General features: G+C 46.7%; 2 protein-coding genes across 3 annotated transcripts; both read left to right on the forward strand.

Moving 5' to 3' along the window:
• Positions 1-61,330: 61,330 nt before the first annotated feature.
• UNC93A (unc-93 homolog A) lies at positions 61,331-101,015 on the forward strand. Its single transcript, XM_074988676.1, has 8 exons — positions 61,331-61,420; positions 66,060-66,241; positions 68,157-68,386; positions 79,655-79,786; positions 84,066-84,283; positions 87,503-87,638; positions 94,484-94,615; positions 100,477-101,015. The coding sequence occupies exons 1-8, from the start codon at positions 61,334-61,336 to the stop codon at positions 100,740-100,742; spliced, it is 1,383 nt and encodes a 460-aa protein (XP_074844777.1). The 5' UTR covers positions 61,331-61,333; the 3' UTR covers positions 100,743-101,015.
• Positions 101,016-106,250: 5,235 nt separating this feature from the next.
• Positions 106,251-121,520, forward strand: TTLL2 (tubulin tyrosine ligase like 2). 2 transcript variants are annotated; one of them, XM_074988677.1, is made up of 2 exons: positions 106,251-106,354; positions 112,251-113,960. In XM_074988677.1, exon 2 carries the CDS (start codon positions 112,268-112,270, stop codon positions 113,873-113,875), a length of 1,608 nt encoding a protein of 535 aa, XP_074844778.1. In that variant the 5' UTR covers positions 106,251-106,354; positions 112,251-112,267; the 3' UTR covers positions 113,876-113,960. The 2 variants fall into 2 exon arrangements, 1 of the variants encoding a protein (XP_074844778.1); XR_012644777.1 differs by lacking the exon at positions 112,251-113,960 and adding an exon at positions 121,161-121,520 and having other exon boundaries at positions 106,305-106,354.
• Positions 121,521-128,644: the final 7,124 nt, after the last annotated feature.

Consider the following 128,644-nt stretch of genomic DNA (forward strand, 5'->3'; position numbering starts at 1 on the left):
CCAACCCCCTGCCCCTCTGCTCTCTTATTTGCTCACCTTGATCATTTTTTTCTGATTCGTCAACTTTGATTACTGTTTTTGGTTCTCTGTGCCTTAAATATTGAATCTGTTCTGATATGACTACGGTCTGAAGAAGTGGGACTGTCCCACAAAAGCTCACCTAATAAAATATTTTGTTAGTCTTCAAAGTGCTACTTGACTGCTTTTATATTTTGATAGTATATAGACTAGCATGGCTCCCTCTCTGTTACTAATGCTCAACAATGGGTAAGATTCACTGTGAGAAAGCTATATGAATAGACATGTTTTGGATTAGATCCCGGTCTCTCTTCTGGAAGTGCAAAGGAACTGCAAAGTTGTCTGTCTGGTCAGTTATGGATCTCCCCGGTGTGGGGGCAACTCTCAGGTGGCAATAATGAGGAGAAGGTGCACAGGGTAAATGCCAAGGCGCCATGGGGCATGGCCCACATCTTGCAACACCACAGCAATCCCAGAACAGCGAATGGCCCTTCGGACACTGATCCAAGCCAGCAGGAGGTGGGGCTACACAGCGTTATTACAGGAACCAAACAGACCACCTTTACCCACCCTGACCTCAGTATTGCTGAGCAGAAGTTTGGGATAGCTGAGAATCTGGCTACTGTACCTTATTCTGTGCTGCCTAACAAAGACAAGACAATAATAGATAAGCTTCTAACATTAGAGTTCTCTGCTACAATGTAAAACCAGCTGAGCTAAAAGAAACTTGTTCCAGAGCAATGTAATTCTTTTATTTCAGAGATTACTGCACTATGACTCATATGCCACTGCACATATGACAGATCCAGCGAACAGCCACTTGTATAGCCCAGTAATTGTTTTGTACACTCATGCTAGTGCAATCAAAGAATATTACATTGTCTCTTTAAATACAACTACCACAAGTTAGTTCTGTGTGTGTGTGCGCATGAGCATGTGTGGAACCCAAGGGATTATGTGCCAGCTGTTTGGGCAGAACCTCTGATCAGGAGCTATCTCATGGGATGGGAGAACCCAATTCCAGGGTTTTCAAAAAGCACTTTGAACTTTCAGAGCTCTGTAAACAAGACTTTGGCTTGGAAAAGTCACTCCCTTTGTCGGCATAAAATTAGTGCAATGTTGATGGAAGGTGTGTGAAGGACAGGCTTGGGGACCAAAAGAGAAGTTACTCACCTGTGTAGTAATGATGGTTCTTCGAGATGTGTCCCCGTGGGTGCTCCACAGTAGTTGTCAGGCTCGCCCCGGTGCCGCAGCTTGGAAATTCTTCAGCAGTCTCCTTCAGGTCGCGCATGCGCCGATGCGTGTCGGCTCTTCGCGCACTTACGGTCACGTGCGTGATCCGGTCCCCGCCAGTTCCTGATCAACTGCTCCGGACGTCTCTGAAAAACACAAACAGAGCTCCAAAGTGGGGAGGAATGGGTGGGTAGTGGAGCACCCACGGGGACACATCTCGAAGAACCATCGTTACTACACAGGTGAGTAACTTCTCTTTCTTCTTCGAGTGGTCCCTCTGGGTGCTCCACAGTAGGTGACTACCCAGCAGTAACCCCCCACAAAAAAGGAGGTGGGTATCCGATTTATCCGCAGCTTGCCCTTGAAAGGACTGCTGTCAACAGGCGTGTATCCTCATTAAACATCCTGTGCATGGCGTAGTGCTTGGCGAAGGTGTCACAGGAAGACCACGTCGCCGCTCTGCAGATGTCTCTCAGCGCGATTCCCTTGAAGAAGGCCTTCGATGCTGCCATTGCCCTAGTGGAGTGGGCCCTGGGCGGAACTGGCAGAGGAGTCTTGCGAAGCTCCTAACACAGTCTTATGCATGACACAATGTGATTTGAAATCCTCTGCGAAGATAGTGCTTCCCCTTTTGACCTGGATGCAATGGACACCAGGAGTTTGTCAGTTTTCCGGAAAGGCTTAGTTCTATTGATGTAGAAGGCCAGTGCCCTTCTTACGTCCAGTAAGTGCAACCATGCCTCTTTGCTCGAGTTGTGAGGCTTAGGATAGAACGAGGGCAATACTATTGGTTCGTTGATATGAAAATCTGAAGAGACCTTTGGAACGAAGGCTGGGTGCAAACATAAGATCACCGCCTCCTTTGAGAATATCGTGCAGGATGGTGTGGACATTATGGCTGTGAGCTCGCTCACTCTGTGAGCTGATGTGATTGCCAGGAGGAAGGTCGTTTTAATGGTAAGTAGTCGAAGGGGGACCGTAGCCAATGGTTCAAAGGGCGGTCCCGAGAGCGTGTGTAGAACTAAGTTTAGACTCCATGACGGCGGTATTGGTTTCTGAGGAGGGTACAGATTTACCAACCCCTTTAGGAAGCGTGAGACAACAGGAGGGGCAAATATGGTTGATCCATCCTCTTCATGACCGAAAGCTGATATAGCCGCCAGATGAACCTTTATAGAGGATAGAGAGAGTCCCTTTTGTTTGAGTGGTAGCAGGTAGTCTAGAATCATGGGTATAGTGGCGTCCCGAGGTGTCAATTGCTTGGAAGAGCACCAATCGGAAAAACGCAACCATTTGTGTTCATAAGTTTTCCTGGTGGAAGTCCTCTGACTACATTCCAGGACTTGCTGTACTCCCTCTGAGCATGTAGTCTCTAGGGCGCTGAGCCATGGATTAACCATGCTTGTAGCCGAAGTCTCTGTGGGTGCGGATGCAGTATTGACCCCCGAGCCTGTGTGAGAACGTCCGGCACTGTTGGCAGGGGAAACAGCCGATGCTGTGCCATGCGTAGAAGCAATGGGAACCATTGTTGCCGGTCCCAGGTCGGAACTATGAGTATCATGCGTGCTCTCTCCCTTTTGGCTTTCTCCAAGACCTTGTGTATGAGCGTTGTGGGAGGGAACGCATAAATTAGAGGGCCCTTCCATGGGATCATGAAGGCGTCCCCCAAAGACCCCTGTCCCATGCCCGCTCTGGAGCAGTATCGGGGACATTTCTTCTTGTCACAAGTGGCGAACAAGTCGATTTGGGGAAAACCCCATCGGCGGAACACTTGGTGAAGCAGGTCTGAACGGATCTGCCACTCGTGTGTGGGCGCAAAGTGTCTGCTGAGCTGGTCCACCTTGACGTTGTGGACACCCGGTAAGTATGAAGCTTTTCTGGTTATATTGTTGGCAATGCACCAGTTCCACAATTGGACTGCCTCTGCACAGAGTGTACAAGACCTGGCACTCCCCGCCGGTTTATATAAAACATGGTGGTGGTGTTGTCGGTATTTACGCCGACTACTTTTCCGCGCAGATAATTCCCAAAATGCCTGCATGCATTGAACACTGCTCTGAGTTCTAATATGTTTATGTGCAGTGTCTTCTCTGCGGGGGACCATAAACCTTGAGCGGTTTTGTTGTCCATGTGTGCCCCCCATCCCGTGTGGGAGGCATCTGTTGTAATGAAAACAGTGATCTGTGGTTGGCAGAAGGGCACCCCTGTTAATAGATTCTTGGGATCTGCCCACCATGCTAGGGACCTTCATGCCTCCGTTGTGAGTGACACTATCTTGTGAACAGTATGGATTGACGGTTTGTATACGGTCGCCAACCAATGCTGCAATCCTCGCATGTGCAGCCTGGCGTTTTGTACCACAAACGTAGTGGTCGCCATATACCCCAGTAGTTGTAAGCACGTTAGGACTGAGACAGTGGGGCTGTATGTTATTTGTTGTACTAGAGACTCGATGGTGCGAAAACGGGCATTGGGCAAATATACTCTTGACATGACAGAGTCTATCCGAGACCCTATAAATTCTATATTTTGCGTGGGGTCGGTCTTTGACTTTGAAAAGTTGATGATGAGGCCCAGTGAGGTAAATGTGTTTGTGGTGATGGGTATCATCCGTAATACCTCTGCCTGGGAAGCTCCCTTTAGGAGGCAATTGTCCAGGTACAGGAAGATGAAAACGCCCTGTCTGTGCAGGTATGCTGAGACGACCGCTAGGGTCTTGGTGAAGACTCTGGGCGCTGAAGAGAGGCCGAATGGAAGGACTCTGTACTGAAAATGATCTGTGCCGACAATAAACCGGAGGAAGCGCCTGTGTGCTGGATGAACTGTGATATGAAAATACGCATCCTGTAAGTCGAGGGCTGCAAACCAATCTCTGTCGTCTAGTGCCGTGATTACTGAAGCCATCATAGTCATCTTGAAGCGCTGTTTTCGTAGATATTGGCTGAGTGCCCTTAGATCCAAAATGGGCCTCCACCCTCCTGTCTTCTTGTCTGTCAGGAAGTACCTGGAGTAGAAACCTTTGCCTTGAAATTGCTCCGGTACTCTCTCCACCGCCCCTATGAATAGGAGGTGGTCCACCTCCCGCCTTAATTCCGGTAGGTGAGAGGGGTCTCTGAGAAGGGGTGCGGTGGGAGGATTTGGTGGAGGTAATGATTGGAAGGGGATCGTGTATCCTGTGTTTACGATCTCCAATACCCACTTGTCCGAAGTGATGCTTTTCCACTGTGGGTAGAACGGCTTGAGTCGGTGATGGAACATGTACTGAGATTGGCACTGAGATACGGTCTTGGTTTTGCGACCCTCGACATACCCGTCAAACCTGTTGTCTTATATTTTGCCCTGAGGAGGCGTTGCCTTGTTGAGGTCGACGTCTAGGGGTCTTGTAATGTGGTTGTTGATGACGTCCCTGATCATACCCCCATGGAAAGTGGGTACGTTGCGGTTGGTAACCATAACGGCGTTGTTGAGGATAAAACTTTTTCCTTCTGTATGGTGGGGCGTATATCCCCAAAGTCCGAAGTGTCGCTCTGGAGTGTTTGCTAGACTGTAAGACTGAGTCGGTTGATTCGGCAAATAATTTCATTTTGTCAAAGGGAAGGTCTGCTATTTTTACTTGTAGCTCCTTGGGAATGACGGAGGTGTGGAGCCATGACTCCCTGCGCGTTACAACCGCAGTGGCTACGGCACGGGCCACTGTGTCCGCTACATCTAATGCAATCTGGACGCCTGCTCGAGAAGCCACGTAACCTTCCTGTACAATTGCCTTAAGGATCACCGTCTTACCCTCCGGGAGGAAGTCCATGAGGGCGGTAAGTTTGGAGTAGTTGTCGAAATTGTGGTTCGACAAATGGGCAGCATAGTTAGCCATGCGAAGCAACAGGGTAGATGATGACTAGGCCTTTCTACCGAGGAGATCCAGTTTCTTTATATCCTTGTCCAGTCCCCCAGATTTGTACTGGGACGTTTTGGATCTATGTTGAGAGGATTTGACTACTAGCGAATTCGGCTGTGGATGACTAAACAAGAATTCCATACCTTTAGCAGGGACGAAGTACTTTTTGTCTGCCCTTTTGTTGGTAGGAGAAGCGGAGGCTGGAGTTTGCCATATGTTAGTGGCTGCCTCCATAATTGCATCGTCCAATGGTATAGCTATTTTAGAAGAGGACAGGGGCCTGAGGTTTTTAAGAAGCTTGTGGTGCTTCTCCTGCACTTCTGCCACCTGAATGTCCTGAGATCGAGCTACCCTTTTGAACAGCTCCTGGAATTGTTTTAGGTCATCTGTGGGGGAAATGTCCCCAGGAACCACCACTTCATCTGGAGAGGGTGAGGAGGCATCACTGTGGTATCTCTCCTCCAGTTCCTCGGGATCCTGGCTGTATTGATATGGTTGCCCTTTTGAAGCTTCGAGGTGAGGCTCAAAATCTTTTGATCCAGCCTCTGATTGGGACACTTGTGGTGTTCCCCCACATGGAAGCTGTGCACTGTGGCATTGAGGAGGAGTTGACGGAGATCTATGATGAGATGCAGACCTCCTATGTTGATGTCCCATATAATGGTGGCTGTCATAGCAACAGGGACAGGGGCCCGGTGATGGGGACCTGGACCACAACCCAAAGATGTAAGGGTGATGCAGAGAATTCCGTGACCGTCAAGATGACACTGACGTATGGGGAGAGCCTCTGTGAGAATACTCATAGAGGCTAGATGATGGTGAGAAGCGTGCAACTTCATGAGATGGACTTTGGAGAAAAGGAGATGGACGTCTGTGGCAGGCTGAAGGTGTTGCTGCTCGTTGAATCTCCGGTGGGGATCGCGGCGATAATGGCAGTGCAATTACCTCAGGGGAGGGACTGCTGTGCCGGGTCTTTGCTTTAGCTTTCGCTCTTTCAGGCATCACTGGTGGTCTTATTGGTGCCGGAGGGCTCGGCACCGTAGCAGGTGCCGTACTAGGTTCCGCTGCCCCCAGTGCCGTCGTTCCCGGTGCCGCTCGGGGTGTTTTGCTCGGCCCCATAGGGCTTCGTGCTGAGTGTTGCTCTGGTGCCGTCGGAGCCGACACGTTCGGTGACGCAGTAGCTGGTGCTGGTCTGTCCAGTGCCTGCACGGCCCTCAGTGCCGTCTCCTTAGGAACCGTAGGTCCCTGAGCGGGTACACACGCCATGGCTTTCTCAGCACAAGAAGCCAGCGTGCCCGGGCCCTTTGTTTCGCTCGTCCCACTCCCAGAGGTAACGGGCAGGGATCGAGCTGGAGAAGCTTTTCTCTTCTTCTGCACAGAGGAGGTCAAAGAGGCAGCCTTCCTCTTGTGCAATCCTGACAAGCCCTCCTTATGGGGCTTCTCTGATTAGGTAGGTTGAAGTGCTTTGTCAAAGAGCAGCATCTTTAACCTCATCTCTCTATCTTTCCTAGCTCTATTCGTTAATTTGGAACAATGGGAGCACTTCTGGGGAACGTGGGTCTCCCCTAGGCACCGGATACATCTGCTGTGGCCATCCGAAGCAGGCATGGCCTCCCGGCAAGATTCACACTTCTTAAAACCAGGGGACGACATTGTTAGAATGTAACTCTCTGGCTACGTCTACACGTGCACCCAACTTCGAAATAGCTTATTTCGATGTTGCGACATCGAAATAGGCTATTTCAATGAATAACGTCTACACGTCCTCCAGGGCTGGCAACGTCGATGTTCAACTTCGACGTTGCTCAGCCCAACATCGAAATAGGCACAACGAGGGAACGTCTACACGGCAAAGTAGCACACATCGAAATAAGGGAGCCAGGCACAGCTGCAGACAGGGTCACGGGGCGGACTCAACAGCAAGCCGCTCCCTTAAAGGGCCCCTCCCAGACACACTTTCATTAAACAGTGAAAGATACACAGAGCCAACAACTAGTTGCAGACCCTGTATATGAAGCACGGACCCCCAGCTGCAGCAGCAGCAGCCAGAAGCCCTGGGCTAAGGGCTGCTGCCCACGGTGACCACAGAGCCCCGCAAGGGCTGGAGAGAGAGTATCTCTCAACCCCCCAGCTGATGGCCGCCATGGAGGACCCCGCTATTTCGATGTTGCGGGACGCGGATCGTCTACACGTCCCTACTTCGATGTTGAACGTCGAAGTAGGGCGCTATTCCCATCCGCTCATGGGGTTAGCGACTTCGACGTCTCGCCGCCTAACGTCGATTTCAACTTCGAAATAGCGCCCAACACGTGTAGACGTGACGGGCGCTATTTCGAAGTTAGTGCCGCTACTTCGAAGTAGCGTGCACGTGTAGACGCAGCCTCTGAGTCCTTAAGTGTTAACAGCACACTTAACAGTCTATTTGCCAAACAATAGCAACTGTTGGCCTTTGAAGGCTTGACAAAACTAGTGGGCCCGCCCGGAGGCGGCCGCTCCGATCCTTAAAACAGTCTTGTACTTCTAAAACGAATTATAAACAGGATAAACTAATACTATAATAACTATATAACTGCTAACTATTAATATTATAACTATTAACACGAATAAAATGAATTTATCTGTCTCAGGCGTTGGAGCCGGAGAGGATTCCATCTGCAGCCGTTGGCGGTTGAGAAGGAACTGGCGGGGACCGGATCGCGCATGTGACCGTAAGCGCGTGAAGAGCCGACGCGCATTGGCGCATGCACGACCCGACGGAGACTGCTGAAGAATTTCCGAGCTGCGGCACCGGGGGGAGCCCAACACCTACTGTGGAGCACCCACGGGGACCACTCAAAGAAGCAGTCCTCTTTTTACACAACGGCACTTCAAACCTCATTACCCTCCCTTAACAAAGTGCCTGACCCTTGCCCTAAAGGAAATTACAGGTGTGAACTACAGTGCAGTCTCCAAGCCTGTTTGCTGGAGTGTGAACAAAGCAGCTTTACCAGTTGTAATGTGGATTTCTGTTAAATAAACAGGACTGTCCATTAGTCATTGGACTGAACCCTGCCCCTCCAACTCACTTCACACATGTATCTAATTGTCTTTGATTTTTCTATAGCATTTATCATACCGGCATCTGGATAAACACCATATCCTGCTATATCCTCTATCATTCTGGACCACACTTGAAGCAGTGACCAGAGCACATTTTGAACCAACAGGTGGAAGGTTCCATATCCTATTGGTATAATTTATTATTAGTGTTCCTGATGGCTATAAAAATTACTATCTCTAATCATATTTATTTACTGAGCTCATTAAACCAATTAAAACACCATGGATTAAGTGTCTTGTTTTAAGAGGTAGAATACCAGAACTGGATTGCAATGGCCTTCCACAAAATATACTCACTAAAAGCTTATAATCTGAACACACCAAATAACTCTCCTTAGCATAAACCTACATATCATTCAATAAAAGAGTGAATTCCTTTTTAAAAAGAATAGTAAAACTCATTTTCTATCATGGAGAACCCTACCCTTGACCATTTGTTCTTTAGGGGCAGATCTTCAACTGATTTAAACTGACACATCTCCTCTGAAGTCAATCCAAAGACCTACGCCAATGTACACAAGCTGGGGATACACCCCTTACTCTTATCACCTTTGGGTAGCAGTATATCAGAAGATCTGAATCCACATTCAGAAAGATATGGCTAAAATCTCTCTCCCAAAGCAACACTTAGCTGTCTATGCACGCACTTCATGAAGTTTCTTTGTCACAAGAGGTAAACTGAACTGATTTTAGTCAAATGACTATGTTGATGTGATAACCAAGAGTTCCAAACAACTAATCAAATTAAGCAGGAGTGCAATATGTCTAATTTGTGCGAAGTTGTGGCTGAACAGCTATAAATTATATCACCGTATTCAGTTACAGGAAACAATGTTTCCTGTGCCAAGCAACCTTTCATGTCTATAAGACGATCTCCCCACTTCATAGGTACGTTTTTAACCATTGCTTCAATTTTTCACTTGAAAGAAAAGAATAGAATCAACACATAATAGGAAGGTTAACAAGTTCTTACTTTCTAGATTTCTAAAGCATCTTAGGTGAGAACTTTGGGTTCATAATATCAGATGCACAGTATAAAAACCAAAAGTCTGATAGGGATTGGTGTGACACATGAGCTCCTTCACACGACATGTCACTGGTAGGAGTGGATTTTGAGAAGCCTCCAGGTTTAATATCATATTATGAGTACATCACACAAGGAAAGACTATAGCTACCATGTGGATAAAATGTTGCCATTAACACCAAAAATCTACTGGATTGCAATTAAATGCCGCAGTATCGTCAATGCTAATTTCCATACATCCATAACCACAGGCAGCCTTAGGGAAAGTTAGACTGCTGATGTCTGTAACTATGGGACCACATCTAAGAAGCCATCTTGAAAGAGGGAAACCTGGCTTCTCAACAGGTGCCTCCCAAAGTGACCTTTGGCCCAAACCCTCACGCTGGCAGCTAAGCCTCCCTCTAACAGAGCTGAAAAAATGACCCAAAGTTGCTTGTGTAAAAGTGCAGCTGGCTTGGAAGGAGAGGTTGTACTTAAGTACAAGTCCCAATGACTCCATGGAGAACTAGTTGCACGCACACACATCTTGATTGTACTCAAGTACCCAGAAGCGGAAGCAGCTGTACTTTTACTCAAGCAAGTTTTGGGGTACTTTTTCCACCTCTGCCTTCTAAGTTATATCCTTGGCAGCACAAAACATTCTGAGCTGCATCCACAGCAGAAACTAATGGTATAAGACACAAACACACCAGACGAAGCGGGCTGAAAGCAGGGATAGGGAAGAAGTATGTCAAATATTTCCTTTTTCTGGAGCATCTAAGCATGCGGCAGCTCTTCCTGATGAAAGGTATGTCTATACTTTCTGAACAATTGATCCTCCAGAGTTCAATTTTGCTGTGTCTGTGAAGACATGGCAAAATCAATCTCTCTGGGCTCAGCTGTAGACCCTGGTACTCCACGCTATTACGTGGAGTAAGGGACACTGGAGTGAGACCAAAGAGCCCCACCTACACCAGAGAACAAGTCAATCCAGTGATGTTGATTCTAGTTATGCTAATAGCATAGGTAGAATTGCACACCTGGGACTGACAATTTTCCCTGGTGTAGACCAGGCCTCAGGGTCAATATATTGCATCAGGCTATGCACTCATCAGGCACTGAGATCATACCATTTGCTGACATGAATGTCCTTATTATCAACCCAGCTTTATTACTTGGTGTGATCCTGTTTGAAATCCATGTCCCTCATCTCAAGCAAAGCTAGGGCTTCCATTTTGCGCATTTGCAGTTAATTTGCAACCAAGGTGGAAAAAGTGGGAAGAAGCTAATGGTTAAAGTGGTTAGAGCAAAGGCCTGTGACCTTGAAAGTCCAGCACCTGCTTCTCCTCTGACTTTCACTGCATTTGCAACACTGTGACCCCATTGAGTTAAATGGCATTATTTTGAAAATATGTCAACATCAGCAGAGGGGAATTGAGACCTCTGAGTTTAAATCTCAGCTGAGTCACTAAGCAATTGGCATTATCTTCACTAGACTTATTTTCCTAATATTTCCCACCACAGTAGCTCTAGCTCAGTAGCAGTTGTGTAGATTAGCCACTGACTGTGGCTGGTGGCTTAACTACTGTTCAGGTAGCCCAGATGATATAATAATTAGAAGGCTGGTGGCTGGTTTCCACTTGGGCTCTGACCACTGCTAACACTGAAGAGCCGCGTCTACACGTGCACGCTACTTCAAAGTAGCGGCACTAACTTCGAAATAGCGCCCATCGCAGCTACACGCGTCGGGCGCTATTTCGAAGTTAACTTCGACGTTAGGCGGCGAGACGTCGAAGTCGCTAACCTCATGAGGGGATCGGAATAGCGCCCTACTTCGACGTTCAACGTCGAAGTAGGGCACGTGTAGACGATCCGCGTCCCACAACGTTGAAATTGCCGGGTCCTCCATGGCGGCCATCAGCTGGGGGGTTGAGAGACGCTCTCTCCAGCCCCTCAGCTCACTGGTGGCCGCGTGGAGCGGCCCCTTAAAGGTCCCCTCCCCCTCCCTTCCTGTGCAGGAAGCTGAGGGAACGTGCAGGCTGCAGCCTGCACACGCGGCCAGCCTGCACCACCCTCAGCCCCCCACACAGCTGCGATGGCTGGCCAGCAGCCCCCCCAGCGCCCCCAGGGGACCCCCCCCAAGGGAAGCCAGGGCAGCCAGGCTGGCAAGCGGCAGCGGGGCCCCTCCTGGACGGAGGCCGAGCTGCGGGACCTGCTGGGGCTCTGGAGCGAGGAGGAGGTGCTCCAGGTAATGGGGAGCAAGAGGTGGAACGCGGATGCGTTCGCTCGGCTGGCCGACGGCCTGGCTGCCCGGGGTCACCCTGCCCGCACTCCTGACCATGTCAGGAGTAAGGTCAAGGAGCTGCGGCAGGGTTACTCCCGGGCCCGGGATGCGGCCAGCCGATCTGGGGCCGCCCCCGTCACTTGCCCCTTTTACAGGGAGCTCAGGGACATCCTGGGCTCCCGGCACACCTCCTCCCCTCCGGCCACCCTTGACACCTCGGCCGACAAGCCCCAGCAGGCCCTGCAGACAGAGTCCGCCCCGGAGGCAAGCCCCGCACCCCGGGGGCCCCCCCCCGGAGGCCACCCCTGGGACATCACGGCAGGAGGAGGAGGAGGAGGAGGAGGGGGGCTCCTCCTCTGCAGAATCCGGGCTGCAGATCCTCCTCCTGCCATCCCAGAGCAGCAGCAGGGCCTCCGCCCGCCGGGGATCTCCGGACCGTGGGAGCGGACCGACAGGTAGGTACCCCCCTCTGGTGGACACCCCTGGGCTTGAGGGGCGGGGGTAAGAGATATGTGTCCAGGGCCCACCACATGCTCACATGGCCATGGCCCCAAGGACACCAGGGCCATGGCCCTCACAGCACTGCATCCATCAGCCCCTGCCCCCCGCCACCCCGCATGACAGTGCCATGCCCCATCCCCGGGCCAGGGGGGAGCGGAACCTCGAGGGGCCCCCGGGAGGAGGGGGTGGGACACGCCGCAGCAGCAGCATGTGATGGAGTGGGGGGAGTGCCAAAGAGAGACTCAGGCTACATATGAGCAACAAGAGCCGAATACCTCCCAGGGGCAAAGGAGGATCCTGGGGCTACAGCTGGCAGGTGACACTTCTGCCCTGAACAAACAGGAGAGAGGAGCCGAGCTGGCTTGGACTTGGGGGGCGAGGGCGGGGCCCACAGGTAGAGGCTAGGGGAAGGGAGAGCTGGAAGGCAGACAGCCTGAGGAGGGGGAAAGCTGCATCCCAGAGGGGCACCCCTTGGGGTCTTCTCCCCAGGATGGGTTGGAAGGACTGTCTCTTCCGACAGCTGGTGCTGTCACTCCTGGGAGAAACTGGGCATCTGTGGCCTAAGAAACCTCTCCTGCTGTCAGACCCTGTGGGGTGAAGTGAGAGTCGCTCCCACCAGGGGATGGGGTGCAGGGCAGGGGGACCCCTGAACCCCATCCATCACAGCAGCATCTCCCGGGGACAGGGATGGGGAACCTGCAGCACAGGGCTGGGGGGACAAAGGCCACGGCTCGGGGCCCACACTAACGCCTGTCTCCATTCTTCTTCCCCCCCTCCTCTCCTGTGTCCTGCACCTGCACCATCAGAAGGACCGGAAGAGAGCGCCGGCGAGGCGTCAGTCGTCCCGGAGAGCCCTCCGGGACCATCGCTCCAGGCCAGCCCCTCGGCCGAGGACCGACTGGCCCCACGGCGGGCTAGACGGCGGACCCCGCACCACCAACCACCGACGGCGACGGACCTCCAGCTGCTGGCCATCCACCGTCGGCAGCTGGAGGTCGCGGAGCAGCACCTCCAGCTGCAGGAGCGGGCGCTGGCCTGGTGCCAGGAGGCATGGGGGGCCTACATGGAGACATTTAACCGCTTGGTGGACTAACTGGCCCCCCATGCCGCGCCGGCCACCACATCGCCCGCCCTGCCTGCTCCTGCAGCCCCATCACCAGCTGCTCCGCCCGTTGCCGTCCCGTCCTCCGTCACCCCGCCACCCACCGGCGAGGGCCGGAGCGCCGAGGGACCCCTGGAGCCACCTGACACTCGCCGGCCACCGTACCTTCTGGTCCAGCCCGCTCCCACCCAGCCACGGACCAGGCTGCGACCGCGGCGGGGCTCCCGGCCGCCAACGCCCGGTGCCGGGCTATAGGGGCGAGGGGCCCGGGACATGGCCCCCCCCCTTGTATATAGTTGGACCCTGTTCTTTTCGGCCCCCGGTTTGCCCCGTCCCCCCATGTAAATAGTTCTCCCCTTTATCCTCCCTGGTTTTCTTTTGATTATTGAGGACTGTTGTTTCTTTGTATTGTTTTATTTTTGTACATATTGCTTTTGTTCAACATGTTTGTACATAGTTTTTGGTTTTTGGTTCAAATATTTATTTACAGTTCCAAAAAAAAGGTTTGGAAAGAAAAAAAAAGTTTAAGTTCAGCCACAAGTGCGTGCTGTCATTTGTCCAGGACAAGTGGGAGGGGGGTGCGGTGGGGTGCTCCATGGTGTAGGCGTTGGGGCAGGAGTGTGGTGGAGGAAGGGGCGGGCAGTAGGGGGCCTGGGCAGAGTTCACCCCGCTGCCTGTTCATCAAAGTGGGCCCGCAGGGCCTCCCGGACCCGGGTCCCCTCGGGGTCCACCTGCCGACTGGGGGCAGCAGGTGGCTGGACGTCTGCCCTGCCGGCCTCCACAGCCCAGCCCTGGAAAAAGGTGTCCCCCTTGCTCTCTACCAAATTGTGCAGGGCGCAGCAAGCACCCACAGTCTGGGGGATGTTGTTGGGGCCTGCATCCAGGCGGGTCAGGAGACATCTCCAGCGTCCCTTCAGGCGGCCAAATGAGCGCTCCACCACCTGGCGCGCATGGTTCAGGCGCTGGTTGAAGCGCTCCTGGCTAGCGGAGAGATGGCCCGTGTAGGGGTGCATGAGCCACGGCCGGAGGGGGTAGGCCGCATCTGCGATGACGCAGAAGGGCATGGTGGTGTCCCCCAGAGGGATCTCCTGCTGGGGGATGTAGGTCCCCACCTCCAGCCGGCGGTACAGGCCCGAGTTCCGGAAAACCCGGGTGTCGTGGGTGCTGCCAGGCCAGCCCACATAAATGTCCTGGAAACGTCTCCGGCTGTCCACCAAGGCCTGGAGGACGACAGAATGGTAGCCCTTTCGATTCAGGTATCGTCCTCCACTGTGATGCGGGGCGCGGATGGGGATGTGAGTCCCATCCAGAGCCCTGAAGCAGTTGGGGAAGCCCAGGGTGGCAAAGGCGGCGATGGTGGCATCTGGGTCTCCCAACCTCACGAGCCTGTGCAGGAGCATGGCGTTGATGGCACGCACAACCTGCAGAGAAAGCACATGGGACAGCACCAATGAGGGGTGAGCAGGGTGTGCGTGGCCCTGCCCTGCCCTGCCCTCCCCTGCCCTGGCCCCCCTGCCCTGCCCTCCTCTGCCCTGCTCTGGCCTCCCCTGCCCTGCCCTGCCCTGCCCTCCCCCCGTGGGTTCGCTTACCTCCATGAAGACAGCCCCGACGGTGGCCTTGCCGACACCAAACTGCTGGCCCACGGATCGGTAGCTGTCTGGAGTGGCCAGCTTCCAGACAGCGATGCCGACCCGTTTCTGCACTGTGAGGGCACGCCGCATGGCGGTGTCCTGGTGCCTGAGTGTGGGGGTGAGCCACTGGCACAGCTCCAGAAATGTCTGCCAGGTCATCCTGAAGTTCCTGAGCCAGCGGTCGTCGTCCCACTCCCCAAGCACCAGCCGCTCCCACCAGTCGGTGCTGGTGGGGTATCTCCACAGCCGCCAGCGTGTGAGGCGGGGCGGGGGGCGGGGGGCTGCAGGGGTAGGGGTTGAGCCCTGCTGCCCTGGGGGCATCTCCTCCTCTGGGGCAAGGAGGTTCTCAGCTGCCTCCCGCATGGCACGGAGCAGGGCAAGCCCTGCTCCTGCCGGGAGGGCTGGGTGGACCTCTAGCTGCTGTTGCTGCTGCTGCTGCTGCTCCTGCTGCTGCTGCTGGGGGTCCATAACTGCGGCGCCCGGGGTCTGTGTGCCTATGGCTCCTCAGACCGCATGCTGTGCAGGCTGAGTGTGTCTGGGAGGGGCCCTTTAAGGGAGCAGCTAGCTGTTGCCCTGGAAGTGCTAGTCCACCCTGTGACCCTGTCTGCAGCTGTGCCTGGCATCCCTATTTCGATGTGTGCTACTTGGGCGTGTAGACGTTCCCTCGCTGCACCTATTTCGATGTTGGGCTGCGCAACGTCGAAGTTGAACATCGACGTTGCCGGCCCTGGAGGACGTGTAGACGCTATTCATCGAAATAGGCTATTTCAATGTCGCTACTTCGAAATTAGCTACTTTGATGTAGCGTGCACGTGTAGACGTAGCCAAGGAGTATTAAATTCACTGCTCTGGGATCACGGGGATTCCACTTCACACCTGCAAACATGGAAGAAAACTGCTGCTAATGCATCACCATGACTTAAAGCCAGTGTTGAGGGAGTGAGAGGGGCAGCAGATGTGCAAGCAAATTAGCAAGGGTCAGCTTCACCATATTTTCTTCAGCATTAAAGCTGTAATAACACACAGTCTGGAGAGACAGTGAGACCTAGCTAATCATAGATGTACATTGATAACTGGTTATTTGAAGGAATGAAGTGTTCATCTGATAGCCTGGGCCAAAGTCTCAGTTGATTTGCTAATTTAAAGATGTTCTTTACATCTGTAAAGCTTGTCCTTCACAGCAGAGTGAATTATGGGGAAAAAACCCCCACAAACAGAGCAGATTCTCTCTTGGCTGCACACAATGATCAGCACAGTGAGGAGGGAACCCCTGAATTCTGTGACTACTCTGTACCTGAAAGCTCCTCTAAATTGTACCAGCTGCCCACAGCTCAGTGGGACTGTTATACCTGTAGGAGACTCATCAGAGCAAACAATTGTTCTGCTTTTGCAAAATTGAGGTCAATTTTCCAGCTATCTGGGGAAGTTCTTTCTGCTAGTGCTTATTTGCTTTACTTCTTCCGTTTCTAGAGCCATCCGTCTGACATGTTTCACAAACACCAACCTTATATTCACATTCACAGAAATGAAAATAAAATAGTAGCAATAAACTTGAGTGCTATGTAAATAAGGCTCCAAATTTCAATTATTGTCAGTGGCAGAAGCTTAACAGCAGGGAAATTGTCACTTAGCAATTGTTACTGTGTTCCTCATGCCAGGTGTTATTGGGAGCAGCAGGGATGGAGTTCAAATAGATCCTAAAATGAACAAACACCCATGGCTCAAGCACTGGAGTACGATTTGTGGGATCACTAAATACCCTCCTGGGGCACTTTCAATAGGCAAAACTTTCTCATAAGTACTGAGCCTGAATATGAAACAAAGAAAACTTTATTTGAGAAAATATAGCAATGATACCTGTACTTGAATGATTGGCAAAATACACTCCCATGGTAACTTTTGAGGCAGGCTGCTGACCCAGTTGCCCACTGACCGAAAAGAACATCAAATGAGCAAATATCCTTCTAGCACATCATTTTTTCCCTTCCACATCAGCTAACCCCAACTCACGGTTTGGTGTCTGTCAGCAGCATAGCCCAAGAGTCTTGCAGTACATTCAGATGTGCCTCTGTGCAGTTCATTTGGAAGTATTACGGGGTCCTGTTCTCAGGCTCCAATACATAACTCAGCTATATATCTACAGAGAGAAGAACCTTACTGGAGCTTACTCAGATCTACTACTGTATCTACAGCATCACCAAACAATCTTCCCCACAACACAGAGGCATCAGTGGAGAAAAAAACAGTAGCATGAAACCTGCAGTGCAATCGCTAGCATATCACAGAAATCCTTTTCTTTGATAAAAGAGCTATTTCAATACTCAGTTCTGAGTCTGTATAGCCAGTTATGGTGACTGTGACTGTCAATGCAGGAATTCTGGGTAGAAAGTTTATGCAAATTAAGCAAGCTCTTTTAGCAATAATTCCTCCTGTTAGTTCATAGGTGAGACCAGAAAGCTTCTTACCTTATAAAGATCCAGACCCCAGAATTCACATTAGTTTAGTTGAAGGCTTTTTATTAGGGTGCAGATTCCTGTCACATATGCCCAAATCCAGAAAGCTATTTAGATGCCTAAGCCTCAGAAGTAGGTACCTAATCCCAGTTTTAGGCAGCACTGTGATCCAAGCAAGCAGTGCTTTGATGTCACTTAATCTGTTAGTGCCTCAACTCACTTGGCACTTTGTTTTCTCCTGTAAATGTTCCCCAGCTGCTTAAATTTCTGCTTCTGGGTATCCAGACATCTTTCTGACGCTTAAGCCTCAGTATGATCCAAGGGAGCTAGGCAGCCATGTGCCTAACTTTCCATTCCAAAGAGTGGGCACATCACTGCCTACCTTACAATTAGGTGTTGTTCAGTGGTCAGAACACTCACCTAGGTGAGGGTAGGCCATCTTGGCTAAGTGCTATTTCAAAATGCATTTTGTGTGTAGCAGGATTATTTTGGAAAAAGCGTCTCAAGAATAGCTTATTTCAAAATAAGGCTGCTGTGTAGACATACCCTGAGACTTCCTTCTGATGGTAGGTCTACAAGAAATTAGCCAACTAATAATGACTTGATAGAGGAATACTTTGAAATCCTACCTAAAATGTTTGTATATGTTATCTGTGTTCCCAAACCCAATCCCATTTCTCATCTTCACAGAACATAAGATTTTGGACTGTGTCTTTCCACATCTGTTTGGCATTTAACTTACTGTGGCTGTTACTGGAGTGTGATCATTAATAACAGACATAGCTTACTAGTTTGAGCACCTGGGGCAAATATGTATAAAGCAGTTGCCCTGTTTATTTTTCAGAGACGAGATGTAATGAATGAGTTTGTCAAAGCAGTAAAGCTTAGAATGGAAAGCAGTATTATGGCCAATGCACATACTTAAAGTCAGATATGAACACCCACAACTGAGTACCTAATATAAACAATTAAACTGATTTTCACAGGACTGCAGTGGACATTTGTGGCTGCTCAGCAACTGTGCAAATAAATTAGGCCACTTTTGTTTAGGCTCCTGACACCCACATTTGCAAATGACTCATGATTTAGACAGCAAGAAAGAGAAATTAAATTGTGTGTGCTAGACTTGCAGGGAGCGTTGCTTGATATAGAATGTTTCTGCACTACACACTTGAGCAGTATAGGGTTTCATCATATCACACAATTGCTTTACAGGGAGTTTCCCTGTTCAGAGCATTGGCACTGTCCTTTTCAGTCCATCTGGAGTAGGGTGGAAGGTTAATGGCAGGCTTTCATAAGGCACCCAGATGGCCGGAGCTGGGTCTGAGATACACGGAGGGTTTAAAAAAACTATAGACCAAAAATGACAAACAGAAGCTGTGGGTGGTGTCTGCTTCCAAGTTACTCATTCTTCTGTGAAATCCTTGACTGACTCTCATGGTGACTGGGGAGATGAATTTGGAACAGCCAGCTGCTCTTAGCGCTACACTGTTGCTCTAAGGGGCTACGTCTACACGTGCCCCAAACTTCGAAATGGCCACGCAAATGGCCATTTCGAAGTTTACCAAATGAAGCGCTGAAATGCATATTCAGCGCTTCATTAGCATGCGGGCGGCCGCCGCACTTTGAAATTGACGTGCCTGGCCGCCGTGCGGCTCGTCCAGACGGGGCTCCTTTTCGAAAGGACCCCGCCTACTTCGAAGTCCACTTATTCCCATCAGCTCATGGGAATAAGGAGACTTTGAAGTAGTCGGCGTCCTTTCGAAAAGGAGCCCCATCTGGATGAGACGCGCGGCGGCGAGGCGTGTCAATTTTGAAGTGCGGCGGCCGCCCGCATGCTAATGAAGCGCTGAATATGCATTTCAGTGCTTCATTAGTAAACTTCGAAATGGCCATTTGCGTGGCCATTTCGAAGTTTGGGGCACGTGTAGACATGGCCAGGCTGTGAGAAGTCAGGTGCATCAGCCATGAGCCCATAGATGTACAGTAAACTCTCGAAATGTGCAATTTTGAGTTGCACTTAACTCACACTAATGTCAGTTAAGTGCAGCTCAAAATCTCATTTCCCCCTGCCCTGGCTCAACCCCCTTTGTCCTGCACAGCCCCAGCTCAACCCCTCCCCGCCAGCCCCAGTTCAAACCCCATGGCCCCAGTACAAACCCCATACGTGCGGCTCTGGCTAACTCCCCACACAGCTCCAGCTCAACACCCCATGCCCCAGTTCAACCCCCCTACAGCCCTGGTTCAAACCCCCCATGGCCCAGCTCACCACCCTTATGTGTGGCTCTGGCTCAATCACCTCTCCCCTGACCAACTCTAGGACTTGCCTTTCAAAAGGAGCTCCAGGTGCTCTGGCTGCAGAACGTATGTTCTGTCAGGGAAAAAAGCGCCCCACAACTTATGTGAATTCGAATTATAGAAGGGTGCGTGGGAACACAACCCTCACATAACTCAAGGGACTACTGTACAGTGCAAGGTTATAGCCCATACCCTGAAAACTTGGATGGGTTTACTCTAGTGGGTGAGTTAAAGAGTTGAGCATTAACAAATCACATACCCTTGAAGGCCAGCACTTGTATTCATAGTTGGTCTTGCTTTTTTTCCCCCCAAAACTGTGTGCTAGTTTCTAACTCTTTCTCTTTCCCTTGAGCTTAGCCATTCTTTATATAAAATTTCCCACCCCTCCTGGGACTCAGTAAAGATTTTTATATCCACTAGATTATTTACAGAAGGTTTAACCCATTCTCCCAGTATGGCTTCATGCACTTGGCCCAAAGAATAAACTCTAAGGGCCAGATCCTCTGCTGGCATAAGTCAACCATAGCTCCCTAAAAACCTTTAGGGTCCATAAAAAGGCTACAACACAAGAACTCTTCTGAAGGGGACAGAAAAGCTGAGGAACTCAAATTCAATGCATCTGCAGGTTTCTTTTTCTGCTAACTCCGCCATTTATATGCTCAGAAGCAGTCCCCACAGCTTTGGCTGATGGAATCAGGTCTGAATCAAGTTGCTTACTGAACAAAGGAGGAATTGACAATAATTGATCTCTCAACCGCAGCCTGTGTTATTTGGGGCTCTCCCGCCACAGTTCTGAGACTTCAAACCATGCTCTCTCCATTTAGATTTCATTAGTCTTGACCTATAATGGCACTCTTGTTGTCAGCCCTTTGGAGGTTGCAAGCATCCTTCTAAGTATTGTTTGGTTGCCAGTGTTCAAAATGCCATCACACAATTTTAATTTCTTTGGGGCAGTCATGTTAGAATCTAACAAAGCCTTTGAGTAATGTGCTGGCTGGATAATGAGGACCTATGGAGGCCAGGAAGAACATGAATCTGAGGTTTATCTTTAAATCTTGCCCTCATGGGGATAACTTGGGTGGCAACTTCTCTTCGAACCGGGGGATCTCATGGAAGGGAGACATGGAGATTTGCAGCGCAGTATGATGTCACACCCAATGCAGCTACACCACGCCTGCACAAAAAGCCAAACAAAGCCCCAAACAGCCCTTCCCCCTCAGCATCACCCTTAAAAGTATGCTCAGTGAGGGGAATTTTTAATACTCCATAAAACAGGTGGTGATATCCATCATGGACAGTGGTTCCTTCCTTTTTTCTCACACCTTTCCTCCACTCTGGCAGGAACCCACCCCTGCAGAACTCCAAGGAGAGGGTCCCACAGTGCAGGAGGTAGAACTGTGCTCAAAGACAGGTCCAGCTTGGACAACAGGTCTCTATACTGAGCGGGTGAGGAAAGCAGCAGCCAAGAAGTATGTACAAATGTCCTAATGCTAGGAACTATAACAGGTAACTTTAGTGCAAAAGATACACCAGAAAATGAGTTGCTTCTCTCCTTCCAAATAACAGACACAGAGCCTGCTTTGTGCTGGAGGGACAAGGGGTTTGCTGGAATAAGCAGTGCAGTTTGGTGAAGTTGTAACAAGGAGCTCCTTCTGGGTCTGGATAAAGGTGGGCCCGCCAGCAGAGGGGGTTAAGAGGGCAATTGGATCAGGGCCAGGTGGCCTTAAGAGGACCTGAGGTTGCCACTGCCACCACTACTGCTGTAGCCCTGCCCAGGTCCCAGGCCCTTTTAAACAGTGCTACTGTAATGTGGAGAACCCCGAAGCTCAGATCCATGGAGCTGCAGAGTGGGAGGGAGTCCTGGAGTGACTGGTGAGTGAGTATGGAGGGGGGAGCCAGGCTGGGAACAGAGAGGGACAGGCTGGGAAGAGAAGGAGGGAGACGAGCTCTGGGGTAGAGGCTTGGGACTACGGGTAGCAAGGGCTGAGGCGGGAGGAGGAACCAGGGTGGGAAGGGAAGAGCGGAGAGGTGAGGCAGAGGTACGCCCAGATGGCTGGGAGAAAGGAGCCTAGCCTGCGGGGGAGGAGGAGGAGGGGGCACAGGACCACTGGAGGACAAATATGAGCAGGTGGGCAGAGAAGGCAAGGGGCCGAGCTGAGCAGAGGACTGATGGGGGCAGAGCTGTGCAGGGGCTGATGGGGGCGGGGAAGAGAGAGGAAGGAGCCAAGCTGGGCACAGGACCACTGAGGAACAGAGGTGTGCAGAGGTTTCTGGTGACCAAGCTGGGCACAGGAACACTGGGGTGCGGGGGAGGGCAGAGCTGGGCAAAGGCTGTCTGAGGGGCAGAGAGGAAAAAGAGCTGAGCTGGACACAGAAAAGCTGGGGGTGGAGCTGGGCTGGGGAATAGCAGTGGGGCAGGAGCTGAACTGTGCACAGGACTCTTGGGAGGCAGAGCTGTGATGGGGGTGGCAGAGAGGGGAAGGAAGGTAGGAGGGGCACCTCCAGGCAGGTGGGGGAATGGTGTTGCAATGGACCGGGGAACTGGAGGGTCCCCTGGGTGCGGGCTGGCGTGTTGTTCTGTCTGAGGGAGGGGAGGAGGGGGCCCATTGATCGTGCTGCCCTGGGGCCTGGAATTCCTGTCAGCAGGCCTGGATGAAGGTCAAAGCCAGTCTGTTGCTGGGGGTCCAGCTGGCTGTTCCAAATAATCACTGCAGAGGTGCCTTCTCTTATAAGCCTGGCATGGCCGCGGTATAAGGCTCCCAGGTATGCTCAAAGTGATAAAATCAGACTTACTCTGTCTTGTCAGTCATCCTATACACATGCCTGATTTTCAGCTGCCTGTTCACCGGATCTCACATTTCGTACCTGCAGTTACTTGCATCCACACACTTTGGACACAAAAAGAGAGATCAGGTTAGGAAAATCTGATCCTAAAACTCTAGCCCTTCAGGACTCCAGCAAAATATTTATTTTTAAACCAATCTTTGTTCAGCATTAAATTAGCACCCCGTCACTCCCACCACCACACACACGAAAAGCTTCTCATAGGCTGGATTCTGATACCTTTACTCACACTGAGCAGCACTTTACTCCTTGAGCAGTTCCATTGAAATCATAGTAACTTATATATGAGTGAACTCACATATGAACCCTATCTGTTGTCACTGCACACATAGAGGAGTTTGGGATGCATAACAAGCTTTGGGAGTAGGTTGATTTTTTTTTTTCAAGTTAACTCTGCTGTCCTTAAGGAGACACCGTAATATCGAATATCTGTTGAGTCACACTGATTTGAAAGCACACCACTACCTTGGAGTGTCCTTCCGAATCTATGATGAATTCATCTCATTAGCCTCATCACAATGTTTGACTCAAAGAACAGCCCTATATGAAGGGAGTTCTGTACCCATAAAACTAATATGACTTTCTGGACATTACCCTTCCTGGTTTGGGTATTTGTGTTTGATGCTGCTTGCAATGCACACGACTGGGTGTTGAGAGGTATGCCAGAATGTCTCAGAATACATGTACATTATCAGCTGAGACAGCACCGTTGAATGCTGCATAGTAAGTACCTGCATCTAGTTGTCCTCCTAAATCTCTGGCTGCATCTACACTAGGAAATAAAGTCAAATTTATTCAACTCAGCTTTATACCACTAGAGGTACATCTACACTAGCCAAAAACTTCGAAATGGCCATGCAAATGGCCATTTCGAAGTTTACTAATGAAGCGCTGAAATACATATTTAGCACCTCATTAGCATGCGGGCGGCCGTGGCACTTCGAAATTGACGCGGCTCGTCTCGACTGGGCTCCTTTTCAAAAGGACCCCGCCTACTTCGAAGTCCCCTTATTCCCATGAGCAGATGGGAATAAGGGGACTTCAAAGTAGGTGGGGCCCTTTCAAAAAGGAGCCCCGTCTGGACGAGCCGCGCGGCGGCGAGCTGCATCAATTTCGAAGTGCCACGGCTGCCCGCATGCTAATGAGGCTCTGAATATGTATTTCAGCGCTTCATTAGTAAACTTCGAAATGGCCATTTGCATGGCTATTTCAAAGTTTTTGGCTAGTGTAGACACAGCCTAGATTTTATAAAGTGGAAGGTGAGTGTCCACATGTTTAGAAAGTCGACAGAGTGTGTCCCCATTACCTTTGCTGTGTTAGCAGTGCATTGTGGGTACCTATCCCACAGTTCCTGCACCAACATTGCATTCTGGATTTCTGTTTCAGTGTGTTATGAGAAAAATATGAGCTGCAACTATTTGTGGGTGTCTGATGCATTGCCTTCACTCCCTGCTCCCATTGAAAACAAACTGCCAAATGCATTTTCACATCATTTTTCCAAAGCCTGCCCCAGCACATGCTGTTACAAGGCTAGTGGGCCAGTCCTGAGAAATGTAAAATGAAGAAATAGAAATCTGAATTTTTAACTTAGAGCTATTGGAAAGTTGTTTTTTGGTATTGTTGAAATGCTTCATTTTGATAATGTAATTTTGATTAGTCCCATTTTGACCTGGGAGCCGCATGGTAGTGGTGGGCAGCTGGAGAGCCTAGAAACCGCATAATGGCGGATGGGGGCAGCCACATGGTGGAGGGGGCAGCCAGAGAGTCCAGCAGATGTGTGGCACAGACAGCAGCCACAAATCCTGGGCTGATTCCTGATTCTTACTTCCTGCTCACCTGGGGTGTGTCTACACTTGTATTCCTCTTTTGAAAGAGATATGCAAATGAGGAAATAAAAAATGCAATTGAGGCACAAATTTGCATATCTGACACCTCATTTGCATATTCCTATTTTGAAATAGCTTCTTTCAAAAGAAGAAAACCAGTGTTTTTTATGGGAAGAAGGATTCTTTTGAAGATGGGGTTTACTTTTGAAAGATCAGCGTCTACACTAGTCTTCTTCTTTTGAAAGAAGCTATTTTGAAATAGGAATATGCAAATGAGGCGTCAGAAATGCAAACTTGTACCTCATGTGCATTTTCAATTTCCTCATTTGCATACCCTTTCAAAAGAGGAATGGAAGTGTAGACACACCCACGGAGAGCAATGGAGGTGAAAGTGATGATCAGAACAGGCATATTGGTGGCATTCTGGGATACTTTTAAGCTGCGTCTACACGTGCACGCTACTTCGAAGTAGCGGCACTAACTTCGAAATAGCGCCCGTCACGGCTACATGCGTCGGGCGCTATTTCGAAGTTAACTTCGACGTTAGGCGGCGAGATGTCGAAGTCGCTAACCCCATGAGGGGATAGGAATAGCGCCCTACTTTGACGTTCAACATCGAAGTAGGGACCGTGTAGTCGTTGCACGTCCCGCAAAGTCAAAATTGCGGGGTCCTCCATGGCGGCCACCAGCTGAGGGGTTGAGAGACGCTCTCTGCAGCCCCTCAGCTCAATGGTGGCCGCGTGGAGCGGCCCCTTAAAGGTCCCCTCCCCCTCCCTTCCTGTGCAGGAAGCTGAGGGAACATACAGGCAGCAGCCCAGACACGCGGCCAGCCTGCACGTCCCTCAGCAGCCACAGGACCATCAATGGCCGCCTGGCAGCCCCCCCAGTGCCCCCAGGGGACCACCCCAAGGGGAGCCAGGGCAGCCAGCCCAGCCAGAAGGGCAGCCGGGCTGGCAAGCGGCAGCGGGGCCCCTCCTGGACGGAGGCCGAGCTGCGGGACCTGCTGGGGCTCTGGAGCGAGGAGGAGGTGCTCCAGGTAATGGGAAGCAAGAGGCGGAATGCGGATGCGTTCGCTCGGCTGGCCGACGGCCTGGCTGCCCGGGGTCACCCTGCCCGCACTCCTGATCACGTCAGGAGTAAGGTGAAGGAGCTGCGGCAGGGTTACGCCCGGGCCCGGGATGCGGCCGGCCAATCTGGGGCCGCCCCCGTCACTTGCCCCTTTTACAGGGAGCTCAGGGACATCCTGGGTCCCCGGCACACCTCCTCCCCTCCGGCCACCCTTGATACTTCGGCCGACGAGCCCCAGCAGGCCCTTCAGCCGGAGTCCGCCCCGGAGGTAAGCCCCGCACCCCGGGGGCCCCCCCCGGGACATCGCAGCAGGAGGAGGAGGAGGAGGAGGAGGGGGGCTCCTCCTCTGCAGAATCCGGGCTGCAGATCCTCCTCCTGCCATCCCGGAGCAGCAGCCGGGCCTCTGCCCCCCGGGGATCTACGGACCGTGGGAGTGGACCGACAGGTATGTACCCCCCTGTGGTGTACACCCCTGGGCTTGAGGGGCGGAGGGTAATAGATATGTGTCCAGGGCCCCCCACATGCTCACATGGCCATGGCCCCAAGGACACCAGGGCCATGTCCCTCACAGCAGTGCATCAGCCCCTGCCCGCCCCCACCCCACACGACAGTGCCATGCCCCATCCCTGGGGCAGGGGGGAGCGGAACCTCGAGGGGCCCCCAGGAGGAGGGGGTGGGACACCCCGCAGCAGCAGCAGCAGCAACAGCAGCAGCAGCAGCAGCAGCATGTGATGGAGTGGGGGGAGTGCAAAAGGGAGACTCAGGCTACATATGAGCAACAAGAGCCGAATAGCTCCCAGGGGCAAAGGATGATCCTGGGGCTACAGCTGGCAGGTGACACCTCTGCCCTGAACAAAGAGGAGGGAGGAGCCGAGCTGGCTTGGAATTGGGGGGGGGAGGGTGGGGGCCACAGGCAGAGGCTAGGGGAAGGGAGAGCTGGAAGGCAGACAGCCTGAGGAGGGGGAAAGCTGCATCCCAGAGGGGCACCCCTTGGGGTCTTCTCCCCAGGACGGGTTGGAAGGACTGTCTCTTCTGACAGCTGGTGCTGTCACTCCTGGGAGAAACTGGGCATCTGTGGCCTAAGAAACCTCTCCTGTCAGACCCTGCGGAGTGGAGTGAGAGTCGCTCCCACCAGGGGACGGGTGCAGTGCAGGGGGACCCCTGAACCCTATCCATCACAGCAGCATCTCCCGGGGACGGGGATGGGGAACCTGCAGCACAGGGCTAGGGGGACAAAGGCCACGGCTCGGGGCCCACACTAACGCCTGTCTCCATTCTTCTTCCCGCCCTCCTCTCCTGTGTCCCGCACCTGCACCATTGGAAGGACCGGAAGAGAGCGCCGGCAAGGCATCAGTGGTCCCGGAGACCCCTCCGGGGCCATCGCTCCAGGCAAGCCCCTCGGCCGAGGACTGACCGGCCCCACGGCGGGCTAGACGGCAGACCCCGCACCACCACCAGCTGATGGTGACGGACCCCCAGCTGCTGGCCATCCACCGTCGGCAGCTGGAGGTTGCGGAGCAGCACCTGCGGGTGGAGCAACGCCACCTGCACCTGCAGGAGCGGGCGCTGGCCTGGCACCAAGAGGCATGGGGGGCCTACATGGAGACTTTCAACCACCTGGTGGACTACCTGGCCCCCCATGCCGTGCCGGCCACCGCAGCGCCCGCCCTGCCTGCTCCACCCGCCGCACCACCAGCTGCTCCACACGTCGCCGTCCCGTCCGCCGTTGCCCCGCCACCCACCACCGAGGGCCGGAGCACCGAGGGACCCCTGGAGCCAGCTGAGACTCGCCGTGCATATCTTCCGGTCCGCCCCGCCCCCAGCGAGCCCCAGACAGGGCTGCGGCCGTGGTGGGGCTCCCAGCCGCCCACGCCCAGTGCCGGACTTTAGGGGCGAGGGGCCCAGGATGTGGCCCCCGCCCCTTGTATATAGTTGGGACTTATTAATTTGTGCCCCCCATTTGCCCTGTCCCCCCCATGTAAATAGTTCTCCCCTTTATCATCCCTGGTTTTCTTTTTATTACTGAACAAACTTTTTTATTACTATTATTTTATTTGTACACATTACTTTTGTTCCACACATGTTGTATATAGTTTGTTCTTGTTTTATTTATAGTTAAAAAAAAAAGTTCTAAAAGAAAAAGCAGTTTAAGTTCAGCCACAAGTGTGTGCTGTCATTTGTCCAGGAAAAGTGGGAGGGGGGTGCGGTTGGGTGCTCCATGGTGTGGGCGTTGGGGCAGGGAGTGTGGTGGAGGAAGGGGTGGGCAGTGGGGGGCCTGGCAGAGTTCACCCCGCGGCCTCATCATCGAAGTGGGCCCGCAGGGCCTTCCGGACCCAGGTCCCTTCGGGGTCCACCTGCCGACTGGGGGCAGCGGGTGGCTGCACGTCAGCCCTGCCGGCCTCCACAGCCCAGCCCTGGAAAAAGGCCTCCCCCTTGCTCTCCACCAAATTGTGCAGGGTGCAGCAGGCACCCACAATCAGGGGGATGTTGTTGGGGCCCGCATCCAGGCGGGTCAGGAGACATCTCCAGCGTCCTTTCAGGCGGCCAAATGAGCGCTCCACCACCTGGCGCATGTGGTTCAGGCGCTGGTTGAAGCGCTTCTGGCTAGTGGAGAGATGGCCCGTGTACGGGTGCATGAGCCAGGGCCGGAGCGGGTATGCCGCGTCTGCAATGACGCAGAGGGGCATGGTGGTGTCCCCCAGAGGGATCTCCCGCTGGGGGATGTAGGTCCCCGCCTCCAGCCGGCGGCACAGGCCCGAGTTCCGGAAAACCCGGGTGTCGTGGGTGCTGCCAGGCCAGCCCACATAAATGTCCTGGAAACGGCCCCAGCTGTCCACCAAGGCCTGGAGGACCACAGAATGGTAGCCCTTGCGATTCATGTAGCGTCCTCCACTGTGATGCGGGGCACGGATGGGGATGTGAGTCCCATCCAGAGCCCTGAAGCAGTTGGGGAAGCCCAGGGTGGCAAAGGCGGCGATGGTGGCATCTGGGTCCCCCAGCCTCACGAGCCTGTGCAGGAGCATGGCATTGATGGCACGCACAACCTGCAGGAAAAGCACATGGGACAGCACCAATGAGGGGTGAGCAGGGTGTGCGTGGCCCTGCCCTGCCCTCCCCTCCCCTCCCCTCCCCTGCCCTCCTCTGCCCTCCTCTGCCCTGCCCTGCCCTCCTCTGCCCTCACCTCCCCTCCCCTGCCCTGCCCTCCTCTGCCCGGGCCCCCCTCCCGTGGGTTCTCTTACCTCCATGAAGACAGCCCCGACGGTGGCCTTGCCGACACCAAACTGCTGGCCCACGGATCGGTAGCTGTCTGGAGTGGCCAGCTTCCAGACAGCGATGCCAACCCGTTTCTTCACAGGGAGGGCACGCCGCATGGCGGTGTCCTGGTGCCTGAGTGTGGGGGTGAGCCACTGGCACAGCTCCATAAATGTCTGCCGGCTCATCCTGAAGTTTCTGAGCCAGCGGTCGTCGTCCCACTCCCCAAGCACCAGCCGCTCCCACCAGTCGGTGCTGGTGGGGTAGCTCCACAGCTGCCGGCGTGTGAGGCGGTGGTGGGGGCAGGGTGCTGCAGGGTTGGGGGTTGAGCCCTGCTGCCCTGGGGGCAGCTCCTCCTCCGGTGTAGCAAGGAGGTGCTCAGCTGCCTCCCGCATGGCATGGATCAGGGCACGCCCTGCTCCTGCTGGGAGGGCTGGGTGGACCTCTGGCTGCTGCTGCTGCTGCTGCTGCTGCTGGGGGTGGTCCATGCCTGCGTCGCCCGGGGTCTGTGTGCCTATGGCTCCTCAGACCGCGTGCTGTGCAGGCTGAGTGTGTCTGGGAGGGGCCCTTTAAGGGAGCAGCTAGCTGTTGCCCCCGAAGCGCTAGTCCGCCCTGTGACCCTGTCTGCAGCTGTGCCTGGCATCCCTATTTCGATGTGTGCTACTTTGGCGTGTAGACGTTCCCTCGCAGCGCCTATTTCGATGTGGTGCTGCGCAACGTCGAAGTTGAACATCGATGTTGCCAGCCCTGGAGGACGTGTAGACGTTATTCATCGAAATAGCCTATTTCGATGTTGCTACATCGAAATAAGCTATTTCAATGTAGGCTTCACGTGTAGACGTAGCCTTAGAGGCCAACAAAATCAAATTAAATATTGTTGTGTCTACACTAGCATTAAGTTGACCATGAAAATTCATATTTGGTGTTACTCCTTGTGAAAAAGCTGAAGTAGAGAAGTTAACCTTAGGACCCCTTAAAATTGACTTGTTGATATTTGTAGTGAAGACAGGTACATTATAAAATCGACCTAACTTCCTTAAAATAACTTTTTGCTCTAGTGGAGACATAGCTTCTGTCTCTCTGTCTCTTTCTCTTGCTTGCAGCCATTTACCATTCAGACCTGTTTTGCACACTTCCCTCCCTCACCCAAGGATATTTTGGAATGTATGGGTGACCACAGGCTCCTGTAACTGGTTATGAATGGCAATGTGCTCTGGAGAAGAGGAAATACATTATCTGTGATTCGTCCATATGCTAGGCAAATTCACAGCTTCAAGAGAAAAGTCCCTTTAAAAACAGGGGGGAAATCAAATTAAACAGGAAGACATTTCAAATGACATCAACAGGCTTTGGAAAACAACAAACTTCTCACCTATGAAGAGGTACCAAACAGGCAGAGAAACTAGTCATTCCTGATGGATGGCATGTGTCATGCACATATGAAATTCCACACCTCAGTCTTGCAGAAATGCCTAGTGCACATCACTTCCTAGCCAGGAGGCCCTGCTTGCATACACCTGCAATGAATAGCACCTTACTTCCCAATGACTGAGGCTACAGTTACTCTACTGCAGGGACCGACACTCTGAGATTGATCTGCCAGCAGTTGATTTAGCTAGTCTAGTAAAGACCTGCCAAATCAAACACACATAGCTCTCCAGTAGACCCTGTTACTCTACTGCAGCCGAAAGAGTAAGGGAAGTCAATGGGAGCGTTTCTCCTGTCAACCTCCTGCGGTGTAGATCCTGCAGTTCCAGCTACAATGTTCATGTAGCTGGGTTTGCGTATCTGAGCAAATTACCGACTTTCTGAGGTAGTGAAGATGTAGTCTTAGGCAATTTCCTTTTGTCTGGGACTGTGCCACTCAAAGTGAGTAAAGGGTATCAGAATCTGGGCCTCTGGGAGAATTATTTTTGCATTAGACACAAGAACTTCTCTGCACCATGTTTTCCATCTCCTCTTTTGCTGGTTTCTATCACGTTGATTTGTTTAAGTCTCACAATATTGTCTCACAGTGAGTTATGTGAACAGTCCATTGGCCAGATCGCCATTCAGCTTCTACTGTTGCTTATGATCATGGCTGTCAGTCCCCTACTTCAATGACCTGCGGTGCATATCTATCCTGTTTTGAGAGTAAGGGCACTCTGAAGTTGCACGGGTACTTTGAAGTGCCCACAGCGACATGGCTTGCTGGTGCTTCAAAGATTGCAACTTCGAAGTTCACGCTGCGAGAACTAAGCTAATGAGGTACTGCATATTCATTGCTATCCTCTGCTCCAGCTTGTTTACATGCCCCCTTCAAAGGAGGGAGATACTGTAGATGAGCCCTTATGCCTTTCATTTTTCTGTATCAGCGTTTCCCAAACTGTGTTCTGTGGAACACTGGTGTTCCACGTGATGTGAATAGGTGTTCCATGAGAAAAAATTGATGCTAGCGATATTTTTCCTTCTAAAATATTAAATATGAGACTATGCTTGTATCAAAAATACTAAGGTATTTCATCAATATTTAGATTGTAGATATATTAATATTTATGACTCATTCATAATAGTATAGTTATTATGCGACTCATGATTCGGACTGTTTTGGCACGAGTCATGTTCAGAAAAATCACATGATGCTGCACCTGATATGAGGATCCAGCTTTCAGGCATGGTCTCTACTAGTAAGCAGATTTGTGATCAAAAGATGCAAAAACACTCTTCCCATTTTAAAAAAATGTCAAATGTTACGTATTTTTATTTTCCAGTAGTTTTCTTTAAAAAGAACAGATATATAAAAACACACAATGTAAAAATATTTTCCTATACCTAATTTGTTTTGCATTTCTTTTTAATAAAAAAAGTTAAGCTTTAAGGAAGGAGAGAACATTTTTGAACAATATTGTCGTTTCTATTTTTTGTACAAAAGCATAACATTAAAGATCCTTCTTTCAGCTATTATATTGATGTTTTATTTTGGGTTTATACTTAATTTTTATACTTAATTATAGGGTTGCTAGCCATCCTCCTATCAGAAGGACATTAGTTCAATATGATTTTCTCTTGTTATTTTTCATTCTTTGTGAAAAAAAGACATCTAAAAAAACAAACTCTTTTAAATCAACTTTTGAGCATTGCATGCAGAAATTTTTCGGTATGAAACCCTTCACCTTGTCCATGTCTCTCTGCAACCATGCAGGTATGTGTTCTATCACTACATTCTAAGCCCGAAAATGTTCTGCGGCCAAATTAGTTTGGGAAATCCCATCCTGTATGATAGTTCATATGGTACACCCCCCTTGGAATATTATACGGCAGCATGTCACACTTTCGACGTGTTACTATGTTTGTTTGTGCAGCATTTAGTATTCTTATTAATAAAGGGCGTGGTTAACCATTTTATGGTTAAATGCATGACTCTTCTCCTGCACTTAGGCTAGTGTAAAAGTCAAATAAACCAAAAGAGTTAGTATAGATTATCATTAATGTAATGAAAATCAAAATCTGGCCCAGAAGCTCTCTATTAGGAACAACATTGAGTTATGCAGCAGGCCGCTTTTCTGACAATAATGTATTTTTATTCCAATCTGAATACCTTTGCAGATACCACCCAATTAAGAGAGAGCAAACTGGATTTTTCTGACTCATGCACCTTATCATGCTTGTAACAGTTATCAGCTTCTTCTGAATTAACAGAATTGATAATGATTCTGCAGCATAAACTTCAGTGCTTGTGTCAAAACAAAAAAGCAGTCATGTAGCACTTGAAAGACTAATAAAATAATTTATGGGTCTGTGGGTCTATCCCACAAAATTCTGTGGGTCTGTCCCACAAAAGCTCATCACCTAATAACTTATTTTGTTAGTCTTTAAAGTGCTACATGACTGCTTTTTTGTTTTGATAGAATACAGACTAACATGGCTATCTCTCTGTCATTAAGTGCTTGTGGTGTGAGAACAGGAAGGACTCTACCTGGACTTTTAGATCTCAGTGGAATTTGTGGGGCTGGCAGTAATCTGATTACTGGTAATCTGAGCAAAACTGATATTGAGCTGCTAGCCATGATAACCCACAATGCCATTTGTAAAGCCAGGTAGTGAAGTGTAATTGCATTTTATCATTATTATGTTTGGGACTTTAGAGAACAGAGGGGGAGATCTGGTCCCTGCTTCCAGAAGCTTACACATTTTCAGAGAGGTAATTCAGTTGAACACATAGCATTCAATCCTGATTAAATCCCCTTTGAACAACTCAAGCAACACAGAGGGAACTGAAAGCATCCACAGCTACATTCTGGGGAGGAGAAGGAGGTGGAGCTAGACTGTGAAGTACTCGGGGTGGGGTGGGGAGTTTGGACTGACAGAATTGCCAGGCTCCTGGCCAAGTGGGGGAGTCCAGATCTGCTCCTGGATGGCATGGGGTCTCAGGTGGAAGAGGTGTGGCTAGGGGCTGCCATCACAGAGCTGCTTTGCTTCCCCTCTCCTGGCTCTCCTTCCCCTGCTCTGCCAGCGCTCAGAGCCACCTGGAGCATGCCACCTGGCACTTGGGCAGTGATTTAAAAGCTCCACGGCTCCAGCTGCCACCACTGCTGCAGTAGCAGTGGCCAGGATCCCTGGGTCCTTTTGAATTGCCAGTTGCCCTCTATTGGCAGACCTGGAAGTACTCCAGCATCCCTGGGCCCCCAAAGAGAATCATTGCAATTGGCAGAGTTAGAGCAGCCCCACAGATGCTCCTGCTTACACCAGTGCGAGTTTGACTCTCAGAAGGAGAGACAAATAAAGGCAGCCTACCTTTGTCTCCCTCCTCAACTGCGCGGACCAGAAATTTACAGATGGGGGTCTAAACTCAAAGCAGGGCAGATACTTTCTCTTTTGGAGCTTTAGTCAGTATCTCTGCAATTCACGTTGCAACAGTGGAAGGTCTAGTGCAGCTGCAGTGTGGTGGGTGGTCTGGCAGCGTTTCCATGGAAGATTGGAGCTGCAATAGAAGCACAACAGGTAGTTGCCCAAGGCAGCAAAACATTAAGAACAGCAAAGTGACAGTTTGCTGAGTGAGTAAGTGCAGGTCCAGAAAGCCAGGACGTTTTCCAGTGGAATGGCAGATCTCAGTGCTGGCTTCTGTAACTTCTCACATCACTGTTCAGACCAAAGAAACAATGCTGACCATTGATGATCACAGAGGAGACATGAACAATAAATATGGGGACAGGTCAGATTCACTGTCCCTTATAATGGTTAAGGCAATACTAGGATAATAGAAGCATCAATCAAAAATACAGATAGGAAAAAGTAACCACCTCAAACACCCTACCAACAGTAAATCTTTATATGGGGGTAACACTGAAAGACAGTTAAATCTTGTTTTTTCAGCTGCTTAAAATTAGATCACCCTCTTCTTCCAACCCCACCATACTCCCTTTCTCTGAATACTTGCACATATAAGCCTTGGATACTATTTAAATACAGTTACTTTATTTCAGAGAGGTTTCCAAACCTCTAAGGTCAGACCCAGATTTAGCTCCAAACTTCTCAAGGTCAGAGCCAGTGCTTTCTGCTCATTAGAAGTAGAGGATAAGCAGGGGAGGCTGAAGTAAACTTTTCCAAAGTCCAGGCATGTTTAGAACTCAATTATTTTTTGCGAGGAGGGGTTTCTCCTCTTTATTTACAATGCTGATGGTGTTTCCATAGGGGGCATTCTTCCTTCTGAGTCACTGGCCCAGCACACAGCTAGAGATTATATAAGGAGATGGAAAGTTGCCTCTTTCAGAGTTCCAAATGGACAGAGTAATGTTCTTCACTTCTCCTAAGCAATTGTGTATTGGGGTATGTATTTAAAAAAAAAAATGGTTTGCCACAGCCTTATCCAGAGTCCTTTGAAGTCAGTGAAAAGACTCTGGTTGACTTCAAAGGGCACTGGATTGAGGCCAGACTCCTCTTTATATTCTCTGGTGAGAGAGAGAATCAGGCCATGAGAGTTTACTCATCTGGTCCAAAAGCAGCGAGATACATGTAATGTCAGAGGGACTTCTCTTCTGCACTCCCAGATGGGTCTTTACAACAATCAGCAAAGCAACTATCTCCAGAAAATTCCCTGCAGAGCCCAAAAGCTTCTACAAAGTAATTTTAAGAGATTTATTTTCAAGGAGGGCTATTTTGTGGTGCTACGTGCTGCTGCTATGTGCTCCTCGCCATGATTCTTGTGGGGGCTGGGGCTCCCGACCCCAGCCACAGGGTCTGTGGGATCCCCCTGCCTCCAGCCAAGGTTCCCGCTGCAGTAGGGCTGGCAGGGGCTCTGGCTCCCAGCCAGCAACCAGCTGTGGGGTTGTCAAAGCCCCTGCTAGCCTGCAGCAGCGCTGGGCCAGGATCCGGAGCCCCTGCTGGCCCCACAGCAATGCAGGGGCTGGAAAGCTGCCTTGGGGCTGGGAGCCATAGTCCCTGCTGGCCCCACAGAAGTGTGAGACAGGAGCTGAAGTCCCCACTGGCTTGCAGCAGTGCAGGGTCCAGGAGCCAGTGCCCCCTACCAGTCTTGCAGTAGCATGGGGGCCAAAAGCTGGAGCCCCCGTCAGCCCCACCGGTAGCCCCAGCCATGGGAATAACAGCTGGGGTAGGTAAGGATCCCTGGCAGCCCTGCGGCAGGCAGCAGGCTCACTACTGGCTCCTTTTCTTCTACAAAAAAACCACTGTTGTCAAGTAACCATAAAAGCTGCTTACCTGTCCAGAGAACTCTCCCAAACAGAATGCATGCACCCTGCTGCAATCTTCCACAGGGTTCGATGGCATGAGGGTGGCGGTGTCCATTGGTGCTTCTGTAATATCAAGATTTACTGTTGGTAGGGTGTTTGGAGTGGTGACTGGTAGCTAGCTGAGCCTGAGTCTCCCCAGCCTTACATCTTGTGTATTCATTTGCACTGGTCAGAGTGGGCGTAAAATGCTGAGAAAGCAGAATGGCAGCATTTTACCCCACTGTGGACAGGCATAAATAACCTCACAAGGTGCAAAGCTAGAGAATCAGACCTCCTGAAATTATTCATGGGAATATATGAATGAGTTGTCTGCATGGTAAAATCTTCAGGAAGAGAATAGCAATGTAATTGGCTTCTCAGTTTGATTTTTTGTACTGATGCCTTATGAATTTTAATGGTACTTAAAATCATCTGATGATTTAAAAGATGTTTTACTGATTGTATAATAGTGGAGTTATGGCACACAAAGACTGGGCATGTTGCTTATAACAGTAGATGTGCTGCATATCATTTTGGTTGTGGTGGAAAAGCTTTGTCAAATAAGGAAGGTGGTCCAGCATTTCCTAGAGGTGCATTTGTTTAACCATCTTGGAAATTCATTCTTCAGCAAGATCCCCACAATTGGGAATACTTTGTCCCCAGCTACCACAGGCTTCCAGGCCCGGCCTTAGCCCCAGGCAAGCAAAGTGGTTGCCTTGTGCCCTGTGCCTTCAGGGCCCTGCACTCCAATTGAAAATAGTATCCACTACCAACCAACCAGCCCTTCTGTTAGCATGCCGCCTTCGGCCCCACACGCCAGCCAGGCCACACTGGGCTTGCTCTTCAGGCTTCCAATTCCTCTGGCATGTGGACATTTGACTGGCTACACTCATTCTTCCAGGTGTTTCAAGCTGAGGTTTGGAGCACACTAATGGGAGCCATGTGATCTGTAGTCATGAACCCTGACATATGTGTAACATGGATAAAGTGAGGACTTTAAATCTCAAAGGCTGAGAAGGCTGCCTCTTCCCGAACACCAACTAACCGAATAAAACCAACTCAAGGAAATTTAATAAAATCTGCTTTCTGAAGAGGTCAGTAATTGTATTTTGTGCTGCACTAGTGATGTTTGCTGGCTCTGAATAATGCTTAGCTGCCTTGGGTATTAGCTTTACACTGGAAAGAAACCAGCAAAATTTGCTTCAGAGCCAATAAACACAGTTGGCATTGTTTTGCTCTGCCACTCTGGTTGTAAAACACAGATGGGCTTCTCTTTATTCTTAGATTCTTTTTTTTTTTAATTATGATTATTTCAGAAATGTCAAAGAATGTCAGCTAACACCTCTCAAACTGATACTTCAATGACATCTTGTGGCCGGGTCAATACATTGTTCTCAGATGCTGTGAACAATCATACTGGAGGATTGTCTTTTAAAGGGTTGCATGTGGTGTTCCCTCTAATTTTTTCCATCCATGGGCAGAATAAATTTTGTTACGTGTGTAACTGCTCACAGGCAAACTTGAACCCAGGACCTCTCACACTTAGTGCAGGTGCGCTACAGTGTGAACTAAAATCCAGCAGCTACTCAGCTTAGGCTGTAGAGGACACTTATTCTTTCTCTGTGAAGGGGTCCAGATGCCACAACACAGGGCAGCAAACCACACATAGGTGTGTGGGTTACATGTGCACCAAGGCATGTGGTATGTGCACCACCAGTCAAAACAGATTCTCCCAGCTGTGGGAACTCTGCTAATCAGCTGGGCTGCAACTGAATCACTCCTGCATGGCTGCCTAAGTGCTCCACTTAAAAGGAATGCTGGTAGGGGTGTGTTCCCATTATAAAAGCATTTTATTGATTGGCGTTTTCATTAAACCCAGCATAAAAGGGTTAGATTTCACTTTGAACAGGCAGCATCTTAAAGTGAATGTGTCAGCACTTGTTTTTGCCACCACCACAGCCCTGGACATCTGGGGAAATAGATGTTATCCCATAAAACTGCGAAGGTAACTCATCTCTGTCACCAAAGGGAGTAAATGGGTTGCTTGGGATATCTGCAAAGCAGTTGCCTATTAGAGTAACTGACTTGTTCCATTGTAGCAGGGCAGGACAGGCTTCTGAGAAATATTACTGAGAAATTCCCAAACTGGTTCTGATGTTGATATAACCTGGAGCAGAACCAGATCAGCCCTCTGATTATGACTGGAGTTCAGACCTTTTCCTAATTTCCTCTACTAAAAAGGTATAATAAATGTTCTCAAGAGACAGTTCCTGTTAGCAGCTTTAAACCAGTGCTGCAAAAAGCGGCAGATGAGACCAATGTAAAGCTTCATTTGTTAGGCCAGACATTTTCAGCAGCTGCAAAAGAACTGTGTGCCGCCCATCAGCCAAAAAGTGGATTCAGTGGTGTTGTCCTTATATGTTAGCTTTCATTTCACTGCTTGAGTTCAGTTAATGTATTTCTGCCAGAGTAGTGAGGGTACTTTCTGGAATAAGCCAGCATTGGTGCAAGGGAGAGCAGAATGTAGCTGAAGGAGCAAGACAAACCTGTAGAGTTCTGTTTTACTTGTTCTGCTTCATTCCTCCTCTTTCCTGCCCAGTTTTGAGAAGTCAAGAGGTCTTTGAAATGCTGTGTTTGACTAATTGACCACATAACTCTGCATTCAGCTTCTTCAATTTTTTAGATATGGTCAGGAGGTTAAACTGGATTTTTGGTAATAGGAACACGATACCTGGAACAGCTACCTTTTAGAGAGACAAGTAGCTGGGAAGGATCAGACTAGTTTAGCAGCTTTTTGGCTTTGAAACAGTACATTACAAGGAAAGGCCTGTTTAGCACACACATTTCTCTCATATCACCGCTGGGGGATTTTGTGTGGGGCATATTTTTTAAGCTGTAAAAAGCAGCCAAACAATGATGGGAGTGCCATTTTTTCTAATGCATGACATTGGGAGTATTTTGAAGGTCCCAGTTCCCAGAGCCATGCAACTACATAAAAAACCTCAGCTCTTGTAAAAAACAAAGCTTCTAGCTCTTATTATTGATAAGAAAAGTGAACTATAAAGTTTCAAGAAGTCAGAAGGCAAGCAATTAATTAATGTTAAAAGCTCCCTTCTCTGCCACACAGCTCTTGTGGCCTTGGGCAAGTCATTTAGCTTTTCTGTGCCTCAGTTCCCCTCTGTAAAATGGGGATAATAGCATTTATCTACCTCAAAGGGGTGGTGTGATAGTGAAAGATTAAAGACTGTGAAGCACTTTGCGATCTACACATGAAAAATGCTGTACAGCTGTTAGTATTTATTAAACTAATCACATGATTTTTGAGACTATTACCAATCTTCATGCTTAGGACTGGTAATGCTGTCTGCATTTTTATGGAGGCAAGAACAAAGCAGCTTAAATGCCTTGAAGATCGATTTAGTCAGCCAAGAAATGAAACAGCTCAAACCTAAAATGGTGCCACCAGCTCAGCCTCTATTACCGTGCACATCTCTACACTAAACATACCTTACAACCAAAGGCTTTGATATTTATTTGCACCCAAGGCAAGAAAATTAATATAAAAATATGTTTCATACAGCCAGTTCACATCCATTTCTGTGTGACGAGGCAAAAAAGTAGTCAGGTAGCACTTTAAAAACTAACAAAATAATTTACTAGGTGATGAGCTTTTGTGGGACAGACCCATGTCTTCAGATCAATGATCATCAATGATCTGAAGACATAGGTCTGTCCCACGAAAGCTCATCACCTAGTAAATTATTTTGTTAGTCTTTAAAGTGCTACATGACTGCGTTTTATTTGTTTTGATAGAATACAGACTAACACAGCTACCTCTCTGTCACTGTGTGACAAGAAAATAAGCCTATCGGAAAATTTAAAACCTTCACATGTGAGATAAAAAACAACCTAGGTAAGATTCTTTAGGGAAAAAACAAGAAACAAGTCCAATAGTTACCTACCTTTTAAATGGAGATTTTAATTTCAAGTAGGCAAACAAAGCTGGAGATAAAAAGCTGTCTGCTTAGGATTTCTAACTAGCCTGCCATAGGAAAGTCAAGAACAAATTCCATCACTATCTGGTGAAGATTATGTGTGACAAGGCACAAGAGTACGTAAACAAGAAAAGCCCAGTGATTATATATACCGCCTTTCAAACTCAAGGAGACTTGCATTGTAGGGAGATTCACTTCCCAAATGAGCAGCATTTAGTGGCTCAGATGTATATTTAGGAAGGACGTGAGCTGTGAGAGGTTCCAACTTGTGCACGCAGATCAGCAAGATATATGAGGTATGTGGAACCTAGCCTATCATTTCCCATTGTGCAAGTGGGCAAATCAAAATCTCTCTTCACCTCAGTTTACTGCAAATAAAATGGAGATAGTATTTCTTTTGTCCTACCTTTTGTCTGCCTTGTCTATTTCGATCGAACAGGTCTCTTACAACGTGTTTGTTCAGAGTCTATCTCAATAGATCTTGGCTAAGACATCTAACCACTACCATAAGGCCCATCATAACGGTAATACAGTCTGGAAAAGAATATATATATATATATATATAGTCAAAGGATTGTGGGTTCCACTGATGGCACCAGAGATTGAAACCCCATTAAGTAGGCCCTACGAATTTCACAGCCATAAACTATGAAATAAGCCCTTCCCTAGCTCCGAGTGGGCAGGGAAAGGACAGGACTGGTCCCACCCCCGCACATTGCATACCTCTGGGTGCCTTCCTCTGCTGCAGGATGCTCTCTGGGCTAGGGAACCAGCCTGAGGTCCCTGCAGCTGGAGGATGCAGCTGGATCACATCTGCCCTGGGCTGCTTAGAGCACCCCGAGTGCTAATGGCTGCTCATTGTGAAGTGTCAATCAATAAATCCTGTCAAGGTTCATGAGACCTTTATCTTACTGATAAACCAGCTAATCATTGCCTCTAGAAAGGGGCACACCTTGCACAGGGACCCTCCCCCTGCAGCTGTGGAGCAATGGGGGCAAGCAGGGGTGATGCATGGAGGCATTTATGGGGCAAATGCCCCCCAATGCCATGGGTAGGAAGGACAAGGGCTGGCCAGCAGACAGTAGAGTCAGAGTCCCTGGCCATCTAGGGTGACTAGCGTGCAGCAGGGATCTGGCCTGCCCCACCTCTGCACGCACCAGCAGCAGTGGGGTCAGGGGAGCCATGCAACCCCAATGCCCTTTGCTCCCCGGTCATGTTGCTTGGGAGGGGATGAGACGCACCCCCTTCTCCAGCAGGAAGCTGAGCACATGGCTGGAGGAACAGAGTGAGCTGGGCTTGTGGTACACCACTTCCCACACAGCTGCTGGTGAGTGCAAGGGAGGAGGGGCAGGGAGCAGGGGCTGGACCACTGCTGCTGGCACTGGCCCCCAGCCCTGCAAGTCCCCCAGGGTTTGTGGGGAAGAGGCAAGGCATTGGCAGAGCAGAGGCAGGAAAGAGGCAGGGCCTGGGGTGGAATGGGGTTGTCCTGGCCCTTCCCCTGGGAGGGTGATCACGTGGCCAGTGGCCCCCCAGGTGTCCCCCTCACAAAGCACCACAGGGGCAAGAAGTAAGCATGGGGCAGGAGGTGCAGAGCTTTCTGCACCTGGGAGAGGTGCCCAAGAGCAGCTGTGCAGAGAAGAAGCAAGTGTTGTCCCTCCCACGCAGGCCAGGGCAGCATGTAGCAGGCTGGGGTGCTCCTGGCAGCATGAGGTGGGTGGGAGGAGAGGGGAGGATAAGCCTTTTGGCACCTTCTGTGGCTGCAGGGAACTCTGTGGTTGCTGCCTTCAGAGCTCAGCTACACAGGCCTGGGGTTAGGTACCACAATCTATGCCTGTCTAAATTACTCTCGTCATAACTGTACAAGCAAGTTTAATCTTCTGGGCAGCTCCACCATTGGCAGTTAAGTCTCCTTTATCTTTAATTAACATACACACTGCAAGAGCAGGGGATCAAGTACACTGGGAGTAATTCTGAACTGGCTATAATTGCAATTAATGGGAAGGAGAAAGACTCTGAAAAAAATCCAGCCACTCTTTTGACTTACAACTCATGTCATCCCAGTGACTTAATTTGGCTTCTGGGACCTGTATTTCAGACAGAAAAACCAGAGAACACATTTATACTGAATGGGCCTGATCCTCACTGAGTCAGCCTTGATTGAGGGACTTCACTGAAGCAGTATTAAACGGCACAAGAAGGAGGAGGGATCTGCTTGGTATAGGAAAATAATCCTGAACCTTCCACTTCACAACAAGGGACTTGGCACATCGGTTAAGACTTGCTGCAGCCAGCAGCTTCTCCTCGATTAGTATTAATGGGAGTTAGGAGCATGCATGAAGTAGAGAATGCGGCCCACTGTGTTCAGTGACCTTGGTTTCATTTAATCAGCATACTAAGCCTTTGGATTGATGAGAAACAGCACTGCACGCTGTCCCAGTTTCCCTTTGTGCCTGTGTGTGTCTGTGTGTGTGTGTGTGAGTATTACAGGTAATTAATAACAACACATGACAGGTTATGGCATTGGAATCTCGAGCACCCGAGGCATATTATATTACGCTAGATAATGCAGTGCGTACCATGGAATGCTGAAGTGTGTTTACTTGTGCAGTGAGCAGATAACTTGTATTCCAGTTCCCTGTAATCTAGCCTGAAATATCTGCTTGATGAGAGATTTAGATCAAGGAAAATATATGGGTGATTTTTCTCTTGTGTTTCAATGATTTCCAAAGCATTACATTAATGAAGCGCTTGGTGAGTTACCAAGGACTGGCAGAGGTGATGTAATGCACACTCTCCATTAGCACTGTGAACAATTCGGTCAGGAGATGTGTTGGAGGAGTTTGCTGCTTTGTCTTATATTTTTCAAAATGTATTTTCACTATTCCATGGTGACTTTCCCATAAAGAGCTGGGTTCATGTTCTGGCCAGATGCACACCTGATACAATTGGCTTTTAGCTGATGGGGTTGCACGGGAACTAATCTTGTCAGAAATAAAGACCTTCCTGCCTGCCTCACTGACAAACTGGTGCTACCCACGTAATTTCAGTATGTCATTACACGTCAGTTCTGAATAACCATCCCATTTCTCTGGCACAAGATCCTCTCTTTTTCACAGATCTGAGTTATGTCTTGGAAGTTGAAGTAATAATATTGCACAGATACATAGCACCTTTCATATTATGTACCTACTTATATCACCTCTGAAATGGAGCCGCCTCTGGGTGGTAAACCAGCAGACAGCAAACAGTGGATTTGTGAGGAGGGAAGGATGATTCTTTGGTCAAAGTCAAGGAGTAAATGCCCGTTCACGTCAAAAGTATTTTGGGATCTTGTCCATACAGGGCTGACAAGTTTACAAAGTTTCATCCCAAAGGCTTGCACATAGTAAGCTGTGGAGTACTGACCAGAGCACATTGGGAAAGAAAACCTGAATATTGTGTGTGTTTGTTTTTTAAGGAAAAAGGGATAATTTTTTGTTCACAGTAAATTTTCCCATTTTTTCCAAGTATCAGAGGGGTAGCCGTGTTAGTCTGGATCTGTATCAGCAACGAAGGGTCCTGTGGCACCTTATAGACTAACAGAAAAGTTTTGAGCATGAGCTTTCGTGAGCACAGACTCACTTCATCTATTTAACAAATAGTGAGGAACTTGTTGAGAATTTGAAAGTGGAAGGTAGCTTGGGAGAAAGTGATCACGAAATCATAGAGATCATAGTGAAAGGGAGAACAGCAAAATAGAGACAATGGATTTTAGTTAAGGAAATTTTGTTAAATTCAGCTGGTAGATAAGGTCCCATGGGAAGCAAGATTAAGAGAAAAAACATCTGAAGAGAGTTGGCAAATCCACATCTGATGAAGTGAGTCTGTGCTCATGAAAGCGCATGCTCAAAACTTTTCTGTTAGTCTATAAGGTGCCACAGGACCCTTCATTGCTGATACAGATCCAGACTAACACGGCTACCCCTCTGATACTTGGAATCCACAACCATTTTTTCCACTTGTTCTAGTATTGACTTCTGGCATGTAACAGGCATTAACCTTTGTACCCTTACCCAGGTCAAGTGACTAGAGCCGAGAAGTAAAGTTGTTCTGTCTTTCCAGCACTCACACATTGTCAGAGGTGTGTGTTATATCCCCAACAAGGTAAGAGCCTGTTGTTCCTGGGAAACTAAATATTCCAAGTGCCTCTTTCAAACTCCTGAGCCAGTTCTCTCTTAACACAGGGGAGTTTAATGTTATAAGTCATTTACCAACAAAGACAGTTTTCCACACATTTCACCTTTTCTTCCTGACATAAAGTCTTTTGCTCCCCAGCTATATCCTGCTCTTGAAAGAACAGAAAAATATTTTGAAAACTTCCCAAAATGTTATTCTCTGTTTTGAGCTTTCCTCTGATAGCTCATTCCTCATCTCTGAAATATGCCTTTTGAAACTGGCCAAAGCAATATTTTGTGTGACTGAGTAAATAAATTCAGTCCCTTGCTGCTGACCTCTCAATAGCTTAGTCAGTGCCCAACCAGGTCAAAGGATATATATGGCTCATTTTGTAAATGGAGTTGCTGTATTAAAGGACAAGTGTAGGAAGTACTATTTTATCTTAAAACACAGAACTTGGAGATAGAGTAACCACCTGTTAACCTTGAGCCACATTCTGAAGTTTCTTGGAACCACATGGGTGATCATACTGATTTTGTAGCTACTGAAGTAACACCTGACTTTCATTTTCCTTACTGCTTTTCTGATGCACATCTAAGATGAGTCTTGCATAGGCAGCTTTGTCATTTTATATGCTTCATGACACTAACTAGATTTTCACAGAATGTTTTTAAAGAAAAGGGCAGTGTCATAAGAACCAGAGATCTCTTTGATAATTCGTCTTGCCTAGTTTCATTTAAAGTGAACCAGATGCTGAACAGCTAAGTTTCCATGTTCAAGTTTGCTTCTATACGTTGCTGGTAAGTTGACTAAACCTGCTATGTGGTATGCTCAGTTTATATCTGTATCAGCCCTTGACTCAAGGATTATGAAAAACAAGTTCTGCTGAGGGGAATTAAAAAGAACTAAAAATTCCATGATATTCCATAAGTGTTATGTTGGTGCAATATCTTAGGAATCACCTGTATAAAACTGACAGGACTTAGTGGAGAATCTAGCTTTTGGAATAAATAGAAGAGCCCCTTCTTGCAAACGATAGAGTAAATTACCAGGGACATGACTGACACAAAGAACTGAAATGAATTCAAGAAATACCTAAATCTGTTCTGAAGGAAGGAGTGTGTGAGGATAGAGAAAAAGACTTAGAACATTTTTTCTTTTTTTTAAAAAAAAAGCTAGGCACTAGATGGTATTGTATTTTTCCTAAAGTCCCTTTATGTTGGACCTTCTTGTGAATGCATCTAAGTAACAATTGGAAAACTACCCTTGCTCATATACTTTGTAATGGAAACATTTTAGGGAAAAAATGACAAGATATGGGCCTGACCCAGACCATAGATCCTAACTTTGCATCTTGATCTGAATTCAGATTTGTTACAGAATTGGATATTCAGAACCAGTATCTAGATTCAGACAATTATAGGGAAAGAATTTTTTTAATGGAGATACACATCTCGCAGAGGTGGAAGGGACCTCGGGAGGTCATCAAGTCCAGTCCCCTGCCCTCTGGGCAGGACCAAGCACCCTCCCTTTTTTTTATTTTTTGTTTCAATCTGTTTGCCCCAGATCACCAAATGGCCCCTTCTGGATTGAACTCACAACCCTGGGGTTAACAGGCCAATGCTCAAACCACTGTAAACTCAGATCTGAGGTCCAGATCAAAATCTGGGAGTCACGCTCTTTGTTCCCTGTAAACTGAGTGCTTGGGCAGCTGCCCAGGAGAAATTCAGGTGCCACCCAGCTGATTAGCAGAGTGCCCACAACGTCCACAGCCATCAGCGTATGTTTCTACTGGAGGTGCAGACCCACACCTGCCTCGGTGCACATAAAATTTATTCCACCCATGCATGGAAAAAATTAAAGAGGACACTTTTTATAACATGGGTGTTAGTATATGTTCCTCTACAACATATTCACTCAATTACTTTCCAACATATTTAAGACAGATTTCAGAAAAGAAACACTAATCTCTCTGTGGTGACATCTATTGCTTTGTAAAATGTCACACTGAGACTGAGTAGCCTCTAAATATTATAATTTTACCAAGACCCTCCTTGTCAAACTGTCACACCAAGATTGGAAACTTTGGTCTTCTGTGCCCAGAAAAAAAAAATCATCATAATAGAGTCTCCTGGGCTAGGGTTGAGGTTTGTTAGTATAGTTCTGTGGAGGAAGCTTCACAGAATCCTAGGGTTGGAAGAGACCTCAGGAGGTCATCAAGTCCAAACTCGTACTCCGGACAGAACCAATCCTAACTAAATCATCTCAGCCAGGGCTTTGTCAAGACAGGATTTAAAAATCTCTAGAGATGGAGATTTTACCACCTCACTAGGTAACTCATTCCAGAGCTTCACCCCCCACCCCAGTGAAATAGTTTTTCCTAATATCCAACCTACACCTCTCCCTCTGTAACTTCAGACTATTGCTCATTGTTCTGCCATCAGTCACAACTGAAAACAGCCTCTCTCCATCCAAATCCCCTTTCAGGTAGTTGAAGGCTGTTATCAAATCCCCCCTCACTCTTCTGTAGACTAAATAAACCCAAATCCCTCAGCTTCTCCTTATAAATTATATGCCACAGACCCCTAATCATTTTTGTTGCCCTCTGCTGGACTCTCCAATGCATCCACAACCTTTCTGTAATGGGGAGGACCAGAATTGGACACAATATTCCAGACGTGGCTTCCCCAGTGTCAAATATCCTGAATGTCCACCATCACGTCTCAAGCTAAGTGCTATCACTCTCCCAGATATCTGACCCTCATAATTCACTCCATATTAAATAATCTCATGCCCTTAACCAAGATGATCCCAAGGGGTGGGCGAGGCCACATGCAACCCTCTGTAGAAGACTACAAATCACATTAGGAATATAATCTCTAACATACGTCTTAGGCCAGGTTTGCACCAGAGAAGAAAGCTGACCTAAGATACCCAACTCCAGATACAAGAATAGCATAGCTGGAGTTGACATATCTTGGGTCAAATTTCTCCACCATCCCCATAGCAAGAGGTTGATGGCCTGCTAAATTGCATCCCAGAAGATCAACCTCTTGCGTGTTGACCCAGCAGTAGGTGTAGACAAGTGCTTAGATCAGATTTTTAGAAGAACTCTGCTTCTATTTAAACAACTGAATCAGACGTATTAGTCCAGTTTTATACTGCAAATTAAATCAACTTTTCCATTTGCAGCCCATTGGCCCAAATTGTAATCTGTTCCTCTTGTTTTTAGGATGAGTGTGTATTATGAAAAATCCTTTCTTAATGAAAGTCAGTCTTCACAGGAATGCTGTAACCACTATTTGAACCCTTTTTAAAAAAATAAAAGTATTACAAATAAAAATAATTCAAGCTCAAGATCAAGGCCCTGATTCCTCAAAGCCCTGAAATATGTGTTTAAATTTAAATACATGCTTAAATCCCATTGTTTTCAATTCAATCCCAGACACAGAATATTTCATTCCTTCTGTGTTCAATCTCAGCTCCACTCCAGATCCTTTGTGCTGCTCCGCCAGCAGTGCAAAGGGGCAGGAAACCCTGTGGTCCTTCCCAAATGGGGATTCTCTTGGAACAGGGCATCCCTGGGTGGCACAGAGCTGGCATATAATCTACTCTGTTACCCTCCCAGCACTCACTGCAGAGGGACATTCTGAGGTTGTGGCCTGAGGACACTGCCCTCCAGACATCCCCAGTTGGTACAAAAGTCCTTTGAGCATAACCAGACAGCAATTGTTTAAAGCAGCCTGAGTTGAGTTTTGAGACTCAGAATTGATGGATTCCCCATTCACACCAGCTGTCCCGCCACTCAGGGTGCATCGACACAGCAAAGTTATTTCAGAATAATAGCTATTATTCCGAAAAAACGTTGTAAGCATCTGCACAAGAAATCAGTTATTTTGAAAAAAATTTGAAATAGCAGACAGTTTATTTTGAATTCTGTAAACCTCATTGTATGAAGAATAGCACCTATGCCAAAACAGATATTTTGGAATAGGGGCTGTATACACAGGGAATAGGGGCTATTTCGAAATAGGTGGCCTCTAGCCCCCATCCTGGGTGCCCTACCAGCCAATCAGTGTGGAGGCTCTATTTCAATATAGCTGAGCACTATTTTGATAATAATTTTGGCCATTGTGGCATGCTAATAAACAGCCCGAAATATGCTAATGAAGCACAGATGCAAATTCCCCACACCTCATTAGCATAAGGTCACATGATTTGGAGTCCGGAAGACCTTATGCTAATGAGGCACAGGAAATTTGCCTCCGTGCCTCATTAGCATCTTTTGCTCTGTGTAGAAATGGTCCCTTTGTGTGTAGATGCACAATTTTGAAATAAGCTATTCTGAAAGATCTCTTCTGGAATAGTTTATTCCAAAATAACACTACTGTGAAGACATAGCCTTATAGAACATGGCTTTTGTAAGTAAAGAAGGGGCCGCCTAGCTAAAGAGTCTGCATAGATACTGAGCAGTTCTTTTTCAAATCCTCTTTTCAGTTCATGCTGTGTTTTTCTTTTCTCCTTGCCATTTCACAGAAGATATTCTCTAATACATGCTTTTAAACAGTGGGAGAGAGGACTGAATCCAAACCACGTTATCCCTAAACCAAAGCAAACCTTCTCCAGTAAGATTAAAGGTTGCATCCAGCCACTGTGAGTGATGCACATTAGATCCCAGATTCCAATACTTCCACGACAATTCTTTTGCAGCTTGTCTATTTCAATATGTGTAGATCCCTGCACAGATACAAAATTTGTATTTGCATCCACATCCACAGCTGCAAAAATTATCTGTGGCTCTCCACATCCACAGCTGTGAAGTCGAAATCTGAAAATCTGCAGAGTTCTAGACAGAAAATTTGTATCCACATCCATATCCACAAAAATGAGTTGCAGATATCTGCGTCCACATCTACCAATTCATCACTCACTCTTCTGAATTCCTGGATCACTGTGATCACCATGGTCCACAGAATTACATGTAATCCCTAGCCCACACATGAAGAGACACATGAATTTAATACAGTAAGCTCTGTCAAAGAGATCATACAGAATTGCCGTATCTGTCATAACCTGAGCTTCCAGACGCATGACACAGTGTTAAAACGTGTGCACACAGGATGTTTCGTCAGTGTCACTGGATGACCGAGGGACTGGGAAAGGAATGTGAAGTGTTTCAACTTGTGAAAATGCAGCTTAGTAGGCTGAGGGTTACTGAAAGTCACTACCATCCAGAAATTATTTGGTGGCTTATATTAGGTGAGTTGTAGGCCTTGCATGCTTTCCAACTGGACAATTCCTATGTCACACACAAAACACCACTGCAACTGACACTATTTCCTGACTTTACAATGCAAAGGTCTATTCAGGGGTCTGCAACCTGTGGCTCTGGAGCTGCCTGCAGCTCTTCTTTGTGGCTCCCAATGCTGTAGTTGCAAAGTAAAAAACAAAACAAAACAAAAACCCCTCCTGATTATTTTCAATAAACGGTGTACGTCTAAAAGCCCAACAATGAACAACTTGTATCTAAATAGCAAACAATGTAATCTCCACATGTTGGATAACACCCCTTTTATATGTGCAGTACATTGTGGGATATGATAGCGTATCTGTGTTTTGATCATGTTGCTAATAAAGTCTTGATTCTGAAAAGGAAAAGGAAGCTTGCGGTGTTCCTGCTGTGAAGGGCAATAAGCATTTTAAGAAAGAAAATTGAAATTAAACATGAAGTAAAATTGGCATAATTAAAGTGGGGTTGGAATGGCTTTAAAAAAAGAAGAAAATCAAAGATGGAAACAGAATTTCAAACTGAATGGACCCAGTCTATTGCATTTATATCAAGGTTAGCTGGGCTCCCTTTGGCTACATCTACACGTGCACGCTACATCAAAATAGCTTATTTCGATGTAGCGACATCGAAATAGTCTATTTCGATGAATAAAATCTACACGTCCTCCAAGGCTGGCAACGTCGACGTTCAACTTCGACGTTGGGCAGCACCACATCAAAATAGGCGCTGCGAGGGAATGTCTACACGCCAAAGTAGCACACATCGAAATAAGGGTGCCAGGAACAGCTGCAGATAGGGTCACAGGGCAGACTCAACAGCAAGCCGCTCCCTTAAAGGGCCCCTCCCAGACACAGTTGCACTAAACAACACAAGATCCACAGAGCCGACAACTGGTTGTAGACCCTGTGCCTGCAGCATGGATCCCCAGCTGCCGCAGCAGCAGCCAGAAGCCCTGGGCTAAGGGCTGCTGCACACAATGACCATAGAGCCCCGCAGGGGCTGGAGAGAGAGCATCTCTCAACCCCTCAGCTGATGGCCGCCATGGCGGACCCCACTATTTCGATGTTGCGGGACGCAGATCGTCTACGCGTGCCCTACTTCGACGTTCAACTTCAAAGTAGGGCGCTATTCCCATCCCCTCATGGGGTCAGCGACTTTGACGTCTTGCCACCTAACGTCGATTTCAACTTCGAAATAGTGCCCAACACGTGTAGCCGTGACGGGCGCTATTTCGAAGTTGGCGCCGCTACTTCGAAGTAGCGTGCACGTGTAGACGTGGCCTTTATGTCTAATTTGCAATGAGTAATTCACCACCAACAAAATATGCAATGTCAAGAGGCATTTTCTCAAAAAACCAAACTACTTCTGATGAACAGTATACAGCTGGAGATGTCAGAAAAAAAAGCCATGGAGGAGCTGCTATGCAAAGCAGAGCAAAGTAAGAACACAGTTGCTAAATTGGCGAAATCACCACGTAGCATAAGTGTAGCTAGTTCTGTGGCAACTCAAGAGATAATGAAATGAGGAAAGCTGTTCACAGATGATGAATACATAAAAGAGTGCTTTATCAAAGTATCAGAGCAGCTGTGCAGTGATTTCCAAAACAAAAATGAAATTGTTCAGAATCTAGTGTCCTCCAGAGAGAGAGAAAAGGTTCAGCAGTGAAAGTCAGGAAAACAACGGTTCAAACATACATGTAAAGTGTGAGGAAATAGAAAATATAAAAAGTTCGTGAATGTCCTGCATTAAACATGTATTGCATCACAAATCACCACGTGTGCGCTGTTCTTAAAATAGGGGATACTAAAAACATGGTTTGACATAATTTATTAAGGACCATCTCGTATTCACATGCATTACGGCTCTTCAATTATTAAGTTTTTTACTGAATTAATGAAAAAAAAAGACTCTTCTTGTTATTTTGGTTGTTGCCCATGTTCTATATTGTAAAACAAGTTAAAATCCTTCCTGGGTTTCCAGTTGACAAACTCCCCATTTCAACTGGCAACCTCAGCAGATACCAAGAAAGGAACCAGCAGGGAGAACTAATTACATACTAACACTAAAGTTGGGTCATCCAGGGTTAATGCACGTGCTCTTCTACTTGGGCATGAAAATCAGCTAGTGGTTATATGTCCCCTGGGTCCATCACTTGAGTGTAAATCTTAGAATGCTTCTTTCCCTTCAAATGTATGCCATTTGGAAACAGTATTCTGAGAGCTGGATGGAAAATGAAAATGGGCACTTGCCCAAAGGTGGCCAGCAGGCAAGCCTGACTACTGAGAACTTGATCTCAAGTCACCCAGTACTGTTTCCTGGGAACGGGGTAAACTGCACTGCAGTGTTCTGACGATTCATAAGAACTAGATATGCAAGAAAGAATAGATGTTTTAACATTGATATCAGGATTATGCTTTCTTTGGGAAATAATGGTTGCTATTATTTTTGATGACTGGCAATGGTGAGGTTATGTGGCGGCTTCATAAATATTATTTTGTTTGACTATCTCAGAGCATACAGTGTGACCATGGGAAGTTTTCAAACAGGGAAGGAACAGAAAACAGAGTTTTGCAATCGTAATGAGCACAATGGGGCTGTCTGCTTTTAGATCTGGGTAAGATTAGAACTACACAGGAGTGTTGCCAGCCTGACAGCACAGAAGGGAGAGCGAACAGGCTGTAAATTGCTGCCATTGCAGTAACAGACTGTAGTGATTGCTGTTGAGATCTGTCAATAGTGCAATTGCAAATCACAGCAAGCCTTCGGAAAGGTAATTCAATTGAACTAATGGCTAAGGGCTAGTGGCTGACTAGTTTGTGCACAGAGCATGAGTGTTTGAAGAGCCAGGAGCATCCTCCCATTATACAACACATACAAGGCCAGAGATGCTGGAACCAGGAGTACTCCCTGGCTTGAAGGGAGTATACCGGATTTACAGTTGGGGTAAATGGCTGTCAGCAACCCCACTCTACAAACTGTTTGAGCATCACTATTCCAGTCCCTGCACTTAGGGTGCTTTGCTTCTTGCAGTGATACATGATTCTGCAAGGTGAGTAAAAGGATTTTGTTGAATGCTTTTGCAGGGGGAAAAGAATTGTTTTGGACCAGCTCTAAACATGAAGCCTTTTACTCTGTTGAACAATTTACCCTCCAGGAGCCCTTTCATTGCACCTTGGGAATATAACAAAAAAAAATTTTTTTTTTTTTTTGCTGTATTTGTTTCACCAGTTTGCACTCTAACAGCCCAGTTCTGCAACCCTCTCTCACACCTCGTGGTACTTGCTCTCACTGAACTCAGTGGGCCTGCTCACGTGAGCAACTGCTACAGTGCATAAACCAGGCTAGTAGATAGGGTGATCATATCTTCCTGTCCCAACACATATACATATGTCCCAATATACATACCCAGTACACTTGGGACAGGGAGGTAAGGGAGGGAGGGTGGCTTCTGCCAGCTCCACCAAGCCCTAGGGAGCCGGGAAGAAGGTGGCAACCACTGGTGCTCCCGTAGCCCTGGGGAAGCGGCAACCACTGGCCCTGCCCCAGAGCCTGCGCCTGCATAGCTGCTGGCAGAAAAGGTCAGCCGGGAGGAGGGCCCAAATATGGGACAGTTGGTCCCTTTTAATATATAATTAGGGATGTCTTTTTGATGTCCCAAACATGGGACCGTCCCACCTAATACGGGACGGTTGGTCACCTTTTTTCTAGAGGGTGGAATGGAAACTATTGATTCGCATTCTGCATGGTCATTCACACCCGTCAAAGTAGGTATGAAATGCTTCCCGAATAGCACTCCCTCTGCTCTGTACAAGACCACACTAGGTAAAAGGCAGTGGAGAATCAGAACCACAAGCTCTCAGCAGGCCTTGCTGACCAGGAGCACTGGGAGACCAGGAGGAAGTTTTACATTACAACAGATGTTCTCTGCCTTTTCCATCCTGTGATCCCAATAAAAATGTTTTTGAGGATCCACCATCTCCTATCTAGCTATAAAGACATGCGGGAGGAAGGGTGGGAGGGAGTGTGGTGACCCCTTACGGTCCATTTGTAGTTCTTTTTGGGCAGGGGTATGGAACCTTTTTCGTGTCAGCGATGAAAAAAAAAACCTCACTGATGTGGTTCTTGACTGTATGTGCTGAGGGCTATGGGGTCTGCGTGGGAGGGAGGGTACAGGAGCAGGAGTGGGGTGCAGGAGCGGGCTGAGGATGGCGGGGTCTGGGTGTGAGGGGTTTTGGGAGAGGGACTGGAGTCTGGGCAGCTTGCCTGATCTGGCCTGTGAGGCTTGGGGCTCTGCTGTGGGCCAGATTCGAGGGAGGGGAGCTCCAAGCCTCAGGGTCCAGATCCAGACGTGCCCTGGACCGGGTCTGGACCATGCCCCGGGGGTTTCCCACCCCTGTACCTGGGGTAGGTCACAATACTCAGTTTGAGAATCTGTGTGTTACACCACCTTTTGCGTTAGATGGTTTGGTAATGGGCATTGTTGAGAAGGGTAGGTGTGTGGTAAACTATCCATGGCATTTACATGACCCACCATTACTGTTGTGTCTGAGTGCCTCACAATATTTAATCCCCTATCAAGTAGAGGAATCACCTTACCCCCACTTTACAGATAGGGAACTCAGCCATGGATTTGTGAGGTAGTAGCAAATTGAATTCAGGACCCCCCAGTGCTAAACTAGGTTCCTAACTGCTGCATCATCCTGTCTGTCCAGGTGAGGTAGAGAGGATCAGTGTTCCCTGTAAGCTGTACACTTGAGCAGCCACCCAGGAGAGATTTAGGTGCCGTCCAGCTGATTAGCAGAGTGCCCATAGCCAGCAGCAGCCAGCAGCATGTGTTTATGCTGGCAGTGCACACCAGCACATGCCTTGGTGCACATAACAAAATGTATTCCACACATGGATGGAAAAAATAGTGGAAATATTGGGCAGAATGTGCCAAGCTTAGGGACCACATGGAACTCAGTTTACGGATGAGTGCAGGAGGAGTAGTGAGGCCGGTTTAGTTAGCACAGAGACGAGAGAGAAAGGAGTGGTAAGAAATTGTGGCAGAGATATAGGCATGATGGAGTCCTCCATAGCCCTGCAAATAAGTGGAGAAAATTAGAGGGATCAAAGAGGAAATCGAGTCACACAACAGGACCCGTAATTTTGAGGTGTGATCACGTGAGATGTTAACAAGCAGTTGAGTGAAACTCCTGAGCTGCCAACAAGTTATGACACAGCAACTGTGGTGCAAGCCTCTCTGTTCACAAACAGGAACTGCCTGTCCCTTTCCTTAGAAAAGACCAGTATCACTACAACAACACGTGCTGTTTCTTCCACATGCTTCGTCAGTCCTGCTGGGTTACGTCACATGCAGCTAAGGACAATCCTACAAAACGTGCATTAATAGAGTTGTTCTAAGCCCCACAAAAGAGCAGAGGTAAACTCAGACGTGAACAGCTTAGAAACGGTATTTTCTGAAGGTAAAACATGGAAGGGCAGAAGCAGAGCCCGCTGAGAACTGCTGTACCTAGAGAAGTGAATGCAATATGTGTACTAGAGAAACAAACTCCTTCATGTTTGGGGAGCTCTCAGCTGAGGTCAATGTTCAAGAGGATCTGTGACACAGCATTAAGTCTGGCACCCTGACTGAGCAAGCAGGAAATGCTTCTCTGCCCCAGCTCTTTGGGATTTAGGGGAGGAGCCCTACTATGCTGAGAGCAACATGCCCCAAGCCAGTCTCAGACTCCATTACAGGACCAACACTAGTTACCTGAACAACTGGGCTCGGGAGAGATGGCAGCTGTGCAGCCCCCTGAAAGTAAGGACCACAAAGCCCCACAGATCCGCAGGTAAGAAGCCACTGCTGAGACTCCTCTCTGCAGCCTGTCTGCTCTCTCTAACTAGGCTTCTCTCTCCACCCCATGGCACTCTGACCGCACAGCACAGAAAGTGTCTCCTCTTCTATCTTAGGGGAGAGGAAAAGGGAGCAGAGGAGTGGGTGTGTACTGTGTAGGAGGGGAATGGGAGGGGGACCACAGTGAGGGCAAGGCAGAAGATCAAGAGATGAAGAATGAGGACTGTGGCAGAATGTGCACGGGATCTTCAGGAGGGGAGCCCATGAGGGAGAAATTAGGTGGGAGACTTGGGGAAGAGCAACTGTGGAGGAGAAGGCAGAGAGATGAAAGATGAAGACAACAGATGGGACTGAGGTGAGGCAAGAAACTGTAGGATGATTGGATACCTCAAGGGGCAAAGAGGGGAAATGAAAGGAGAAGTAGGCCTCATAGGAAGGAGGCAGAGAGGAAAACATCACAGGATAAGATTTAGACAGATATAGGGGCAGAAGGATACTGGATGTGGCTAAGGGGGTGCAGAGATGTTGGAAGAATGAACAGAAGTGGAGGGAGGGCTGAACACTTACAAAGTGGGTATTTGTGGATTGGTTGTTGTGAAGAGAATGGGTGGTGTTTGAAGCGATGAGAAGTAGAGACTGGAACTGTGGGTACAAGAAAGAGGGACTGAAAGTTGGTTAGAGGGAATTTTTTTAAAACTTTAAGTGGAAGTGGGAGGATACTAATGCTGCTGGGAGCTTTGGAGGGGGTGGGGGGAGGGCTCATCTGTCTGTGAGTGTTTTTTTCCTCCCTTGATGTTGTTGACAGAATTACTCCACTGATTGGCAGCTGCCTCCTAGGCCTGATTCCCAGAAGAAAACAGCTTTCTACTTGGGTTATTCCACTTAGCTGCCCCCAAGCATTTAATAACTTGTATTCTCCACAGCCACCAGCAATATGCAGCTGCATACCTGCAATGATGGGTCTTTAGCCCTGCTTAATAGTCACACCAAGTGATGAGGGAACAGACCTTGAGAAAGGCCAGAAGCAAATTTGAGAAAGGAGAAGCTACATACCTGATCTGAACCTGCCCATTTCCTCTTGCTTTACGTTGACCCACAGAGAAGGTAGAAACCTTCCAAAAAGCCCATTCCCTAAAACCAAGAAGCAGATATGATTGTTTTTGGAGGTTGCTGGCCATGGCTGGGGACTCCTTCCATGATTCACTACATATTACTTAGCTTCAAAAACAAAAGCAAGTGAGACAGAACCATGTGATCAGACTTTTACAGTGATAAAGAATGAATTTTGTAAATTGCCTGCACTGAGCAGCCTGGATTTCAGGTGGACATTTACTGAGCAGATTAACTGGATGTTGATTTGGGGGCTTTATGATTTCAGAAATTTGAAGATGAAAGCCCCAGTATATTATACTGGAGATGTAGACTCCTTCCCATTGGGGTGGGAAAGATGTATAAGGTAGAGATTCTGCTTTAACAGAGTTCTGGCTCGGGAACCCTTTTTTTTTGGTTACTGACTACACTGCCATGCGTTGGTTCCATACATTTCAAAATCACCCATTGGTACCTGTGGCTTTGGCCTTATATTTTCCATGTACAATGCTAACCTGGGAGACAGCATAGGAAGGGTTAATTTCCTTTCTCAGGACACTAATGCTGTTGCAATCTTTAGAGAGTGAATCACATGCCACATTCTTTGAGGACTGTGGTGAGGTGGGTTTCGCCTTTGGAGAACAACTTTTTATGGTCTGACAACACCCTGCCTCCAGTTGATCTCTGGAAAGAAACCCAGCTTCCAAGCCTCTTACATCAGAGGTCAGCATGGGCTAAACAAGGGAGTGTGTTAGACAAGTGGGCCTTATGAACTTGCCAATTTGGGGCATGTATCTTTCTGCCTTTTGCCTGTGGGAGAAGCTCAGAATACAGTCAGCTCACAACAAAGGGCTCTAATCCAAGTAACTGGGAAGCGGCCTGGGGGGGGGGTGTGTGTCTCTCTCTATACAGTGAACTATTTAAGTTTCTTTAGTTAAAATTGCTGCTGTTAAAAAACAGTCCTGGGCCCATATTCTAATCTAGTATCTCTTAGACTGTGTTCCACAGAACACTGGTGTCTCATGAACAACTTGCCAGTGGGTGCCACGAGTGTTTGTAAAAATACACAGATGGTATTCTGTTATTAAAACCAGAGACTATGTTACACCTTCATTAAATTACTTCATTTTTTAAAGAACATTTTCATAGCTGTTCCGCATAATAAATATTATTGTTTGGTGTTCCATGCCGTCAAAAACTTTAAGAAACACTGACACTCCGGCAGTGAAAAGGGCTGAAAAACAGCCAGAGGTCTCCAGCTGGCATGCAAAGTTGGCATAGCTACCATCTGTCATCAGCATCCCCACCTCAATATCCATACCTGATTCCAGGGTTGGAGAAATTCTAGGGGTAAAGCACTGCCTCATGACAGTGTGCTCTGGCAACCCCAAGTAAGCAGTCAGACCACCTTTTTGGGTCTGCATCAGCCAGGGATAATTCAGCTCTTGGGCTACTGTAAATTTTGCTGGTTCCAGAAGCAAGAAGTAGATGACAGGGGATGGATCCCTCAATGATTGCCTGTTCTGCTCATTCTCTCTGAAGCACATGGCTTTGGTCACTGATGGGAAACAGGATAGATATGGGAACCATGGGTCTGACTCAGTATGACTGTTCTTACGACCCAGGAACTGGGAGCCACAAAATGCTACTTACCCCTGCATCCATTTGATACTGGGCATAGCCAGAGATCAAAGCCAATTAAGTAACACACAGTCTGTGGCTTGAGATAGAACACCTTAGCTGCGTCTACACGTGCACGCTACTTCGAAGTAGCGGCACCAACTTCGAAATAGCGCCCGTCGCGTCTACACGCGTTGGGCGCTATTTCGAAGTTAACTTCGACGTTAGGCGGCGAGACGTCGAAGTCGCTAACCTCATGAGGAGATAGGAATAGCGCCCTACTTCGACGTTCAACGTCGAAGTAGGGACCGTGTAGACGATCCGCGTCCCGCAACGTCGAAATTGCTGGGTCCTCCATGGCGGCCATCAGCTGGGGGGTTGAGAGATGCTCTCTCTCCAGCCCCTGCGGGGCTCTATGGTCACCGTGGGCAGCAGCCCTTAGCCCAGGGCTTCTGGCTGCTTCTGCGGCAGCTGGGGATCTATGCTGCAGGCACAGGGTCTGCAACCAGTTGTCAGCTCTGTGTATCTTGTGTTGTTTAGTGCAACTGTGTCTGGGAGGGGCCCTTTAAGGGAGCGGCTTGCTGTTGAGTCCGCCCTGTGACCCTGTCTGCAGCTGTGCCTGGCATCCCTATTTCAATGTGTGCTACTTTGAGGTGTAGACGTTCCCTCGCTGCGCCTATTTCGATGTTGGGCTGAGCAACGTCGAAGTTGAACATCGACGTTGCTGGCCCTGGAGGACGTGTAGACGTTATTCATCGAAATAGACTATTTCGATGTCGCAACATCGAAATAAGCTATTTCGATGTTGGCTGCACGTGTAGACGTAGCCCTTCTGTTTTTGTTGGGTATGTTCAGCCAAAGCCTAAAATAAACAGATACCCTGGTAATGTGTGTGTGGCTAGAGGGAAGGCTGAACTCTTCAAAAAAGACAACCAGAAGCACTGTTGTGATTCAAAGGAAATCTGGGCTCAGTTAGAGTCACCTTGGAAAACAGACATTCTTGGCTGTGGGATGGATTCATTAATTTAATTGGTCCAGTCCATCTCTAATTTCTGTGTTCCCTTCATGTAAGAGCTTTTAGCTAGGAGTGTTTGGAGTCTCTGCTTAAGGACTGCCCACATTTGGCTCAGATCTTGAGACTCCCTTAATCTTAGGTAAACTGACAAAATGAATGAAAGGGGTGTCAGGGCTGAGACACAGCAGGCCCACTGGAGACCTCACAGCTTGGTACAAAATGAAGAGCACCTCAACCTTATCAGATTTTGCGGGTTAAGAGTTTGCACATTCCTTCAGAGAGACTCATTAGCAGGAGGATAATCCAAAGGTCTGGACAGGGATATCAAACAAGCTTAAATGTCTCTCAGATCAATCAAAAAAAAAAAAAAGGGTCCCCAAAATGCTTTCCAGGAATAGGTGTTGCTGAGGGAAAACACCGCAGTTGAAAGCAAACATACAAGCTATCCAATTGTCTCAGAGGGGTAGCTGTGTTAGTCTGTAGCTTCACAAAAAACAACCAGTCCAGCAGCACCTTAAGTTATTTATCCAAAAGTGCCTTTAAAAAAGTGCCATGTTAAAAGCTATTTTTAAATGCTTTCCTATCTGGGTTACTAACAACAAAGTGAAGTATTGCAAAACAAACTGATTTGGAAAATGTAACGTGCCTTACACGGTTGCAAGTATGTAATGTTTCTTGCATCAGAGTGGTCAGTGAAGCATTTCATTTTTAGTTAAAGCCATTATCACTATCATGTTCTTATGCAATAGTTCAGTTCAGTGCTGATCTGGATTCCAGACACTACATGAGAAAGCTAGGTATGTAACTACCAGTATTTGCATTTCCAGAACCAAGGGCGGGTTGAGGCTCAGCTGAAAATTAGACCCTATGTACATGTGCAAAGAGTGATGGTTCTTAGCAAGAAGTGACAGTATTTCACTGGCTATTTAGGAAGTCTTGCACTTCTTTATAAATGTGCTATTCTCAAAAAAGTGTTAAGAATTTCTTCACTCTTGGGCCGCGTCTACACGTGCACGCTACTTCGAAGTAGCGGTGCCAACTTCGAAATAGCGCCCGTCACAGCTACACGTGTTGGGCGCTATTTCGAAGTTGAAATCGACGTTAGGCGGCGAGACGTCGAAGTCGCTAACCCCATGAGGGGATGGGAATAGCACCCTACTTCGAAGTTGAACGTCGAAGTAGGGCACGCGTAGACGATCTGCGTCCCGCAACATCGAAATAGCGGGGTCCGCCATGGCAGCCATCAGCTGAGGGGTTGAGAGACGCTCTCTCTCCAGCCCCTGCGGGGCTCTATGGTCACTGTGTGCAGCAGCCCTTAGCCCAGGGCTTCTGGCTGCTGCTGCGGCAGCTGGGGATCCACGCTGCACGCACAGGGTCTACAACCAGTTGTCGGCTCTGTGGATCTTATGTTGTTTAGTGCAGCTGTGTCTGGGAGGGGCCCTTTAAGGGAGCGGCTTGCTGTTGAGTCCGCCCTGTGACCCTGTCTGCAGCTGTTCCTGGCACCCTTATTTCGATGTGTGCTACTTTGGCGTGTAGACGTTCCCTCGCAGCGCCTATTTCGATGTGGTGCTGCCCAACGTCGAAGTTGAACGTCGACGTTGCCAGCCCTGGAGGACGTGTAGATGTTATTCATCGAAATAGACTATTTCAATGTCGCTACATTGACATAAGCTATTTCAATGTAGTGTGCATGTGTAGACGTAGCCTTGGAGTTAAAAGAATATATTTTTCTTCTCCCTATCCTTGAATTATAAAACAAGAACAAAAAAACCTTCAGAAACAGGCCATTCCTCAAGAGCAGGAGCTAGCTTTGACTTCTTGGTATGTTTGACTTGGTATGTTAGAATATATTTATCCTTTTTCCTCCTTTTTCATTTTGTCTTGATTGAATATGAGAAGCAACAATGTGCCATCTAGTAGCTGGTAAATTGATTCCCACCTGCGTAAGCCCAGGCCCCACTGGGTTTTGTTGAAAGAAGGGACTCTTACATTAGACAAACCAGGCAACACCCTTGGTTTTTGTGTGCTGTACCTTTGTAAAGATAGTGGAAACCTCTGAAGTAGTGTTTCTCAAACTTTTTGAGACCATGGAACACCAAACAATAATTTTTTTTTGCAGGACACTTATGAAACTTCACTTCACTTCACTTGTTGATAGTACTGGTTCCTCAGCAGGAATATTTTCACTCACTTCTGGCCTTTTAAAAAAGAAATGTAACTTACTTTTTTATTTGTATTGGTAGAAATAATAAATTCAGTAAGTCATCACATGCCACACACGCGTTGGCTGACCTCAAGCACCTGACTAACAGCATAGCCTCCACGCTGGCGTAGTGTATGTGCTACATCATTGTTAGTTGCTACCTGACGTATACATAGGAGATGATTAGGGGAGGGGGAAGCTAGCACCACGTTAGTCAACCTTGCTATGTTTTCAGACTACTACCATTCTCACGAGATACAGGAATAAAATGTATTGTAAAACTTCGAATTATTTTTCCAAATGCTTGTGGAACACATGCGAGTTGGTCACAGAACACCAGAGTTCCATGGAACATAGTTTAAGAAACACTGCTCTAAGTAACAGTCTCGCATTAACCAGTCACATCAACATTTTTGGTTTGTTTGTCTGGTTTGCAACCTTAGTCACTGACCAGACCTGCTATAGATTTTGAAGTGACCTTTTAATCTTTGCACTTTACTTTTAGCTGTAATTGTATTCCAGCCATGCATTTAACTTTCTGCTGCTAGAAAGTTTCTCCTGTTTAGGAAGAGAAAGGAGCCACATACTATGCAGATGAAATATGAAACTTTGTCTTATGCTTACAAACAATATGCGAACTTAAATATAAAGTGCAGAGAGCAAATGCAAGCTGATAAGTCCCAATTATTACTGTTTTACAACAACTGAATGAGCAACGGGTTTATATGGAGTTTTCAGTATCAGAGAAAGTAAAGTTCACTGGCTGACACACAATTGGCTAACAATTGTTTCCACTACAGATGCAGTGAGAAGTGAACCTTGCCAACAAGCAGATCCAGTTTTTACTTCCCTAAGCACCAGCTGGGACACTCTGATCAACACCTTGAACTGACAGGCCTTTATCTTCTATGAACCAACATGGAAAGCAATCTTAAAAATGTCCTGGTCATTTCTTTTGGATTTTTACTTCTATTTACAGCATATGGTGGGCTTCAGAGTCTGCAGGTAAATGTAACTAGATTAATTAGTTCCTAAGTTATATATAACTATAGCTGCATCAATCCAGGCAAGGGGGTGTGAAACATGAAAGTCTTTTCATGGTATCCTTGAGGAATACATGTAATTGTCTAGTGTGGGTTGAGATAATAGCCTTGCAAAAACTGATTTTTACCCAAGTTCCAGAGCTTCCCTTAAATATTTTATCCTGGTTATGCCCTTGAAGGGCTCAGAAATAGAGGGGATATTTAGGAGTAATATGTCACCTGCAGAAATAGTTCTAGAAATGCCGAGCTCTGTAAAGAAATGCCTAAGACTTAAGTAAGCCATGAAAAGGAGACATGCTGTGCAGATTTGTGCAAGGCCAAAAGCAGGCTGCACCCTTTCCATCTTAGGAGCTCAATTTGTGATTTTGTCAGATCTCAAATCGAATTTTGGAATAAAAGGCTAGTTTGAAAATCCCAGAGGCTATGGCTACGCCAGAGAGTTTTGCCAGCAAAACCCCAGTTTTGTCAACAAAACTCGTGGAGCATGCACACACAAAATGGGATTTGCCAAAAGTATCTCAACAAAATACAGCACTTTTGCCAGCAGCGTTTTGCCTCAAAGCTTTGATTCTGATGACAAAAAAAATCTGTGTGGCCGTTCTGCGGGCCTTTCTCTAGACAGACAGGGCATCCGCAACAATGTACTGTGTTGTGCATTTCGCTGTGCTTCCGGGTGCCTGTTATGTCAAGAGAGCAGATGGGCAGCCACTGCTCTATTGACAGAGCGGAGTGCTCTGCCGATTGGGTTTTGTGTGCGGCTGCACTCCGTCAACGGAAGTTTTGTCAGGAAAACTCTCCCAACAGTGAGTTCTGTTGACAGAGCTCTGTAGTGTAACCTTAGCCAGAATGCTTCCGGAAGGGATGCCGGTAATTCAAGAGGTGGTTCTCTTCCTTCTGTGGCCCCCTTTTGATGAAGAAAAAGGGTGCACATTTCAGTCATGTAAACGTAACATGACTGAAAAGTCCTGTTAAGATGCAGTCTAATAAATTGGAAACCTGATTAGCTGGCTGGATGGTAGCCTAGCAGGGATCTTTAAAGAATTTCTTTTCCATCTCATGATTTCTTGAGTTCTGACTAATAATATTTAAATACTTGGAGCTGGCAAAGACTTTTTATATGGATTTTTAAATAAGAATCCCAGGCTGTGCTGATTTGCAACCCAATTTGCATGTCAATCGAAGAATGAGTTCCTCACAAGGGCTCAGTGGCAGTCATGAAGGGAAGTGGCAGAAGTTAATATTGCTTCAGGCAGCTTTGTTCCAACTGAGATCTCCAAACAGTTCTCAGACCCAGTCAGGAATTATGGGCAGCCGGTTCTTTACCTCCACCTCTGCGTGCTGAAACCTGCTAAACCAATTCCCCGTCGAATACTGGCGGAAAAGCTTCCAGAGGCTCAGGTGAAGGATGAGCTGAGGCCATGGAGGTGGTACCATGCCCTCCTCCAGCTCTGAAAGCTGGCCAAACTAGAGCTGGCCAACTACAGCTGGCCAAAAAATTGTAACAGACTAGTATTAGGTCAAAACGCAGTTTCAGCTAAATAAAACTTTGTGCAGAAAATATGTTGATTTCAATAATGATTTTCAGTGGGAAAAAGCTGAAACCAATCATTCTGAGTTTCATTTCAGCTTTGTATTAAATACAAAGTCAAAACAAATCAAAATAGGAAAGCAGAAACAACGCATTATTACCTTATTGAAATGAAACATTCTGATGAACCCAGATCACACTTTTTTGGAATCTTTATTTTGTGGGAAACTTCAAAATTTTGGCTTTTCATTTGGCTGGGGACCTCTTACTCTCTCTCACTGGTCATGTCTTCACATGCACGATCTTCCGGAAGAAGATCCCCTGGAAGGTGTCTTCTGGAGGATTGTCTTCCAGAAGATTGGGTCCACATGTTAAATGCATTCCGAAAGAGCCACCCCTTCCTATGGACGACTGTGTCTACACAGCCACGGATGGTCTTCCAGAAAACAGGGGCAGGAAACGCTGTGGACAGGGCCCCATGGCTGGAAAGGTCTCCTGGGGGCACCGGCCACATGCTACATTAAAGGACCCCTCCCAAACAGCCCCTCTCTGCACATGCTGCTGAGGCCTGTTGTGCTGCTTACAGCAAAGCTGAGCCTGTGCCTGGTCCTGACCCTCAGAACTCACTGTCATGGACCTCAGCAGCACTCCAGCTGCTGGATGGGGCTGGTGGGTCCTGGGCTTCCGGTGTGGCTCTCCTGGCCCTCGGATAGCGCTGCTGTAAGACATGGAGGGTGGGTAGAGGGAGAGGAAAAGGGAGGAAGTTCAGTACCACCTCCTGGCCCTGGTTGCTACGCCCCACCCATGGGCAGCTGCCCCCACCCCTGACCTGAGGGACAGACACGTCCTGGGGATGTTCCCAAAGCAGTGGCCTGTGTTCCCTGCATGCTGACCCAAGCTGTGCATGGCCTGGTGGATGGTTCTGACCACGGTGGGCCTCCCCGGCCAGGAACACACTAGTGGCCGAGGCAGAGTGCATTTGGACACGGGGAGTCCCTGCCCAAGGGGTGGGTGGGCTGGGCACAGGTGGGCACCCCAAGGTCCTCGAGTGCATGGGTCTGGCTTATGGGGCTCTCCACAGGGGAGGGTGCCAGGTGTGATCTGCGGAAGTGCCCGCAGCCCCAGGGAGCGCTCCAAGGTGGGACATCTGGGGTTGGGCCGTTGCATGTGGGCCTGGGTGTGCACCCTCAGGGGATGCATCATGGTGCACACTTACCGGAGGCTCCCTTGAAAAGGTCGGGTGATGCCCAGCTGGAGCTGCCCTGGCTGCTGGAGGCGGAGAGCAGCTCAGTGATCAGGGAGCCTTCCAAGGACTCGTCCCCAGATGGGCCCTCCAGCTATGGGGCACTGGGCTCTGTGGATGGTCTGGGCTGGTCTTTGGCTGGACCTGCCTCCCCCTCCAGTGTGGCAGAGGGCTTCAGCGCTGCTGTCTCCATGGTGTTGCCGGGTGGGGAGATGTCATCCCCTGCAAGGAGGTCCTGCATCTCCCTGAAGTAGGGGCAGGTTGCTGGGGCCTGCCCAGACCTGCAGGTGCTGTCCCAGGCCCTCATGTACTCCTGCCTCAACTCCTTCACCTTCCGTCGGACCTGGCTGGGGGTCCAGGAAGGGAGGTCTCGGGCAGCCAGGTCATTTGCACAGTGTACAAAGGCAGGGGCATTCCTCTGGTGCCCGGTTGTGTCCTGGAGGACCTCTTCATCCTCCCAGAGCCCCAGGAGGTCCTGGAGCTCTGGCTCTGTCTTGGACAGGACCCTCCTTTTTGTGGGCTGATCGGGGTCCTGGCTGCCCTTGGCTGGCTCCCTAGGGGTGCCCCGGGGGGGTCTGGCTGCTAGCCATTCTTTGGGCTCTGGGCTCCGCTGTCGCTGCAGGGGGCAGGGGGGCGGGGGTGCAGCACTGCATGTGCTGCCTGTCTCCACACTCTCAGCTTCCTGCCGTGGGGTCTCTGGGTCCTTGCAGCTTTAAAAGTGTCCAGAGCCAGAGACCGTACAGCCCCGCTGGGGCTGCCTGGAGCATCTCCACACTCCAGTTGACTGCCGCCATGGAGGACCACTCTTTCGGAAGAAGGGTCTACACATGCATTCTTCTGGAAGAAGGTGGTCTTCCTGGTTTGGCAGCCACGTACGGAATCCAGAAGAGGTGGTGCATTCTTCTGTATTCCTTCTGGAAGAGCGCCTTTTATGTGTAGACACTCCAAGGATCTTCTGGAAGAGCCCTGGCTTCACCCTGTGTGAAATGTCAGAATTTCCCAAGGAATGGAAATTCCAGTTTTTGACCAGCTCTAATTTTAACACCTTCTGCTCATGAAAGTTATTTATTCTTATGAATGTAGCATGTAGGAGCCCTACGCTGGGACTAAGACCCCATGGGTTTAGGCAATGTGATTAGCTAGTCAGCAGAAAGCATGCTGTAATTGTCACATTTGTGTACTCTACTAATTAATCTATACATCCAAGAACAGTAGCCAGCCACTGAAAAATCACTCGTCTCTAGACTGGTGGGCAGCAGACAACCAGATGCCCACCTTGTAACATGTCATAATAGCAAAGGATAGGGAAGACATAATTTTGGCCAAGGACAGCATTGTGATTTCATGCTCTTATAGGAAAAAAAAAGTGCCCAGTGGCTTACATGGGCATACGCAACTTCAATTTTTAGGGTATCGTTAATTCACATTGTTTTAAAAATTCCAAACCCAAACTGTCTTGGTTGCAAACTAAAACCCTGGATCCTAATCCCACTCTGAAGCTCAAATGTTTAGACTGTTTATGATCCAAATCTGAATCTGGATGAGAATTTTGAAAGAAGCCCCTATCTTTGATAACTTAAACCACGCCCCTGGAACTTGGATCGGTAGGGAATGTTCAAATACATATCCAACTTCTGACTTGCACGCTACTTCTGGCCAACACCAGTTTGAATATCCCTTTCCCCACGCCCCTTTTTTCCATCCTTACCCCTGTGGCTTTGCAAGCATTGATTTGTCAGCTATCAGGGCTCCCCTTCTCACTGTAAGTATTTAACACATGCACATGGTAAATTCTGGGTCAACTAGTTTTTTTTTGTTTTGTCTCCACAGAGCAGTCTGCACTCTGAGGAAGGCCTGGGCGTTGCCTCACTAAGTGTTGTCTATGCTGCCCTCATTCTCTCTTCCATGTTTCTCCCGCCAATCCTCATTAAGAAGCTGGGCTGCAAGTGGACCATTGCAGGCTCCATGTGCTGCTACATCACATACTCCTTGGGCAACTTCTACGCCAGCTGGTACTGATGGCCTATTATACTGTTCTGCCAGAGTTTAACTAGCAAAACCCGGTTCACTGTATTTGGGTTAGATATCCAGAGGGGCAATTTCTCCTCCTTAGAGGGTGATCAGTGTTTGCATTGCTTACTTGCAGAACCAACCGAATGGACAACTACTTGGGCACTGATGATATATTGGGGTATAAAAAGAATTAGAAGTTTAACAACAGCAAGATACTTCCTTGCTCACATACAGAGGGTTAACTGATGGGGGTCAGGAAAAAAATTTCTCCTGTGAACATGTTGGCAGGGCTATAGGCTAGGGACGATTTGTCTTATGTTGAAGCAGTTAGAGCATCAATCACCCCTTAGGATCAGGTGGGTGCAAGCCACATGATTAATTTCCTGTCCCTGCAGAGGGATGAGCAGTAAGGCACTGGTGAACCCTGGTCTAGCAAATCTTTTTCTCTGGCTTGTTTAAGAATGGGCTTGAGCTGCAAAGTTTGGATGGTTGAGCTGAACTTTCCCATAGTTTGGGGATGAACCAAGCCCTGGGTTTAAACATTTGAGAGCTAGTTACAAAGATCCTGCCCAGCTACAAACCAAACTTCTCTGGATCCATTTTTGAGGGGGTGGGTTCTAGTCCATTTATATATTTCCATCAATATCCTCTCAAAAGAAGAAAGCAGCTCAATTCACGTAACTTTTTAGACCAGTGTAACAAACAGAAAGCCATAGCTGAGTAAATAGAGAGGTTGCCCTACAATATACCACTGAAGCTGCACTTTTGTATGTCCAGCATTCTTGTAGTGCAGGTTGTCATAAGTTTCCCCCCCTCAGTAAAACATTGGTCGGAGGCTAGAAAATAAGGCTGCTAAGAACAGGATTTTGGATATTTTTAGAAAAAAAAAAGACATAGGGAGAAAACAACTAGCCTAGTGGTCTAATAGGCAATACTTTAGTCCATCAGTGTCTATCCTAGAAACAAAAGAAATATTACATTAACAAAATCCCCTGTAATTTCCCCAAATGTGGATTCTCAACATGGTTAACCCATCTGCAGAAAAAGAAATAGTGACCCAACTCCATCCACTTTATGCTTTGCCATTTCAGGTGTCTGCATAGATCATGGATGGGCAACCTTATTTATCATCATTTCTTATTATCATGGCATAGAAAGTACACCTCTAACCCGAACTTTATTGGTTCGTGTTTATAGTTGCCAGAGACTATCACAGAGAAGAAAGGAATATATCCAGCCCAGAATGAAGAAAGGATTAACAACAAATAAAATAAGAGAAAAGAACTGAACTAAAATTAGAACTGAACCCAGTTCATCCATTTGAGGCCACTTAACTTTTGGAGTCTTTATTCTATCCCAAATGCATAGCCCAGACTTCCTTTCAGCAACAAAAATGTTTTAAGTCAATTTTCCCTTTAACAATCCTTTTTCAAAAATATTCAGGACAAGGTTGCACCTTCAAGCCAATGCTTGTGGGGATGCTGAGGTATGAGGGAACTGGGGAGCCCCTGCCAAACACTTTCAAAGCTGCAGTGTGCTTCATGCCAAACAGAGATCCACTTGTCACTGGGTATGGGCATTGGGGTCAGGCACTGGTGGGCCAACCAGTGGCTCTGGCCTGCTCCAGGCATCAGCCAGGGTTCAGATCTGTGCTGATGAGACAGCTAGCAAGAAGGTGTGAGTGTATGGAAGAAGTGGAGTGGGACAGGACAGAGGGCAAGCCTCCCTGAACAGGGGATGTTTGGAATGTCCATGGTTTGGATGTATTATTATGTGTGTTATACATGTGAGACTCACAATAATTTAGCTTATGTATATTATTTATAGAATGCAGTGCTCAAAAGATCTGTCTTGGAGGGCAGATAGATGGACAAACAGACACAAATCTATGCTAAATAAAATATTCTTTGGCAGGTACACGCTAATCCCTACCTCCATGATCCTGGGACTTGGGGGAGCCCCTCTCTGGTCAGCTAAATGCACCTATCTCACAATAGCTGGCAATTCATATGGCCAAAAGGCGGGGAAAATTGGAAGAGATGTCATCAATCAGTATTTTGGGATCTTCTTTCTCATATTCCAGTCTTCTGGAGTCTGGGGAAATCTTATTTCGTCTTTGATATTTGGACAGACTAACACCAAAGGTAATATATATGTATATCTAAACATCTAAAGTATAATATTACCTTCTTCCACCTTTCCATCATGCACGGTTTCTTAAAGAAAATAAGTATTGCTTTCAAAGTCTACCTTTTCCAAACTAGGTTAAAAAAAGACACGCAGAAGAATACAGAAGCAATTTCATGGATGTTTTGGGGTGTAAAGTCAAGTGTATTTGACATTTCTAAAAATGCAAGTTTAATCATGGATGATAATTGAACTGATTTTGAGGTTATTTAGATTTAGTGCTTAAACCCAATGCCAGTGAGAGGCAGAAATATCTGCTGACTGGAACATTCACACGGGACTCTGGACTCCTGTGTTCTAACCCACACTCTGGCAGAATTGCCATATATAGTTTAGACAAGTGACCTAACTTCTCTGCCTCAGTTGCACTAAACAACACAAGATCCACAGAGCTGACAACTGGTTGCAGACCCTGTGCCTGCAGCATAGATCCCCAGCTGCCGCAGAAGCAGCCAGAAGCCCTGGGCTAAGGGCTGCTGCCCACGGTGACCATAGAGCCCCGCAGGGGCTGGAGAGAGAGCATCTCTCAACCCCCCAGCTGATGGCCGCCATGGAGGACCCAGCAATTTCGACGTTGCGGGACGTGGATCGTCTACACGGTCCCTACTTCGACGTTGAACGTCGAAGTAGGGCGCTATTCCTATCTCCTCATGAGGTTAGCGTGCACGTGTAGACGCAGCTAAGAAGTCCTGTGGCACCTTATGGGCTAACACATATTTTGGAGCAGAAGCTTTCATGGGCAAAGACCCGCTTCGTCAGATGCATGAGTCGGGGCCCGGGGGGGCTGGTTCCAGAGGAGGGTTTAAATATAGGCTTATGAAAAAGAGGGAGTCCCAGTCAAGAGGAAGAGTTGACAAGGTCTGTTCAGTCATGGAGGATGTGGCCCATTATCAGCAGTTAATGTGGAGTCGTGAACCTCAAGGCTAAATCTACACTAGCTGATAGGAATAAGGGGACTTCAACGTTTGCAGGGTCCTTTCGAAAAGGACCCCCGCATAGACGTGCGAGCGAAATGTGGCACTTCTGAAGTGTGGTGGCTGGCAGCATGCTAATGAGGCACACAATATTCATTTCAGTGTCTCATTAGTATTCTCTGATTTGGCCATTAATGTGGCCATTTCGAAGTTTTCCCCTAGTGTAGACGTAGCCCGAGAGGAGAAATCAGGTCAGTTTGGTCAGGGAGTATGTGGCCCATTATCAGTAGTTAATGTGTAGGTGTGAACATCAAGAGCTGAGAAACTGCTTTTGTAACTGGCCAGCCACTCCCAGTCTCTGTTCAATCCTTGGTTGATGATGTCAACTTTGCAAATGAATTTTAGCTCTGAAGTTTCCCTTTGGAGTCTGTTGGTGAAGTTTTTTTGCTGTAGGACTGCTACTTTTAAATCTGTTACTGAGTGTTCAGGAGGATTGAAGTGTTCTCCTACAGGTTTTTGTATGTTACCATAGGCTCTGTTGTGTGTAGATGCTCTATTTTGAAATAGCCAACTGCGTTTTGAAATGCATTGTGTGGAGATGTGTTATTTTGAAATAGCTTCTTCCCAAATAGCTTCTCAAATTTTTTGAAATCAGGGCACGCTTTTGAAGGCATCCTGGCTACATGACTATTTTGAGTTCGAAATCAGCACTTTTGATGGGCTGTGTGGCCACCATTATGCACATGATGTGCTGAATATTCATATCAACTCCTCATTTGCATTTCTGAACAACTGTAATTTACATGCCCCTTCCATAAGGGAGGGGTAGTGTAGCCACGGCCTTACTGAAGTAATCCTGGGCAAGACTTGTATAACAGAGTGGAGAATGGGTCTGATTCTGTACTCCAGTCCTTTGCCCCTGAGCAAGGCGAATATATGACTCATTACCAAATCAGAGTAATTAGCACCAGCACAAGGTGCAAAGCAATGGAGATATCTATTCTCACTAGTCTTTAATTGCATTGTGGCTCACAGATGTACGGCAGAGCCACTTTGACGAGGTTCCCCCACTCTCACATTTACATTCCCACATTTAGCTTAAAACACTGAGGCTGCTTCTGTGGGCCTGCGCTTTTATTTCATCGACTGGCTTCTTTGGATTTTAGTGACTGCTGTACTTGTGAAAGAAGATAACTTAGTAGCTCTCAAGTCTGAAGCTGTTTTTATCTAAACAGTGAAAACAGGCCCAGTATAAACTTCCCACCATTGCCTCATTCTCACCCTGATGTGGAGGCATGTTGTGCACAGGTGAGACTGAACTCTGATCTCAGGTCATTCAGGCTGTGTTATTTCGGAATAAGCACATCTACACATAAAGGCTGCATCTACACTTGCACTCCTCTTTTGAAAGAGGCATGCAAAGGAGGGAAACAAAAAAATGCAACTGAGGTGCAGATTTACATATCTGGCACTCCATTTGCATATTCTTCTTTCAGAAGAGCTTCATAAAAAAGGGAAGAAGGGTTCTCCCAAAGATGGGGTTTACTTTCCAAAGAGCCGCTTCTACCCTGCTTTTCTTCTTTTGAAAGAATATGCAAATGAGGTGCCAGATATGTAAATATGCACCTCATTTGTATTTTCAATTTCCCTCATTTGCATGCCTCTTTCAAAAGAGGAATGCAAGTGTAGACGCAGCCAAAATGTGTACAGAAAGAGCACTCAGCTATTTCGAAATAGAGCGTCCACACACAATACAGCATATTTCAGATCTAAGCCCCGGTAGGCACTGTGGCTTATTTCAAAATAGCCCCTATTCTCTGCCTACACAGCCCCTATTCTGAAATATGTATTTCTGAATAGGTGCTATTCTTTGTAGAATCAGGTTTACAGAATTCAAAGTAAGCTGCCCACTATTTCGAAATAGCAGTTTTACTGTGTAGATGCTCGCAGAGTTATTTTGGAATAGTAGCCATTATTAAAAAATAACTTTGCTGGGGAGACATCCCTCAGTTCTTAGCCTTTCTTTTGACACACCATACTACAATGGTATGCTCATGTACTTCTCAGCACCAACCTTGTTTGTTTTTATTGAAGCAAGATGGAGAGGGGGAAATGTAAAATGTGCTCATTTGGAATAAAATCTTCAAAATTCAGACTTCCTTCCCACACTCACCCTTATAAACTAGGCCAAGCACCTCACAATAGTTAGCCATCTCCTGAAAGCAGAGGTTCCCGTAATATCTCAGGGAGGGCATGACATGCCGCTCGGCTGCATCACAAGGGAATGACATGGGAGATAAAGTTGTAATGGCGATAGCCACGTATAAAATACAACATTCCTTTGCTTCTCCCCTTCCTACTTTAGGTCAAACCTCCGTAATCCGGCACCCTCAGGCCCTGACCAGTGCCAAACCAGATAATTTGCTGGACCACAGAAGGTCACTATTGTCTCGCAGCATCACCAACACTTCCATTTTTTACTGGTCTCTTAGAAGACATTTAGGGGTAAATTACAGCTAAATAACAGCACAGAACACTGAGACAGGACTGGTGTCTGTAAGGAAACTTGATGGGACCATGGGAAACTTGGCCACACCCATGATAAGTAGTTGTCTGCTAACTAAAACCATGCCAGATCACAAGTTCTGAACTAGAGGGCTATGTCTACACTAAACTGGGGTTTTATAGACAAAACTTGTGGAGCATCTACACACAAAATGCATTCCGTAGACAGAAACTGTTGGGGGAAAAAAGCTGTGTCGACACTCCGGGGGACCCTTTTGTCAACAGAGCAGCTCAAAAGATGAATCCACTTTTATGTGTAGACAGGATCTGTTGACAGAAGTTTTGTTGGAACATCTCTTCTGACAGTAACTTCTGTAGACAGATGCTTCCAGTGTAGATGTAGCCGAGAGGTTCAACCTGTAGCACCATTTGGGACTTGAATTCCAAAGGTGCCGAACATCTACTGACTTTAGAGATGTGGGTCCTCAGCACAGCTGGAAGCCAGGCCTGATACTGCTGAAGTACCCTATTTTACCACCACTAGGCTATTGCACATGAGCAGTACGAGCACCAGGTTTTGCCTTATAAGATACATCTACACCTACAAAGAACTTAGAAATGGCCATGCTAATGGCCAAATTGAAGAATACTAATGAGGCACTGAAATGAATATTCAGCATCTCATTAGCATGCCACTGGCAGCAGCACTTCAAATGTGCTGTAGTTTGATCGCCTGCGGCTCCTCTACATGGGGGTCCTTTTCGAAAGGACCCTGCCAACATCGAAATCTCCTTATTCAGCTGACAGGAATAAGGGGATTTTGATGTTGGCAGGGTCTTTTTGAAAAGGACCCCTGTGTAGACGAGCCGTGAGTGACCAAACTGCAGCACTTCAGCCAGCAGCATGCTAATGAGGCACTGAATATTCATTTCAGTGCCTCATTAGTATTTTTCAATTTGGCCATTAGGATGGCCTTTTTGAAGTTTTCTGTCAAGTGTAGACACAGCTATAGAGTTGAAAACTTTATCGAGTTCTAGCTTTATTTTTCACTCCCAAGCCTCAGGACTGCTCTACATCATACATTACTCCACAAGGGGCTTTGTAGCAGCTGAGTATAGCCAGAGTGCAGCGTCAGGCAATGATGTAGAACTACTGAGGTAGGTCTGTGTCATCTGGAGAATCCCTTTGTTACCAGAGCTGTTCCCTGAGGGACGTTTATAGTCTGTTTAAGCTTTCAGAATAACATAACGGGTCTGGGACAAAACGAAGAGCTGACCCTGATTTAATGAACATGCTTCTAGACTACAATCATTTTCCTGAAGTTCTGCTGGTCCAAAGCTATGCAAATATGGCCGCTGGCCATAGCAAGGTGACCACTTTATTCACTTTGTTAACTTTTACTTCACAGCGCACCTGCACTACTGCCTAACAGTATGTCTATACTTGCCGGGTATTCAATGTACCGTGATCAGTCTTTGGCAGTTTGATTTGCCATGTGTTTAAGATGCAGCAAAATTGATCTCTCTGGGCTGAGACTGACCTGAGTACTCCATGCTATTGCATGGAGTAAAAGCAGTCAGTGTGACTCCAAAGACTGATCTACACTTGGGCAGAAAGTCAATTATATATAAAATTCTGCTACATCTATTCTAGCTAAGCTAATGTGCAGCTACTGCGTATCTGTGATCAACTTTGTTCCCTAGTATAGACCAGGCCTAAGTCAATATAAATTATGGTGTTCAGGGATGTGAAAAAGCTCCCGGGCCCCACAGTGACACAAGTTTTGCACCATTCATACTGGCTCTATGTCAGCCAGATACACTCTCCCACTGACATAGTGTCTGCTTCTTACATCCATGCAGCTGCACCAATGTAGTAATGTAGTGTAGACTTGTCCTGAGGGTAAATTTGATTTGTGAACGTGGTCAATAAACAGCCGGGGCACATGTCTGTTGTTTAGACTAAAAGCTGTGATAAAAACAAAGCAACTGCAATTAATGTTTAAAATAGCCACACAACAAACCTAATTAAGTAAGGAGTCAACCTAGATAAACTTTATTCCCACTTATTCATGAACTGCCAAGCTTTGCGATGAAAGCTGTTGAATTAATTTTGAGGCTCTCTTTTTCCTGGCATGTATGGCCTATTCAGATTCACAATTTTGATGACTATTTTGCATTCATATAACGAGTAACGAGTACATTAGGGAATTAGCATGGTGTTACAGAGCGACTGTGTGTGGCGGGGGAGGGCGAACTGTCATATGCTCAGCATAGGATTTATAGGATTTAAGAAAGCAAAGCCAAGTGGAGTGGGTTTCGTTTCAAATGTATTTACACACATACAAAGATCAGGAAGAAATGGTTCTTTGCAGGGATGGATTCTGGCTCAGTATCATCCAGATTAATCCAAATAGAGGGTCTCAAAATTGCCCTCCCAGACAGAGGGCTATTGGAATTTGAAATTCCATGAGGGAGCAGAATAAAGAAGGGTACTGCTCAGAAGAACACTACCGCCAGAGTCTCCTTCCTCTCCTGAAGTGCTAGGAGCAACCACATATGTTAGCTCATTCTTTAATATTATTTCTTCAGTGCCATCCATCCAGAAGGATCCCAAAGTCTTTTTTTTTTAACAAACTAATTAATAAAAATACTTTGATCTTTTTTCATTCATAGAGCTCAAAGTACTTTGTAATGAATGGCAAGCATCACTGGCTCCATTTTACCAACTGAAAAACTAAGGTTCAGAAAACTGATTACATAGCTAGTATTGATGAGAACTCATGTTGCCTGGGTACTACTTTTGGCACCCTTGTCCACTGTCCTCCCTGCTATAACAAGTATAGAAACTAAACTGCAGTGGATCCCAAGTGAAGAATTTAGATATACCCAAGTTAGGGTATGTCTATACAGCAGCCTTATTTCAAAATAAACTATTCCAGGATAACTCATTTCAACGTAAAGCTGCTGCGCACAAAAGTGTCTTTTGAAACAGCACTTAGCTATTTTCAAACATAGCATCTACACCCATCAGCTATGGTTACACTAGCAAGTTTTACCAACAAAACCCTCGTTTTGTCAACAACACTGGCGGAATGTCCACACACAAAATGTGTTCTATTGACAGTCTGTCGACAAAACTCAGCACTTTCGCTGGCAGCATTCTGCCTCTCAGCTGTAAGGCATAATGCTTCAGTCGACAGATTCGGTTGACAAAAAAGCTGTGTGAATGGTCTGGGGGGGCCTTCTCTCAACAGACGGGGCATCCAGAACAATGGGCAGCCCTGTCTGCTGTGCTTCTGGGTGCCTGTTTTGTTGATAGAGCAGCCAGGCAAGTCTGGCCACTCCGTCGACAGAGCAGAGCACTCTGCTGATTGCCTTTTGTGTGTGGCCGTACTGTTGACAGAAGTTTTGTCAGGAAATCTTTTCCGACGGTGTGTTTTGTTGTCAGGTCGCTGTAAGGTAACTGTAGCCATACAGCCTCTTTCAAAATAGAGCTCTCAGATGCAGTATGGCTTATTTTGAAACAGCTCTACTCCCTGTCTTAAAAGGACCTAGTTTGAAATAGGTGCTATTTCCCCATAGAATGGGGTTTACCAATTTTGAAATAAGCCAATAGCTATTTCAAAATTATTTCAAAACAGCAGTTGCATTGTGTAGATGCTAGGATAGTTATTTTGAAATAACCGCTGTTATTTCAAAGTAACTTTGCTGTGTAGATCTACCCTTAGGGATGTTCCAAAACCAGGGTTTTGGTTTGGCCCATTAGAAAAATTTGAGATCCAGATACTTCTGTGAACTTCAATTACTCAAAAAATGAGACTGAGTTCAGGCCTGTGATTACTGATTTAGGACCATTTATAGGTTATGGCTATACTACAAAGAGCTTTCAAAAGAAGCTCTTCTGGAAGATCTCTTCCGAAAGGACTTCTTTCAAAAGAATGCATCCACACACCAAAAAGCGGATCAAAAGAGTGGTTTGCTCTTTCAAAAGAGAGTGTCCACATAGCCCCACACTCTTTTGAAAGAATGGGCCAGGGATCGAAAATTAAGACTGTTCTTTCAAAAGAAGGGCCCTGCAGAGTGTCTACACACGTTTTCTTTCTATAGAAGCTTTCGAAAGGGGGCATGCTTCCTGAAATGGGAAAAGAAGAGTGATTTTGAAAGGAGTGCCACATTCTTATGATTTACTTTTGCAAGAATGCTTTTTGTGTGTAGACGCTCCATGGGCTCTTTCGAAAGAACCTCCTTTTTTTTTTTGAAAAATCTTTCCAAAGAACTTGCTATTGTAGATGCAGCTCTGCTGCTGCACTGGAAATACATGATAAGAGATGGGAGGACCAGTTTGGACAAACTAAGAACCTCACCTATTCAACCTTTGCTCAGAACTTGCACTGTTTTTTTTTCTTTTTTTTTTGAGGTTCAGGACAACTCATTTAACTATGGTTACCATATTTGAACTTTCAAAAAAGAGGATGCCCCTGAGAGGGAGTGTATCTGAATCAGTGTCTACCAAGTCATGTTGTATATTATATAACACACTTTGGCTGAGTCTACATCATGAGATAAAATCAGATAAAATCAATTTTAAGTGTTAGCCCGATTTTTCCAAGTTTCTGTCTATTAGCTCAATTTATGGACCACTGAAGTCAACATAATATCAAAATTCTAAAATCATAGTAACCTGCTGGCTGTAGCATTCAGTTTGAATTTAAAATTCTGAATGAAGGGTAGTGAGGAAGCACCATGTCTTTAAAATGAATTCATTAGCCTCCGCAGATATCCCAAATGTGCCCCACAATGCCCTGCAGTTCTCCGACCTGGCCTCTTACATTTCCACTGCTCTCGAGTGCAGAGGAATTAGGGAACAGGAAGACCGTTACAATTCAGCACTTGAGAGCCCATGGCTGTAGGGTCATGAGAAGCTGAAAAATCTTTTTTTGCTTTGCTAGTAGCACAGCTGTGGGGTCTGTCGGTCTGTGTATACCTGCTAGCTGTCTTTTTTTTCTGTGCTGCCTGGTGCGAGCCTCTGGCCTCCTGTACCATGTGTCAGCTAGGCTGTGGGTGGGGGTCGTGCTTGTCTGGTAGGATGAGAAACTTATTTTCATCTGTTTACATGTTGTTCTGACTCCCATATCCCTTCCCTTCCCTTCCCCTGGAGGCGCCACACAGTCTGGAACATTCCTGCGCCCAGACACATCATGTGGCTTGATCCCAAACCAATAACAGGACGTGCTGCGCAAGGTGCCAGGCAGCTTGCACGAGGTGAGGGTCACGATTTTTGGGGGCTGGCTGTAGCTGGGGATCTTTTAGCCGCCCAGGGGACATCTCCCTTGGTGGTCATGATTTTTGGGGCTGGCTGTAGCCAGGGTTCTTTTAGCCACTCGGAGGAAAGTCTCCCTCGTGGTCACAATTTTCAGGGCTGGCTGCAGCCCAGGGTCTTTTAGCCGTTTCGGGGAAGTCTCCCTCAGTGGTCATGTTTTTTGGGGCTGGCTGTAGCCAGGGGCCTTTTAGCTGTCCAGCAGAAGTCTCCCTCAGCAGTCACAATTTTTGGGGCCTGGCTATAGCTGGGGGTCTTTTAGCCTCCCCGAGCCATACATGTTTCAATGAAGGCAATGTATTAGCTATACAATTACCACAGTTGTGGAAGTAAGGCTTGCAGTGGGGAATAAGCCTGTCCTAAGGATCTTCTTTTCCAGGTCCAAACCTGGCTGTAGTCTGGGGTCTTTTAGCCACCCCGAGCTGTAACTCTTTCATGAAATTTAATGTGGGTAAGTGTAAGGTAATGCACATTGGAAAAAATAACCCATATTACACGTACAACATGATGGGGTCAAATTTAGCTACGACAGATCAGGAAAGGGATCTTGGAGTTATAGTGGACAGTTCTCTGAAGACATCCATGCAGTGTGCAGTGGCAGTTAGTAAAGCAAATAGGATATTAGGAATTATTAAAAAAGGGATAGATAATAAGACAAAAGATATCATACTTCCCCTATATAAAACTATGGTATGCCCACATCTTGAGTACTGTGTGCAGATGTGGTCTCCTCACCTCAAAAAAGATATATTGGCATTAGAAAAGGTTCAGAAAAGGGCAACTAAGATGATTAGGGGTTTGGAACGGGTCCCATATGGGGAGAAGCTAGAGAGACTGGGACTTTTCAGTCTGGAAAAGAGGCGATTGAGGGGCGATATGATAGAGGTATATAAAATCATGAATGGTGTGGAGAAAGTGAATATAGAAAAATTATTTACCTTTTCCCATCATACAAGAACTAGGGGACACCAAATGAAATTGATGGGTAGTAGGTTCAAAACGAATAAAAGGAAATTTTTCTTCACACAGCGCACAGTCAACCTGTGGAACTCCTTGACGGAGGAGGCTGTGAAGGCCAGGACTCTATTAGGGTTTAAAAAAGAGCTTGATAAATGTTTGCAGGTTAGGTCCATAAATGGCTATTAGCCAGGGGTAAAGTATGGTGCCCGAGCCTTCAGTACAAGGGCAGGAGATGGATGGCAGGAGATAAATCACTTGATCATTGTCTTCTGTTCTCCTTCTCTGGGGCACCTGGCATTGGCCACTGTCGGCAGACGGGATCCTGGGCTGGATGGACCTTTGGTCTGACCCAGTACGGCCGTTCTTATGTTCATAAATCATTCAAATTTCAGTGTAGCAACCATGTCTACTTAAACATAAGGGTCTTCTTTCGCAGGAGGCCTAAATCCAGATTCAAGTTCCTGAAAGGTTCTCTGTGGGTGGTCATGATTTTTGTGGCTGCCAAAAGTCTACTGTCTTTTAGCTGCCCTGAGCCATAACTGTGAATGATTCATTCGAGTTTCAGTGTAGCAACCTTGTCTACTTAGACATATTTAACATGGCAGGGGGAAGAGGAGAATGAAATGTGGGAAGATGTCATCATATACCCACATCTACTTGTGGGGCCAGAATGCAACAGGGCTCAGGGAACTGTGGGACAGGTTCCCACAATACACTGTTGCAGTACCCAATTTAAACTTCACTTACACTACTTGTGTGTTGCAGCATAAGTTGATTTTGTGGGGAGCATGTGGGAAGATGAAGCTGCTCAAAATCAGATGGATAAAACCCAGCATTAAAAAATCAATTTTAATAAAATTGATTTTATCTTGTAGTGTAGACACAGCCTAATACAGGGTGAGTTGGAAGATACTGATACAGATACACACTTCCTCTCAGGGATTTCCTCTTTTCTGAAAGTTCAGTTATGGTAACTCTTCATTTAACTTGTATTTTTGTAACAAGCATTCCAAAGTGCAGCATCTCAGAAAAAGCGCCCATTCCCGTATTTCTGTGACCCAGACAGAAATCTCCTAGGGAAGTCTCTTTTTCATATTTCCAGCATTGTTTTGCAGACCAAACAAATTTAAATGAGGCGTTCAGTAAAAAGCACAAAAAAACCCCAAAATAACAAACAAAAAAAAAAAAACCCAACCAGTGTTGAATTGAACTGTGAACGTTCTTCAAGTTTTTTCAGGGTGACATCAGCCCTAAGAAAGCATGCCCCTGCCCCTACAAGGATTAAAGATAGCATGAACCAAAGTTTCAGCTAAGAACAGTTCCAAATTTTGGAGCAGCACAACTCAGGATTCAAACTCTGTAGCTCGTCCCATCTTTATAAATGGCTAAAGTAGAGTATTGCTGAATTTTGGGGAAGTTTGGATCTATGATCATCCTTTGTTACTTGAATCCATTTCTACTTTTTGCTTTTAACTGTACTTATCTGACCTACCTTATGTTCTGTCTTTGTTTTCCGGGTCACTTAAGTGGCAGAAGTCTCTGAAGAAGACCTGAGTTGCTGTGGCGCATATGACTGCATGACCAGTGCTACAGCTAACACTACTGCATCAAGTGGGCCGAACAAGACTTTAATCTATACCCTACTGGGTGTTTACACAGGTATGTGTTTCCAGGAGTCTCAGCCAAACGTCACTTATGGGAAAACTGGATAGAAATGAAATCAAGGATGCCCTTATAGAGCACAGTTACAGAGAGGTAGCCATGTGAGTCTGTATCTACACAAAACAAAAAAGCAGTCCTGTAGCACTTTAAAGACTAACAAAATAATTTATTAGGTGATGAGCTTTCGTGGGACAAACCCAGTTCTTCACATCCAGAACTGAAGAAGTGGGTCTGTCCCACAAAACCTCATCACCTAATAACTATTTTCTTAGTCTTTAAAGTGCAACAGGACTGCTTTTTTTGCCTTACAGAGCATGTTTCCAGTTTCCCCCTCCAATTTGAGCTGACAAAGAGAAAGGTCCCTTCCAGCTCTGGCTTTCTATGATTCTAACAGGGTTGAAAACAACTCATTACAGATCTTTCCTCCCTGAATCACCCTTGGCCCCAGAGCTTATGCCTGCATAGCAGCGTTATTTCAGAATAATCCGTTCCTGAATAGTTATTCTGAAATAGTTTATTTAGAAATAAAAGAGCTACACACACAAGAATGCATTTCAAAATAGCAACATTTCAAAACAGAAGCTATTTTGAAATAGCATGTCTGGGCACATAATGCCAGTTTCAAATTAGTGCCACTGAAAGCAATTTTGGCCCCTTTTGAAATAGCGCTATTTCATATCTTGAAATAGTTTCAAAATAGGCGTTATTCCACCTGCAATGAGGTTTACAAAATTCAAAATAATGCACCCACTATTTCAAATTTAGTTTGAACTAGTGTGTGCATAGTACAGATGCTTGCAAAGTTATTTCAAAATAATGTCTGTTTTGTCAAAATAACTTTGCTGTGTAGGTGTAGCCCAATGGAACATGTCTTCCTAGATGTGCCTAAACATAAAGGCTATGTCTACACTAGCCCAAAACTTCGAAATGGCCAGGCAAATGGCCATTTTGAAGTTTACTAATGAAGTGCTGAAATACATATTCAGCGCCTCATTAGAATGCTGGCAGCCATGGCACTTTGAAATTGACGTGGCTTGCTGCCACGTGGCTCGGCCAGACAGGGCTCCTTTTCGAAAGGACCCCACCAACTTTGAAATCCCCTTATTGATAGGAATAAGGGGATTTCGAAGTTGCTGGGGTCCTTTCGAAAAGGAACCAGGTCTGGCCAAGCTGCGTGGTGGCAAGCCGCGTCAATTTCGAAGTGCCATGGCTGCCGGCATTCTAATGAGGCGCTGAATATGTATTTCAGCTCTTCATAAGTAAACTTCGAAATGGCCATTTGCATGGCCATTTCGAAGTTTTGGGCTAGTGTAGACACAGCCAAAAGGTGTTTTAAGTGTTCACTCCCATATTTTAATATGAGGTATGGTAGACACTTTATCACTTGAAATCTTTAAATTGAGACTGAATGTCTTCCTAAAACATAGGGTGTAACTTGGTCATGAGCTATGGGCTTAGTGCAGAAGTTATTGCATGGAGATCATTGGCTTGTCTGCAGCAGGAAGTCAGAGTACTTCAATAATACAAATAAATAATAATGGTTCTTTCTGGGCTTAAAATCTATTCATACCAGGGCAGGTTATATCTTTAACACATTTTAGCTCATTGACGTGGATCCTAGGACAGAAGCTATAAAATGCAGTTTGTCTTGTCTACACTAGGGTTTTGAAATAGTTGAAACACATTTGCTACCACTTCAAAAAGATCCTGACAGCTGATTCAGCCCTGCAACACATTCTGCATATCCATGTACTCAGGGTTGGGCATAAATGTTCTTCCTCTAGCCAGAGAGAGAGAACTAAAAGCTTCCGTTCTACCCTCTGGAGCAGACCCTATTGCAGCACTTTCATGATACCAGCATACTGGTATCATATGTACTACCCCCATGTCCACAGCCCCACACTGGATGGAGTATGTGAAAGCAGCTCATAAGGTCCTTCTACTGCCCAAGCTAGTGGAGTCGTGTTGGGCCCAGAGCTAGTACACTTGTCTAGTGATTATTTTGTCAGTTATATGTAGGCAAAAGCCCATTGTAAGGACTAAGGAGAGTATTACAATCTGCCCGGCTCAGTGTGGTTGGGTTTTGCCAATGTACTGTTTTGTTAGATCTGAAGCCGGAACGTAGGTGCTGACAAAAGAAAAAGGATAATGCAGCACGACATCCCCTGCTTGTAGGAAACACGTGAAGCAAATGTTAGGTATTGCTTTTCACACCTTCTTTTCCCCTCAGAGTGCACGTGTCAGTTAGAACTAATGCAGCCAATGAAACAACTTGGGATGGAATCCAGGCCCTAAGACAAAGAATACTCACAGAGACATTTTACATCAGGGAGGAAAGCATCTGATTCCAAAATGAGTAAATGAAATCTTCCCTTCTTCTGGACAGCCTTATATGTCACATTCCACCTTCTGACAGGACTTTGTTTTCTAGAGCTATATGCATTCTCCATGTGGGGATAACTCTGAGTGTTTACTATGCCAATGTAAGAAAAGGTACTGCCAGACAAACTCTTCAAATCCACCAAGCTTAATGTGAAGAAGGAGATAGTGAGAAAGGATCCTGCCCCCCCGAGTTTCATCTCAGCTATGTTAGAGCTGCTATATTTCTGCAGAGATTTAACCTTTCTACAAAGTTTTAATTTTAAATCTGATTACTAAGTGTGGTTCCCTAGCCTTTACTCACACAAAATGAATGTAATCCTGCCTTCCACAGGCCCCACCCCCAACAAGCTCAAGTTTTCCAAAGCTCTTAATAGGAGATGCTGCTTTCTTACCTTGGTAACTGTCTGAATATTTCATTCATACCCATATTTTCAATGTGTCCTCATCTTATTTGCGGATTATGCATTTTGCAGTTTTTGGCTGGAGAGGACAATAAATAGTTATGCTCTCCTGTAGGTTTTTTGGTATTTTTTTTTAAATCAAAGTGTGGACTTTTCTGTTTATATTTATAAGCCTCCCAACTGTTAATCTGCAATAATTGCTCTACGTCCATGAGAGGAGTTTGTAGACTACTCATCCTGCAGGCTTCCCCTGATTTCCCTTCCATTGCTCGCTTCCCTGCGGTAAATCTATAATACTGTTCTGCACCCTACAGAATTAAAAATAACTCACATCATTAATGGCTGCACTCCAATAGTAACTGAACACATGTAACACCTTAATGAGACCATTAACATAACACTGTTTTAAAGGGACACATCTAAGAAGCAAGTTTAGTGGTTTTGTAAGTCTGCCACCGCATGTGGAGGTGATCTGAAAAGCACACTGCATGTGGCTCTGAGGTAATGGATAGGCAGCTGCACACCGACAACTACAGTATCACAGTGACAGGTGGACACGCACCACATAAAACAAGCAGTGGGCCTGATTCCCTGCTCACTTTATCATTCCATAAATGTCCATGGAATGATTTCTGATTTATACCGCCATAGCAAAAAGATAAGGGGGCCCTGAGTTTTTAATTAAAGGAATGAATATCTGTTGCTGTTTCAGACATTGTAGGGCAAAATTCTGTTCTAATTCATACTGAAGCAATTCTATAGACTTTGGTGGAATGACACAATTCTGACAGGAATATTTGACCCTATATGTATATAGCCATCTACGCTATCAACGTGCTCCATTATCTCTAGTTTTTCTATTAGGTGTTCAACCACCTTGTTGATTAATGAAGCTATACACAGTTGCTTCCTAACATTTTTCATGTAACACGCGCCTATTATTGTTAGAAGCTAGTCAGCTATCGGCACTGATTTGAGATAACAGTCAAAGAGGAATCTGTAGTGGGATCCAGGAAAAATAAGGCCAAAGTTTTACCTGAAGCCTGTAATTTTACTTCTAAGTATCATTAGGATGATTATTACTAACCATTAACATCTCGGCACTGAACGTGGCCGATCCCTTGTTGATCTAGGAACTGTTGACAGACACAAAGGGAACTCTTTCACACTAGCCTCCCTAAGACCCCTTTCGTGACTGAGGAGAGTGAGAGAATGTTCTGATGTAAAATGGTGCAGCTGACTTTGCCACTGTCATAACACATCTGTCTCACGTAAGCTGAGGGAATGCTGTGAGGTGCACAGTGCCATGTGGCAGACTTGAACTCAGATCAGGGGTCATTAATGACAGAAATGGCTGGTAGGCTGTATTTAAACCAATCTTTCAGCCACCAACATGTGATCCAGAACTAAGCACTAAATCTGAATAATAATAAATCCACTGGGTTGCCATTTTCTTGGCTTCCTGCCTGTTTTCATTCCTTATGTTTTTGCAGGTAGTGGTGTGCTAGCTGTGTTGCTGATTGCTGTGTTTCTGGATCAAATCAAATCCCATCAAGAAGAGAGTGAGACAGAAAAGATGCAGACACAGTCCTTTTGGTACACATTCCTAGCAACCTTCCAGCATCTTAAAGATAAGCGACAGTGTTTCCTAATTCCTCTGACAATGTACAGTGGGTTTGAACAGGCATTCCTTGCTGGTGACTATACAAAGGTAGGACTGGATGGGCCTAGTTATGCCTGGTCTATCTATAATTTACCTCTGCTTATTACTATTTCATCTACCAGATAATTACTCAAAATAAAATGAGGTATATTCAGTGAAAGAAGACATTCTTGGCCAGGCTAACTTAAAACCTAAGACTACTTGAATTAACTCTGAGTTCTTCAAATACAGGAAACTGGCAGTTACAACCCTCCCCTATTCCCCCCCCCCACACAAAAAAAATCTGGGATTACATTATTTTGCGTTTACAGCAAAAAGTTTTTTTTTATGTCCTTAGACTTAGGTATAACATTTGTACCTGTTTGGTAACAAATCAACATATTAATGAAAATTAAAGTGTTATTGACTTTTTTTTAAGTATTGCATCAATGGTAGTTTTAGAAATACAGAAGTCAATCCTATTACAGGAAGCAGAACAACACTGAATCAAAAATTAGGAGATGTTTAAAATTAAATTTGTAACTACAGGACACTGAGCAATTGCTGATTAGCTCATCCTGTGTTCTGGAACAGGTCCAAAATATCAGCAGTTCAAGTACAATTTTCATATTCTTTAAAGCTATCGTGTTGCCTTTTCTTTCCTCAGGTTTCCCTTAGCTGTGGCTCATGTTTTTCACGTTTTTGTCAGAGTCATTAGTATAGTAAGTTTCAGAACACTTCAGACTTTCTCAGGATACACCACGCCCCCACTCACTTCTGAGATGTTGTTGGCAGCAGCATTGCCTTCCAAGTTGGGTGCCCTGCATAGCCAGCTGCTACAGTCCTCCAGCCACCCCAATCTGAAAGCAGTCGCTTCTTGCCAGGCACCCAGCTTTGAAAGCAGTGTTGCTATCAACAAGTCAGAGTTGAATGACATGGCATTTCCTAAATACCTAAATGGCTCTGTTTGAATCAATGCCTCACTGTTTTTAATATTTAATGAAAGTTGCATGCTAATTTTTTTGACAAATGGGCATGTGTACTTGTGTGGTGGTGGGGAAAATTACTACAGACACAATGCTAGAGGGAGGGCATGATCAATACATTTGAGACCCATTGGCAGAGTGAGCCCGGGAGTCTAAGTTAGGCTGTGAAGTTAAATCCCGCTGTGGAATCCTATGCAGCAGCTTGAGGTCTGTTCTGTAATCTGTCTGACTAAAAACATGAGCTGCTCGCACAACGTGTTCAAAACCATACAGGGTGACGGGCTACTGCAGAGTCAGAACCCCCCAACTCCACATGCATGCACAAAAAATAGCACAGAACAGACTTACCGGGCTCGTCCACACTAGCCCCCCTCCTTCGAAGGGGGCATGTAAACAAGACTGATCGGTGAATAGCAATAAGGTGCTGTGCTGCATATGCAGCACCTCATTAGCATAATTCTCACCATGCAATCTTTGAAGTTGCTAACTTTGAAGCACTGGCAAGCAGGGTAGCCACAGGCACTTTGAAGTACCCATGCAACCTCAAAGATCCCTTACTCCCAAAACGTTTTGGGAGTAAGGGAACTTTGAAGTTGTGCAGGTATTTCAAAGTGCCCATGGCTACGCTGCTTGCCGGCATTTCAAAGTTAGCAACCTCGTTGCTCTTCACCGATTGGGCTTGTTTACATGCCCCCTTTGAAGAAGGAGGCTAGTGTAGATGAGCTCACTCAGAAAGTCTCCCAGGAATCGGAAATAGGGAAGGACATCTTTGACTACTCATTCAAAATTTTAGCTTTCAAGTACAAAGCAGAGACAAACCATTACTAATCTTGAATGGATCTATCGACATTGTATAGCCATTCAGGAGAATATTTTTAAAGTAAGAGCCATTCCCTTTCTGGTGGTGTACCATTCTTTTATGGAGCCTGTGATGGAGTGGGGGATACCTGTGTGTGTGTGTGTGGCTCACAGAGGGTGTGGGGCTCCTGCTGAGGGTAACCCTGACAACCAGGTAACACCTTTGTACTGCAGACAAAGAAGGACGTGGAGCCTGAGGGGTTTGAATTGGAACTGGGAGTTGGAAGCAGTTAGTCTGGGCTGAGGGAGAGAGAGACAAAGAAGGGGGCAAGGCCCCAGCTCTGGGGGCCCCTCGGGGCCTCCTCTCCCCAACATGGATTGGACTGGCTGTCTCGGCCTGCTGTACTGACTCCTCTGTACGACGCTGTGTCCTGTCGGCTAATAAAACTGCTGTTCTCCTGCTGAGTGAGAGATTCTCCTGCCTGCGGACAGGGTGCAGAGCTTGGGGGACCCCAGAACCCCATCACAGAGCCTAGAATTCAAATTCCAATCCCAGCCAAAGAAGGGTAGAGTTCTTTATGCCATTGTGTAGCCAGAAGGTCTGGTGACCAGATGACCCTAGTGATTGACTCATGGCCCTACCGTTTTTAATTGTCTAGTCTTCCAGGCTGTGGCTTAGTCACCCCCTCATGCTCCAGTGCACCCCCCCCCACTGCTCCAAGTTCAGTCACTACAAAGAGGAGGCAAGGTAGGGGGCCCAGTGCCCCCCTCCCTCCACTCCACCAGATCCCAGCCTAGAGCAGTAAGGGTTCTCCCAAAGTGTCTAGCCAAGTTATTAAGTAATCCCAAATTACTTTACTCCCAGGTCCCTTCCGACCAGTCTGGACCTCCTCTTTTTAGAACATGGTCACTGGCTTAGCAAACTCCCCTCAGGCTCTCAGTGATAGTCAATCTCTCTCTCTCCTGTGGCTTTCAACTCCCAAGGAGGGAAGGGGAGCCCAAGTCCCTGCCACTAGTGCAGCCTTTGCAAAGCTGTTAACATTCCTTGCACAGCTTCCAGCCTCAGCCTTGCTTCCTGGTGCAGTATGTAGCTCATTCAACTGCTCCTTCACTGAGAACATGCCTTGGACCTGTTGAGGGGCAGGCCCAGTATTGCTCTACTTCCTGCCCTGGTTCAGAGTGGGGCCTGTAGCCCCCATCACACAGTGCCCTGGGGCGGGGGAGGCTGCCCTGAGGGGGAAGTAGGGCTCCAAATGCAGCTCCTACTCCGTGAAAAGAAATGCTGCTGCTGTGGGGCAGCTCTCAATGGGAACTGGCATGGGAATGTTGCTTGTGACCTGGTACAGCAGCATTCCAGAGTTTTGACAGCAGAGATGCATAACTGTGCTTTATTGATCATGCCTACACTATATGAATATTCAGAAGCTCTGAGAATCAGATCCTCAGACATTATTAGCCATAGTCTCTGAATAATAATACTGTGTATCTCTTCTTTTCTTTTTAGTCATATGTGACCTGTGCCCTGGGGATACATTTTGTTGGTTATGTGATGATCTCCTTTTCAGCTGCAAATTCACTCTGCTCTCTCTTCTTTGGAAAGATTTCCCAGTTTACTGGCAGAAAAGCCCTGTTTGCATTAGGTATGTAAAGACTGCTTGGAAGACCAATTATTTCATCTGGGAAGGAAAATCCTGTGCTCCCTTCCCATAGTGTGAGGGAGGGGGCATCATGCTGTAGGTTTTGGAGGCAAATTTTTCTTTTGTTAGAAGAGCTGGAGAAGAGAGGAGTCACTGTGAATGGAATGACTTGAATATACAGCTTGAGCTCGTCCAGTACCATCCTGTGTCTGGTGACAAGATAAACACTCCGGCCAAGGTGTTAGTTCTTTAGCAGTAATGTGACTGCAGGCCCATTCATAGCAATTCCAGGCCCCAGGGCAGAAATCAAAGGACCCTCCTTCCCCTCTTCTTCATCTGGGGCTACAAGAACCCCACCCCCACCTCAGAGAAGCCCCAAGCACCCCCACTCCCCTGCCAGAAGAGTCCTGGGCTGGCCCAGCTCTGTCTGCCACCGATTGGCAGAACCCCAGGGCAGCTGCACCATGTCTTCCTTCTCCCTCAGACCCAATCTGACAACTGGAGAAAAGGCACAACAACATCTCTTGATTCAAAGACACATTTGGCATATCCTACACAGCTTCCAGGGAAAAGTAACTCTTCACTGGGACTGCCTGGGGCATGTCGAAAGCGTCTTTGAATTAAGAGCCACTTGTTTTCCTAAGAGCAGGCAGAGCTATTACAGCAGTAGCTGGGGCCTCTGGGCCCTGCCTGGGCCATAGGCTATTGCCCTCTTTGCTACCCATATCCCCTGCCCCGTCAGCAGGCCTGTGTGACTCATGCCAGATTGTCTCTTATTATTGGGCCAAATCCTGATCCAGCTGAAGTCAATTGTAGCATTGCTATTTGCTTCAAGAAGATCTGCATTTAACAATAGCTCTGTGAGGACCAAAGGCCTCGTCCATTTTTGGTTAAAAACCCAGTGAGTAATGTGTTAGCTTGATCCTTGAAGTTACTGGCAACCAGTCTAATGATTTCAGGATATATTTTCTACCTTAGTCTTGTGTTCTAATTGCCACTTGTTTTGTAGGACAGACAAATGAAAATAAAAGCAAGATAGAACTCTCACTGCACCTTACTATGGCCCCATTTCATCTCGAGAAACAGTGGTTAGCAGTGGCAGGGAGGATCTGTGGGCAGTGTTTGAATCTGCAGCTTCTCTCATGGCTTATCCGTTCAATATTGGATTTGCAGTTGATTGCAATAACCGCATGTCAGTATATTTCCTAATTCTTGAGTCTGAGAGTTTCCCCTTCTAAGACAAAGTTCTTTTGCATGCCTTGCACACATGCTATTGAAGGATGAGGTGGCCTGTCGCAATTGTCGCCAGGTATTTCAATCTCATGATGTAGATTCCCAAGATTTTGGATCAATGTTGAATTTTTTCATGGTATTTTTGCATTTATCCTTGAATCTTGGCTTTGGTCTTTCTCTTGTTCTCAACCCACATGACAGTTCACTGAAGAGGATTTCTTTGGGAAGACATTCATCACCCATACTTCTCACATGACCAAGCCATCGTAGTCTTCTGCTGTTGAGGATCACTGTGAGGCTGGGTATACCAGATCTTGACAGGACATCTGCATTTGAAACTTTATCTTGCCAGTTGATATTCATAATTCTGCTCAGGCAGTGAAGATGGAAGCTGTTCAATTTTTTCTCCTGGTTCAAGTAGCTGGTCCATGTCACAGAATCACATAGCAGGATACTCAATACACATGCCTGGTAGATTAGTATCTTTGTTCTCACTGTCAGTTTAGGATTGTTTCATGCTTGTTTCATAAGTCTGCCAAAATCAGTAGCTGGCTTCCCAGTTCTGATGTTCAGTTCTTTGTCTATGGATAAGTTTGAGGTGACAGTAGATCCAAGGTAACAGAATTGTTGAACCCCATCTAATGGGCTGTTATCCAGAATGCCATTGCATCACTGAGGAATACCTTGAGTGAATAAAAGAGTTTTCTTCACACTTATGTCAAGGCAAAACGACTTGCAGGCTCTGGACAGAGAATCCAAGTTCAGGTTGTATTGTATGCTTGTGGGAATAAAGGCTTGAGTAGTGTTCCACCCATCTGGACATCTGCAACTTTTTATCTGTGATCACCTGGCCATTTAAATGCTCCAGTGGAGCAACTTTGGTTATGTTTGGTCTGAGTGCTTTCTTCAATTCATTATACATAGTTTTCAGGTCACCCAAATCAGATGCCTTTTGAACACAGATTGGCCCCATACTTGTTCGCACACTGCCTAGATTCTTTCTGAAGAACAGATCTTGCATGTCAGATTTGGTCTCTTGTGCTTTGAGATGGGTTCTTTATGTTATTCAGATGTGCCTTGTGTTTTGCTTCAGGAAGAAGTGTAAGAATGTCAGCATTTTCATCAATCTAGTCTTTGTTTGAGAATTTATGTGTTCCAAAGGTGGATTTGGCATATTTGCATATTGCACCTCTCAGCATGGACCATGTTTCATCAATAGTTTGTTGGTCAGGTCTGTGTTCCATTTGACAGTGAGATCATTTGTGTAGACAGAGAATTTCAGTGCATCTCTGGTACTGAGGGTATTGATCTTTGGCTTTCTGCATTCCTTTGTCATATGGGCTTCATCTACACTAGCCAGCTACTTCGAAGTAGCCGGCACAACGTCGAAATAACAAGTGTCGCGTCTACACACGCTGTGTGCTATTTCGACGTTGAAATCGATGTTAGGTGGCGAGACGTTGAAATCGCTATTCCAATCCGATGATGGGAATAGCACTCTACTTCGATGTTGAACGTCAAAGTAGGGTGTGTGTAGACGATCTGTGTCCCGCTACATCAAAATAGCGGGTTTCTCCATGGCAGCCATCAGCTGAGGGGTTGAGAGATGCTCTGTCCAGCCCCTGCAGGGCTCTATGGCCGCTGCTTGCAGCAGCCCTTAGCCCAGGGCTTCTGGCTGCTGCTGCTGCTGCTGCAGATGGGGGTCCATGCTGTGTGCATGGGGTCTGCAACCAGTTGTTGGCTCTGTGGACCTCATGCTGGCAGGCCTAGTGTGTCTGGGTGGGGCCCTTTAAGGGAGCAATTGCTCTTGCCCCAGAAGGGCTAGTTCAGCCTGTGACCCCGTCCGCAGGCTTTGCTGGCCCCTTATTTCGATGGAGAGTGCTTGTGTGCGCGGACGCTCTGCATTTCCTTCCCGGGCAGCTCCTTTCAACGTTCCCTGTCGCTACTTCGACGTTGAACATTGACGGCATGAGCCCTGGAGGACGTGTAGACGATACACATTGAAGTAGCCTATTTCAATGTTCTTACTTCAAAATAGGCTACTTCGACGTAGTGTGCTAGTGTAGATGTAGCCATAGAGTTTCTTTGGGTTGATATTCACTCTGCTGAGGATCAAGGAGTGATCAGTGTCGCAATCTGCGCTGTGGTACATGCATGTAAATTTGATGGCATTGAGAAGTTTCTTGCATACCACTACAAGGTAAAGTTGATGCCAGTGACTGGATCTGGTATGGCGCCATGAAACCTTGTGACACTCTTTCAAGTTAAAAAAGTATTAGTGATGCAGAGTTGATTCTGAGAACTGAATTTGAGAAGCCTTTGACTATTTTCATTCATTTTCCCAATACCATGATGACCATGGCAGACGGGCCAGGACTGATGGTCCCATCCAACTCTTGCACTGAAGTTGTCAAGGATGTACAGTTGTTCGCCATTTGGAAAGGAGTAGATAATTTTCTGAAGATTATAATAAAAATGGTCCTTGTCTTCAGTGTATGACGCAAAATGGGTGCATAAGCACTGAAGATTTTGGCATAACCTGACTTGGTGCAGAGCTTCATGGATATAATGCATTCTGATTCAGCTGTGGACATATTGATAGATTTCAGAGATTTGTTCTGAACAGCAAATCCAACTCTGTAGAATTGGTGTTCCTCTGAACTAAAGCCCTTCCAGAAGAAAGTGTAGTTGGTTTCTTTCACTGACCCAGCATCTACCAGCCTTGTTTCCTGGACAGCAGCGATGCTGACGTTTAGTTTGTGTAGCTGTTGATCTATGACTACTGTTTCACATATTGAGTCCATGTTTGTAAGGTCATAGGCAGAGTCAAGTCACGGACACATGGTCCACACATTCCTGCTACCGAGCTGGAGGCAAGTTGATTTATTATTTTGTTTTATGGTGGGTACATCATTTACATCTACTTTTTGATTTCTGGTCTATTCCCATGCACCCAATGCAGACGGCAGATGTGGCAGGTCAGCACCTTACTGACCAGGGGTTGCCCAGTTTGAGGCAGGCAGTAGCTGACCAGTGGAACACACTGACTCCTCCCACCAGTACAAGTGACCTTTGTTATTCTCCTCTTTGCCAGCTGAGGAGGGCTTATAACCCATAACTGCCGCTTCCTGTTTTGTTTCCATGCTATCAGCCAGGATGTAGTGTCCTCTCCATTTGGCACCCTCTTACATGCTGCATCACTTGGACTAGTGTCTGGAGCAAGTGCATTGCCCAAGCAGCACTATCCCTCCTTGGTCGCACAAGTTGAATCCAAAGGAAAGACAGAAGTCAGTACATTTGGAACTGACGTGACTACAAGGAGATGCTGGAAAGCAGGTTTGACGAATACTCCCTGATAACCACCTTAGGGTCTCTGCTCTGGATTTTCTGTCTGGCTTTACGCCCATAGACTTTGGATCTCCTGAACCTACCCACAAGGCAATGGGGAATTTTCTGACAGGGTTGTCTTCCCTGGGGTGATGTAAGGAGTCACGCTCCCTTGGATGCTGGTGACCAGATCATGGTTCATGCACCATTTGGATTATCCAAAATAACCCAGGAACCCAAGTATCCCAGACCTTCATCTCATGCAGAATGAGGGGGCAGGAGCCTTATTTGATGGAGGGCTACATTTGCCATGCCACAACATTGTCATTGGGCACTTGTGATTTTTAGTTGGGACATCGGATGCCAACCAGTGCCCCATCAAACCCTGGTAAAGTTGCCTCTGCTGGTCCACAGCTGCATATTTGCATGACAAAGCACACTTATTTTGCAAGAAACCTCTCAGGAGAGGCCCTGTGTTATTTGCCACCGGGAGACGCACCGGGCAGCATGCAGCTCTGCTCCCCCTTCTTTACAAGGGACTTGGTCAGTACACTAGTATTAGAATAAATGAAGTGTTGGATATCAGCAAGAAGTGCGTAGGGTACGACGAGAAGAGGCTTGTAATAGATCTATGTAAGGGCTCTTTTCAGTAGCTATTGAAACAAGGCTGCCCCAAAAATCATTTACCAAGGCAGCAAAATATCAAGGAAAGTGTTTCATTTGCAGCTCAGTGTCTGAAAATGATATTCCTGTGCCATCTGAAGAAAGTTTGTTACAGTGAGTTGTCCTGAATTCTACAACACAGTTTGCTTTATAAATAGAAACTGCATTGCTCTATTCCATGTGCATTGCCCTAGAAATTTTCCCTCAGGCAGTTTTAAATCTAGAGACAAGAGACTCAGGGTTCTTAATACAGAATCTTAGAACTCTGCAGTTGGAATGATAACGGTTAACTGGTAAACCTCACCCTAAACGGATGAGGCTTACTGGTTATAGTTATCTAGTGGGGGTTGGAAGAGCCCCCTCCCCATTTAATTGGTTAAACTTAATGTTTAACTGGTTAACTAAGTAAATGGGATTTTACATTCCTACTCTGCAGGTTCTTGGTGTTCATTTTTCACATATATATTTTTTGCTCATTGTTTACTTACCCTTCTATACGAAGGGAAATAATGAAATTACAGTCTTTTTAAAGGTTGATTCAAAGCCAACACCCATACATCCACCCATCTTTCTACTGATTTCACTGGGCTTTGAATTGGGACCTTGGAGAGCGGGAGCACAATGCAGGGACTCACTAACCATGCGGTGACAGGCGAAGCTTCCCATGGGGAGGTTAGCTCACTGTCCTGCTTTTTCTACCTGTGGCCCTGGCCCCACTCCATATCCAGCCCTATCCCATTCATCCCCTCCCTGTCTGCCTTCTCCCCACTTCCCCCCACCCACTGTAAGATCTAAAGATCAAAAAACAGAACAAATAAAAACTGTAATAGGTCGAGTTGTGTGTCAGGATACGGTGAGTGACAGGGATCTGCAGCGCACGTGTGTGTGTGGAGCAGAGGAAGACTCAGCAGACAACAGCAAGTAGAAGAGACCTCAAGGAAGGGTGGGGAGCAAGCTGGAAAAGAGGCGGGGTCACCACAACCCCAGTGTTCAGCAGTGAGTCCATGGCGGCAGTAGCAGGGGTGGGTTAGCCTCCCCTGGCCCATTACAGCCACCACCCATGTCACCAACATACTCAGTGTATGCAGAATGACGAAATGGCAGCTGCCCCTTCAGCAGGCAACCTAGATGGTCTTAATGCTATCCTGTGGCCTTTGAAAGACCAAACCCCGTATTTAAAGGACACTGGATGGAAAACAGACCCCAGCTGTAGAGTACATGCCTACGGGAAAAGGTGTTCCATTCTAAGTCTACTGCTGTTCTCTGTGCCTACTCAGTGGCACATTGGTGTGCCCAGTCGCAATGATAGTTCTTCATCTATGGGCTAACATCTGCATTAGTTCAGAATTCCTCTTTGTTTAGTACATGCCCTGTGATGACTATAGGAAAACAAGCTCATATCGTAATGTTTCATTGTACAATATTAACTGATGGCCAAGAGAATATTGTAGTGCAACTTTAAACTGATAAGCACAAATGTCAGAACCTTCCTGGTTCACTTACCTTATTTTATTGAGTATGGTTTGAAGAAATCTTGCAGTGGACTCTCAAACACTATATTGCCAATATATTTCCAGTTTATAATGGTAGCTATGTTTTCTTCCTCCTCTCTCCTAAATATATAGCGGCAATTACAAACCTTGCTTGTATAATAGCACTACTGCTATGGAAACCTCACCCAAACCAGCTTGCTGTGTTCTTCATATTCTCTGCTTTGTGGGGTCTAGCAGATGCCATCTGGCAGACACAGACCAATGGTAAGTCCCCATGACAGCTAACTGAACCCCAAAGAAATACAGTATTCTGTATGTTTTTATTTATATGCAGCCTGATTTACTGTACGTGGGCATAAGGCATCATGAGGGGTTTAAGACGGTAGCTTGAGGACATATGGCTCTTCTCAGTCAGAAAAATGAGAATGTGCTCAGGAATGAGAAATTAATTAAAATGCTTAGTAGTCTGGCTCTAGCCAAGATGGGGAGAGGACATCTTTAAATAAGATAATGGATGATGAAAATAAATCTTTGGAATACTCAAAATTCCAGAAGGAAAGATCAAAATTCAGAGGTAATTAAGTTAATAACCAGGTTGTAATATAGAGTTACCATTGTAGACATGGCCTGCATATGTACTGACATCCTAGATAAACAGTTGAAACCAATGTTCTCATGCCTCTAAATATTACTACAGTAAAATCCCAATTTTTTGACATAATCAGGACTGACTGGTAGTCAGATAATCATCCAGGGGCTGGGGTGAGGGGGCCTGCTGGCTGAGAAAGTAATAGTGGTGCACAATTAGGGCTTATGAGATAGTTAGAGTTCCAGGCAGGGATGTCTGTGCTAATACTGATCAAGGGTTCCCCCTACAGGATATTAATTAGAACTGAATGAATCCTTTCACCTGTTTCCTTAGATACATTTTCTGATATATGTGGGTGGCTGAGTTGTTAAGTGTCCTCCTAGGTATTTTGAATGGAACCTTTTCCATTTTTAGCATGGGTCGTACGCTCTCTTATCTAAATCGAGCATAGCTGCCACAACCCTTCCTGCTAATAATTGCAGTCCTTTGATAACAGTTGTTCAGCATGGGACAACCAAGTAGCAGGCAGCAAAATAAAATTCTTGCCAGCCTTGCACGCCTCCTCAAAAAGGATGCAAAGCAGTCTGCAAAGCTGATAGCACTGGAGCTCACATTGTTTTCAGAGGCCCTGGTTTGTCCTCATTCCTAATTCTGTGGAGGAAGATAGGAGTGAGGGGAAAACACCTGTGAAAGTAGGTTGAGGCTTACGCTTCTAAAAGCAGGGAGATATTTCTGCCAGCTAAACTCAGACACCACCCCAAGGAAGCAGTGTTTACTTCTCCATTCAGCCCGGCTGGGTTGCTTCAATGCTGATCTGCCCAAGTGCGTCAAACAGTGTGCAACAGTTGTGTGCTATGGGCAAACGTGTTGGGGCCTGGGACGAGAAGCCAGTCTCATGTTCCTGTATGATTTATGTTTAGCTATTAGCACATATTCAACCCAGAAGTTAGAGCAGGGGTGAGCGATAATTTTTTGCTGTGGGAGAAGGGCACTCCAGGAATTTGGTAAGCAGTTAAGGGCTGCACTCTTCCACGAGAATAATGGAGGAGCTTTGGGGTCTGGGATAGAGGTTAGGTGCAGAAGGGAGCTTAGGGTAAAGAACTGGGGTGCAGGAGTGGGTGAGACTCTAGGAAGGAGTTTGGGTTAAGGAGGGAGCTGGGACCTGGGGCAGAGGCTTGGAGTACAGGGCCTGGGAGGGCATATGGGTGCAGGAGAGAATTCTGACCTGGAGGAAGGTTGTAGGACAGTGGGCAGGATCTGGGAGGAGGTTGTGATCTGGGCAGGAGCTTGGGTGCAGTGTCAGGCAAGGGATATGGGTGCTGGAGTGCAGGTGCAGAGGATTTGGGTTATGTGATGTGGGGTACAGAGAGTGTGGGGGGGGGGGGCGGGCTGGCGTGTGTGCCAGAGGCAGGCTCTGGCCAGGAGATGCTTACCTATGTGACTCCCAGCCAGCAGCCCATCAGGTCCCTCAGGTAGGCTCCCTGCCTGCCCTGTCCCTGCACGCTTACTCTCACAGTGGCCCACTTGTGGGGACCATGTACTTCTCTGAGGCTAGTGCTACACTCACCGCTAGTGCCAGCAGCTTCTTTCAAATGAGCAGTCTTGAAAATGCAAAATGGCTGATTGTTTGCATATCTGAGTGGCTCATTTGCCTATTCACACCAGAAAACAAGAAGTGAAGATGTGATTCTGCCTGCAAAAACCCCTTTTGTCAGCAGCCCCTGGAAAAAATTAGGGCTAAGGGGCTGCCAACAAAAGGGGTATTAGCTGGCAGAACCACATCTTCACTGCTTGTTTTCTGCGGTGAATATGCAAATAGTGGCCATTTTGCATTTTCAAGACTGCTCATTTGCATCAGACTGCCAGCACTAGGGGTGAGTGTAGCACTAGCCTGAGTGTTGCCATGAGTGGGGTGGCAGGAATGAGGCTTCACACATTGCCCTCAGCCCCAGCACAACCTTGCAATTTATGGGACGATGGGAACTGCAAGTTTGTGCTGCAGGCACGGACTGCGTGCAAAGCCTCTTCCGTCCTGCCCCCATGGTGGTGCTCAGAGAAGCACATGGCCCCCCATAGCTAGGTGGCTCTGAGCACTGTGTGAGAGGGCCAAGCAGGCAGCCTGCCCAAGCCTCCCGCCGGGCTGCATCCAGTGGCTTAGTGGGCGAAATCCATCTTTTGCCCACCCCTGAGATAGAGTTATATGTCCGGATTCACAAAGGGACTTACTCCCAGACCCTCAGAGCTATTCAGGCAGCTTACTTCCATCAATTTACAACACTTAAAAGGTGCCTTAATTACCTTTAAGGTTAGGCCCCAGGCTCCCTATAATTAATGGGAAGAGATAGGTGCCTGACAATGGGATCCACAAAAGCCAGTGTTCTAGGAGGGCCCTAAAGAAGCCAACGGAGGATGCCAGCAAGAGGAGTGTGCCCTGAGTACTGCCCCTCTGATGGAGTTAGATGCCTAGCTCTGCTCATGACAGAATGCACAAAACCCTCCTGAACACACAAGAAAAACCCCTCTGTGATGGGGCTTACTGCCCCATGCCTCTTCCGAGGGGAGCGCCCTGGGCGGCCCTCTCCCACTAGTAGTCCTACGAAGCTTCTGCCACTGTCAAGCCCCTGGCCTCTGGAGAGGTCTGGCCCTGTGGCCCAGATAACAGCACCCTTTCATGGGGCAGTCTGGCTCTGCGGCCAGGTCACTCCCTCTGTTGGCCTAGTCCATATAGCGGTTCATGCTCCCTCTCCTTGAGGTTTCAAGAGAAGGGGGAGGGCGACCCAGGCCTCCCTCTCCACTAGCCCCCACTCAGAACCCTTTTGATGGTGGGTGTGACCCCAACCACCAGCTCAGTGGGGAATCCCTCTGTAACATGCTGAGCTCACTGGGTTCCATTCTGGTTACCAGCCCTTGGGCTACTTCCTACTCCTGTGAGATATGCAGGGTGTGGCTAGGGCTCAGGCTGCTGCTCCTCTGACTGCTGCTCCTGTGTGAGGGCAGGTCTTCTTCCGCCCAGCCCCACCTGTCCAGCCTCTCTGGCTTTTATACTAGGGCTGCAGCTGGATCCTCACCACCAGGGCCATGGGGATAGGGCCTTTTCTCCTCTCAGTAAGCCTGGTCACCACATCCTGGCCAGTGTGGCATTGGTACTGTCTATCACATCCTCCTAAAGCCCAAACAGTTTACTCTCAGAAATACACAACGATTTTTCAAAAATAAAATGGAGAGAGAAATCTCTGAGCTGCAATTCATTTGCAAATTTGACTCCATCAACCAAGGATTAAACAGAGACTGCGAGTGGTTGGCCAATTACAAAAGCAGTTTCTCTGCTCTTGATGTTCACACCTCCACATTACAATCTGACAATGGGCCACATCCCTCCTGACTTGATCTGACTTGTTTTCTCATCTCTTGATGTATATTACCGATAATGGGCCATTTCCACACTGACTGAATAGAGCTTGTCAGCTCTGGCCCTCCCTTTTTCTAGGACCCACCTCTTTAAATCCTCCTCCAAACCCCCCCACCCCTTCCACTCACACATCTGATGAAGCGGGACTTTGCCCACAAAAGGTTATGCTCCAAAATGTCTGTTAGTCTATCAGGTGCCACAGGACTTCTTGTTGTTTTTGAAGATACAGACTAACATGGCTACCTCTGTGATACTTCTCAGAGACTATATTATCTTAGCAAATATTGTTTAGATTAATTTTCACTTCCATAATCCAGTAGCCTGATCATTTTCACCCAGATAAAACCCCTTTTCAGAATCAAATGCAAAGCATTTACATTTTACTAAACAGTCATTACTTTTACTAGCTATAGCACAGGGTATTTACTGGTGTAGTGTGAGGGACTCTTAGTTCATTAATTAACCTACACTGGCCAGGGTTAATGAACTATACATTTGGTGAGGCATTAACCTTGATTTCTCACCACACTTATTCACTTACTCACTAATCTGTAAAATCCAGTAGGTGTCTCTTTGTAATCAGTATCAGCAAGCAAGTTTCTATTGCCCAGGTGATGATACTGTCCCCTTTGTGAAGGTAAATGTCTCTCACAACTTACCCTGACTTTTTGAGAGCAACTTCAGCGGGAAAAGATATTGGTCACTAATGCAAGCCAGCAATGCTAATTCACATGGAAAGTTATGTGACTCATCAAGACAAAACTGCCGTCTCTGTTGTATGAGATGCTATATACTGGGCTCAGAGCACCTCACTAATCTTACACTGACACACCACGGCCGTGTCTACACGTGCCCCAAACTTCTAAATGGCCATGCAAATGGCCATTTCGAAGTTTATTAATGAAGCGCTGAAATGCATATTCAGCGCTCCATTAGCATGCGGGCGGCAGCCGCGCTTCGAAATTGATGCGCCTCGCCGCCGCGCGGCGCGTCCAGACGGGGCTCCTTTTCGAAAGGAAGCCACCTACTTCGAAGTCCCCTTATTCCCATGAGCTCATGGGAATAAGGGGACTTCGAAATAGGCGGGGCCCTTTCGAAAAGGAGCCCCGTCTGGACGCGCCGCGCGGCGGCGAGGCGCGTCAATTTCGAAGCGCTGCTGCCGCCCGCATGCTAATGAAGCGCTGAATATGCATTTCAGCGCTTCATTAGTAAACTTCGAAATGGCCATTTGCATGGCCATTTCGAAGCTTGGGGCACGTGTAGACGTAGCCCACAGGATTTATAACTACCTACATCTATCTTCTCATTCTACTCCTCATCTTACTACTCACTGCATCTAGCACTGTTCTCTCCCACACACTCATCATTTTAGCCGTGCCTACACTAGCCCCTTCCTTTAAAAAGGGGCATGGTAATGACTGAGGTCAGAAGACACTAATGAGGCGCTACCATGAATATGCAGCACCTCATTAGCATAATGGCAGCCACGGTGATTCGAAAGTGCTGCTTTTGAATTGTGTGCCACTTGTGTAGAAGGGGGCCTTTTGAAAAGACCCCCCTGTTTTTGAAAGCCCCTTATTCCTATTTGGTTTTAGGGATAAGGGGCTTTTGAAGACTCAGGGGGAGTCCTTTGAAAGGCCCCTGTCTACACAGGTGGCACGAGAGTTGAAAGAATCGCTGCGGCTGCCATTATGCTAACAAGGTGCTGCACATTCATGGCAGTGCCTTATTACCATCTTCTGACCTCACTCATTACCATGCTCCTTTCGAACGGAAGGGGCTGGTGTAGACGTAGCCTTTATGTAAGAGTCTTCTGCTTCATGGCTCTTGGTGTCTTGAATAAACTTCCTGCTATCTCACTAAAAGTCTCAAGCAAAACCATCCTTTCTTCTTGGTCTATAACTCTCTCCCTCTTTCCCCAGTATATACTTAGCAAATTACCTGTATTATTTAACTTTTTATTACACTCTGGGATACAGTTTGCACGACAGAGAAGAAAAGCTGCTTTTTTTCCCCCCTTGTGATTTGATCATTCCAAGAAGGAAATATAGCTCCTGGTATAGGAAATCTAGAATATGTCACGTGTTCAGACTGACCATCACAAAGATAATCTCTCTTTCCTTGCAGCACTGTATGGAGTTTTATTTGAGAAGCACAAAGAGGCAGCCTTTGCTAATTATCGACTCTGGGAGTCATTGGGATTTGTCATAGCCTTTGGCTACAGCACCTTCTTACATGTTTATGTCAAACTGTACATTGTGTTGGCTGTGTTGGTGGTGGCCATAACAATGTATGGGATAGTTGAATACCTGGAAGCAAAGGACTTGTCTGGAACCCCTACCAATGTGAAGGAGGAAAAAACGGGAGCTGCTGTTCAGCAAACAATCCTGTAACCAGACAGGATTAAAGAGATGTAAACAAAGACCGCTGGACAGCTCAGCACAACTGATTTCTTTAAGGGAGCTTCAAAGTGTTCAATCAGACTTTAGAAAAATATAAAGTAACTGATTTCTGGCTCAGTCCAGTATAAACTTAAGAAGAATAAATATCCTTTCAGACTTATGTTTTTAAAAAGATTGTCTGATTTTGTCATTTCCCTCAAACTCTTAATAATAATGACCAATTATGTTTTTCATTGTATTGGATATTTTACAAAGAAAATGCTATTAAACGTGACATAACACCTGTTTGTCCTGTAGGATAGTTTTTGTACTGATGTTTGAAAAAGGAGACAAGAGGTTCTGCTCCAGCAATGCTAAATGTCTGAGCTACACCCTTCAATTCCCACTGAAGTCAGTGGGTGACCAGCATGCTTAGCCTTTTTCAGGGGGCCATCATCGCCTTATGGGAGGGGACCCTCTAACACACTATAACATCATCTGCTCCCATGAACATAAACCTTTATTACCACGGTTCTCTCTTACCTAGCTTTAATGCGAGGTGTCACCATTGCTTGTAGCTTGTACAGAATGCAGTCGTGTGTGCATAAGCGTATCCGTGATCATATTATTCCCATCCTCCATTGTTTCTTGTATATTTTATAGTTGCCGTCTATAACCACATGGAACTTATAGTTAGCTTAGTTGCTCTTTAAAACCTTAATGGTGTAGACCCCGGATCTACAATATTTAAGAATTCTCTCTGAACTGTGTATTTGCACTCTGTAGTACCCACTCAGAGATTTCAACATATCTTGGGACAGGAGACATTCATGTCTATGCCACTGTGCTTCTTGCACTCTGGTGCTCGAGGCTTCCTACTGTTCCTTTTCTCCTCTCCTTCCTTGCAATTTTAAAACAACTCCTCTCAAAATGTTGGTCATCAACATTTCTAAAAATCATAACCATGGTTACCTTGTCCCTCTTTCTATGTACCGTGCAGAGTTTTCCAACCCCCACTTCCTTTTTGCTTGGAGTGTTACTTTGTGCTACTGTGAAATTATTGAACAATGTTCCAAGTACTCTGGTACCTGCACACTGTCCAAAATCTATTTTTTTAAATTATTATTATTAGTACTAGTATTAGTATTAGTATTTCTTCTAATAGTAACAGCAGCAGGTCAGCACTAATCCTTTTTGCAAAGCAAGCAAAATGCAAAAGAAGAGACACTGAAGACAACAACTGTCAGTAATCAGGCTTAGCACACCACTGAGGCTACACCTACACTTACCTTGAAGGTCAACAATTGGTATTCCAATTGTGTACAAAAAATCGACTTTGCAGCCATCTACTTCTGTGCCCGTCTTCATGGTTCATGAGGAGTTCCAGGGTTGATCTTCTAGGGTACGTGTAGATGTAGCCTTAGAAACAAATGACATTGAAAGTTAAATTGTGTTTTGCCATGAAAGCTAACATTTTAGATTCATAGGCTCAATTATTAACCGCACATTAATAAAAGAGAGCGTGAGGCTTAATGAAATAAAAATAAAGTGAATGTAACAAGAAGATAGAAAGAACTAATTAGATTAATATGGGACATGCCCCAAAAGTATTCTTTTTTACAATTATTTTCTCACACCACTTTCCTTCCTCAAATAGTATTTTCTAGTACCTGCTATTTCCCAGCCACTAAGAGCTTGCAACTTGTTGAAGTATAGAATTCTTTCATGTAAGGAGCAGTGTCAGTTGTTGGGCAACCGTTCTCAAACTGTCACAAAGGTGGTTGTGACCAGCACTTCTGCAACTCTTTGGCTGTGTCCACATTTGCATTCCTTTTCCAAAAAAGGCATGCAAATGAGGGAAATCGAAAACACATTTGCATATCTGGCACCTCATTTGCATATTCTTATTTCAAAAGAGCTTCTTTCGAAAGAAGAAAACCAGTGTAGACACTGATCTGACTTGTTTTTTCCTCTTTTGATAAGCGCTGTTGATACAGGGCCATTTCCACATCACTGAATAGCCCTTGTCAGCTCTGGCCCTCCCTCTTACTGGGACCCCACTCTTTAAATATCCCTCTGAAACCACGCCCCCATGCATCTGATGACATGGGTCTTTGCCCATGAAAGCTTATGCTCCAAAATATTTAAGTCTATAAGGTGCCACAAGACTTCTTGTTGTTCTCGAAGCTACAGACTAACATGGCGACCTCTCTGATAAGCGTAGACACTGTTCTTTTGAAAGTAAACCCCATCTTTGAAAGAATCCTTCTTCTGTTTTTTATGGGAAGAAAGATTCTTTCGAATATGGGGTTTACTTTCGAAACAGCAGTGTCTACACTAGTTTTCTTCTTTCGAAAGAAGCTATTTCAAAATAAGAATACGCAAACGATGTGCCAAATATGCAAATATGCACCTCATTTGCATTTTTGATTTCCCTCATTTGCATACCTCTTCTGAAAGACGAATGCAAGTGTAGACATAGTCTTTGATTGCACTATATTGAGAACTCAGCACTAGTCATTTAGGGGGATAATCATAGTGATTGGGAAAATTTAACTTCCAACTAAAGCTAACAAGGATGAGGCAAGCAGTAAGCAAAAGAATGCTTCTGGTATCAGGAAGTCTCAGCATGAGCTAGATTGAGTCAGAACTGAAAGGATGATTTTGTGATTCAGTAACTGAACCTGGAGATTTGTGTTTAGTTTTGGCTCTGGTACAGACTTCTTGTGTGACTTGGGCAATCACATAACCTCTCAGGCTACGTCTATACTTGCTCCTCCCTTTCAGAAGGGGCATGTAAATGAAGCAGGTCACAAATGCTAATGAGGTGCTGATATGCACATTCAATGTCTCATGTGCATAATGACGGCCACATGTAGCATCAAAAGTGCTGCTTTTGAACTGCAAATTAGCCATGTAGATGTGGTTCCTTCGAAAGGAATTCCTTCTCAATTTGTTTGGGGAAGAAGGGTGCTTTCAAAATCAGAGTTTCCTTTCAAAGGAATCCCATCTACACGGCTAGTTTACAATTCGAAAGCAGCTCTGTCAATGCTCCATGGGGCCATCGTTATGCAAATGAGGTGCTGAATATTCATATCAGCACCTCATTAGCATTTGCAAAGCAGTTCATTTACATGCCACTTCTGAAAGGGAGGGGCAAGTGTAGACTTAACCTCAGTGACTCACTTTCCCATCTGTAAAGTAGGGGAGGATAAATTCAGATACTGTGGCAATGGAAGCCATAAAAATGCCCAGCTAGATATTAATCTGAGTCAGGACAGAGTGAGGTGAAATGCATGATATCCACATGTGTGAATTATAGAGCTGAGCTGTCTGTCAGAGGCACTGATCAGGCCTGAGCTATGCAGCCTGAACTTTTCACTTAGGCCACAGAGATGCAGGCCCAACAAGTGAATTAGACCTGTAGTGATTTAATATAAAGTTAATAAACCCAGCCTGTGCTGTAGAATGACTCAACACATCAAAATATCAGTAGGGAGCTGAGCCAGGGAGGCCTCCATGCTACAGAGAGAAAACAATGTTATGGTTTGTGTCACTGTGGCCTGAAGCTTCTGGCCTTCCAGTGGAACATTCCACAAGCCTTGCTTTGGTTGACGGGGCAGCAAGTAGGTGAATCACGTTTGGAATGAACTGAATCGGACAAAGGGCTGAGTTGGAATCACCCTTCCTATCACCTTATGCTTGGCTGATGACCAATCACCATCAACACCTGTGCTGAACCCAGTAGGCCTCTGCCTCCACCTGCAGGAGGTTAATGAATGCCCATTCGGAGCGTATGCTGAGCAAACCCAATATGCACAAACTGCAGGTGATAGAAGGATAACCATGAGTCACCTGGACAGCAAATAGGCTAAAAGTGTACTTCTGCTAAATAGTGCACCTGATAGATCTTTATATCTTGTCAGATACTACACAGTTTTGCAAGGTGCTCAGCACCTCCTGGCAGATGCTGCATTCCCAGGCCACTTTGGCTATGGCTACACTACCCAATTATTTCAAAATAACTGAGCTATCGCCTACACTACGCACCCTCTACTTCAAAATAATTTTGAAATAGCAGGTGCATTATTTCAAAATTGGTAACCCTTAAAGTGAGAGGAATAACACCTATTTCAAAACTGATATTTCAAAGTAGGTGCTATGAAGACACAGAATAGCGCTATTTTGAAATAAGCCATAATGGGCTCCAGTGGCACTATTTTGAAATGGCACTATGGATCCAGAAATGCTATTTCAAAATAGCTATGTGCTATTTTGAAATGCATTTTGTGTGTGGTTGTGTTATTTCAAAATAGCTGCAGAGCAGCTGTCGCCTTTGAGCCCATAGCTGAGGAGACATGGAGGGGAGGAGTGAAGGACTAGAATTGAATTAGTGTGGGGAAGGAAGCAGAGCCTCGACGTTGGGGATGGGGGAAGTGATCAGTTTTTCTCCCCCAGGACCTGATCTCACACATTGTGAACCAGGTTTCCCAGTTGGGTTCAGCTGATATAAAAGCTTGATTTGGGGGCACCAGACAAAAGCCCTGGCCCATGCAGCAGGATGGGAGGGGGTGTGGGGGGAGGGATCCAGAAGATGGTGCATCCTACTTTAACCACTGACTTTCTAAACTCATCTGAATATCAGCACTTGCTTATGCACATCCAGGCTGTCTACAGTACAGCAATCTGTTGACAGAAGCTACTGTCGGAAGATATCTTCCAACAAAAATTTCATCAGCAGATCATGGCCAGACAGCAAAGCAGTTCGAAAATGCGATCCACTCTGTTGACAGAGGGTGGCCAGACTGCCTGGCTGCTCTCATGACAGAACAGCCAAGTGGAAGCACAGCAAACATGGCTGCCTGGTGACCTTGAAGCCCTGTCTGCTGACAGAGGCATTCTGCCTCCTGGGGAATGGCAGAACACTGTCGAGAAAAGTGCTGCGTTCTGTCGATTTACTGCCAACAGAACACATTTGTAATGTGGATGTTCAATGAGTTTTGTCAACAAAACTTTCTAGTGTAGAGGCAGCCCCAGTGACTGTCCCTGCAGGAAGAGTCCTACCACATATTCAAAACAAAACCCACTGCAGTGCCACATGAAACCACCATGGAGAATGAAATAAAAGCAGCATAAACTGAAGTTTGAAATTATTAAGCCAAGCCTTTCATTGCCTCCTGTGGCAGTTTTGACAGCAAGGCTGACTGGCTTTGGAGCTTACAGGGGAGAGAGGAACTTAGGGGCTAGAGCCATAAGTTGAAAGGACTCAATAAAGCATTCCATTTCCATGATGCTGTCATTCCTTGCCTTTGTATACAGGATTGCTACTTCGTGTTGCTAGGCAATAATACTTCAGCCCACTTGGCCTGCCCTTGGAGACATCCAGGCAAGAAAAACCAATCAGGCAATTGTAGCTGGTGAATGAGGCAGCCTGCAAATCCCATTTTGGCATTTGTGAGCACAAAGAAGGGGTTTCCTTATGTTTCTGTTGGAAAATCCAAGTGCATGTTGATATTTGGTGATTCGCCACAAACAGCCTGGAGTGTCCCAGCCAAACTGCATGATTGATTCAGACAATTACCATACAGAGAATGCACCTATCCAGGAGTGTTAATGTACCAGAGGTACGTGGACATTTAAAATTGATGAATACGGTTGTGTGTGTGTGGGTATGCGCACGCATGTTAAGCAGTTTCTACTCCACAGCCTCTCTCAGGAAAAAGAGACTTTATGTAGGAAAAAAAAACATCCAGGGAAAATGATTCCATGACCAGCTGATGATGGGCTAAGATCTGGAGGACATACAGCAGGGGTGAAAGGTTAGTTTCATACCAGATTCACAGAGATTCATGAGATGCTTACTTCAACTGCATTTCAACTGGAGGAATAAGAAGATGGAGGGGTTTTTGTTTGTTAGTTTTTTTTTTGTCTCTAATATCCTCAATAATACCATTTTAAATAAGTACAAGGTGCCAACTGACTAATACACACCTGTTTGATACATCATTTATTCATTATACAATGGCTTTTTCAATATTAATTCCAACATAACGCAGCTATTGCTAGATTTGATGTCACAAAAACTCTTTTGTTCAAAGAAAATCAGTTATCTGATCTAGCTTAAATGTCTTCTTGGAAGCTATGCTTTAGTCCAACACAAGTTAGAGGAACCAATAAGGAATAACAGGGTCAAATTCAAGAGCTTGTGGTATACAGTGTGTCACATTACATAATCAGATAGTTACTGTTGTTATTTCAACAATACCATCAGGATATCATCAAGTAACGGTTATTTGTTACTGAGATACTCCAGCACAAGTATTTTTATTTAAAATAGAAGGAAATACATTAGCCTGTCAGATACCATTTTGTGAGCAATGCAGACAGTTGTTAACTTTTAACAGAAATTACTACAAGTGCACTGCACAATAATGATTGCAAGTAAGTAGAGCTTAAAACTGTGTTCACATAATTTGAAAAAGAAAACTGTACAAGCAACTCAAGAGAGTTCAACTGAATGAAAGGACCTTTATATGGTTATTCAAACTTTTATAGAGAAAATGTAATCAAATTTATGTTCACACATTTAGATGATCACTTGATGACAGTTTCCCTTTAATTGTATTTAAAATGTGCTCCTTCGATCTGAAATAATGTTATTATTTTTGTACTCCATATACAGTAGGAACCAGTTTCCAAGGACGTTTGTGTTGATATTTATGTCTAGGCTTACAAAGTACTTGTCTTTTTAGTCAACTTCCCCCTGAGTGTAAACATTAAGAAAGGTTTTCCATTGACACAGCTACCCTGACCTGAGGAAACCACTGTCAACAGGTTTATTGTTTAGGTATTCTGAGCAACCAATAATGAGCAATGTACAACATTTTAGTTCAGACTCATTGGTGGCAGTCTTTACTGTGCTCAGTAGTCATACAATACAGTGCCTTTCAATGAAAGGTTGCTAATAGCATTGATGATTAGTGCATAACACAATTGCACAACTAACAGCAACATTTAAACTATGACTCAGAGATGTCAACCTGGGTGAATTCAGTTAAATGTTATTTGGGCTTTAGAATTTCTTTTCCGGGGATCTGAGGCAGAGCCTAGAAAACTTGCAGTGTGAACATTTCTCTGTTTCTGTGAAAGTGATGATTTAAAGTGATGATTAACAGGTATCTACAATGGAGCCCGTATAAGAGAGAGTGAATCTTCAAGGATGAAGACGGAGGCAAAGCAATAACAATACTTACCTCACTGTGGCTGCAGTGCCAGTGCGTATTCTGCCTCAGTGGCATTCAGCACATTTCTGCGACCTTACAGAGAATAAAAAACAGCAGTTTTTTTTTTTTGTGAAAAAAAAAGGAGCCAATATTCTGCCAGCTCCCTACCCCTCCACCCCGTATCCCAGCCAATCCCATGGCTAGGGGTGGCACACAAAAAAAAAAAACTGGAAAACAGCCAGTGGTGAGTTATTTTCCCATACCCAAATAAATCCACTTACATCTCTTGAGTACCTTAGTTCCCATACACTGTTCCCTCAATTCCATCTACAGGGGCTTTGCCTTACATGTGGGAGAGGAGGAATTCCTGGATCACCTTGTTGTGCTCAGAGAGGAATGGCCTTCCTCCAAACCTGGGCCTGGCTGAAAAGATAAGCAAGAAGGAAGTTATAAATTCAGCTGCAAAATAATAGAAACATTATTTATTTATTCATTTATTAACTATTTGGTTTTACTATAGATAGTGTTGACCAAGGTATTAGAAATCATGAAATGAAGAAATAGATCCCTAGTTCATGGGTCCTCAATAGTCTCTGGTCCTGCTGGACAGTGAGGCTACGTCTACACGTGCACCCAACTTCGAAATAGCTTATTTCGATGTTGCGACATCGAAATAGGCTATTTCGATGAATAACGTCTACACGTCCTCCAGGGCTGGCAACGTCGATGTTCAACTTCGACGTTGCTCAGCCCAACATCGAAATAGGCACAGCGAGGGAACGTCTACACGCCAAAGTAGCACACATCGAAATAAGGGAGCCAGGCACAGCTAAAGACAGGGTCACGGGGCGGACTCAACAGCAAGTCGCTCCCTTAAAGGGCCCCTCCCAGACACACTTTCATTAAACAGTGCAAGATACACAGAGCCAACAACTAGTTGCAGACCCTGTATATGCAGCACGGACCCCCAGCTGCAGCAGCAGCAGCCAGAAGCCCTGGGCTAAGGGCTGCTGCCCACGGTGACCACAGAGCCCCGCAAGGGCTGGAGAGAGAGTATCTCTCAACCCCCCAGCTGATGGCCGCCATGGAGGACCCCGCTATTTCGATGTTGCGGGATGCGGATCGTCTACACGTCCCTACTTCGATGTTGAACGTCGAAGTAGGGCGCTATTCCCATCCCCTCATGGGGTTAGCGACTTCGACGTCTCGCCGCCTAACGTCGATTTCAACTTCGAAATAGCGCCCAACACGTGTAGACGTGACGGGCGCTATTTCGAAGTTACTGCCGCTACTTCGAAGTAGCGTGCACGTGTAGACGCAGCTTGATTCTCCTTCCCTCTTTCAATAGGGATCACACTGTTCTTCACCTTCACTTCTTTCCAGTCCCTCCCACTTGTACTCAGATGCATTCCTGCCACCTGCAGGGGGTGGTATAAGGGAACCCAGGCCTCCCCTCTATGCAGGCTCCTAGCCCATGGGCCCTCTTGTAAGGAAGTTATCTGACTCAAACACCAACTGTGCTGCTTCCCTATGCCACGCCCTATGTTGTCTGTCTCTGGTTAGGCCCTTCTCCTTTGCCTCTTCCCATCACTCCTTTGCTGAAACCTGCCTGTTTTGATCACAGTTTCCTGCCAAGGGACCCAATCCTCCAGTCTCAGTTCAGATGCCTGGTCACACCAGGGCATACCACTGCTGCTACTGCTGTCCCCAGATCTCCCCCAGCTAGATGATCTGCCTCTCAGATTTCTCCCTTGCCAGAATAGCAGAACCTGCCTTTCAACCTGGCTCCAATTCTATGGTCTGCACAGAAAGTCAAATCCAAGTTCTCCCAAAAGACCTTACTCATCCTGTGACACATGGCTTATGACTCAAGCACCATTGCAGAAAGCACCTGACCATACACACCTGTTCTACGTTGCAACAGTGAAATTCTCTAATGTAGACAAAGGATATAGTGCACAAAGAAAGATTCTCACTGTGCTGAGATGATAGTAGCAGCTGTCAAAAGCACAATGCTCAGATAATCCACACGTACATTTGACAAAAATGTCACTGACTATTGCAGTAGGGTAGGAAATGGTTTTTCCATCCTGCAAGGATTTTTGAGGTTTTATATTTTTTCCCCATCCTGAATTGGGACAAAACTTTGAAAATTTTGGTGAACTGAAAATGATTTCAGATCAGGTCAGTAGAAACACTTCATTTCAACTGTGCCTTTTCTTTTCAATTGAATAATGTAACTTTTCATTCATTTAGGGTTTTTTTTTCCCAAAAGAATATTTCAAAACAGGAAATTTGTCAAACCAACCACTTTCTGTGAACATTTTCAGTTTTGACTATTTCCCATAAACGTTCCATCATGGGAAGTGAAGGAAAGGAATGCTGTGAGGTGTGACACACATTCTAGGTTTCTATGGAGATTTAGAATACATGGAATTTACATTCTGGAGATTGTTTCAAAAGTTGGGAGTTTAAAACCCCAAGAGGAAAAATTCTCAGTCTTAAAAAATATGCCAAGATGTCAGTCTGAAAACTGGTTGATGGGAGAATTGACCACCCGTATAACTGATGTGCATACCTGAAAAATGTCAAAACTGTGCGGACATTAACAGATGAGATCAGGAAAATTGCTTTCTTCATTTATTTTCTAATGTTGTTACATTCCAAAGATACAATTTAAATTCCATGCCTGGAGGTCCCATCCAGAAGGATTTCAGAGGGTGGAGTGGTACAACAGGTAAGTTCTTAAGAGCACGGATTTCAATGGCAGATACAACGATTTGTAGAACTGCTTTTCCACTAACTGAAGTCTTGAGTCCTTTCTAGACACAGAGGAGCTTCTGCAGGCTTTGGGGAAAGGCAGAGCACTGCCACAGAAGCAGCAATACCATCTAAGGTAGAGACCCACTGAAATGTTGCCTCCTCCACAGACATCAGGGGTAACATTGCCTTCAAGTTATATCCGCTTTCATTATATTTAGAATTAATTGGTATGTGAATGTGTGGTCAGAAGGTGGGAAGGAGTTGTCTTATTTAAAAGTTATAGTTCTGTATTAAAGCTGTTAATTTCCCCAAGAAACAAGAAGAATTAAAATGTATTTCCAACTCAATGGAGCTGGTGGGTACCATCAGCTACATCTGCAGTGGGTACTCTGAAATAGTGCACATAATTCAGAGTTTATTCTGATTCCTAAAACAGATTATTTACATACCATAGTTTTGGCAAATTGTCTCATCTGCAGGAGGGAAATGGGTAAGGAAGAGTGTATGAAGCTCTTCAGGAAGGAAGGAAAAGTTGGTAACAGGAAAGCACTAGGTAGACAGGTCCAGTGATACCAGGACTTTAGGCTCAAATCCAAAGCTCATTGACGCCAATAGAGTCATTCAATTGACTTCACTGAGTTTTGGATCAAATGCTAAGATCTTGTCAATACTGGGTTTTTTCTCAGAGAAGGGTTAAATTACATGGTAAAATGTCTGATCCTTCTCTACACTACAACTGTTGGGAATTATGTGTTCCAAATTAGTGGTGTAGACAAAATCTAATAGGATTAGTTATGATCATTGGGCTGAAGAGCAACCACATGAAACAAAATATCTGTGAATTATAAAAGCATCAGTCTATGGCACAAGCCAACTACTGCTAAGACTGGCCCCCACAAATAAGTAAAGCAAAAGAAAATACAGGTTGCAACTCTCAAATCCGGTACTCTTTCCAACGTTCTAGGATGAGAAAGTACTGGGCCAGTGCAGAAGCCACACTGGGGCTGGGAGTGGAGCCCCAGTCTGCCCCTCAGCAGCACAGGCGCTGGTAGGTGGAGGTGCCTCCTGCCCCACTGCAGTGTGAGGGCCTGAGCCCTCTGGCACAGGGCTGGCTGGAGCCCTCTGGAAGCCCCTGAGAGCCTGGGCTGGGACCACAGCAGCCCCACTAGGCAGGGCTGTCGGGGGGCAGAAGCCCTGGACATCCCTTCATCTGGAAAATTCTCTTGTTTGGGACCTGTCAGGTCCTGAGTGTGCCAGATAAGGGAGGTGCAACCTGTATATGGACATTCAATTTTATACAGATGGCAATGTTTAATGGTGTCTTGAAGTTTTCTGAAACCAAGAACCTTGCACATGAGGTTAATACGATTGCTTTTTCAGCGGTAACTAACACATCCCATTACAGTTTTTGTTTGCAATTTGCACTTCGTAGCAGAAGAAACCATGGGAGAGAGAGGCTTTGGGAGCATCAATTTCAGCTCTGTCCATGACAATCATTTAGTGATTTATTTTCCTCCTGATAATTCTTTTTCAGAAAATAAGGTTCACACAATGGCATCTGACCATGATGCAGAAGATACCCTGAAGCCTCTGGTCTTCCGGCTCCATGACAGTGTTCCTAAAGCAGTCCGTGAGGTATTACTGGAACGTGGTTGGAGTGAATTTGATGAACAAGAGCATGATGAAGCAGACTGGAATCTGCATTGGCAGAACTCCCCTTTCCGTATGACTGACCACCGCAGCATTAAACCATGGCAGAGGCTCAATCATTATCCAGAAACATCCAGGATCACAAGGAAAGACTATCTGGCAAGGCACCTGAAACGCATGAAGGGAATTTATGGACCATCTCTTTACGAGTTTAGTCCAGTGGCATTCATCATGCCTAATGACTATGTCCAGTTTATAGCTGAATACACCAAGGAGAGACAAGCACCAGGCAGAAAACCAAGCTACTGGATTTGTAAGCCTGTGGATCTATCTCGTGGAAGGGGGATACTCATTTTCCAGGACCTTAAAGACTTTGTATATGATTGCATGGTCATCGTGCAGAAATACATTAGTAACCCTTTGCTTATTTCTGGGTACAAATGGGATCTTCGTCTCTACGTCTGTGTCACTAGTTTTTGCCCCCTTACCATTTACACTTACGAAGAAGGCCTGGTGAGGTTTGCCACTGAGAAGTTTGACCTTGGTTCTCTGGACAATGTCTATGCCCACCTGACAAATACGAGCATCAATAAATTTGGTGCCTCATACAAAAAAAATAAAGAAGGGATCGGCCGGGGCTGCAAATGGACGTTCAGTAAATTCCGTTCTTACCTACGCAGCCACGAGGTGGATGACCTGCTTCTGTGGCGGAAAATAAACAACATTGTAATGCTGACTCTGCTTGCTATAACCCCTTCCGTTCCCCTAACTTCCAATTGCTTTGAGCTCTTTGGGTTCGACATTCTGATAGACGAAAAATTCAAACCATGGCTTTTAGAGGTAAACTACAGCCCAGCTTTGCACCTACACTGTTCCATCGACACAAGAGTGAAAAAGAGACTTCTCCATGATATCATTGAATTGCTAAATTATAAGCAAACTGACACCTTCAGAGAAAACAAAGGGGCCAGCACTAAATATTCCTATGCCAATAGAGCACATATCCCCTTGACTACGCAGGGTGAAAATGCAACAGATGACTCTCCTGATTTTCTTGCTTCTAGGCAAGAGAGTGAATGTACTGCCACTGAAGTACACTCTCTCTTGGAGATTTCAGGAGGTTCATTTAAGAAGGAGGCCATACCGATGGGGAAAACAGTCAGCATACAACCAAGGAAAACAGTAACCTCACAGCTCCGGGAAAGGATGAATAAGCCAAAACTATCATCACAATCAAAAGCTGCATCGAAAAGCAGACAGCTGCCAGGAGCAAGACATCCCCCACATATGTCTGTCCAAGTGACTCATTGGTTACCTACCACTGAATTATGTAACTACAAATTAACTATTCCTCCATATTTTGTCTCTGCTAAAGACAAAAAGCCCTTCCCTCGAGTAGGTGGTTTTGTCCTTATATTTCCTTTCAATGATGTGGTACTTGAAGCTTCCAGAAATAGAATAGATATAAAAAGTATCATACAAGAGATACACAAGTTAATGAACAAATAGTTGCCTCCAAGACAGCCGAACGTAAAGAAAAGATCAGATTATTTATCTTTTAGATCACTCCATGTATGTTAAGATATAAGTTGGAACACAAAGCATCAGAGAATACCGAGATATGAATGGTACCGGGCTATTAACGTATCTTAAGTGGTCCTTTAGCTGGAAGCTGGAAGATACGCTCCGAAGTCATCTCAAATATCAGGATCTTTTAAAACCACATACAATCTGAAAATGTCTCTTGTAATTTAAACAATGACTCTAAGAAATTATTTTTAAATAAAAGAATGCATTGAATAATTAATTTTCATTCTGCTTCTAAAATAATCCCTAAATGTGAATATAAAGTTTCTTTCAAAAGCTTTAAAAATGTTAATCCTTGCTTTTGTTTATGGGCCATTTATTCATTCCTGCCCTTCATTTTCAAGATCTTTTCTTTTCTGGCCTGGGAAGCTTTAGAACTATACAATGTTGATTAGTTTACCCCCCTAAAGCATGCAACCTGGATATCAATGTCCCACAGTTTACAGTGTTATTAATGGTTCTAAAACTATCAAGGGTCTTTAAGAATTCAGTGTATGGTCTGATACACTGAACTTTTGGGCATTCACTTCCACAAATTGACTACGCTTTGTGAAGAAATACCATCCAAATAGAATTACATTAATTTAATTGAATAATGGGTTTCTGCAGAAATTCTTACACAATGTGTAATTTCAAAAATATCCTACATCCTGTCCCAGCCTGCTTTTCAAGCCCATATCTCAAACACTAGACTCCCCAACAGTCTTTGTAAAGTAGAAAATATTATAATTAAGACTCCCAAGGCAACAGAGCAATTTAATATTGGAGCTGGGTTGTGAACTGCAAGTGCCATTTTTGGGTCGCTAGATAACATCTCTCTCACAGACACACTACATTACATACCTGCTGGGGCCTTACAAATGTTAAACATTTACTCAGTTTTGTTTTGCTGTAATTATACTGCCTTATATTAGGCTGCTTGTGTAAAACTTTTTGGGCCAAACTGAGTGGGGAGAAAAAATCCTCAACACTGAAAGAGAAGTTACTCACCTGTAGTAACGATGGTTCTTCGAGATGTGTCCCCATGGGTGCTCCACAATAGGTGTCGGGCTTGCCCGGCACCGCAGATCGGAATTCTTCTAGCAGTTTCTATTGGATCGCAGATGCACCGATGTGCACTGCTCCCTTGCGCGCCCCCGGCCATGTGCGCGATCCGTTCCCCGCCAGTTCCTTGACCAAGCGCCTCGGATGCTCCTGAAAAACACCAGACAGAGATCTAAAGCGGGGAGGATGGGCGGATGGTGGAGCACGCACGGGGACACATCTCGAAGAACCATCGTTACTACAGGTGAGTAACTTCTCTTTCTTCTTCGAGTGGCCCCTGTGGGTGCTCCACAATAGGTGACTACCCAGCAGTAACCCAAGTAAGGAGGTGGGTAATCGATTCATGTGCAGCTTGCCCCCGAGAGGACTGCTGTTGACAGACGGGTATCCTCATCGAATACCTGATGCAGGGCATAATGCTTGGTGAAGGTATCGTAGGATGACCAGGTCGCCGCTCTACAGATGTCTTTTAACACGATGCCCTTGAAGAAGGCTGTTGACGCTGCCACCGCCCTGGTGGAGTGAGCCCTAGGCGGGGCCAGCAAAGGGGTCTTTCGAAGCTCATAGCACATTTTTATACAGGACACAATGGCTACGTCTACATGTGCCCCAAACTTCGAAATGGCCATGCAAATGGCCATTTCGAAGTTTACTAATGAAGCGCTGACATGCATATTCAGCGCTTCATTAGCATGCGGGCGGCAGCGGCGCTTCGAAATTGACGAGCCTTGCCGCCGCGCGGCGCATCCAGACGGGGCTCCTTTTCGAAAGCACGCCACCTACTTCGAAGTCCCCTTATTCCCGTGAGCTCATGGGAATAAGGGGACTTCGAAGTAGGTGGCGTCCTTTCGAAAAGGAGCCCCGTCTGGCCGCGCCGCGCGGCGGCAAGGCTCGTCAATTTCGAAGCGCCGCTGCCGCCCGCATGCTAATGAAGCGCTGAATATGCATGTCAGCGCTTCATCAGTAAACTTCGAAATGGCCATTTGCATGGCCATTTCGAAGTTTGGGGCACGTGTAGACACAGCCAATGTGCTTTGAAATTCTCTGTGAAGAGAGGCCTTCCCCTTTTGACCTGGGAGCGAGAGACACCAGAAGCCCGTCCGTTTTCTGGAAGGACTTAGTTCTATCTATGTAAAAGGCCAACGCCCTTCTCACATCTAGGAGATGTAGGCGGGCCTCCTCGCTGGAGCTGTGAGGCTTCAGGTAAAACTATTGGTTCGTTAAGATGGAACTCCGAGGAAACTTTTGGAGCGAAGGCTGGGTGTAACCGTAAGGTTACCGCCTCCTTTGAGAATACTGTGCAGGGCGGCGTTGCCATCACTGCCGCGAGCTCGCTCACCCTGCGGGCTGACGTAATCGCAAGGAGGAAGGTTGTTTTCATCGTAAGGAGTCGGAGGGGTACCATGGCTAATGGTTCGAAGGGTGGTCCCGATAGCGTGCTGAGCACCAAGTCCAAACTCCACGACGGTGGAAGCGGTTTTTGAGGGGGGTACAGGTTTACCAGCCCCTTCAAGAACCTTGTAACGATAGGGTGGGCGAATACAGTGGGCCCTTCCTCTGTATGCTGAAAAGCTGATATAGCAGCGAGGTGGACCTTTAGAGAGGATAGAGAAAGCCCGTCTCATTTGAGGTCCAATAGGTATTCTAGTATTATGGTTATAGGACTGTCAAGGGGAGCTAACTGTTTGGCGGAACACCAGGCTGTAAATCGAGTCCATTTCTGTTCATAAGTCCTCCTGGTGGAGGTCCTTCGGCTACACTCCAAGACTTGTTGTACTCCCTCCGTACACGTGCTCTCTAAGGCGCTGAGCCATGGATTAACCATGCTTGTAGGCGCAGTCCGTGAGGGTGCGGGTGGACTATGGACCCCTGAGCCTGCGTCAGTAAGTCCGGCACCACCGGTAGGGGGAGTGGTGGACGATCCGACATGCGTAGAAGCAAGGGAAACCATTGTTGCCAGTCCCAAGTTGGAACTATGAGTATCATGCGAGCTGTCTCCCTTCTGGCTTTCTGCAGAACCTTGTGGATAAGCGTTGTGGGGGGAAACACGTAGAGTAGAGGGCCCTTCCATGAAATTCTGGATGCGTCCCCCAGGGACCCCCGCCCTATTCCTGCTCTGGAGCAGTACTGAGGACACTTCTTGTTGTACTGGGTGGCAAACAAATCGACTTGGGGAAACCCCCATGTACGAAATATGCGCCGTAGCAGGTCGGAGCAGATCTGCCATTCGTGCATGAGTGCGAAGTGCCTGCTCAGCTGATCTGCCTTCACGCTGTGGGTGCCCGGCAAGTACGAGGCTTTCAACGTTATGTTGTTGGCGATGCACCAGTTCCACAATCGGACTGCTTCTGCACATAACGCACGGGATCATGCCCCTCCTTTTCGATTGATGTAGAACATAGTGGAGGTATTGTCGATATTGATCCCGACTACTTTGCCATGCAGGTATTCTCGAAAATGTCTGCACGTGTTGAACACTGCTCTGAGCTCCAGTATGTTTATGTGCAGTATCTGTTCCACAGGGGACCATAGCCCTTGCATCACCTTGCTGCCAATGTGCGCTCCCCATCCTATGTGGGAGGCGTCGGTAGTAAGAAAAATAGAAATTTGTGGTTGGTGGAAAGGCACCCCCACTAGCAGATTCTCAGGATTTTCCCACCACGCTAGGGATCTGCGCACCTCCGTCGTGGGCGACACTACCCTGTGGACAGTGTGGGATGCCGGTTTGTAAACACTCGCCAGCCAATGCTGCAGGCTTCGCATGTGTAACCTGGCATTCTGTACCACAAATGTTGCTGCTGCCATGTGCCCCAACAGTTGCAGACACGTTAGGACTGGCACCGTGGGGGCTGTACGTCATGACTTGCACCAGGGAGTTGATGGTGCGGAAGCGGGCATCGGGCAAGTATACTCTTGCTGTGATAGAGTTTATGCATGCCCCTATGAACTCTACATCTTGCATGGGTTCGGTCTTTGACTTTGCGAGGTTGATAACTAGGCCCAGCAAAGTAAACGTGTTCGCGGTGACGCGTATCATGCGTAGGACCTCTGCCTTTGAGGCCCCTTTCAGTAGACAGTCGTCCAGATATGGGAAAATAAACACCCCCTGTCTGTGCAGGTAGGCTGATACCACTGCCAGGATTTTGGTAAAGACTCTGGGTGCCGAGGGTAGGCCGAACGGAAGAACCCTGTACTGGAAATGTTCCCCGCCGACCATGAAGCGGAGGAAGTGCCTGTGTGCCAGGTGGATTGTTATATGAAAGTAAGCATCTTGTAAGTCGAGGGCTGCAAACCAGTCTCCATCGTCCAGTGCCATAAGTATGGAGGCAACTGTGATCATCTGAAAGCGTTGCTTGCGCAAGTAATGGTTGAGGCCCCGTAGATCCAAAATCGGCCTCCAGCCTCCTGTTTTCTTCTCTGTTAGGAAGTAGTGTGAATAAAAACCTTTCCCTTGGAATTGTTCTGGCACTCTTTCCACCGCCCCTATGAACATGAGGTGATCTACCTCCTGCTTCAGCCTCGCCTCGTGGGCAGCGTCCCTGAGATGAGGCCGGGCAGGAGGCTTTGTTGGTGGAAGTGACTGGAAAGGGATTGTGTAACCCGTGGCTATAACTTCTAGCACCCATTTGTCTGTGGTGATCTTTTGCCATTGGGAGTGGAACGGTTTGAGGCGATGATGGAACATGAGATGAAAATGGCATTGAGCGATGGTATTGATAGTGTAGCCCCCGATATACCCGTCAAACTTGCTGTCTCTGGGCCTGTCCCGAGGGTGTACGGCTTTGTTGAGAATGTTGCCTGGGAGCTCTGTACTGCTGCTGCTGTTGATGGTGCCCATGGTCGTAGCCTCGCTAATACTGAGCGCGTTGTGGTTGGTAAGCATAGCATCTTTGCTAAGGATAAAATTTCTTTTTCTTGTATGGGGGAGTATAAATACCCAAGGTCCTAAGTGTGGCCCTCGAGTCTTTGCTGGAGTGGAGGACCGAGTCGGATGAGTCCGCAAACAGCTTTTGCTTATCAAAGGGAAGATCCACGATCTTCTCCTGTAGGTCTCTGGGGATACCAGACGTCTGGAGCCAGGATTCCCTACACATTACCACTGCTGCGGCTGTTGAACGTGCTGCTGCGTCCGCCACGTCCAGGGCAATCTGGACTCCCGTCCGCGACGCCGCATAGCCCTCTTGGACAAATCGCCTTTAACACTGGCTTCTTGTCCTCTGGGAGGGAATCCATGAGGGGAGTGAGTCTAGAGTAATTGTCAAAGTTATGGTTTGATAGATGTGCCGCGTAATTTGCCATTCTCAATAATAGGGTAGAGGAGGAATAGACCTTCCTGCCAAACAGCTCTAGCTTCTTAGCATCTTTATCCGACCCCCCCAGTTTGTACTGAGACATCTTCGACCTGTGCTGGGACGATTCGACCACCAAAGAATTGGATTGCGGGTGACTAAAGAGGAACTCCATGCCCTTTGCTGGGACGAAGTACTTCTTATCTGCTCTCTTGTTCGTAGGCGGAATAGAGGCCGGAGTCTGCCATATGTTAGTGGCTGACTCCATAATGGCTTCGTCCAGCGGGATAGCGATTTTAGATGAAGCCGGGGGTCTCAAATTTTTCAGGAGTTTATGGTGCTTCTCCTGCACCTCTGCTATTTGAATGTCCTGCGTGAAAGCTACTCTTTTGAACAGCTCCTGGAATTGTTTAAGGTCATCCGGAAGGGAGACATCCCCAGGGGCCATGGCCTCCTCTGGGGAGGATGAGGAGGAATCGCTGGGGTAAACCTCCCCCAAATCCTCTGGTTCCCGAGTTCGGTGATATACTTGCTCCCTGGAGGACTGTGAAGGGAAGTCTCGGGATTCTGGACCTAATTCCCCCTGGGACAACTGTGTTCCCATCCCAGAGCGAGATTGTACATGGGAGTATTGACGAGTAGTAGGAGAGGACCTGCCCCTGGATCTAGACCTGTGGTGTCTGTGTTCAGCATGATGAGGACGACCATAGCAGCATGGGCAAGGGCCCGGTGATGGAGACCTGGACCATGATCGGGGAGTGTACCCATGATGTCTGGGAGAGCGGGACCTCCGTGACGACATAGATAGTGGTGAAGCTGGTTTGTGATAGTACTCAAGGGGATCCATGACCAAAAATTGTGAAGGTGGCCCGAGCCACGGCGAAATTGGTTGGAGGAATGGAGAGGGAGGCCCGAGATAAGCCGGTGGAGTTACAGCCCGGCAGTGCAGCGTGTGTATCTCGGGGGGCGGGGGGGGACTGGGTGATAAGGGCAGCGTGGCCCTGCCTGGAGATGGACTAAGATGTCGAGTTTTTGCTTTTGCCTTGCCCCTCCCCTGTGGGGTGGGCGCCGCCCCCTCCCGTGCCGGGGATCTCGGCACCGTCAGCGGCGGTGCTGCGCGGGTAGCTTCCTCCGGCACCGATAGGCTCCGTGCCGGGTGCCCCTGCGCCATCGGCACCGCGGAAGCCGGTGCTGCATGCGTCGGTGCTGCCGATTCCGGCACTTGCCGTGCTGGCACTCGCGGCGCCTTCCGTGCCACCTGTTGTGTAATCGGAGGCTCGGCCTCTGCCACGTGCGCTGCTGTGCTGCCGCTTTCATGAGCTCACGGCTGGGGGCTCTGCGTTCCGCTCGTCCTGCCCGCTGGGCCCGCCGGCAAGGATCGAGCCGGAGAGAGTTTCCTCCTCTTCTGCACAGAGGGGGTCAAAGAGGCTGCCTTCCTTTTATGCGACCCAGAGGGCCCTTCTGCGTGAGACTTCTCCGGCGGTTCAGGCTGGGGAGCCTTATCAAACAAAATCATTTTGAGCCTCATCTCTCTGTCCTTCCTGGCCCTGGCTGTAAGCTTAGCGCAGTGGGAACACTTCTGGGTAACGTTCGACTCTCCCAGGCAGCAAATGCATTCACTATGCCCATCAGAGGCCAGCATAGCCTCGCAGCATGACTCACACTCCTTAAACCCCAAAGAAGCCACCGCAGTGAGTCTTTACTGTTAATAGGGTACTTAGCCACTAATCAGTGCTTTCTAACCCAAAATAACATTCATGGCCTTCAGGGCAGCGGACGGCTTAACAGCCTTCTTGCCCACCCCTCTCTCCTTTGTTCCTCTTCTCTCTGCTGTCTAATATTCTCTTCTTTCTCTTCTTTTTTTTTTCAAATAGTGACAAAACAAACGAACTACACGCAAAAAACAACTATCTTATCTGTCTCTGGCTTTAGCCGGAGCAGATTCCATCTGCAGCCGATGGCGGTTGAGAAGGAACTGGCAGGGACCGGATTGCACACATGGCCGGGGGCACGCAAGGGAGCGGCGCGCATCGGCGCATGCACGATCCAATAGAAACTGCTAGAAGAATTCCGATCTGCAGCACCGGGCGAGCCCGACACCTCTTGTGGAGCACCCACGGGGACCACTCAAAGAAGAAAGGAAACATTTGTTTTACTGCCTGGCCAGACCATTTGATTCCCTACTACAGATCATCAGCCTCTGTCTGTCTACCAGTAACTGCATCTGCTATAAATATGGCCCTACCAAATGCACAGCCATAAAAAATGCATCACAGACTGTAAAATCTGTTCTCCCCTTGAAAAAGCTGGTCTTTTGTGTGCTTCTATCCTATGCAGCACAGATTTCATGGGGGAGATGAGCATTTCTTCAATTGCGGGTCCTGACCCAAAAGGGAGTTCTGGGTTGGGGGTCACAATGTTATTTTAGAGGGGATCGCAGTACACCACCCTTACTTTTGTACTACCTTTAGAACCGAGTGACTGGAGTGTAGCAGCTGTTGGCCAGATGCCCAGATGTGAAGGCAGCACCCTGCCAGCAGCAGTGCAGAAGTAAGGGTGGCAATACCATTCCGTGCCACAAGCTTACTTCTGCAATGCTGCCTTCACAGAAGGGTGGCTGCTGAGGGCCCAGCTCTGCAGGCAGCAGCAAAGTAGTAAGGATGGCAATACCTTACCATACCAGCCTTACATCTGTGCTCCTGTTGGCTGCATAATTAATGGCAGCTTAGGCACAAGGGATCATGACTTGACCACATAATGTACAAGCAGAATAAAGTTCAGACCTATTATACACAAAGACACACAAACACATACACATCATCATCATCATCATCATCATCAACCGTGGGCTCAACGCCCACTCATGTCTGATGCCTCTCTCACTAGCCCTCTCCATCTTTCCCTAATCAGCGTGGGGTGGCTTAGTTTCCGTAGACGAGCTCCACACCAATCTACTATATCATCTACCCATTCTCTGTGGGGTCTGTTGCTCCTGTTCGAACCCTCCATTCTGCTGCATACCAGGGTCTTCATTTTTCATTCGTTGTTCATTCTGCAAATATGCCCAAACAGTTGTAGCTTCCATTTTATAACTTTCTGCAGCAGGTTCTCTTTCGGCTGTATCTTTCTCCATAATTCCTCATTGGTGACCTTCTGCATCCATCCTATCCTCAGAGTCTTTCTATAACACCACATACACAGAGGGCTTTAAAAGGGCAAAATTCACAAAGATGAAAACAATTATGAGCCAGATCAGCTGGGAAGAAGAATTTAATGACAAAATATGAATGATAATTAAGAATCATTTAAAAACACTGTGAGCACCTGGGACCAGGTGGCCTAGTGGCTAGGCCCCCTGGCTAGGGCCTGTTGCGTGGGTCTTCAGCCCCACCCAAGAGTCCATGGATTAAATTTGGGGTGTGGCCCCAAGAATCTAGTCCCCCTCCTTTAGCAGGAGAGGGGTTCCCAGGGGGTGGGGGCTCCCCACTCCGCTCAGTGCCTGGGACAGGGTCCTGGGCTGCACCCTCCAGCAGACAACCAGGTGGCAGCTCTGGCCTGGGGCCTGCTGTCTGAAAGCCAGCTCCTGCCTCTTGGCTGGTCAGCCCCAAACTGGGCTGGCTTCCTTCCTTTTGTACCCTCCAGGCCTGACACTGGCTGCAGGTGAACCAGGGTGGGGCTGATTGGGCCAACAGGCCTTGTTTAACCCCTGCCTTGCCTGGCCTCCCTCTCACACTCTTACAAACACTTTACTAGATGCCCCAAACCTACAATTCCACAACTGAAGAATAAGGCCATTCAGAATAGACCTGATCCATCAGGAAAGGGAAGACAGCTGTTAATTTTTTTTTAATTAAACTATAACAAATGGAAGAAATGGGTGGTTGATAGTGATGAATATAAATCTGATGTTAACAAGTGAAGAAAATTGATAAGGGAAGAAAAGGCACACAAGGAATAATCTATGGCAAGCCAAGGTAAGGACAATAAAAAGTTTTAAAAATATATTAGGAACCCAAAGAATCCCGGCAATAGTATTGGTCCAATACTAGATGGAAATACTAGAACTATCAATGATGCTGAAGAAGGAGAAATGTTCAATTCATATTTCTTATCTGTATTTTGGAGAAAAATATAGCCTCAACATATGTTGGTGATAACACTCTTTCTATTCCACTAGTATCTGGAATATGTTAAACAGAAACTACAAAAGTCATACATTTTAAATCAGCAAGTCCAGCACATTTGTATCCAAGAGTTTAAAAAGAGCTGCCTGAGGAACATGCTGAAGCATCAATACTGGTTTTCAGTAAGTCTTGAATAAGCCTAAGATTATGTCATGAAGGTTTCAGAATTTGTGACTTCCAGCAACTTCTGTGACACTAAGGCTATGTGTACACAGCAGCATTATTTCTGAATAGCAATCAGCTGTTTCAAAAGAGAGTGTTTAGATGCAACAGACCCTATTTTGAAATAGAGCCCTTGAACTCCCTATAGCTTATTTTGAAATAGTTCCCTTTCTGGCCGCATCTACACTGACCCTCTCTTTTGAAAGGGGCATGCAAATGTAGCTGATCAAAATGCAAATGTGCCGATTTGCATCTTTAGTGCCTCATTTGCATAAGGACAGCCACTCACCATTCAGGAAGTGCTGTTTTTGAAATGCAAAACAGCCACGTAGACAGGATTTTTTCAAAAAGAAGCCCCCCTTTCGAAAGCACTTTTCCTAATTTTTATCAGGAAGAAGAGTGCTTTCAAAAGGGGGACTTCCTTTCGAAGGAACCCCATCTACACAGCTGTTTTGCATTTCACAAACACCACTTCCAGAATGGCAAGTGGCCTTTATTATGCAAATGAGGCACTGAATATGCAAAGCACTGCCTCCTTTGTATATCCAATTGGCTGCATTTGCATGCCTCTTTTGAAAGGGAGGAGCAGTGTAGATGTGGCCTCCTTGTCTACACAGCCCCTATTTTGAAATGTTTGTTTTAAAATAGGTCTTATTTCTTGTGGAATGAGATTTACCAACTTCAAAATAATGCACCAGCTATTTCAAAATTATTTCGAAATAGCAGTTGCATTGTGTAGATGCTCGTAAAGTTATTTCAAATTAGTGGCTGTTATTTCAAAATAACATTGCTGTGTAGACATACTCTGGGTGTCCCACAGCTGACCATTCATTCTTACCTGTTTGTTCTTTACACTGTGGTACATGAAGAGATGCAACTGCTCAAGTAACCAAGCTATTAAATTACATACGACAGGGCTTCCCAGATCAAGGTCTGCATCATGAATTGGACCTAGACGTAAAAGTAACACCAGTGAAGCCATTAAATAACTGGTGTGAATTATTTCCTGTGAGTAATGCATATCTAATAATCATATATCTGCATTGTCTGCTACCACACGTCCACACGGTCTTCATGTATAGGCTCAAGTAGATGCACAATAAACTTCAGTAACCCCCTACTCAAAGTCACAACAGCATGGATTCCTGCAGTAGGCTCTTGATCCTCAGTAAAATGTCACGTCCTATCAGCAATGCTTGAATTATGGAAGGGCTGAAGGGACAGGCCCCCAAACTACACTTAGTGGCTACCTCACTTCTGTCTAATGACTCTCCGTTACTGATTACATTAAAGCAAGGGGTATTCCCTATTTTCCCCAATAATTTGAGGACTACATACCATATGCAGCAAAAAAAGAAAAGAAAATGCTCTCTGGGCCAGCACCTTTACCAGTAGCACTCACAAACTGCAAACATGGTAGAGAAAGGGAAAGTAAAATCCTTTCTCAGGAACAGGGACAAGAACTACATCTGCTGTATCCCCTAGGTTCCAAGCCATTAGCATTACCTACGTCTTGGCTAGCCTGAGTCTCAGCCAGCTCATTCCCTATCCTGGCCAACCACCAGAAAAGCAGACACTGAAATATCTCAGTCTGACAAAAATGAGATCCGGAGTTGCATGTCCTGTTGCACATAAATAGTATCACAGGCCAAATCACTTTGATAGCTCTCCCTGGAGCCTGGCACCCTACTGGGTCAAGGGCAAACCAGAGTCTGGCTGGTAGAACCCTTTGCAGCGGCAACTGACCACAGTATAACCGTTTGGGATTAGATTAGCCACAAGTATTTAATGGCAATTTTGTTGTCATAGCTGATCAAGGATGCTAGCGTGCAAACACCAAGAGAACCTGAACAGTATCAAAGTAAAGAAACCATCAAAATAAATAACACAAGACTGGTTTGCTCCCTCAGAGAGGAGGAAGAGGAGATGTAAACTTCAAGAACTATGTCGCTAATGCACTAACCAGAAAACCTTAAATGGAAATAAAAACATAGTAAAAATGAGCCATAATTTGCTTATCCTTAATACAAAAAGCTCTCTGTCTCTTCCTCACACCTCCCTTTTTGCTAATCCTACATGCTGTAAAACCTCTATGCCATGTATTCCCACTCATAGACTATTCTCTGTCAGAGCACAGATTATCTATGAAAGGCTGTGTCTACATTAGCCCCAAACTTCGAAATGGCCACACAAATGGCCATTTCGAAGTTTACTAATGAAGCGCTGAAATGCATACTGAGCGCTTCATTAGCATGCTGGCGGCTGCGGCGCTTCAAAATTGACGCGGCTCACCGCCGCGCGGCTCGTCCAGATGGGGCTCCTTTTCGAACCTGCCTACTTCGAAGTTCCCTTATTCCCATCTGCTCATGGGAATAAGGGGACTTCGAAGTAGGCAGGGTCCTTTCGAAAAGGAGCACTGTCTGGACGAGCCACGCGGCGGCGAGCTGGGTCAATTTCAAAGCGCCGTGGTCGCCCGCATGCTAATGAAGCGCTGAATATGCATTTCAGAGCTTCATTAGTAAACTTCGAAATGGCCATTTGCGTGGCCATTTCAAAGTTTGGGCTAGTGTAGACACTGCCAAAGTGTGGCTGCATACCTATAATTAAGTCTGTGATCAGTTCCTCTCTACGACTGTCTACACTAGAGTGATCAGTCGACAGACGTTGCTGTTGGAAGAGATCTTCTGACAAAACTTCTGTCAACAGATCACGGTCCCACACAAAAGTGGATTGCTCTTTCGATCCACTCTGTCGACAGAGAGCAACCAGACTGCCTGACCACTCTGTCACAGAACGGCCAACCAGAGTGTCCACTCGCCTTTTTTTGTCAAGAGATTCTTTCGAGAAAGGTGTTCTGCCTCATGGGGGAAAGGCAGAAGGCTGTTGACGAACGTGCTGAATTCTGTCAACAGTATGTAAACACAACACATTTTTATCATGGGCAAAACACCTGTCTGAAGTGTGCCACGCCATAAGAGATTTAAAGGGCCCGGGGCTCCAGCTGCTGCTACTGCCACAGTAGTAGCAATGGCAGCAGCTGGGCCTCTCTGTATCACCCATCCCTGGCACAATTGCCTCCCTTGCCTCCCCCTAACCCCCCACCCCTGTCAGCAGGCCTGACAAGAGAGCCGAAACAAAAAAGTGCTGTATGGCTCTAAAGGAGAGCCTTGAACTGCACTGGGAACTCAAAGTAAGACCACACGCGTGGCACACTCTTAGGCTACATCTAGATTGCAGCGATTTGTCGACAGATGTTTCCAACAAAACTTCTGTCGACAGATCGCAGCCAAATTTCCAAGTGGGTGATGAGTGAGCCGCTCTCTGGACAGAGAGGAGCCAGGCCGCTCTCTTAACAAAACAGACACATGTAAGCACAGCAGATGGGGCTACCTGGCATCCTGAAAGCTCTGTCTGTCGACAGAGGGCCCCATGGAATGTCCAGACCAGCTTTCTGTTGACGGATCTCTGTCGACAGAGACGTTCTGCCTCAGGAGCAGCGGGATAAGACTGTTGACAAAAGTGCTGCATTCTCTTGATTTAGTGTTGACCGAATGTCCTGGGAATCTGGACCCTGCCCAAGTTTTGTTGACAGTACACTCTAGTGTAGACACAGCCTTGGTGAAAACTGCTGCTGTTAACAAAAGGAAATGCAATACTCTGCACAGGTTGTAGCTTCCCAAACACCCTTTAGCTAGCCCTGTCCTTCACGCTCCTTTCCACAGCCTGTAGAGTCTGTACTCGTATAGTTCGCTCTCTTCCCCCCAGCATGGGTGCAAGAAGCAGTGTTTTAGCGGCTGAGGTGAGGCATGGCATAGGCAAGTACAGCCACACTGGAAGGGCAGACTGGGGCATGGACTCTACACTGCTTTCTGCTTGCCCAGCTGTGCCATCCTATGTACATTGTTATTCTTAGCCAGGTAGTGACCCACTGCTTTCCCCTTGCTGGTGCCATTCCCCACACCAAGAAAAGACTCTGGAAGAAGAGAAGCAGAGAAAACAAAAAGCTTTCCCCACTGCAGGACAAGACTCTGGTCGTAGGGAGAGGGTCAGCAGCTCCTTCCTGTGAGATGCTTTCCCTGCCAGAGGGAAAGACCCTGAAACTCCACACTGCTGGAGCCCTGCTCTGCTGCAGGTAATGACTTCAGCTGTGGGGAAAGGCTCTAATGGGGGAGCGGGGGGAAAGCAGCAGAGAGCTGCTGAAACCTTTTCTCCTTGCAAGACCCGTTCACTGACACATGTAGCTACACACTGCAGTGTGCTCCCACACTGCTTTTCACCGCACCGTGTAGCAACCCATACGACTTTCAGTGGTGTGTAGCGTACACAGAGCCTTCAAGTGGCAACCAGAACAAAGCACCTTGTTGTTGAAGTTAGCTACGGTACTCAAGGTAACATACTCTGGAAGTAAATACCAAAGAGTTAGGGGTCAGGTATTCTTAGTGGAGGGCCCTCAGCTTTGGAATTTGCTTTGTCCATTTTAGGTGATACAGCTTCAACACAGGCTTTGAGGTCAGAAAGGATTATCACGATCATCTAATCTGTCCTCCGGAACATTGCAGGCCATGCAGGGGAACTGACAGCCTCTGTGGAACCCTGTGCTGCAGAAGCAGAAGGACCAAGGAGTGGGGCTAAGGGAAGCCAGCCCTCAATGCCACCCAGAGCAGACTACGCTGCTCCCCTTCAGTTCTTAACGCTGCCCATAGGGCTCACACAGCATCCCAGCGGTGATTTAAAGGGCCTGGGGCTCTACCTGCTGCTGCCGATGATACTGGCAGTGGCCAGAGTCCTGTCCCCTTTTGAATCCCCAGGCTGCAGGGCAACTGCTCCCTTTGCCCTCTGCTGTCAGCAGGCCTGAGGCTACAGAACCTCACCCCCTCTCCCCACTCCTGTAATAGACCATCTTCAACTAATTTTTTAGGAATTTAATTAAAGGCAGACCTGGGATTATTTGGCGGGAGGTGAGAGTTGTTTTGCAGGGATGGGGAAAATGTTTTTTCTTTTTGAGAACAAGA

The sequence above is a fragment of the Carettochelys insculpta genome, chromosome 3 (assembly GCF_033958435.1).
Source record: "Carettochelys insculpta isolate YL-2023 chromosome 3, ASM3395843v1, whole genome shotgun sequence".
In the NCBI taxonomy this organism is placed as follows: Eukaryota; Metazoa; Chordata; order Testudines; family Carettochelyidae; genus Carettochelys; species Carettochelys insculpta.

Excerpts from the sequence above, each read along its gene's own strand:
- UNC93A (XM_074988676.1), top strand. The coding sequence starts at position 61,334 with ATGGAAAGCAATCTTAAAAATGTCCTGGTCATTTCTTTTGGATTTTTA. Across the intron at positions 68,387-79,654 it reads TGGACAGACTAACACCAAAG|TGGCAGAAGTCTCTGAAGAA; the intron begins GTAATATATATG and ends GGGTCACTTAAG. Across the intron at positions 84,284-87,502 it reads TTGCTGGTGACTATACAAAG|TCATATGTGACCTGTGCCCT; the intron begins GTAGGACTGGAT and ends TTTTCTTTTTAG.
- TTLL2 (XM_074988677.1), top strand. The coding sequence starts at position 112,268 with ATGGCATCTGACCATGATGCAGAAGATACCCTGAAGCCTCTGGTCTTC.